The sequence below is a fragment of the Callorhinus ursinus genome, unplaced genomic scaffold (assembly GCF_003265705.2).
Source record: "Callorhinus ursinus isolate GAN/ISIS: 27379988/994484 unplaced genomic scaffold, GSC_fseal_2.0 scaffold15, whole genome shotgun sequence".
Lineage (NCBI taxonomy): Eukaryota > Metazoa > Chordata > Mammalia > Carnivora > Otariidae > Callorhinus > Callorhinus ursinus.
The window spans coordinates 42,776,846-42,898,799 of NW_027397077.1; the positions used below are offsets into that span (position 1 = coordinate 42,776,846).

Here is a 121,954-nt window from a genome sequence, read left to right on the forward strand (position 1 = left end):
AGTGGGACGCTTAACTGACCACACCACCCAGATGCCCCAACTCACACACATTGGCACTAAATGTATATGGGGTTTTCCCACACCAACCAATTCTTTGACACCAGCTGGGTGTCTTACAAATTCAACTCTGTTCTGACACTATCTGGAGTTAGCATCTGATCCCACACATTAAGGGCTCAGCGCCACAAGACTGCCCCCTACTTCAGATGCCAGTGACAAGTGTAAGTCTCTGGTACTTCTAGCTCACAGGCTATAAGGGTTCCCACAAGCTTCTCCTTGAGTTTGATAATTTGCTATAATGGCTTTCTAGATTACTGGTTAATTATAAAAGAATACAATTTAGGAACAACTAGATAGAAGAGATGCATAGGGCAAGATACAGATTAAGGGGCATAGAGTTCCATGCCCTCTGCACCACTCTCCCTGCACTATCACTGACGTGCTCATCCTCCCAGAAGCTCTCCCAACCCCTTTGGTTAGGGCATTTTTTAAAAAAGATTTTATTTATTTGAGAGAGAGAGAGAGAACAAGCCAGGGAGCAGCAGAGGGAGGGGGAGAAGCAGGCTCCCTGCTGAGCAAGTAGCCCGATGCGGGACTCGAACCTAGGACTCTGGAATCATGACCTGAGCTGAAGGTGGATGCTTAACCGACTGACGAGCCACCCAGGTGCCCATGGTTAGGGTATTCTTTAATGGAGGCTTCATTACATAGGCATGATTGATTAAAATCATTGGCCATTTGTGATTAAATCAACCTCCAGCCCCTTTCCCCTCCCCAGAGGTTAGGGGGCTGGGGCTGAAACTTCCAACTAATCATCTGTGGCAACCAATCCCCCATCCTTAGGGGGTTTCCAAAAACCCCCTCATTTGCATTAACTGGTGTAGTTAAAAGGGGCTTATTATGATAACAAAAGATGCTCTTTTCATCTTTATCTCTCCAGAGCTAATTCAGGAACAGGGACAAAACCCAGATATTATGACAAAAAATGTTCCCAGGGGCACCTGGCTAGCTTAGTCAGTGGAGGATGTGAGTCTTGATCTGGGGGTTGTGAGTTTCAGCCCCATGTTGGGTATAGAGATTACTTAAAAATAAAATCTTAAAGGAAAAAAAAAAGATGCTCCTATATTATCATTAGGGAAATACGAGGGCTTCATAAGTCAAGAACAAAGACCAAATATATGTATGTATAAATATTTATTTATTCATTTATTTATTATAATATCACAGAATGAGATTAAAATACCAGGGGCACCTGGGTGGCTCAGTAGGTTAAGCAGCTGCCTTTGGCTCAGGTCATGATCCCAGGGTCCTGGGATCGAGCCCCGCATCGGGCTCCCTGCTCGGCGGAGAGCCTGCTTCTCCCTCTCCCTCTGTCTGCTGCTCTGCCTGCTTGTGCTCTCTCTCTATGTCTGTTAAAATAAATAAATAAAAATCTTAAAAAAAAAAAGAAATACTTGTGATGGTCACAGCCCAAAGACACAGGCCCACTAAATACTGAGATTTCATCAGATTATAGAATGCTTCCCCCCAACACACACCTTACCACCACACCAACAGAACTCCAGTGTAACAGTGGATTACAGCTGGAAGAGCTTCAAGACACACACTCTCTGAGGAGTAACATCTAGGGAAGACCAAAGTCAACAGTTGAGGCAAAAAACACTAGAGGAATTTGAAGCCTCTGGACCTACAGCTACAGCAAACATTAAACACAACTCAACTCCTAGCCAGATTAACATAAATCCTCATTCTAGAGGTTCATTTACTTAAGTTCCTATTATCTAATACAGCCAATATTGTCGGGCCTTCGGCAAAAAATTACAAGCATGCTAAAAGGCAAGAAAAAAAACCACAGTTGATGAGACACAGCAAGCATCAAATTTCTATGACACAGATGTTGGAATTATCAGACAGGAAATTTAAAATAACTGATAAATATATTAAAGAGTCTCAAGATAAAAATAAATAGTATGCAAGAACACATGGGTAATGTAAGCAGAGATAAGAAAACACTTAGAACTAGTCAACAGGAAATGTTAGCAAATCAAAAACACTATAACAAATGAAGAATACCTTTAAAGGGCTCATCAGCCAACTGGACACAACTGCGGAAAGAATCAGTGAGCTTGAAGATAGGTCAATAGAAACTTCCCTAACTGAAATGCTTAGAGAAAAAAGAATGAAAAACAAACCCAGAACAAAATATCCAAATACAATGCGACAATTTCAGAAGGTGTAATATATGTAACTGGAACACCAGAAGAAGAAAAAAGAATGAAGGGAGAAGAAATATTTGAGGTAATGATGGCTGAGAACCTTCCAAAATTAATGACAGATCCTGGAAGCTCAGAGTAGGATCAATATCAAATAGGATAAATATGAAATGTCTATACATAGGTATATCTTTTTTTTTAAGATTATTTGAGAGAGGGGAGGGGGGTGGGAGGATGGGTTAGCCTGGTGATGGGTAGTTAAGAGGGCATGTTCTGCATGGAGCACTGGGTGTTATACACAAACGGAATGAGTTTCATGGAACACTACATCAAAACTATCATGGAACACTACATGGAACACTACATCAAAAACTAATGATGTAATGTATGGTGATTAACATTACAATAAAAAATTAAAAAAAAGATTATTTGAAAGAAAGTGTGCTGGGGGAGGGGCAGAGGAAGAGGGAGAATCTCAAGCAGACTCCTCTCTGAGAACCACGTCCCACTCAGGGTTGGCTATCTGGACCCTGAGATGGTGAGCTCAGCAGAAACCAAGAGGCTGAGGCTTAACGTTCCCTGCCACCCAGATGCCTCATCTGTATGTAGGTATATCTTCCTCAAACTGCATAAACCAGAGAAAATCTTGGAAGAAGCCGGAAGAAAAAATTTTACAGAGAAGACAAAGAATTATAGCTGACTACTCCTCAGGAACATTCAAGAAGAGTGGAGTAAAATATTTAAAGAAATATTTAAAGAAAACCCCCATTCACCTAGAATTCTATATCTGGCAAAATTATCCTTCAAAAGTGAAGGAGAAGTAAAAACTTTCTTAGATCAGTAAGCATACTTCAGAAATGCATCTCATCCACCTTTTGCTTATGAACAAATTGTGGTCCGGAGCTGTTACGTGGGTGAACCAGGAAGGGGTAGTTTCCAAACTTGTCTTCCCCACCCCCCCTTTTGCGAATCAGTTTTTACAGTAAATGTTAGAAATTGTGCACTTGGAACACTTCATTTTGAATCCGGAGAAGTTGAGAGAGAAAAACTGACTTATTTGGGCGCCTGGGTGGCTCAGTCGTTGAGCGTCTGCCTTCAACGCAGGTCATGATCCCAGAGTCCTGGGATGGAGCCCCGCATCGGGCTCCCTGCTCAGTGGGGATCCTCCTTCTCCTTCTGCCATTCCCCCTGCTTGTGTTCCCTCTCTCGCTGTGTCTCTGTCAAATAAGTAAATAAAAATCTTAAAAAAAAAAAAAGGAAAAACTGACTTACTTATTTGAGGTTGAAGAGCAAGTTAGTAGCCCACTTGGCATCTGAACGCAGCTCTTCCTGATTTATTTCCAACTGTAATTCTGTTGTTTGACTGAGTTTGAGCCTATTTAAAAATATTTTCCCTTGCGGGGTGGGGGTGAGGAGAGGCTAATTTACAGAGTGTGAAAAGCAAACGTGCCGGGAGGGTGTTCTAAAGCGAAGATGTACTAGCCGGATCCCCGCCCCAAACCTAAGCCAAGGCTGGCGGGGACTACAAGTTCCAAGCTGCTTCCCGGCGCGCGTGCGCGCGCTGCCCGCCGGGAAGCGTCTCCTGTGCGTCTGCGCGGGAAGTGGAAACCAGCGAGGAGGCGAAGCGGTGTGAGGTCCGTTGGACCGGCAGCGTCGGCTGCTTTGGGTCTGTCCTCGCGGCTAAGCCCGCAGCCCACCCCTCCGCCGCCATGCCCATGAAGGGCCGCTTCCCGATCCGCCGCACCCTCCAGTACCTGGGCCAGGGAGACATAGTGTTCAAGGACTCAGTGAAGGTCATGACGGTGAACTACAACACGCACGGGGAGCTGGGCGAGGGCGCCAGGTCAGTCGGAGCCCTTTGAGGCCGCCCCCAGGTCGCGCGGACGTACCCTGCTCGCTGTAATGACGTGCTAGTGACGCTGAGACCTGGAGCTGCTCTGGGTGCTCCTTAATCCCGAGGCTGGCCGCCTCAGCTGGGTGCCGTTGGCCCCATTTTACAGACGAGGAGACTGAGGAGCAAGCGGCTTGCTCCAGGTTCCACAGCGAGGACAGCAGGGCCGCGCTGTGCCAGCTGCAGTCGTGACTGAGGTCGGGGAGCGGAGGACAAGGGTCCCCTACCCCTTCCCCTACCTCCCGGGTGGAGGACTAGGCTAACCCGGGGAGGCCGGAGTCTCCTTAACTACCTGTGCCTGGCAGGCAGGTGAGCAGTGGGGAGCAGCGGCGCACGTTCTGCTCTGGATGAAGCCAAGCCCAGAGGCCACAGACCGTGTTTAGGTCCCAGCTCTTAACTGCTGGCTTTGGGCGAGTTGCTCCTTCTCATTGTCCCAAACTGGCATGATACCTATGTCCAGAGCCGCTGTGGAGATGTATTGGAAGAAGTAACAGCTGCTAGCACTTACTGAGCCCTCTGTGTGCGGCGTGTTCTGAATGTTAGTCATGCATTGTCTGATTTGATGTTTATAGGGATGAAGAAACGCACAGAGATGTTAGTAACTTACTTGCTCAGGGTACCACGCTGGCTAGTGAGTGGTGGTGAGCCGTAGCTGTGAACGTGCTTCTCCGCTGCAGGACTCATCCCCCTCATAAGTGATTATGTCAGCTGTGTAGCCCCAGGCTCCATACCCCCACCAACGCTCCCCCACCCCCACCTTAAACTCCTTGGGGTGGTTTTTCAGCCTGGAGCAGAGTGAGAGCTCCTTAAATGGAAGCTTAGAAAAGAAGTGTTTGAATTGAACCTTGAGGCAGCAGCGGTGCTTTGGGCTTTTCAGGTATTAATTATAAATTTACTGATTGCCTACTGAATGCTTGGTCCCATGCTGTGAGCTGGGGATTCAACAGTGCCTAAGAATAAGTCTTGTCCTTCCGAAGCTTTGGGACAGGGTGTATGGGGGGATCAAAATGGGATGGGGAGTGCTCCCAGTAGGGTATGTTCTCCCATGGTGAGGGGCCTTTGCTGCACAGATGTTCAGGATAGCCAGAAGCTACCTCCTAGCTATTTGTTGTCCACAGGTGAAGCCAAAAACTTGTACCTGCTTGCATGGGAACAGGTGGGCTGATGGCTTCTGGAAGACCTGGTTCTAGGGGTGAATGGGCACCCAGATACTCCTTCATAACTCACTGCATCCCATCCGTCCATGCTAGGAGTCAGCAGAGGTGGGGCGGTACCAGAAAGGAGGGAAGCAGTCTGGACGGGCCTGCTCAGATTGGGAAAATGTGCCCTGTCACAAGGGGCCATTCACTGCTTGGCTACGGCTAGCCATGTGGGCCCACGGAGAATTTCTGACTTGTCAAGAAGCCAGAAATTCAGATTTTTATATAAATCTCTGGTTTTTTAAATGATCAGTCTATTAGAATAGGCCTGCAGGCCTTATACTAGCAGTTCAAGTATTTTAATACCCTGTTAGGTAAATAACAGCCGAACAGCCATTCTGTGCTTCATAGTTCCGAATGGTAAAAGCCTGTGTATGCCCTTGTGGATTTCGTGCCCTTGGGTTTGAGTCTACCTGACTTGCCCTTTCCAGCCCCACTGGTCTTTGCTTGTTCATATACCCTTAGCGTTTCAGCTGTCCCTTCCTGGATCACCTCCATTCCAAGTACACCAGTATACAACTCCAGGCCAGCCATAGCTTGGGTGTCTGCTGGGTGTGTGGGGAGCTGCCTTAGTGTCTGAGGGCTAAGTCCCTGCTCACCTTTGCCAGATGTTCTTGCCTTTCAGGTGCAATAAAAAAAAGTAACAGCTGCTAGCATTTATTGAGTTCTGTGTCCATCCTGAGCCTCAGGATCTAGGTGAATTTGGTAATTTGATGATGACAGAAGAGTGGTTGAGGTCCAGCCGCACACAGCCCTCTTCTTTCATTTACTGGTTGTGTGACCTAGGGCAGTTTACTTTTCTGACCTGTTTGCTTAGTTATAAAACCCCACCTTGCAGGGTCTTTGTGAGGATTCAAGTATTAAGATGCCTAAGGTGTCTGGCATGTACAGCAGGTGGTCAACTAAAGGTTACCTACCATTATCAACTTTGTTCCCAGGTTTCACTAACCGTTTACAACTTCCTGTCGAGGGGCACCTGGGTGGCTCATTTGGTTAAGTGTCTGACTCTTGGTTTTGGCTCAGGTCATGAGATGGAGGCCTGTGTTGGGCTTCATGCTCAGCGGGGAGTCTCCTCGAGATTCTCTCTCCCTCTACCCCTCCCCACTGTGTGCTTTCTCTCTCTCTCTCTCAAATAAATAAATAAATCTTCTAAAAACAAAAAAACAGAACACAAATTCCTGTTGAATTTTTACCCTAGTAGTTCTAGGTGTGAGCAATTCCTGCATGGATATGCCCTGGTTTCTTTGTACGATGTTGAGATCCTCTGCTGTGGGGTGGGAATTGAGCAGAGTTGTTATAAGCCCAGGAAGGTAAATTCAGCTTTGGAGCTTCGAGCCTCGTGTGCTGTCGTGATGCAAGGCATATAATAGGACCTTACCTCCACTGCCTCCCCTACAGGCAACAACTTCTACAACTCTAACCATTTCATTAGAGTTTCCCTTCCATAGTTAAATACCAAACTTGGAGAGCTGTTTCTTCCTTTTCTAGGTTTAGGCTTTATCTGTTGTCTTGCCAATACGGAAGATGAGAATTTAGCTCTTTCCCCACTATTGCCATTCCCCAACCCAACACATGCATATTACTCAGCTCTTCATCCTCCCAGGATAGTCATTTCAGAACTTTGGCTAGAACAATATTCAATGTTTAAATTAATATGACTTTGTAAACACTATACACAGTTGGACCAATTAGAGTACTGTGATTATTTTTTCCTTTTTGTTTTTGCAAAGCTTTTTGTTTTCCCTGGAGTTAATAATTGTCCTTGCTTTTGCTTTGTTTTGCTTGCAGATTCTGCCCCGGTTATGGAAGTCTCCCCAAGTAAATGGTCACACAGTCGCCTTCTGTTGATTCTATCAATTCATCTTCTTAAAAACGAATTATAAGCTCCACTATGGACTGGTTGTCCTGCATTGCCAGCATCTTGGCATAAACATTGAGGCACAGAGCAGTAACTTGTCCTGGCTCAGACAGCTGAGAAGTGATAAAGCTGGGTGACTGTGTTAGTGTCCCATGTATCACTCGCACCTGTCTATCATCTGATGTGTGGGGCAGGGTGGCAGGAAGAAGCAGAGGGCACATTTAAATTAGGATCATTTGGGGAGCCTTTAATTAAGGGACTATTTACAGAGGTATGGGCAAGGACGGGGAAAAGAAACCACAAGGGACTGCGCAGGACCTCAGGTCTAGGCTTGCAGAAGTGATGGGGAGAGGGCTGCCTAACAGGAGCCTGGGACTCAGCCAGGAGATGAGTCAGGGAAAGAATACTTTGACTCTGCCCTCTTCTTTCAGTCTTGCCAGCACTCATTGTTGGCCAAACCCAACATGAAGTCAGAGGTCAAGGAAGCCCACCTCATAGCCCATGTAGGTTAGCACTTCAGGATGGAGAGCAGGTGGAGAGGGATCCAGACATGTAGCTGTGTCCTAATTAGTCCTCTCTCGAAGGACGTTTGTTGTTTCTGTTCCTTTGCTGTAACAAATAATGTCTTTGCATTCAAGTGTAAAAATGTCTAAAAGCAGTGAAATCACTGTCAAGATCTATGCTTTCTATATTTTGCTAGTTCCAAATTGACCTCCAAAGAGGTTAAACCAATTCTTAAGGAAGTGTTTCCTGATTTCTGTAACTTCTTTTTGTTGTTTTTTTAATCTTTAGCAATCTAACAGGTGGAAAAGAATCCTATTTTAACTTACATGACTATTGGGAAGGTATTGAGAATCTCTTCATAAGATGATAGGTTCTTTGGGTTTCTGCCTATAGCTTTTGTGGCTGAATTGTAAAACATTATTTTTTTTTAAGATTTTATTTATTTGAGAGAGAGAGTGAGCGTGTGTGTTTGAGTGAGTGCACGGGGGTGGAGGGGGAGAGAATCCCAAGCAGACTCTGTGCTGAGCATGGGGCTCGATCCCACGACCCTGAGATCATGATGTGAGCCGAAATCAAGAGTTGGACAGTTAACCAACTGAGCCACCCAGGCGCCCTTGGATTGTAAATCTTAATGATGTGTAAAACTTTACCAAAGGAATTAGCCTTTTTGTTTTATGTTTTACAAACATTTTTCTTTTGGTTTGGCAAATGTTGATTTTGTTTCTGGTAAATTTTGCCATATAAAAGTTTTAAGGTGGTCCTATTTATCTGTGTTTTAAACCTAAGTTTAAAGGTATTCTCCATGTTTGCTTTCATTTATTTTAAAGTTATGGTACAATTTACATGAAATATAGAGCTTGATGAGCTTCTGCTTAGGAATGAATACACCTGTCTAACCAGCACCCAAGATCTGGGACATTTCATCGTTTTTTGTTTTTTTTTTTAATAAAGATTTTTATTTATTTATTGAGAGAGAGAATGGTAGAGAGCATGAGATGGAGGAAGGTCAGAGGGAGAAGCAGACTCCCTGCTGAGCAGGGAGCCCGACGCGGGACTCGATCCCGGGACCCCAGGATCATGACCCGAGCCGAAGGCAGTCGCCTAACCAACTGAGCCACCCAGGCACCCTGGGACATTTCATTGTTTTATGTTTACATTTATTCTTCTGCTCAGTGAGTTTTAGGTTAGTGTGCAGTGTGAAGTAGGGGTACAGATGTCTTTTCCCTCAAATGACAAGCCACAAGTCCTGACACCCACTGTTCAGAGAATATACTAATAAATTCCTGACGGCTGCTTTTCTCAGCCTTTTTGTGGGGCAGGGTCCCCTGAGAATTGGATGACAGTTCTGGACGGTCTCCTTCAAAAAATAAACAGGTGCACAGCATTTCAAATTAACTCACAGGTTTAATTTCTTCCCTTTTGCAGGAAGTTTGTGTTTTTCAACATACCTCAGATCCAGTACAAAAATCCTTGGGTACAGATTATGATGTTTAAGAACATGACGCCGTCCCCCTTCCTGCGGTTCTATTTGGGTGAGTGTGGCCTCTGCCACGGCTGGGAGGGTCTTTCCTCCCATCTCTTCCTCCCACCATAGCGCTTGGGGAAATCTGAGATACGAGTTCTTGTAAACGTCCCTTACTTCCATCACTGGCTTTGTGTTTTTTTTTTTTTTTTTTAAAGATTTTATTTATTTATTTGACAGACACAGCGAGAGAGGGAACACAAGCAGGGGGAGAGGGAGAGGGAGAAGCAGGCCTCCCTCGGAGCAGGGAGCCCGATGATGCGGGGCTTGATCCCAGGACCCTGGGACCATGACCTGAGCCGAAGACAGACGCTTAATGACTGAGCCACCCAGGCGCCCCTCATCACTGGCTTTGGACCATGGCACACAGTGGTCACTGAGGTCTGGACTCTGCTGTTTCTCCAGCCCCATCTCCTGTTGCCCCCACGTCTTTCTACGTGCCTCACAGCGTACAGCTGGTTTTTCCATTGCTTTGCTGCCTTTGCTCATGCTGGTCCCTCTGCCGGAAATCCCCTTGCTGCTTTGCTTATTGATTTATTTTTAAAATCTTTCTGAGATTCCACTTGGGCACCACTTCTTCCAGGAAGCCCTCCCTGCACCCTTACGTTGTCCCTTCCCAGTCTCCCCCAGCTGCCTGCCCAGTGCTGGCCATGCCCTCTTGAGCAGTGTATCTGTGTATATCTGTGTGTGTCCTTTCCAGGCCGCACACTTCCATGATGCTGTCCTTTCCCACGAGGCACAGAGTAAATGTCTGTTCTGTTCTATTGGGCTCAGTGCCTGGAAGTCAGACCAGATGTTTGGCTCCGCTCTCTACTTAGTCATTCCAACCGTGAGTGAGTCATGTTCCCATTGCTTTGTTTCTCAGGTGAAGGTCCAACATCTGCTTTATGGGTTGTAAGGACCACCTGAAGTGTAGTTTGGGAGATGCTTCAGGAAGCAGAATGAGGCTGTTCTTAAGTCCATTCGGCAAATACGTGTGGCGTGGCCGCTGGGCCCAGGCACAGTGCCTGGGGTGTCGGAGCCGCAGGGACAAAGCTCTCTGCCCTCGTAGGGATGATACCGTAGCAGGAGGAGACCGAAAGGACAAGAAGCTTAGCCAGACAGGATGCCAGGCATAAGTGCTGTGAAAGAAACCTAGAGCGAGGTCAGGTGGGTGAAGAGAATGGTGGTGCGGTAGCAGTTTTGTGGATGTATTTTGTTTGCGTTTTAAACAGTTAATTTCATTGAGGTATAATTTACCCGTAATAAAACACTCGGGTCTTCTGTGCATAAATTGATCAGTTCTGACAATTGTTACGTAGCTGTGTTTCTACTTTGCAAGGGATGATACGGAGCATCTCTGACTAGAAAGTCCCCAGGTGCAGCTTTCCAGGGAATTCCCCCTGAATTCCCCCTTCCACCAGGGGCGGCCGCTGCTCAGACTTTTCCATAGATCAGTTTTGTTTTGGAACGTCCTACGGGTGGTTGCACAGTGTATGTTCTGTGTCTGGCTTTTACACCTCATGTTTTTGAGACTCATCTGTTACGTGTGTCAGTAGTTGATTCATTTTTAGTGCCAAGTGTCCCACTGTAGGAATATATCGGTTTATTCATCCATTCCCCTGTTGATGACATGGGGGTTGTTGTTAAATGCCGAGGCAGAGTTAGCAGTAGATTTATTGGCGATAAGGGGAGGGGGAGGCAGGGAGAGTCCTCGGATGGCAGCGCAGGTGGGACAGCTCTGGAGGGAAGTCTGGTGGGAGGCGCCTCGGATGGCAGCGCAGGTGGGACATCTCTGGAGGGAAGTCTGGTGGGAGGCGCCTCGGATGGCAGCGCAGGCCACCCAGCAGGGAGCTCCCGAAATGGCCAGGTCCCAGAAGGTGGGCTGCTCCCCCGGAGGGCCTCCGGGGCTGTCGAGGGCTGTTTCTAGTTTTGGCTCCTCGGAGCTGGCACGCCTCCGCACCTTCCTGTACAAGTTGTCCTGTGGACCTGGGCATGTGCCTCAGGGTGGGGTTGCTGGGCCCGAGGATCGGTATGTAATGTTCTTAGGCTCTGCTGACCCGCTCTCTCGAACAAACGCCTGTCTCGCCCTGCAGTCAGCAGGGCGTGGGAGCCCTGGTGGCTCCCCATCCTCACCCACTGTTACCTGCAGGTTCCCTGTGGCTGCGTAACAAGTTACCGCAGACTTGGTGGCTTACAACTCACATTGCTTCCATTTCTGTAGAAGGCCAAAGTGGACAAAAATCAAGGTGTCAGCAGAGCCTTCCTTTCTGGAGGCTCGGGGGCAAATTCGTTTACGGGGCTTTTCCAGCTCCTACAGGCCACCCCCATTCTTAGCTTGTGGCCTCTTCCTCCATCTTCAAGGACAGCAACATGGCCTATCTGGCTGGTCTTCCATAGTCATGTGTGCCTTGGACCACCGCCTGGATAGGTTCTCTGATGTTAAGGGTCATATGATTCATTTAGGCCATGACCTGGGAGAATGGGCCCAACTTCAGGCCTTAACTTGACTCATGTCTGCACAACCCCTTTTGCCACTAAGGTGACCTCTTCACACATTCTGGGGGAGTAGGTCAGGGACATGTTTGGGGTCATTCTCTTTACCACGTTAAATTTCTTTTTTTAAAGAGCGCAAGCAGGGTGAGGGTGGGGGACAGACAGACGGAGAGGGAGAGAGAATCTTAAGCAGGCTCTGTGCCCAGCATGCACCCTGACACAGGGCTCAATCTCATGACCCTGAGATCATGACCTGAGCTGAAACCAAGAGTTGGACGCTTAACTGACTGAGCCACCCTGGTGCCCCATAAATACTTAAAATTTTAGCCTTTCAGGGTTCATCAAAGGTTTTTTTTTTTTTTTTTTTACGATTTTATTAATTTATTTGACAGAGAGAGACACAGCGAGAGAGGGAACACAAGCAGGGGGAGTGGGAGGGAGAAGCAGGCTTCCCGCGGAGCAGGGAGCCCGATGCGGGGCTCGATCCCAGGACCCTGGGATCACGACCTGAGCCGAAGGCAGACACTTAACGACTGAGCCACCCAGGCGCCCCCTCATCAAAGTTTTAATTTGCGTTTTCCCTGTACCTTTTCATGTGCTTATTGGCCGTTCATAAATTTCTTTCATAGAGTCTATTTTGACCAACAAATGCTACAACCCGGGTGAAACTTGAAAACATAAGCCAAGTGAGAGAAGGCAGACACAAGAAGGCCACAGATAATATTCCGTTGATTTAAATGTCTGGAACGGGCGAGTCCGTAGGGACAGAAAGTGGTCAGGGGCTGGGGCTGGGGCGGTGTGAATAGGAAGTGATGGTTTAATGGGTGCAGGGTTTCTGTTTGGGGTGGATGAGAAAGTTCTGGAACTAGATAATGGTGAGAGCTGCACGACATTGTGAAGGGAATAGAAACTACAGAATTACACACTTTAAAATGGTTAAAATGGTAATTTTTGTTATGTGTATTTTACCACATAAAAATACCATTTGACTTTTTATTTCTGACTTCATCTGTCCTTAGGCTTATACCACACTATCTTGGTTTGTGGCTTTATAGTAAGTCTTTAGGATCAGGTAGTTTTAAATCTAACTTTGTTCTTTTTTTTCTTTCCAAAATTACTTTGGCAGTTGTACGTTCTTTGCATTTATATGTTAACTTTTTAAAAAAGATCTATTTATGTATTAGAGAGAGTGCATGCGAGCGGGTGGGAGGGGCAGAGGGAGAGAAGGAATCCCAAGAAGACTCTGCTCTGAGCACAGAGCCCAGTGCAGGGCTTGATCTCATGACCCTCGATCATGACCTGAGGTAAAATCAAGAATCTGGATGCTTAACTGGCTGTGGCATCTAGGTGTCCTGCCAAATCTGCTTATCAGTTTCTTGGTAAAAGCTTGCTGGGATATTTTTATTTTTTATTTTTAGTAGGCTCCATGCCCAGTGTGGGGTTTGAACTCATGACCCTGCAATCGAGGGTCACATGCTCTCCTGATTGAGCCAGCCAGGCTCCCCGCTTGCTGGGATTTTGATTGGAGTTACATTATAGATCATTTTGAGGAGAAATAGGCATTTTAACAATGTTGAGTATGTTTTGTTACTGTGAAAAGTATTTAAAAAAACAATTCATTTTCCACTTGTTTGGTTACAACTTTATAGAAGCCCAGTTGATTTTTGTGAGTCGGTCTCGTGTCTTGCCACCTTGCTTATTATTTCTAGTAGGTTTTATTTTCTAAATTCTTTAGGATTTTCAATATACACAATTATTCTATCTGCAAATACAGTTTTAACTTCCTTTCCAATCTTTTTATTTCTTTCCTTTCTCTGTGTATTCACTGGCTCAAGTGGCACTCCTACCAGCCATGTAGGAAAGTTCAGTCATTCTGCATTCTCAGCGGCACTTGCGTTACCCATTTAAACAATTTTGAGCCACTCCAGTATCGCCCTGTGGTTTTAATTTGCATTTTAATGACTAATGATGGATGAGTATCTTTTTATGTGCTAGTTATTAACTTATTAATAATTTTTTTTAAGATTTTATTTGAAATGAAATTGGAACATGAACATCCTCCCATTTTCTTGTTTTTCAAAATTATTTTGTCTATTTTGGGTCCTTTGCATGAATCTGAGACTCGACTTACCAGTTTCTACAAAAACATCTGCTAGGATTTTGATAGATTGCACTGAATCCATGGCCTGGTTTGGGGAGAATTGTCATCTTAAGGATATTGACGATTCTATCCATGACATGGAAATGGAAAATTGCTTTCCATTAAAATAGTATGCTTTATGGGGCACCTGGGTGGCTCAGTCGGTGAAGTGTCTGCCTTCAGCTCAGGTTATGATCCCAGGGCCCTGGGATGGAGCCTTGTGTTGGGCTCCCTGCTCCGCGGGGAGTCTGCTTCTCCCTCTCCCTCTGCCCCTCCCTGCTTGTGTGTGCACTCTTTTTCTCAAATAAATAAAAGTAAGTCAATAGTATGCTTTTGCACATACCTCAGATTTGCTCATGTTTAAAGAAATACGGAAAAAAGAAGGGTATCATTATGGGTTATATAGACAAATATATTTATCTTATTGTTAAAATGCTTCACCACTAAAAGCAAACTGGTCACGGTGACTTGAGGCTGAGGAGCGTGCTGCCCAATCCTTAGCACTTTTTGTCCCCTTTGCTTCCCATTTCCAGATTCCGGGGAGCAGGTCCTCGTGGATGTGGAGACCAAGAGCAATAAGGAGATCATGGAGCACATCAAGAAAATCCTAGGGAAGAACAAGTGAGTTGCCGGGCCTGACCTGGAGGGGAGCAAATGTCTCAGCACGGAGTGAGGGAGGAAAAGGAGCGTCAGGAGGGCGCGCACCAGCCGGAGCTCACGGGCTGCAGAGGCCGTGCCCTCGGGGTTTGCCCTCCCCAGATCCCCAGCTGTGCGGCTGTAAGTCACTGAGCCTATGTGAGCTCTCCCTCCCTCTGCTGTGAGGTGGGGTCAGAGACCCCCCTGCCTCCTCGGGGCCATGGGAAGCTGAGGTGCTGTGGAAACACTCACCTGGGCGGTTGCAGCCACCTGTCCTTAAGAATCTCTCCTTGGAGCTGGTGGGTGTCTAACCCCAGTATGTGTTGGGGATCTGTCCTTTCTCTTTACATGGATGGGAGGAAGGGGAAGGAAGCCAAGAAACTGCGTCTTGGAGGAAGCGCACAGAGGCCTTTGCAGGCCCCTTCCCCCTGACCTTGTGCTGCCTCAGAGCTGGGGCTGCCTCTGGGCTGGAGGGAGGCTGACCGCGGCTGTGTGGGCCCTGTGCGAGCCGGCTGGCCTGGGAGGCCTGTGGGGGAGGGCCGGCAGACTTTGGGGTCGGGAGAAGGTTGAGAGGCACGGCAGAGCCCGGTCTCCCTGGCCGCTGGGGGGGTGCACTTGGCCAAGAAGTGCCACGCTGCCTAGAGGCTCAGAGCGCTGTTCCCACACCTGTTGCTCTCTGTGCTCTTCGGCAGGGAAACCCTGGAGAAGGCGGAGCAGGAGAAAAAGCAGCTTTCTCACCCAGCCCACTTTGGGCCCCGAAAGTACTGCCTGCGGGAGTGTATCTGCGAGGTGGAAGGGCAGGTTCCCTGCCCGGGCCTGGTGCCCTTACCCAAGGAGCTGACGGGGAAGTACAAAGCAATGCTGAAGGCCAGCACCCAGGACTGAGGCCCCAGGCCACACCCAGGGAGGCCTCTGGTTCTGTCCCTGACGGGACTCTGAAAGATCTCTTTGCCATGAGAGGGTCCCCTTCGCACACCTGTGTGAAAGGACGTGGCAGGGTCGGGGGAGTATCTCCGCTCTATCAGGTCAATAAAATGCGTCCTCTCCCCGGCATGGTGATGTGTGTCTGGTCCGGTGGGCACGGGAGAAAGGCCCGCGTGGGGCTGGGGAAGGTCTGAGGCCACAGCCTGCTGACATCCCTGTGTTGGTCCTGCCGCCCTTTCCTCGTCTCTGTTTGCTTCGATTCTTCTTCCAGGCCCTGCTCGGGAGAGTTAGGAGCTGCCGGGGTTGGATCTGGTAGGATCTGGCTGGAGCTAGGTGGTTGGCAACGTGGAAGTCCCTCTCCGCTCAGGCTCTTTGGGCTTTTTCAGAACTCCCAGGGCAAGCGTTGTGTCAGCGCTCCCCTTTTAAACTGCTGAAGCCAACCCACTCTCCTCCCGGGAGGCCTGGCTGCCAGCAGTGCAGGAGGCCCCGTGACGGGCGCAGACCAGCCACCCTCCGGTGTGCGCCCTCGGCCAGTTGCCTCCCCGGCCCCGGGGCCCGTCACAGTTTTGCAGGTCAGGAGAGGGGGGACGGGCGGAGGGGCGGGCTGGCCGAGACTTTGGGGCCCTGCTCTGAGGGCTGGTATTGGAGGCTGCCCTCTTGCTCATTCAGGCCTTACTTTGTAAGGTTTGGAAGAGGAGGTGAGGGCTTACGGAGGGTCCGCCTAGTTCTTTCCTCACAGGGCATGGATACTGCGGTCACTTGCTGGTTTCAGCCCTCAGGCAACACCAGAGCCTTCAAGGGTTGGCTACCTTACGGTTTAGCTGGTCAGAGTGAAGGATGAGACTCTGCCCTGCGGGAAGCAGCCGGCCAACGGGGCTGAAAGGAGCAGGGGGAGGTCAGGAGGTAGACTGCTATGGGAAAGGTTGTGGAACCAGAATGTTTTATAGCCCATTACATTGGAAGGATTTGGCTTCTTTTACATTTGATGCTCAGGTTGTGGTTTACTGTGATTTTGTACCTGAGTGGTGTTCAGGGGTCATGGCTGGTGGGCACGTGCATGCGTGCGTGCGCGGGATGGCTGCAGACTCACCAGGGCTGTGCGTCTAATCGCAGGTCCGCACCACAGGGCACCCTGCCCCCCTTTACCATTTTGGAGGATGAGTAGAGAAATCTGTCCTCCATTCTAATCCTTCTGTCTTGTTTCTAATAACCGCTCCCAGGTGACCACAGCTGTGGTTTTCCCGCCAGCCGCTGGGGCTTTTCAGAGTCTGTTCCCTTTGGTCTGTGTGCACAGCAAGTGCGCCAGCGTTAGGGAAGAAGTACCCCTTCCATCCACAGCCCAACGGGGGGCCCCAGAAAGGTTGCTGACCTGGAAACAGGATAGCGAGCCCTCTTTGGAGAGAAGCATCTAGTGCCTGATGGGACAGTGCCGTCCCTCTCTTTGCAGAGACTTGAAATAAGCACCACTAGGGGGCACGGTTCTCTCTTTAAACCTTTGTCTTCTATTTCTGCCGAGATTTAGTAATGATAAAAGGTGGGTTTAAAATTTACGGAAACGGGAGGAAAAAATCGCTACGAGGAGTTATGTTTTTTTCTTTGCACCAACGATGTTCACATGGTTTTAGACCTTGTTCTTCTGAAGTGACTGATTTCATTTTGAGTACGACCTGGCAGGGCCATTTAAAGCTGTCTGGTTGGGGCACCTGGGTGGCTCAGATGGTTAAGCGTCTGCCTTCGGTTCAGGTCATGATCCCAGGGTCCTGGGATCGAGTCCCACATCGGGCTCCTGGCTCAGCAGGGAGCCTGCTTTTCCCTCTGCCTCTCTCCTTGCTCACGCTCTCTCGCTCACTCTCTGTATCTGTGTCTCAAATGAATAAAAAAAAAAAAATCTTTAAAGGCTGTCTGTTGGTGGGGGGGGGGGGGGGTTCTGCCAGGAATCTGACTTTGGACCTCAGAATCCTCACCAGTAAAATGAGAAGTCACATGACATACTGAGCAAGTTCTTTCCAGCTTCTACAACTAGAAGAACACGCTTTTATTCTGGATAGTCATTACCCTTACGGGAAGCATGTGCTGGTTTGCAGCCTGGCTCTGGCGCATCCGTGCCGACAGCCTGTGTGGTCTGGCAGCCCACAGGTGCTCTGCTCCGGAACCAGCTGCCTGGCTTTTTGACCTCACACCGAGGACCGGCCCCAATGGAAAAGGCCACACCTTTCCCGCTAAAGGTGTTTACAAGTCCAGTGGGCCAGCACGTGGATTCTGGCTGAGACTAAGGGGAGGTGAAAGCAGTAGGGCTCCGACCACAAGCTGCTTCCTCACCACCTGCTTGGGGTAAGACAGCACGGCGTCCCCTGGGGATCAGGCATTACTGCTATCACTATTAGAAGAAAATGAGAAGATGCACATTTAGTCTTTAATTCATTTTTTTAATAGTATAAACCTCATTTAGGTAGTAGTATTAAGCCACAACGATAATGCCACATTGAAACAGCATTTAATAAAATGCATAAAGCTAATTCATGCACTGCAATACTCTATATACAAACACAACAATGCAAATTCTTCTTCAAGACTGAAGACATTGATTAGATATAAAATTCAGTTTAAAAAGAACATGCTATTTTTTAAATGCCATCACATAAACAAAGCTGATTTCAAGCTACAGCTTTCAACAGGTTTTAAACCTGGAATTAAAATGTAACGGCATAAACAGTATTTTCTATATTGTTAAGGGCAGAAGTTACAGAAACGGTCCCAAAAAATCTAACACCCGAATTTTCCTTTAACAGATGTCTTTTAAAAGGGCTGGTAACGCAGCTACATTTTAACAGGTCCAAACTACAGGTAAAAACTATGGTTTGTACTATGAAAAATGTGCAGCTTTTCAGTTATAAAACTAGTTGAACACTGGTTTACAAGAGAATGGGGAGAACGGAGACTGTAGAAAAATATTCCAGCACTTGAGTTGTATGTGGCGGCAGCATCTGAGTCCATGGATGCTCTGGTCGTTAATGGTAATTGAATATATGTTCCTAAAGACAAGCCATTTGTAACTTAAAAGTCTACTATTTCCAAATGTTATCCAAGTATTAAGCTTATCACAGTATGTCAGCTGATAAATGTTGCCAAACTTTTCCCCCCAATATTTATAGCATTTTTTTTTTCTATGCTCTTACGTATAAATATTGAGACACCGGATTATTGGTTTCTGAACTGAAAGTCTAGCTGGGCCTTAAAAATATCTCAGGCATTCCCCACCCCTAAGATAGTTTAATTATTCTTAGATTGCTGTTAAAATACCCTCCCAAATGAAAATTTTTATTTTGAAGATTCATTTAGAGACTGTCAAGCTTCTTCTTGTATTTTAACTGGAAAGCCACCTTCAATAGTGTGATTGTCACAACAGGCAAGGACAGGGGCAAGGGTCAAATAAGCACTGTTGGATGAGGCCAGTGAAGTAGCAGAGTTGTTTTTTTTTTTTTTTTACATCCAATAGAGGGGAAGCTGAAGGCTAAATGACCCACCGTCTCACAAAAGGCACTGAGTACTACGGTCTCAATGAAGTGTTTTCAAACATTTCGGTAGCTTATTTAAAACAACAAAAAACCCCCCAAAACCCAAAAAACACCACCAACAAAAAACTAGAAAACCTGTGGATTATGTGAGTTTTTGCAGTTCTCCAGAGACTCCCTTCAGTGGGCCAGCTTGCAGCCCTCGGCCAGGCAGGCCCCACTTCCCAGGTCTGTAAGCAGCTCTGCTGGGCTGGGCTCTGGCTCCCGAGTGCCGTGTCTCAGTTTAAAGCCCAATTAAGGGGGAAAATTAATCAGAACAGACCTGGACAAGAAAAATTTGGCATCTGTAGCTTTTTAAGGGCACAAATAGCCTTATTAAAATACCATTTTTATCTAAAAATTTTAAAACAATTTATAGAAAGGATTTATGTCAGTGGATTTTATTCACATGCTACAGTTAAAGAAGTAATTTAAAATTTGTAACTTCTATGCCGTAAGTTATCTTATTCATGCTTATTTTAAAAGACTACTTGGTAGGTTTTTTTCAACTGGCATTAGAGATAGGAATCTGTTGAGTCACAGGGCAGTGCCCACCATTTGCTAAGTCCAGAGCAAGCGGAGACCTGGGAGGCAGGCCCCAGCACACGGACCGTTCCGAATCTCTGACCATGAGGCCTATCTCTGGACCACATGACAAGAGCAAGTATCTGGGAAGGCCGACAGCTCCAACCACCAAGTTCCTTCCAGTCAGGCTATAGACAGGCATTAGGCGCCCAGGTGAAAGACCCCCACCTAGTTTTCAACTTTCTAGCTTTCTGGCTGCTGTCTGACCCAGAGAATATACAATATACAGCAATGTCCTCCTATCAGGACCTTTTCTGTCTGGAACTTTTCCTTGGCATAGGGTGATTCTGCCTTCATGGCCTTTCCCAGCCAGGCTCACTCTAAGGAAAATGGAGTTAAAATATCAGCAAATCCATCCTGCTGAGGGACCTTGGAACACCCACATCAATTTACTTTAGCAACTCTATCATAGACTCTCTTTAAAACATAAGGGAACTTTGGATACATGGCTACATGTCTGTATACATAATATATACATCTATGTACACACACACTATATACACTGTACATATATAGAAGATATAAACACATGTACATTCAGTCAGTCATACAAGCCTATAAATCTGTACACGCACAATGCCGCTGAAGGGACCCCAGGGCTGGACATGCGCAAGTGTGCGCCGGCAGGAGGCATACGTGAGGATGTCCAGAACCCTGTGTACAAAAGACCCAAACCCAGCCTATCTCGATTAGGGCTTGGCTTAACAAATTTACATCAAAGTTAAGACATTTCAAAGAGCCGTACAATCTAGAGACTGGAAGTGGGACAAAGGAAGCATATGGGCATATCTGCCCGGCCCGCTCCACTATCCATCCCTCCATTCATTCATAGCCGGGATGAAAGTGAACGTCACAAGATGACTTTTCAGGGCCTAGACTTAGAGAAGAGTTGAAATGTCATCTACAGCCCCACTGCACATGAGGCCCTTTCCACTGGGAAGTGGGTGACAAGCTTCTGGACGCTGATCTGATCAGGTCCTGAAACTTGGCTCCATAGCCAAGGGCTACGTGTCAGGCAGAGGGCAGGCTGGGGGGCAAGACTGCTCTACTAGAAATTCCCCTGAAGGATGAGGATGTGGTTTTTGTCCAGAATAAAAGCACTAGATACAGCCATTCCGATTCTTAGCTCCCTGCCGTGGCTATCCCCAACACAAGCAAAAGCACTCAGTGAGTCTACTACGGCCACAAGCACGTCCCAGTGAGCGTGTGGCCACCGCACCAGGGAGCCCAAGAGAAGGCGCATCCGTCGCTCTCACCGTGGTTGGTGGCAACTGCCTCAGAACACAGTCCACATTTAATAGTGACACGCTAGACAGCAGTCCCTCTTGAGGGCGTTTACATAACATCTTACAACACGTGACTACACCTGAAATTAACTATAAAAACCCAAACAACAAAGAACCCCAACCACAGCCTCACGGCAGAAGTTAGATAATAAATAATGGTAACCTCCCAACAGACACACATACAAATCTCAGATTAGAAGGGTGGAATAACCTGGAAAGTATCATTTGCTTGTGTAATTTGGACTTTTTCTAAGTCTCTTCCTGTCCTGCTTTATCATTCTGTGTAATGACCTCCACGATTTCAACACCTAACTGTCTAGCATTATCGGAGATACCACTGGCATCAAGAAGCACTGACGCGTCCTGCCACCTCCTTTCGCCGGTGGACCTCTCCTCGCAAGGGAGGGAGAGCCAGGCCAGCAGAAGGGACATGTGGGCAGGCTGCGTGGTGAAGAATCTGCTCCTGGCTTATTTCACTCAGAGACCCAATGGGTAGAGGGCTGGCCTTCCTTGACTAAATCTAGACTTTCACAGACTAACAAGGGGTAAAAGCCTTGTGAAAGCTGAACCTCAGTATTTGCCTGGGATCCCCTTACGTTGTTGACTTTGGGCTTCTCTTCACCAATCTGACAAGACGGAACGGACCCGCTGTCAAAGTGTAAAATGATTTGGGGCAGCAAGAAATCAGCTTGTGTGAACAGGATCTTTAGGGAGAAGTCTACTTCAAAATAAGGCCAAGAGGATCTGGGAAACTAATGAGTGTTCAAGGCCCAAAATGGTCCACTGCAATCAGCCAGCATCAGTGAAGGGACTCAAGGGCCAGCACCAGGTCAGAATCAACAGCCCTCCAAGCCAAGCCGGTTCCTCTCCAGGGCTGTCCTGCCAGGGTGCGGCACTCACTCACCCAGATGTTCAGTTTTTCTGCCGGTTATCACCTTTACCCCAAAACCCTTCAGCAGTGGCGTCGTTGGGACCTCAGTCGAGGTCTTGGCTAAACCGTCCCAGTATCTGAAGGCAACCTGAGTCTACAAGCCGAACGGACACAAGACTCCCAGGGCCAGCCCCAGGAAGAAGGGGTGGGCCTCCTCCCCAACACCGAGAATCAGATCTGGGAGATGTGACATAGCATGTAATCCCAGAGAACAGCTATGTGATCAACAGACAGGCTTACGTTAAAAAATCAAAAGAACAGAAAAGAGGCAACTTGCTGTGTAAAATGCACAAACACGGTTGAAGATACCCTCTGCTGAAATCCTTCCCGAGCAGAAATGAACAGACCTGCCCTAACTTCACTGTCTTGGCTAGTTTTTTTTTTCTTAATTTTGAAATTTAAATCACTTCAAAGTTAGAAAACCAAAAATTGAAGCAGGCAAAATTAAATTCTTTCCATCATTTTATAATGGGCACCCCTATTGTCTCCAAAATTTGCTTCCAAGACATGAACTATAAATAATTAAATCCAAACAGGAATTCAGAAGTTGGAGATACTGTCCCCACTTAATTCCCACTAACGACTTTCACAAAGTGCTGCTAATGCTTCAAGAGCATTCTGTTGTGTCCTAAGGCAGCGGCCGGCAGCTGGTACCTACACAGCACCTGAGACCCCACCTCGATGAGGGCCTGAGCCAGGCCGGGGAGTGCCTTTGAGGCCGGGGAAGCGCACTGGGATCTTTCTGGATACCATCTGATCAAAAGATCTGGGAGACACAGATTTAACTTCAGCTATTTTCTTAATCTGGGCTATACAGAAAGGAAATGAAGAGTACCTGACTGGGTCTTGGACACGGCACTTTTCCCAAGCAGGAAATGCCCGCTGCTTGCATCCATGAGATTTTATGGGTGCTCTTCTCTAGATAGAACTTCCTTATAACTGCATTCTGTTCTTGTAAACGATGGTCGCTATAACTTAAGAGAAAGAAGATAACTTTGGGAGTTAAGGGTTTTTTGCTTGTTGTTTTTTGTTTTTTTTTAAGAGCAGGTAGCTTGCTTCTGCATCCATCACCTAAAATGCTCCAGGGTTCTTTGCTGGCACACACCTGGGGGAATCAAAGTGCATGGTGTACCAGTACCATTCAAAAAATTGCCAACAGAAATGCTGAGTCTGGAGACACTTTGGAAAACCCTGATATTTAAGGTCAACAGAGAAACCTTCCATTCAGCCGCACCACCACCACCACCCTGGCCAGGCAGCAAAATCCTGCACCTCCCCCCACCCTCTGGCCCCCCATCCCCTTCACAGTTCTGCGTGAACTGCAGGAATACAGCTCTTCTTGAGGGGACGTTTGGAATGGAAACCCCGTGAGAAGGGAACCGTTGTACTCCTCCATCTGAACAACAAGCAACCGCCCCAGACTGCATTCAGGAATTACTGTCGGGTTCAAAATGCCCACCTTGCACTTTTTGGTCAGAAGGCTCTGTCTGCCGTGAGTGGTGGAGGTGATGTGGGGATGTTTTCAGTTGCTGCAGGAATTGGCAGTTAATGTCTGACTGGTTGTAATCCAATTCTGAGAACCAGTCATCAGAAGAGAGCCCCAGGTTTGGAGGAGCCTGCAGATGCCAGTCACAGACCAGAACCAGAGGTCAGGGAAGCTGACAAGCATCATCAACTCACAGCGGAGGAAGCTTCCTGTTTGGGTCACCACCGACTGTGCCTCCACACTCCCACTTACTGCATGATACAGATGAGCCACATTTTCATTCGTTCATAGGAATTTAGTTCAACACCACCAATGTGTGCATACAATTAGGAATGATGCCATCTTTTCTTAAACATAAATGATTGTCTCCTGTACCCTAGTGCGTTTTCACAGAAATTACTAGCATTTCGGCAAAAGACATATACAGTTTTCCGTTTGTCCTGCCCAAGGGCAAGATGTTGCTAACATTACGCATTGATAAGAAGTGCTTAGAAAGTGCTAATATTATTACCCTGGTAATTAGTAGCTATTAATTCCAAGGACATTTTTAATATATATACACACATACTGTTCTCTTAGGTTCTTTTTGTTTTGTTTAATACTAGTCTCTGACATTATAAAACTCTGTTTTTTGCCCTTTGAGGATTTCTAAATACAAACTGGGTTAAAAGATTGTTCCAAAATCTGCTTCATCAAAAGGCATTAAAACATTTCTTATGGCAGGAAAGGATCCTACTAGTCTTTTAGTTGCTATTGTCTGGGATTAACAGATAAGAAGAAACCAGGTAGGAAATGGCTAACATATTGGAAATATTTGCACATACCAAAATACCACTACTTTATTTTCTCTGTATCCGAGTGGTCCTGGGAGGATCCTTTTGCTTCTCTGCAGGTGTGTGGTGCGCACTATAGGCTGGCTCCGGTGATCTGGCCGTTGTACTCTGCTGTCTCCATCTTGAGGATGTAGGGGATTATGCTGTCTATCGACACATTGCCAATGAGACCAGTGAAAAAAAGTTCTTCTGTTATGTTGGAGCTCATCAGCCTGAGTGCCGGCAGGCGAACGAGAATCCGGGCCAATCTGCGAAAGGGAGGGTCCTTAGAGAAAGGGGATTCACTGCCCTTCAGACTTCTCCCTAGACAGGCTCCTGGGACCCTGTCTGCACTGCTTGGAATTAAACCAAACAGACCTATGATCTACCCCCTGTATTTCAAATTTCAACAATTCCTCTTGTAGGAATTTATCATGAGGAAAAAAAAAAGAAATCAAAACTAAGTACAAAGACGTCTGTACAAATGTTTCTTTCATTTTTAATAATTGTCCGCATCCCCACCAAAAAAGAAAAATTTGGAAATCCATAAAGGATAGGTTAAAAAGTATGGTGTGTCTCCATATAAAAGATCACTATATACCCATTAAAAAGTATAAAAAAGATCTATTTGTCACTGGTAAGGAAAGCAGTCCATGACGTATAGCTGAATAAAAGCAGACTGGGAAGCAGCAAGTACAGGGCAGTCTTGCTGGTGTAGATTTTTTTGTGTGACATGCATACAAAAGTATTCGGAAGGATGTTCACCAAAATGTGAATAGGCTGGCCTCTGGGTTTGGGGATTTGGAGTGCTTTTACTTACTAAACTTCTTCTGTATTCCTGTACTCCCCTAATTCCCAGTGTTCGTACAGCATTATAATTAAAAATAAAGCAAAAGATTGTCTTCAGTTTGAAAACACCCTGGGTGGGAGGGCACACCGTGACCCTGTCGTGGTGGGCCACTGCTGCTGTATCTGAAGCATGTGACTGGCGTTCCCTGCCACTGCACAGAAGCTCACTGCGGGGCCAGCCCGGGCTGGAAACAACCTACATTCTCATCAGTGGGGAAGTGTTAAAGAAATTACAGCATCTCCTTAGCCACAAAAGATGAAGTATGCTCACTTGAACATTAAATGAAAAAAGGGTTACAGAACCTTACTTTGTATTTTATGATTCCAATTACACAAATATAAAAAATTTCTGGAAGGAAATGCATAAAACATTAACAGGTATCTACGAAAGGTGGTATTTATATGGATGTTTTCATTTTACTTTCCAGAATGTTCTCACTTTTTTCTATAGTAAACATTGTTATTTTTTAAAAGAGAATATATATATTATGCAAGCAGCATTCCAGCACCATCCTCCATTCATCTAGCCACCATGAGTCTTACAGGACACACAAAGGTATAAGGGGACACCAGCACAGACCATGAGGGGCTGACAGGCTTAAGGGTCTTGGGGAGTCAGCAAAGATAAATCAGGGAGGACTTCCTGGGGGAGGTGGGGTGGCATGAGGGATCAGCTGGGCTTTAGAGGCTGGCTGAGGTTTCTCTCAGCAGAGATGTAAACAGTGGGGAAGAATGGGAGGGTATTTCAGGAGGAGCAAACAGTACAAGAAAAGGCATAAAGAGAAAAAAAATAATGCAGAAAAAGAGGTCAACGATCCTAGGGCCTTGTTTTGAGAACTGTCTTTGAGTGAGTTTCTGAGTCCCATGAAAAAGCCTCCCTTCCCTCATTTTTGGTCCCAAATCACTTGGCTGGCCATCTCCTCTATCCCTGGGTCCCTGACTAGATTTTTTCAGAAACACCTACTTTCCAAGGCCAGAGAGTTGCTGTTGTCAAGATGACCCTAGTGTGCTGTGGCTGCGCCAGCAGCCCCCAGAGAGGCATTTCCAGGCTCTTCTGGCCATGGGCACTGTGTGGGAATAGGCCTGTTGCCCCATTCCCTGTGTACTGAAGCTGGACTTACTACTCAAGAGTCATGGTGAGGTTTTCAGCGATTCCAGGAGAAAATCAATCCTGCTTTGGCAAAAGGTGTGTCTGGTCATGGAGTTGTGTCTAAAGCAGAGGAGGTTCTCTGCCAGCAGGGCCAGCCCCCCACCCCCACCCCCCCAGTCACATCACATAACAGTCTTCCTGGGACCTGGGGCATTTTCATTCCACGGGGCACCTATGGACTGAGGTCTGTGAAGGCGACACAAATTGAGGAAGGTGGGGCCATGTATCTTCCTGGTCAGTTGTGATCAAGTGTTTACTCTGAGGGGACAGGGCAGGGAAGGAAGTATTAGTTTGCCTAATGTGACCTCAGTAATTCATGTAGCTTCTAGTGGGCTGGAAGTGGTCATGATCAAAGAGCTCCTCCACTCCTTGGCTGGAAACCCCGCCAGGCCTTCTGCCTTAATTGAGAACAACTTTCCTGTTCAGATTTGCATGAAAAAGGTGTGTGTGTGTGTACACACACACATATTTGCTGCCCAACCATTAAAATTAACTTTTTTGCCCAAATAAAGGAACTTAAAAAAATCAGTTTATCTAAGGGCAAAATTACTATTTTCTATAACACACTCACTCCTTTGTAGAGGTCAGGTCTGGCTTTTGTCAATGAAAACTTTTCTATGAAGTGTGCTGGCTCTACCTCTTCAGCGGATGTGGGCCAGAGGGGCAGGGCTGCTCTTCTGGGCAAGGGGACTCCCCATGAGAACTGCCACTTTGTGCACAATGTTAGCCCCAGAGGAAACCACACAGCAATGATTGCAACCCCTCAGCATGTTACAGAAGAGCAACCCGAGGTCTTGCCCACAGTTTATACTCAGCAACCCTGGAATGGCCCAGGATTCCTGACCCTCCCACCTAGCACTTTCCACAGTTACCACCCATGAAATGCAAGAATTAAAATGTGATCAAAAGGAGGCTCTACCAGGCTGCCAGGGGCGGGAAGTTTATATTTGTGTCTACAGATGCAACTGCACTCCTTCCTGCCCCACAGCAAGAGCGTGTATCTGTGTGCCTCACCGGTAGGTGTCTTCTGAGTAGGTTTTCTGAACATAGTCCTGCAATTCCATCTGTGCCTTTTCTTGGAATTTTTCAATCTGGCTTGTGCTGGTCAAACCTGGATGATCTGAAAAGAGAAAAGTGCCCCCAAATTGCCCTGTGTATTTGGAAAGCCTCACTTGGCAGACTCCTTAGTACTTATTTTTAGTTAAACCTCTGACAAATTTCTCAAGTACAATATAGATTGAACCCTGAAGGTGGGTCTGGTTTGGATATTACTGCTAAAACACTGGCTTTTGCTCTGTACTCTGCCAAGGCCTGAAGGTTCCCAGGAGGGGGCTGGGCTCCTCAGTGGTCACACCAGCCTCAGCAGCCCCACCTGGCTTGGTTCTGGACATCTGGCTTCCTACCACTCTAGAAAACAGATATTTTAGAACTATCACCCAAGATTAGAAATTACCATTTACCTCCTACGTATTTAATCACATAATTTCTCCCATTTATATTAGCTATTTTTTCATTCACGAGTGGATGGCTGGGGAGGAAGGGAGGGTTAAGCTGTGCCCAAATCCCACTATTAAGGGCAGGACAACAGTCAGCCTGAGTGACCTCTGGAGGTTCAGAGAGAACAGCTGAGAGGGGGGCAGCGAGGCCAGCCGGACAGTTCTGCTGCCTCTTTTTCAGGTGCTGCCCTACAGGGACAGCTGAACTTGGGTACTTTCAGTCTGTACTGGAGAACATATGCTAACACAACCTGAAAACTGGCAAAAAGGAAAGCAAAAGAAATAAAAACAAAAGGACATTGAGGAGGTGCCTGGGTGGCTCAGACGGTTGGGCGTCTGCTTTCGGCTCAGGTCATGATCTCCAGGTCGTGGGATTGAGCCCCACGTTGGGCTCCCTGCTTGGTGGGGAGCCTGCTTCTCCCTCTCCTGCCTCTCCCCCCTGCTCATGCTCTGTCTCAAATGAATTAAAAAAAAAAAAAAGACACTGGATGGTAGTATGCCAAAGTCTTGTTTGGCCAATGGTTTAAATTAGGATACAGAATAAATCTATTCAACATACGAAGTCACCAGGAACCACGGCATATCTTTGGGACTGTAAAGGCAACAATTTAAAAGAATGTGTTTATGTTAGCTAGCAAAGCACACCTAATAGGAGACTATTCGGTCACAATCTGGCTGATGACTTGACAACAAGTTCATGTTCAGAAGTATCAGTAGACACAGATAGAAAACTGTTGTGAGTCCCCACCACATATCTTACCGGGGCTAAAGAGAACTATAGCTTTAAGGTATGCATACTCATAGCCGTCTATATCCAGCTTTGCCATACTATTACAGAACTCCTGAAGCTTCCAGATGTGCTCCATGACTTGCTTTATCCGGTCTCCAGAAAGTTTATCTAGAAAAGAACATCACAGATCCCCTGAGAAAGGCTGGTAAGAACAATGACATGAGCTTCTTTGAGGAGCCAGAGATTGAAAGAGAAAATAATTTCACTTTTTAATGGAAAACCAGTTACCTTAAGATGGTTAGGAGCCTCATTTTCCAGGTGAAGGTGAAGTGACAATAGGTATACCCAAATGCCACTCTGCCGTATATTCTCAGTAACAAACCCCTAGACCACTGATTCTCCCTGGCCCTACTTTGGGGTGGGGCCTATAGATGCAAATTGAATAGTTCCTTTTATTCTGTGCTTAAGACCCATAAGTCAACTCTTTTTTTTAGATTTTATTTGTTTGACACAGAGAGAGAGAGAGACAGTGAGAGAGGGAACACAAGTAGGGGGAGCGGGAGAGGGAGAGCAGGCTTCCCGCTGAGCGGAGAGCCTGATGTGGGACTCAATCCCAGGAGCCTGGGATCATGACCTGAGCCGAAGGCAGACGCTTAACGACTGAGCCACCCAGACGCCCCTGTTAAGTCAATTCTTATCAGTGGTCAGGCGCTCTAAAGTCTCTGCAGGCATTTAATAAAGGTTTATGGACCTGACCATTAAATGCTGACATTTTTTAGTTGTGAAAACCATGTTTATATGTTACCTATTTTAATCTTCCTGATAATATATGCTGAAGGTATTAATATTATCACATGCAATTAAAAATAAAGGGTAATTAAGGGGTGCCTGGGTGGTTCAGTTGGTTAAGTGTCTGACTCTTGATTTTGGCTCAGGTCATGATCTCAGGGGTGTGAGATCAAGCCCTGTGCTGGGCTCCTTGCTGGGTGTGGAGCCTGCTTAGGATTCTCTCTCTGCCCCTCCTCCCCCACTCCCTCTCTCTCAAAATAAATGAATGAATGAATGAATGAATGAATGATAGCTAATCCTCACTTGTGAACAAATCTAACTTAAATGCAACCAAATGTTATATTACTATTCCAAAGGAATAACCAGATAAAGTTGTAACTAGGTCACTCGATTCCTAGATAATCAAACATCTCGAAAGCCTAATTAAAAGTGCAGCTCAACTGCAATTTGGCATCCAGTATTAGTCCTGAATGCTGGGCATGCTCCCTTGAGACCGTGTCTTTGGTGCACTCTGGGCTCAGAGCATGTGGAGAGACCGCACTGGCTATCTCCTGGTCCGGATCTTTCTAGAAGAGAGTAACATGTTCATTCACGAGAGAAGTGGGTGAGGCAACTAAGTCCTGTGTGGCCAGATTTGTGCCCAACTCTTCTACTTGCTCTTTCACTTGGGGCAAATCAAGGCCGACTGCAATCACAGTCCCTCTAAGGCTGTGAGAACTTGTTACATGGGAAAGCGCAACCCGTTGTGAGAGAATAGAAAGTATGTATGCTGGTCTCTGCCCCCCTGGTTCCTGGCACAGAGGTCTTGAAGCCCTTGTAATTTCTAAGTGGTAAACATTAGCAGCATCTCTTGGTCTAATACTTGTTTTTGACCCTATCCCTGACAAAGAGCTCCTAAAACCCTTGTAAATTCTTACATGTTAAGACCACTAGGAGCATCTTTTGTTCCACTGAGGTGACTCTGGGTGGGACCCCTAATGGCCCCTGGAAAGACTAAAGCACGCTCAGAAGCTTGGAATTTCCAGTCCCATCCCTCATCCTACAGAGAGGGGAGAGGGGCTAGAAATGGACTTAATAACTGATCATGCCTACATAGGAAGTATCCATAAAATCCCAATATGGGGTTGAGAGAGTTTCCAGGTTGGTGAACACATGCACACCGGAAGGGCAAAGCGCACCCCAAGTCCACAGGGACAGAAGATCCTGTGCTTGAGACTCTCCTAGACCTCACGCCATACATCTCTTCATCTGGCTGTTCATCTGTATCCTTTATCCTTGAGTTCTGTGAGCTATGCTAGTGAATTATCCAACCCGAGGGTTGCTACAACCTCCAGTCTATATAGCAGGTTGGTCAGAAGCACAAGTGATAGCCTGGACATGTGTGTGTGTGGGGGGGGGGGCGGGGGGAGGGTCTCATGGGACTGAGCCCTTAACCTGTGGGATCTGACACTATGTCTGACAGTGTCAGAATGGAGTTAAATTGTTGTATACCCAGGTGGTGTCTCAGAGAATTGCCTGTTGTGGGGAAAACACCCCCCACACTGGTGACCACACATGTCAGAAGTGTTCTATGTGAGTAGTAAAGGAGACACGCAGGGTAGAGAAACACAGTAAAGAAGAACTAGGTTTTTTTCTTTCACGCACACAAGTGAAAAACTACAGTTTCTTCCATTTATACCTGTCAATCAAGATGAAAGTGTAAGCTGTGATTATTCTGAAAACATCACTAAATACCTATGTATCAGGAAGCTGGCAACTTTTTCAATTATCTTTTTTTTTCCTTTCATATTCCTTGTATGAAAAGAAGACAGGTGGAAATTTAAATGTTCTCACTGGTAAAGGCCCCAGGACTTAAACGTTAAGCTACCCTCAGCCTGTGGAAGCTGTGGGACACTGTGGCCGGCCAGTTTGCAAGGGGCCGGCCTGAACCAAGACCCACTCCCCCACAGCCCCAGCCCTACCTTCCTGGATGCTGTTCTGCAGGTGGTTGACAATGGCTGCCAGGATAGTGGAGAGACTCATGACCTGGGCACACTGGGCCAGGCCGAGGGTGAAGAGCTCGTTCCAGCAGGCCCGCACCAGGCTGGTGTTGCAGTCCTGCCTGGGGACACAAGGTCAAGGTGGGTGTGGGTACATGCTGGTACTCTCCAGGTCCCAGCTTGCCCCAAACAAGTAGATCCAACAAGCATTTCTTGAAAGTCTATGGTATGTCCAGGATCATTCTCCAAAAATACCACTGTCTGTGAATCTCTTAACTAAAGTCCCTCTGAGGATAAACTATTTTCTTAACAAAGACACTTTAGACTTCAGTAATGAGAAATCGAGATGGGTATGACTCAAGTGTCATCTCCTACAGCCCCCTAAACCCACAGTAGCCCTGGTGTGGCTGTTAGAGATGCTGCAGCGATCCAAAGACTAGGAGCTGAGTGTGGTCTCTGACACAGCCCGCACCTATGCTCAAGGACAGAGGGCCTGTGAGCCCTGCAGGGGAGGGGCCGGCACTGGGGTGCAGAGAAAGGGGCCAGCCACGCCAGCTTTCAGCCCTGTCTTGGAGGATTTATACTCAGGATGGCCTGGTTGGCTCACTGTGAACGGTATGACCTTATCTGAGAAGCCCCTAGATGCAGCCTCACTCTACTTGTCTCAAGATTTCAGACAACTCCTGCCTTCTGTTGCACTCCATCCCTGGCTCTTAGCACCAAGTCCTCAGCATGTGGAGAAGGCCTGAGAAAAGTTGAGGAACATCGAAGCACTGGCAGCCTTGGTCCTCTGCTCCCAGTCCACAGAGTGTATTTAATAAGACAATCAGGGTCACTGGAGCAAGATCCTAGGTGCAAACTAGAAGGGCCCTCAGATACCTTCCAGGCCATTCCTAACAAGGAGAAGGCTCTTGCCGAAGGATACATATACAGGAAAAGGCCACTTACCCAAGTGCCTGAAAGGCTGGGATTGACCTGGCCCAGTGCATGGAGAGGAAAAGCAGGCGGGATGCTGACTCGCAGATGTAGTGCACGTTGAGGTACTCTGGCATTGGGCTGGGCATTGTGAGCTGGAGAAGAGGAGGCACACAGCACAGGAGGTGACAGAGAGACAGGGCATGGCTTTGTCTGTCAACATGAACTGCTGTCACGTCTCAACAACTATGAGAGCCTGAATTGTGATGATCTCTGATGCTGAAGTTCCTGTGCAGACCCATCCTTACGAAGCCCGTGTCCTTTGCAGTGGGGGGCTGGCACCAACGCCCCGTAATCTCTTGCCCAGTGAACTAGGCTCTGATGGCAGTTGGAATGTGGTCAATGATGGTGACCTCCCAGGCCACTCACACAATGCACATACTCTTCAACTCTTGCCTCAGCTAAATTGGTATTTCTTCTAAGGCAATTCCATTTTGAGCCATAGGTTAAAATCTAAATTAAATCGGGTAATAGGGATCAACTTCATGGCTAGTAGGCATTTGGTAGGTGGCCTCAGGGTAGCAGTGAGTGAGAGCTGAGCAGAAGCCTATGTGGTGGGAGGATGAGATCTCACCACCAGAACGTTCAGGACTGGGCTCCAGAGCTCCACTGTCCAGAAGGAGAATTAATGCCTTTGATGCTGGAATCCCACTGGTGACCTATATTCTTGGCATTGGTGGGCAACTATGAGCAGGGACTCAGTCTTCCTAAGTGATTGGTCAGGACTCTCTAGTAAAGAACACTGGGGGAACAGGAAGACATAGTCTGTAGCCCTAGAAACTGAGAGGGCTTTGGGGAACCTGGCATTGTCTTTCAGAAGTGAGGCCAGTGAAGGAGCATGTGGGGAAGACAGCCTTCTTCAAGGAGGTAGGAGGTCTGTTTTCTGTGGCTCGAGACAGCAAGCAGTCAGGACCAGTAGTTAGGAATGAGGGCTGGCTGCGTGCATGCTGGAGCAAACACAGGTGCTTGCCTGAGCCTATGCTGGAGCCAGGCCATCCCAGAAAGCAGAAGAGGCAGAGTAGTCCACTAAAAGCCCTCGATGGGCAGCACCATGTCAGCCCAACCTGGCAAGGATAGGCCACACTTGCTTCAGGGTGAGTTACCTTCAGAGGCAAAATACTGTGAGCAAAACATGAGTGACAATTCTTTCTAATGAGAATACTGTTCTGGAACACAAGGTCTGGATCCAAACAAAAGCCAACAATACGAAAATGAACTCACTGCAAGATTTTAGCTTCAAACTGCAGGCTGGGGAGGCTGGGGCATGTGATTAGGCTGAATGCACTCACCTTAAATGTGACATGAGTGTCTGAAAGGAGGGGCCCTTCGACCTCGATGATGGGTGTGGACTGGTCTCTGCTGATGACATGGATGCCCCCTCCACCACTGGCATCTATCCCATCTGCTAGGCTTGGAGGTGAGGAGCTGTCTGTGGTATTAAGTGCTTTAGCTAAGGTATCAAATGCCCTGTAAGCAAAAATGAAGCAGGCAGTGTTGTGAATCCCTAGCTTTTAGGAGGAACAGAACTCTAGCTGAGACCTAATCTAGAAAAACAAGGCGATAGGGAAAAGATCATTCAAGTCTACCTGCTGGGGGAAGGAATAATGAGAGCTTCTGTGTATGGTCTATACATCATCATGGGCACTAAGCAATACAGTATTTATTTTCACACATTATTTCTATTTTTCACAACTACTCTCCAAGGTAAAACCCTCTCTGTTTTACAGATATGAAAGCTGAGGCTTAGGGATGTTAAATAACTTTTCTAATACCAACCACCCGGTGAGTGGTGGAACCAGAACTCTACCCAACTCAAATCCCATTCTCTTTCCATTGGCTCTAGATCTTAATTTTGCTATCAGGCTGCAAGAGAGTATGAGGACCAGGGGTGCTTGTGTGGCCTGGCAAGATGGGCAGGAGTGGCCAGTCCCACAGGGAAGGGGCAAACACGAGAGCCAGGCCACAGGGAAGAAATGCTGCCTGCAGTCAGTTACGGGTGTCTGGGATCAGCTAATGCCATCTGTCAGTAACACCCTGATGGACTGAAGTTCTAGACTACTTGGAAAAAAATATACATGAGAAAAATTGGCTAAAACAGAAGTGGGAAAGGGGACAAACTACTAATATTTAGTCAAAATAAACAAAGACTGATACAAGTAACACCTGTCTACTGAAGGGTTTTCCCTGCTTCCACTGAATCACTCCATTTCCTTTTTCATTGTTTGGAATGAAAAGCAGTTTTGATTGTTTTATATCACGTAATATAAATGGGTCCATGTTCCCATAGTCAAAATGTGAAAGACAGATGTGCAGGAACACTGTGACGATTTTACAATCCCTGAATAAATACAGGGTGGGTGTCAAGTGCTGCCACCCGCCCTCCCGCAGCGACAACCGAGTGTGCACATCATGGGGGAGCCTCCACACTCACGGCATCATACCGAGTAATCTCACTCGCGGACTGGTCCTCCGGCTGCATTTCCGAAGTGTCACCGTTGTTCAGGGATTCACTTAAGTTGGCAAGAGAGGTTACTACATTTGCCAGTGTACCCAGAGCTCCCTGGCTTGTTTCAGCCTATTAAACACAAAATAAGAACATTAAAGATGAACACAAACACACACAAAAACGGCTCTCAGGCCAATGAAGGTATAATGTTAGTTTAAAAACAGCTTCTAGGGTGTCTGGGTGGCTCAGTTGGTTGAGCGACTGCCTTTGGCTCAGGTCATGATCCTGGAGTCCTGGGATCGAGCCCCACATCGGGGAGCCCGCTTCTCCGACTTTCCTCCCTCTCATGCTCTCTCTCTACCATTCTTTCTCTCTCTCAATAAATAAAAATCTTAAAAAACAAAAAACAAACAAACAAAAAAACCAGCTTCTATGGGGGGCGCCTGGGTGGCTCAGTCGTTAAGTGTCTGCCTTCGGCTCAGGTCATGATCCCAGGGTCCTGGGATCGAGCCCTGCATTGGGCTTTCTGCTCTGCGGGAAGCCTGCTTCTCCCTCTCCCACTCCCCCTGCTTGTGTTCCCTCTCTCGTTGTGTCTCTGTCAAATAAATAAATAAATAAATCTTAGAAAAAATAAATAAATAAAAACAGCTTCTATGGGGTATGATCTCAACAGGGCAGCAGCGGGGAGATCTTTTTGGTGATGGAAGAGTTCTATGTCTTCATTGTGGTGGTAGTTACACAAATATATGTAATATATTTGTAATATATATGTATATATGTAATATATACATATAAAATATATGTAATAAGGTAATGGAACAAGAGACAAACTGGACATCAGCAAAATTTAAACTTTTGTGCTTCAGAAGATACTAAGAAAGTTAAATGGGGCACCTGGCTGGCTCAGTGAGTGGAACGTGTGACTCTTGATCTCAGGGTTGTGAGTTTGAGCCCCATGTTGGGTGGAGAGATGGCTTAAAAATAAAATCTTAAAAAAAAAAAAGCCATTAAGAAAGTAAAAAGACAACCCCCCCTTTCCACACACAAAAGGTAACCCACAGAATGGGAGGAGGTACTTGCAAATCATACATCTTAATAATGGTTTAGTAGCCAGAATATCTAAAGAACTCTTACAGCTCAATAATAAGACAAATGAGTTAAAAAAAAATGGGCCAAGGATTTATTTATTTATTTTTAAAGATTTATTTATTTATTTGAGAGAGTGAGAATGAGAGAGAGAGAGTACATGAGAGGGGGGAGGGTTAGGGGGAGAAGCAGGCTCCCCGCTGAGCAGGGAGTCCGATGCGGGCCTCGATCCCGGGACTCCAGGATCATGACCTGAGCCGAAGGCAGTCGCTTAACCAACTGAGCCACCCAGGCGCCCCTGGGCCAAGGATTTAAACAGACTTTTCTTCAAAGAGGATATACAAGTGGTCAATAAGTTCATGAAAGGATGTTCAACATCAAAGGAAATGCAAATCAAAACCACAATGAGATACCACCTCACACCCAACAGGATGGTTATAATCAAAAAGATAGTAACAGGTGTTAGTAGGATGTGGAGAAAGTGGACCCTCTCACACACTGCTGGTGGGAATGTGAAATAGTGTAGCTACTGTGGAAAACAGTCTGGCAGTTCCTCAAAAAGTTTAAACACAGAGTTACCATATGACCAGCCATTCCACCCTAGGTACATACATAAGAGAAATCGAAATATATGTCCACAAAAAAACTTGTACCCAAATGTTTGTAGCAACACTATTATAATAGACAAAAAGTAGAAACAACCCAAATGTTCGTCAGCTGATGAATGGATAAATAAAATGTGGTTCAGCCACTCAATGGCTTAGTATCTGGCAAAAAAAAGGAATGAAGTGCTGATACATGCCACAACATGGATGAACCTCGAAAACAGTATGTCAAGAGAAAGAAGCCAGTCACAAAAAGCCATATATTGAAAGATTCCCTTTATATGAAATGTCCAGAATTGACAAAACCATAGTCAGGAAGTAGAGTAGCAATTGGTGGGAGCAGGGGGAGAGGGAAGTGATGGCTTAATGGGTGGGAGCAGGGGGACAGGGAAGTGATGGCTTAATGGGTGCAGGGCTTCTTTTGGGGGTGGTGAAAATGTTCTGGAATCAGGTAGTGGTGATGGTCGTATAGCCTGTGAATGTACTAAAACCACTGCATTGTACACTACAAGTGTGAGTTTTCTGGTACATGAATTATATCTCCACTAAAAAAAAAAAAAAAAAAAAAAGAGGAAAGCCAAAGACATATGCAAACAAATAAACCAAGACAGGTAGACAGAAATGTCTGTTGTGTCTGGGTCACAAAAGTGAAAAACTAGAACAGTGGAAAAGATCCTAAGCAGAGCACTGCTTCATACATCACAGAACAACCACATAACAGAGTATTGTGCAGCTGCTGAAAGATGCGGGCTGTCACGTCAGGGAGAAAGAGAAAGACCAGTTGGCCCGCACCGCTCAGGTGTTGGCCGTGGGCGCCTGGGATCTCTGTGAGAGCTGTTATTTAGTCAAAGTACACTATTTTGAATTTTAATAAAAGTAGAAGGTTTAAAAAACAGGCTCTGGGCGCCTGGGTGGCTCAGTCGTTAAGCGTCTGCCTTTGGCTCAGGTCATGGTCCCAGGTTCCTGGGATCGAGCCCCGCGTGGGGCTTCCCTGCTCGGCGGGAAGCCTGCTTCTCCCTCTCCCTCTGCCTGCTACTCTATCTACTTGTTATGTCTTCTCTCTGTTCCAAATAAATACATCTTTTAAAAAAACAAAAAAGAGCTACCTTTAGGAGCTTTGTCTATATCCTATTATTCATGACACATGCCTGGGGTGGGTATGGTCACTTCCACAGCACAGAGGAAGGAGCGGGGTGGAAGCGCATGTCTGAGTCTGCAGCTCTTGCTCGTCACTACTACTTAAATACCACGCAGTGCCCGTGTCCGTTCTCTTCCGTCCTGTGACCACGACTAACTCCTCACTTCCTGAGTGCTCACTGTATGCTGCAGGCTTTATACAAGTTAACTCACTCAAGTTCGCCAGCACCCCGTGTGGCGGTCCTGAGGGAAGCAGGGATGTAGGAAAGAGGGCGCATGGCTACCAAGAGTGGCGCTGGGCTCTGGACCCAGGGCCAACCAACTCTGGAGTCTCTTGGTTCTCAGTCTCTGTGTGGACGGCACAACACAAGAGCTGCTGGGAAATCCTTTGGTAACCAGATCTTAAGGTTATCTGGGCCTTCCCTTCAGGCTTCTGGTTTCTCTCCACCCTGCCATGCATCCATCACTGTCCTGTCTACTTGACGGCAGCAAGCCAGGTGTGATGTCACACATAGCACCAGGGCCCAAAGACAGGAAGCTCGAGGCCCAGCCTCAGGACCACAGGACGGAGGGCCGCTTTTGGTGCCAGCCAAGAGCTCTCACTGATGCCTTTCTTTCTCGAGAGGATGTTCCTCATGTACTGGGTGGTCACAGCGATGTGCACGTGGACTGACGAGAAGGAAGCCTGCGGGTAGCGCCGCTTTGGCTCTCAGGGCAGTAGTTCCACCAGGACCGTTCCCAAGTCCCTCCTTTTAGAGAAGGAAAACTGGAACTCAGCCATGGCTTGCTGCTACTTCATCATTACTGGGTCACATCAGGAACGAGATGAGAAATATAATCAATTTTCTTGCCTGGATAAAACCCTTCCCTTAGGTATCTTCATGGGGGTTAGCCAGCTTTCTCTCTCTCCTGATTGACAAACACCTCCACCTCTGTTCACAACATGTTAAATTCCCTATGGTTGATTTGCTCTTAGTAGTTCTGCAATTGTGAGAATCCTGCCTGAACTTCCTCCTGCAGATCATCTAATTAAAAAGAGTGGGGTGGGGGTGGATAATGTAACACTGTGTGTCAACCATGCTTCAATTAAAAAAAAAAAAAAAAGAACTAAGGGCTTTTGCAAAAGGCCATCTGAGGATAAGCAGCCATTTCCCCAGCACACCAGTAGTTTGCTAATGTGTGTACTGCGGTGGGGTGGGGGTGGTTACTGAGATGAGAGCCACTGAATTTTCACCAAACTGAACTCTAGACCCTGACATGTAATAATGACTATAACCAGCCAGCCCTGAGTTTCTGGAAAGCTGTCAACATCCCTAAAACAAATCATAGGATGCTGTATAAGAAATAAGAGATGTAGAAGGCTATGCTTTCAAGGTAGTCTCAGAAGGCCAAGAAGAAGGTGGGCACACAAATTTGGAGAAGCAGTCTGCACTGCAACATAAAGGTGGAAGAGAAGGCGTAAGTAGACAATATCACCTTGGAATCCGTGGCCAGGAGAACTGTACCATCCTCACGTATCAAAGGCTGTTGGATGTTCACAAGCATCCCTGGATCAAGAAGACCTGTTTGTCTATTTAAGACATAAAGAAACCCAGAGTAGCTTCCAACATTTAACACAGTATGATCATGCTGCATTGCCCTGTCCCTTCTACATCTGCAAAACTGCCTGAATAGCAGAAAAGCTCTAACTAGACTCAGCCATCGAGTGACTGAACCACCCACCTTCTCTCTAGAATGAGATGAGCACAAAGCTGGGCCTACAGCCTGAGACAGGATGCCACACAGATACACATCCCCTTGGCTTCCATGCAGACTGCAGACTGTGGCCGCTTTGTTAAATAAAGTTAACTTGATCTTCAGAATATCACCAAGGAATTCTCAACTCTAGTTCTCACTAGGATACAGTTTGGATTTCTTGTTTTCCCTTTCTGTTCCTTTTAAATGAAGTTCGATAGATCACGTGGGGGAAAAAAGACATAAGTTAACTTGTGTTAACTATTTGGGACTACCTGGGGACTTAGGCCTTTTGTCTGTACTGCAGAAAAACCCCATCTTGAATTGCAGAGCAATTTATGAATAACTATAGGACATAACCCCAAGGCAGGAGAAAAGCCCCATCTTAAATCAGCCATCCTCAGGTCTGTCCACAGGCGTGACCAAAGCACCTCCGAAAAGGGTGGGAAGAGGCAAGACAAGGCTGAAGGCTGTGGCAGTGGGGAGGGAGCCACATAAGCTCCCTCCAAGGAATAGCCATGCCTCTTCTAATCAGCTCAAAGGCTGATGGTAGTGCTGCCCTTTGTCAAAACAGGGACTGACCTTGCTCCGTCTTTATCTGCCACAAACGTGGGAGTGGCTATCAGAGGACTTCTCAGGTCCTTCCGAATATAGATTTTCTCAGTTGAAGCAGCACAATTGCTTGGTTTCTCCCGTTGTACATCAAAGGGCTTCCGTTCACTCTGCACAGCTTAAATCACAACATAAATATTCACGTTTAGACGAAGGAGTCAAGTCATTAAAAAACTACATCCTTTGTAGTAAAGTCAGGGATCTTCCTTAGTAAGTCTGCTACTATAGGGATGATAAGCTCCAGTGCTAGGCACATCCAGCTCAATTTTCAGGGGACTTTTCAGCCAAAGCAAAGAAAAGTTCAAAGCCAAACAATGCCATGCTAAGTGTAAAGAGTTCAAGCTCATTGCCTGCTAAGAAACTTCAGCATGGCATTTGCATGGCCTTGTGGGGGGCCCACACTGAGCTCTCTGGGTTTTCACTTTTTGCTGCTCACAAAAGGCACTCTCCCGGAAGAGAAACACCCATCTTCAAGTGGGCCCTTAACAGAGAGCTTGTCTGATGCATGTGTCATAGAGAACTTTTCTAATGTCCAACTCAAGTCTGCATGGCTTCTGCAAACTATTTAATGGGGTGTCAATTTTCTATAACACTAGCAGTCTCTCCCTTCAGCAATCTGGTCTGAGAGAGGTATATGGGCCAGAAACAACTGAAGGAAATAAAGATCTTTTTAAAAGAAAGAAAGGATGAACCCCAGATCCAATATGTAAGAAAGCTAAGGGGTTCTATTGAGACAAAGAACCTATGGCTGAGAGAGGTGCCATGTCCTCCCCAGGCTTCACAGCTCCGAAGTGGCAGAGCTGGGGATTGATACTCCAAAGCCTGTGTTCACCCCACTGTGCTGTGCTGCATGCAGAGTTATCTGGAGGAGGTTTCCACACACACCACAGGGAAATGACCAATCGCAGCAGCATGGGTGCTGGATCACCTAGCTGCCCCAGAATGTTAACAAAAGGAAGCCTCAGTGGTTATTTTCCTCTTAGAGTATTTTAAAGCCAGGTATAGAAATCTCGCTTTCTCTCAACTTGCTAACTCAAGTGGCTTGTTCATACAGTTACTCACATTCCATTTTCATGCCCATCTCTAAGCATTTCTTCAGCCGGCAAAACTGACAGCGGTTCCGGTGGTGTTTATTGATGATACAGTCTTGGTTGCTCCGGCAGCTGTAGGTCAGATTTTTCCTTACACTCCTTTTGAAGAAACCTTTGCAACCTTCACAACTGACAGCCCCATAGTGCCGGCCTAAAAGGAGAAAGTGTGTGGGAAACAGATCACCAAGATAAGAGGTGATCCATCACAGGCCCTGTGTCTAAGGTAAGGCTATCAAAGTAACTGGTGCACAGTGTCTGGTGCCAGCAGCCATGGGACAACCACGAGCCTGAGCATGAAGCACGGCACTTAGGTTCTTCCCCTAATTTTCCTATGATCTTTAAAGTAGCCCTGTGATGTCATGATAGAAAAACAGAAGCTCAGATCGGTTACGTGACAGCTGGTATATGGCATGACCTTAATGCTTTTAGTACACGAAGGACCTAACATGCAGCAGCAGCTCACGGAGGATGGCTGAGCCATCCTGCCCACTTGTGCACACCTGCTCCTGGCTCTGCAGAGCTGGGCTTGTGAAGCCACTTGGCGCTCCTGTTCTGCCGACGGTGGCACACAGCAGAAGCATGCTTGAGCTGCTTTAGCACACAGGGCCCTACTCCTCCCTATACTCCCTCGGTGTGAGTCACGTCCTGGGCCCTACAGCTACCCTGGGGGAAGCGCAGGGGCTGTGGTTATGTAGGCCCAAGGTGAAGGAAGGGTGCATGCTATGTGGCTCCCTTGGATTAGGTATTCAGACTCTTTTGGAAACACAGTTCTAGAAGTACATTTATTACATACAATTCTTTTTTTCTAATCTTGTTTACTTTGGTGTCTCTAACTTCTAATGAATGATGACATTAAAAAGAGCCCCCCATCTCAGTTTACCCTTGCAAATACACCAAGCGCTTCCACATGCATCACACCTCCTTTGCTTCCAGCTGACAGAGGCCATGGATATGCTCTCCTGGTTTGATCTTCTGTAACTCAATACCATAGCTACATTGCACATTTCATAGGATCATCGCTGATGGCAGCTACTGAGCGTCCCACTGTCCTGAGCTGGAGCATGCAGAGCCATTCCCCAAGTGTGTACTTGGAGGGTCTCAATTTTATGCCTTGAAGAGTAGTACTAAAATTGCTGTGTAGACATCATTTTTCCTTCCTTGCGGTATTTCCTTAGCCTCCCTAGCCCTTAGAGTGACCTCTGATATCTGGAGACTGTGGCACTGCAAGCCTATGACTAGGCCATTCCTTTAAGCCCAGAAGGCGACTGACAAATGGGGAAGCCAAGCAGACTCTGTGGCCTCTTTGTCATGTCCATGCTTCATTCATCTGTTTAAAAGCTTGCAGAGTGCCTCTCCTGGCTGAGCAAGAAGATATAGAGATGGAGGGGCCACACATGGTTCTTGCTCTAACAGAAAGAGCCCCTTCTGGTGTGGAAGACAGGCCTGTAAGAATCAATTATAAGAGAATGTAACAAATGCCAGAGCAGTCTATACAGAAGGACGATGAGGACACAGACAGCACTGGCTTCAGCAAAGGGATGGGATGGGCTAGGTTTTGCCTTGTTCAAGATAAGGAGTGGGAATAGAGGCAGAGCAAATGGTACCATGAGCTAGGAGGGCGCTGGAGCTTCTGACCTCTGTGGATGTTTGTCTGGGCTGTCTTCCTAAGATGCTTGGTCCCACCTTTTTTTTTTTTTTTGCTTGTTTTAACTAGGACCACAAAGTGTCCAAAGTTCCTGGGAATTCTGTGACTACAGAATAAAGTGGAACCGATCACAAAACCCAGGCCTGTGCCCGGAACACAGCTGGAAGAGTACCTTATTAAATCCTTCTCTATCCTGTGCTCATTTCAGCGGCACCTATACTAAATACTCCTCCGTCCTGCCTGCCTGCCTCACCTTCTACAGCTTCCCGGCATTAGCAGGCTGAAGACTGAACTTCTGGACCAGACATCATCTCCAGTTTCCTTTCACCCACATCCTAACCACAGAAGTCCAGGAGCTCTTCTCCAAAGACACCATGGGTGTGGACAGTAAATTCACCGGGCCCTGGCTCCACCAGCCAGAACGCCCTCCTGCTTTACCCAACACACACACACACACACACACCCTCAACCTCCAAGCCTCACACAACATGACTGCCACTGGGGGACCTTGCCTGACCCTACGGCTCCAGCTAGAATCTCATGCTCCCTCCTCCTTCATTACAGTAGTTCCCATACTGGTTTATAGTGAGGGGATGGCAGACAGAGTAAGGATGAAGAAAAAATAGATAACACATCTTGTGAAATAGCAAAGCACTGTGCTAATACTACCTAGATTAAAGAAATGATTGCTTTCTTGGTAGTACGTAAATATTTGACACATAGCCAAGATTTATAAGTCACAGAAACAGTGTCTTGACGACTCCTTTTGATTCTAATAATCTGACAAACTGGTTTGCTTATTTATATCACTACCCCACTCAGAAAAGTGGAGTTCATGTTTTGAAACCTACAAATCAACAGAAAATGTTCTCTCTCCAATAATCCTCCAACCCCCATTTGGTTCAGGATGTTGGACCATGATGTGCACCTATAACCTAGGGTTACTTACCAGAGGCTTTGTCGCCACAGACCACACAGTACTCTACCACCTGCGGCCGCTGGACGTCGGCCTTACCCAGCAAGCGCTCCACAGAAGCAGAGTCCGTGACGATCTAAGAAGAATCAGGAAACAAGCAAAGTGCTGATTAAAAACCAGATCGTTAAACAAACTAATGTTTAACTATAAATTCCTCATCTTGGGTTTCTAAGCAGGAAAACCCTGGGCAGAACTGGGAAAATCCCACCTGACAACTTAACCTGATAACAAGAATGGCCCTGTTGCTCACCTAGACAGTGCCCCTTCAGGGGTGATGGTAGTGGGGGTGGGGGGGGTTTGTCCAAGGTCAGGCACTGGTTTTTACTCACTCTCCTATCTGGCTAGCAAATTGCCCAGGATGGGGGGCCATGTGGAGAATCACATGCAGATGCTCATACTGCAGGTCTTTCTGGCTCCTTCTCTATTCCCATGAAACAGCTTGGAATGTATGCCGAGAGGCATATTTGGCAGAGAAAGAATCAAGCTTTTTTTTTTTCCAAGATTTTTTTATTTATTTGAGAGAGAGAGCGAGAGCAAGCAAGCAAAAGCATGAGCAAGGGGGAGGGGCAGAGGGAGAAGCAGGCTCCCTGCTGAGCAGGGAGCCCGATGTGGGACTCGATCCCAGGACCCTGGGATCATGACCTGAGCCGAAGGCAGACACTTAACCGACTGAGCCACCAGGGGCCCCAGAATCAAGCTTTATTAATTAAATAACCAGGTCTCTCCTTGAGGCAGCTGTAAGTAGAAGGACTAGAACAGGTGACCTCTGAAACCTGTTGTTTCTCCTTCACTTGCAGGTGACTTTCTAGGTGACAGTGTTACTCATCTGGAAGAATACTGTAACTGACACCAATAGGAGAAAGTGAAAAATAGCTGTTATTAAATAATGTACGAACAATAACCCTTACCATTATTTCTGTATAGTGGGAATATATATAGAAATTACTATGTAGAATGACCTCTTATAGAGCATGCAACAAAATCCACAGCCACCTTCTCATGAACAACATAAAAAAGCAGGGAGGAATTTTAATTTCAGTTGGTCAGAATGTACTCTGGGAAAGGAGGCAGAATTTACTAATTGCACTATGAGGAGTCTCAAAAGTGCATTTTTTTTTAAAGATTTTATTTATTTTATTTATTTGAGAGAGAGCGAGCACGAATGGGAAGAGGGTCAGAGGGAGAAGCAGACTCCCCGCCGAGCAGCAGGGAGCCCGATGCAGGACTCGATCCCGGGACTCCAGGATCATGACCTAAGCCGAGGGCAGGCGCTCAACCAACTGAGCCACCCAGGCGCCCTCAAAAGTGCAGTTCTGAAAGCTGAACATCACTTGTGCTCTGAACCCAGTCCTATCAGAAGAAAAAACATCCTTTCTTTTCCTTATTTTTCTCCATAGTAGAAAGTCCCTCCCCACTCAAAACACATGGATTCTTAGCAGTATTCACAAGAGCCAAAAGGAGGAAGCACCCTAAACATCCAACAACAGATGACTATATAAGTAAAGTGTGGTCTATGTATATACAGTGGAATATTATTCAGCCTTAAAAAGGAATGCAATTCTGACACAGGCTACAACATGGATGAACCTTGAGGACATTATGCTCAGTGAAATGAACCAAATGCAAAAGAAAAAATATTGTAGGGTTCCACTTTGGTGAAGTCCCTAAAGTAGCCAAAGTCATAAAGACAGGAAGGGGGAGGATGGTTGCCAGGGCTGCAGGGAGAGGAGAGACCCAGAGGCAGCAGTTCACAGGAGCAGGTAAGGACAGAATGAAGAGCTGGGACCAGGCCTGACGATCTGGAAAAGATGAAGTGAGATTTAGGAATAAGTCAGTCCTCATCTGGCTGCAGTCAGCCCTAGGTGGGGCCCCTAAAATATCAGGGGCCAAGAACTGCCTCTGTGCAGCCTTAGGTTAGTTAGAACAATTCTCCAGTGGCCTTAGTACCAGCTTGCTCATGCCAGTCTCCTGTGGGCCACTGACTGTCCTGGCTCAACTTCCATCACATCTAAGCACTGCCTCCTGGGCGCCTTGCCACTCACTTGCTGGTTTTTTACTTCAGCCAAAGCAGCAATCTGCCATACTTGTAGGTCCTCAAAGGACCTTCTAGAGATGGATTTGGCCTTCAAGGCAGAGGAAGAGTCAGAAACCGATTTGGTAGCAGAAGTGCTGAAAGGAACGCCTGTCAACAGCCTTACCTGGATCCTGCCAGGGACGAGGTTGTCCGAGGTGGTGAATATGAGCTGCTTGGCACTGGATGTCTCCGGGGAAGCCAGGATCACCTTCCCAGTTCCAGCTCCATCTGGGCTGGTCAGGATGAACTGCTGCTTGGGGGATCCGGAGGCGTCCACTGCGGTGACTATCTGGATCTTCTGTCCTGTCTGCTGGTCTGTTACAATCTACAAGACACAACATGGAGGCTGCTCTCACGGAGTATCATGCGACTTGTGTACTTGCAGATGGTGCTCAAAGTGGTGACCGCCCAGTGCCGTCCTGGAGTCAATGCTGGTCCAAGATGCAATTTCACCAGTGCATGGTGAAATGAGAAAAATAAAACACAACCGTGAGCTTTTCAGAAACCAATTTTCATGGAGCTAATTTTATTTTAGGATGATATCATTCCTACTATTTTAATTAAAATGTCCTTTGAGGCGGTGGTGGGGTACTAGATGAAGGTGGTCAAAAGATACAAACTTCCAGTTTTAAGATAAAAAAAAGTACCGGGGTATGACGTATGGCACAGTGACTGTAGCTAACTGCTGGGTGGTGCATCTGAAGGTTGTTAAGAAGGTAGATCCTAAGAGTTCTCATCACAAGGAATAAGCCATTTTTTTCTTTTTCTTTTGTAGCTATATAAGATGATGGATATGAACTAAACTTATAGTGGCCATCATTTCATAATATACGTAAGTGAAGTCATTAAGCTGTACACCTTGAATTTATACAGTGCTGTGTGCCAATTATATCTCAATAAAACTGGAAAAAGAAAAATCCTTTCTTTTATGAAATGGAGATAATAATAGTAGATGATAAGTTTAACTTAAAAAAAAATGCCCTGTCCTAGGCATAATAAAGTCCAGGGAAGTCCTGACCCTGACTCCTCCAGAGACTCCCACCGTTCACCATTCAGGGGGCCAGCTGTTGGAGTCCGCCTCTTTCCAGAGTCCCTGCCTAACTGCATTGGTTACAACTGAAATAGTTGCTACAGCAAGACGGACTTGTCATTCCTGCTCCTGAAATTCTCTGAAGCTGTTCTACTTTCTGTCCTGCCTTCCTCGAGGCCAAGTGCCCAGCTTTGGAACGCTGCCCACCTTCTCCCTGGGGCACCAGCAGGCTCTCACAGCAAACAGGATTTTGGGGGCTGTTGTGGCTGGGCCTTGGATAAGGGGAGAGGTACTACATCTCTAGCTGGAACTCCCTTCCCTCTACCATATTTATGGGCAGGTCTGGCATCCGTGCTACATCTTGACGGATGCTGACTTGTGACACAGCATTCCAAAGTTCAGACAGCAAACTCACAAAGAATCTAGCACAACAACTTTGCCAACTATCCAATATGGAAAATCAGACAATGCTGGTTAGTTCAAAAAAAAAAAATGACAAAGATCCAATCACTTCATTATGTTTATGGAGTGTCCACTATATGTCAAACTCTGTTCTTTGTACTAGGGATAGGGACATGAACACAATAGAGCTCATACCTCGTGGAGTTAACCTTATATGGGGGAAACAGACCATGAACACTGATATTGTAGAGTATCAGTCATGGTAGGTGTCATAAAGAAAACTTAAAAGTAGAGTAAATGGACAAAGCATGTCAAGGGGAAGGAGGCAGGGGGGCTGCTTTAGAAAGAAAGATCTCTCTGATGGAGGTGATGTTGAGCAAAGACCTGAATGAAGCAAGAGAGGAAGCCATGCAAATATGTGGCGAAGTATGTTATAGGCTGAGGGCACAGCAAGCTCAAGACCAGAAAGAGCAGACTGGGAATAGAAGATGCATGAAAAAATCCTTAGCTGATGGTGGCGCATGAATCCCAGCATAGCATCATTTGCAACTGATCAAGGTCAAAAGATCTTGAAGGCTGAAGAACAGATTTAGAGAATGAAAGGAAGTACCTTTCATTGTTACAACCTGTGGCATACACACTCAGAGTCCCCTGGAAAAGTAAAACATGAGACAGAAAACTTTGTAAGAGGAATTCTCTTACACTTTTCCTACCCAATGCTGAACTGAAAGACTGCAGACAGACTGGCTGACATACACTTCTCTCAGCTGCCACAGAAGGCACTCCTACCTTAGTTAAAAGGTAACAAGTTGGCCTTTAGAAGGCCCTTATAACCCTGAGATCTGGGAGTAAAATGTCTGACTTCCTTTTCATGTCTCTCAAAACTTATCTACTTCCTAAATGACTTTCCCTGTTAACAAATGAAATACTCATGTGATTGAGAGGGATCTCCAATCACCAGCTATAACCAAGGCGAGGCTAGTCAAAGTCCTTCACGTGTTCAGAGGTGACACACTCTGCACCTGAGTACACAAAGTCACTGGCATGTCACCACCTTTGATGCTATTCCCCAGGCCTCTTGGTCAAGGCATGGCAGGTATGGGGCTGGGCAGGGGTGGGAGGTAGGAGTAACTGGGTCCAGCTGCTCTTGGTGGCTCTATGTAACATATCCCAAAGCTCAGATTATTTTTTTTTCCCCCTAAAGATTCAGGCTCACAAAACCCCAGGGTGACCCTCAGGCAAACAAAGGCCTTGCTGACAAATATCAGCAGGCAGATACCTGTTTAATGAGACCAAGGAAACAAACTGAGGATGTATCCAGACTTATTAAATTTCCCGAGGAGGGGTGGTAAAGATGTGCTGTTGGTAGAGTCATGTCCCCCCAAAAGAGATGGTTACATCCTAACCCCCCAGGGCCTGTGAATGTAACCTTATTTGGAAACAGGACCTTTGCAAGTGTGATCAAGTTAAGATGAGTCCATAATGGAAGATGGTAGGCCCCAAATCCAGTGACTCGTGTCCTTACTAGCAGGCCTGTGATGACAGAGGCAGAGACTGGAGTCTGCCTGGAGACTGCAGGCAAGGAACCCTGAGGATTTCCAGTCACTACCAGAGTCTGCCTGGAGACTGCAGGCAAGGAACCCTGAGGATTTCCAGTCACTACCAGAAGCTAGGAAGGCACAGAAGGATGCTTCCCTAGAACCTTACAGCGAGCATGCCCCTAGCAAATACCTGAATTTAGGCTTCAGGGCTCCAGAATTGCGAGAAAATAAATTTCTGTTGTTTTAAGGCACCAAGTTTGTGGTAATTTGTTATGACAGCCCTAGGAAATGAAAATAGGCAAACTTTATTTAATCTCTTCACTTGGAACAAATGTTCATACTCTCTGCTTGCAAACAGTAACAAATGGGGGGGGGGGAAGAACCTAAGGAGGAATGTCTTGTTTTCCCTGTGACTTTTTTTTTTTAAGAGAGAGAGAGAGCAGGGAGGAGGGGCAGAAGGAGAGGGAGAGAGAGAATCTTAAGCAGGCTCCATGTTCAGCGCAGAGCCCAACACAGGGCTTGATTCCATGACCCTGAGATCATGACCTGAGCTAAGAATTGGACATTTAACTGACTGAGCCACCCAGGTGCCCCTCTGTGACTCTTAAGGCCTCCCGAGGCTGGCTACATGGTTAGTACTGCTACAACTCTTGTTTTGAAAAGGTACATTTGTTCCAGTGTGACTGATATATTAGGGACTATTCTGTGCATAATATAAATCTTGTGTTTATGCATGACTTCTCCTGAGAAACAGTACACACACAGAGAATGATCCCCAGGTGAAGTGAGCGGGGTGGGAATAGCCAGCTCAGTACATGTGGTGTTAAGCTTTCCCTGATTTCAGATCACCCCACTCACAGCAACTCAGCAGCTACAATCCTCCCACATCCCCTCCACAAGCAAGCTTCAGGTCTCCTTCAAGGAAAAGTGCCATATTTATGGTTGTCATTATGTGTTTCTTAACCATTTAATGTATGTAAAACCGCAATTTAAATAAGATCAAATTCATACCTGCTTTTTAATGTGTCACCAACAAGTTCTGAATATTATGCCACTAACCCCACATACCCCCATAAGCCCTGTGGTTTCCACTGCAGAATTTTGCACAGTATGCGAATTTTTAGAACACATATGTCACATTATAGCACAGCTGACTACATACTCTACTGGCCCAAGGCCCTCTCTACTTCTACCCCAAAAGGACCTCAAAGATCTGACTTACTGCCATTCTCCTCCATGTTACCCACTCTCTGTTCCAGCCAAGCTGAGCTCGTCATTCATGTTGTAAAGAAGAGTCTGCAAATGGACAGCCTGAAGGCAAAAGACAGCCACTGGATAACTTTTGCTTGACCTCTCAGGGTTTAAAATTTAAAAAACTGGTTGGCACTAGCTGAGGATAGAGTATTTACCATAAGAATCAGACTTACAGTTCTTTTGACAAGCTGTCCCCATCCTTGCCCCCAAGTTCCCCTGTGGTTATCAACTGGCTGTGTGTGGTCGCTCCTTTGGATGGGGCACAGGCTCTCTGTTTGGCCCTAATTCCCACCCTGCCCACCTTCTTCACTGCCACCTGGTCCTGTAAACAGTTTGTGATCCTGAAATAGGGCTTTGCAGCTAGAGCTGTGAATGGAATGCTCATTCTACTGCTTCCCAACTGGGTCACTGTGTAACAGTTATATGTGCTTTCTGAGCCCCTGTTTACATATCTTTAAAAAAGAATTATTACATCTGAAGGCAGTTGGTACGAGCCCCAGAATATAAGAGGACCTCGCTAAAAGTATTTCCTGCTCTAAGCTCTCACATACTTGTCTCCTCATTGGGAAGCCTTTTTTACTCCTTTCACCTCACTGAATCTCCCCCTCTGACTTCGGCTCACTCACTCACTCATTCATTCCTCAAATGCTTACAAAGGGTCTACTCTATGCCGGGCACACTTTGCTAGATTACAGGCATGATGGAGATGGCTCCTGCTCTTGTGAAGCTTCTAAGTTTAGTGGAAAAGTGGCAAAAACACAAACAGAACAGCCAATGAACAATTTGTGATAAATGTTATGGGAGAAAAGATCTGGCTAGAGTAGGAGAGAGTAACACAGGCCCTTAACTTTTTAGAAAGCGAGGTCAAGGAAGGCTTCTGTGTCAAGGTGGCATTTAACAAGGATTCAAGGCTAAGAAGGGAGTCAGATAAAGGTTTAGGGAAAAGTGTGTTCTAAGCAATGGGAAATGTTCTGGCATATGGAAAGCCCTAAGAGGAAGGAACTCTTAGAACTGACATCAGGCCTGTGGACAATGAAGAGTGGCCCAGGAGCCTAAGGAGGGGGGTGGGCTGGCCCTAGTAGAAGTCAGGATTTCATTCCAAGTACAACAGGAGCCACTCAGGGGTTTGCCCTCCTAAATCAGGGTCTTCAGGTTTCTTATGCTATTTTATATCTATCTTATATACTATTTTATACAAACACATATATTTTTAAATACATATATAAAGTTTGTCAGATTATTACAAGTCGGTATATTAAAGCATAACAAAGGACAATAGAAGAGATAATTAAAAGTAAAGGCAAAGAAAATCTGTTAAAAATTTTTTTGACCTATGCAAAAAGGTACATGAATCTTTTACTCAAATATAAATTTTTAACTCATGAGTAATTAGTGCTGCTCACAGGCAAAGATCAAACATATTCTCCATTCAGCCTCACTAACTCAATCCCTAGAACGTTTATGTAGATAAAATATTTGACAAAGCTTTCCTCCCTGAATAACACAAAACAGTGTTTTCTAAATACATTCAAGACTTGAAGTGAAGGAATGATGGACTTTGCATTTTAAACAGATATTCCTGGATGTTGGATGGAAAAAATATAGAACCAAAAAAGTGGAAACTGAGAAACTGTTTGGATGTCCCTGGAGGAGCCCAGGTGGGAGCTGAAGATGGGGGCTGCGGGTCTGGAGAGCAGGGGATCACTGCAGGATGTGTGCTGGAGGGAGGAGCGACAGCACATGCAGGTGGGTACAGATGTGAGCACTGGCGAATGAAGAGCCGGGAATGACTCTTGGGTTTCTAGCCCGAACAATGACTGGCATGGTGGAAGGAGCAAGGGTTGGTAGGAATTCAGAAGTCTGTTTTTGGCCTGCCAAATATGAGAAGCCTAAATAGATATGTCAAGTAAAATACCAGATAGATGAGTGTGGAGCTCAAAGTATATTTCTGGTTTCAACTTCAATGTAAAGAGCTTAGAAGTCACCATTTCATCTTTACAACAGAAAAAGCAAGATAAACTGAAAATCAGTGACTTTCCTTGGACTTATCAGAGAACTTGAGTGTGCAGGGCAAATCCATCCCCAAATCTGGAGAGGTGGATTCACAAAGTCTGAGATCTGCTTAGGTGGTACAGAAGCCAACCTGGAGGAATATTTAAAAGGTAATTACAAAGAGCTGCTGGAGACTTAGCACAGACTAGGATGGGAGTAAGAAACTCCTGGGGGCCACAGTCTTGGGAGGGTCAGGGATTTTAGATCTAGGAATCCCACCTCGTTCTCAAGGTGAAGAGATGAGAAAGATTCCCTGGTGGCTCTGGTAGGGGTAGGGGAAGAATTTTTGTAAAATAGGGCGCCTGGGTGGCTCAGTTGGTTAAGCGACTGCCTTCGGCTCAGGTCATGATCCTGGAGTCCCGGGATCGAGTCCCGCATCGGGCTCCCCGCTCAGCGGGGAGTCTGCTTCTCCCTCTGACCCTCTTCCTTCTCGTGCTCTGTATCTCTCATTCTCTCTCTCTCTCAAATAAATAAATAAAATCTTAAAAAAAAAAAAGAATTTTTGTAAAATAAACTCAAGGGTTTCTTCTGTAAAATAAACACAGGCCTATTCCCCAGGGGAAAACACTTTACTTGAGTCCTATCCCACTTGGGGAAAGGGCGTTTCTTCAACTCCAGGCCTCTTGGACCTTTCTATCTTAGAGAAAGGGGTGGGCAGTAAGGGAATAATACACACTTGTGAAGGTTACAACCTGCAATATGATTTATAAGAAATATGTAATTGGTCATTCAGATGACAAAAATATATTTTTCAGATATATTCGATCTTCACCCACAGCTCCTAAAAATGCTTTAGAGCCAAAAAAGTGAAACAAGTGTCTTGTTATTAATGAAGGTGACTTTTGGGACCCCTCCCAAGGGCAGGGGCTGGTTGCCAGAAGGATCAACGATGTGATTAAAAGGTTGGAAATTTCAGTACCACCCCCCAACTGGGTAGGGGTGTGGGGGAGGGGCTGGAGGTTGAATCAGCCAGTGGTCAATTACTTAATCAATCATGCCTATGTAATAAAGCCTCCATAAAAACCCAAGAGAACAGTTTTTTGGCCCTTTACAGAGAGCCTCCATGCTTGGTGAACCAGAACACTTCCTGTGTCACCAAGCTGGCCCCAAGCTTCACGAGGACAGAAGCTCCCTCATTTGGCACGTTGCCCAAGGTATCTTCATCTGGCTGGTGATCTGTATCCTTTAACAAACTGGTAACCGTAAGTGCTTCCCTGAGTTCTGTGAGCTGCTCCAGCAAATTAATTGAACCTAAGAACATCACTGGAACCTCTAATCTGTAACTGGTTGGTCAGAAGCTCAGCTAATAGCCTGGGACTTGTGACTGGTGTCTGAGGTGAGAGTAGGGGTCAGTCTTACAGGGCTGTATCATTAGTCTGTAGAATCTGATGCTATCTCTGTGCTGATAGTGTCAGAACTGCTTGGTGTTGTGTATGCGGGACCCCTCCAACCCCACCTCAAAGTTGGAACTTGGTCCTGGAACTCATACAGGTAGCCCAGGGACACAGGCCTACTAAATACTGAGATTTCATCATAAGATGGTAGAACGCTTTCCCTCCCTGACACCTTACCACCCTACCAACAGGGCTCCAGTATAACAGTGGATTACAGATGGAAGAGCTTCAAGACACACACTCTCTGAGGAAGAATATCCAAGGAAGCCCAAAGTCAAGAGGAGAGACTAAGACAAAGACACTAGAGGAATCTGAAGCCTCTGGACCTACAGCCACAGCAAACATCACACACAATTCAACCTAGCCAGATTAACATAAATCCTCATAGTAGAGGCTTATTTATTTCAGTTCTTATTACCCAACAACAGATACTGTCTGGTTTTAAAAATAATATGTATAAGGCATGCCAAAAGGCAAGAAAAACACAATTGGAAGAGATAAAACAAGCAGCAGAATCAGACTCCAAAAGGACAAAAATCTTGGAATGACCAAACAAGAAACTTAGAATAGAAAGATCAGTATGTTAAGATCTCTAGAGGAAAAAGCAGACAACATGGAAGAACAGATGAGAAATGTAAGAAGATGGAAATTCTCAGAAAGCAGGAAAAGTACTTTCTTATTTATGATTATATAAAATTTAAGTATCAGCTTAGATACTCAAAAACAGAGTAATTTTTGTTTATTACATATTTATGGATGAATAAGTAACAGAAATGCAAAACTTATACAGCAGTGATATTTCACCCAGAGAACTAAAAAAGATTAAACAGTATATACAGCATAATATATAGTTAAGTGTGAAGGGTAATGGGCACCCTCATACTGAGCTGGTGGGAATATAAATTGGCACAACCTCTTTGGAAGGCAGTCCGTCAGTGACTGTCAAAATTACACATGGACAACTCAGCTAATATCATACTCAAAGGTGAAAAGCTGAAAGCTTTTCCTCCAATTATCAGGAATAAAACAAAGATGCCTATTGTTGGTGCTTTTATTCAACAAAGTACCAGAAGTCCTAGCCAGTGCAATTAGCCAAGAAAAATAAGAAAAAGGCATTCAAATTGAAAAAGAAGAGGTAAAACTGTCAATATTTGCAGACGCCATGATATTATGCATAGAAAATCATAAAGACAAGGGGCGCCTGGGTGGCTCAGTCAGTCAAGCCTCTTGACACTTGAACTCAGCTCAGGTCTTGATCTCAGGGTTGTGAGTTCAAGCCCAGCATGGAGCCTACAGAGAGAAAAGAGAAAAAAAAAGAAGAGAGAAGAGAAGAGAAAAGAATAAAATACCTAGGAATAAATTTAACCAAGAAGGTAAAAGAAGTGCACACTGAAAACTGTAAGACATTAACAAAAGAAACTGAAAACACAAATAGAAAAATATTCTGTGCTCCTAAATTGGAAGAGTTAATACTGTCAAAATGTCTATACTATCCAAAGCAATCTACAGATTTGATGCAATTCCTATCAAAATTCCAATGGCATTTTTCATAGAACAAAGTGATCCTAAAATTTGTATGGAACCACAAAAGATAAATAGCCAAAGCAACCTTGAGAATAAAAGAAAAAAGCTGGAAGCATCACGCTCCGATTTCAGACTATATTATAAAGTTATAGTAATCAAAACAGTATGGTACTGGCCTAAAAACAAACAAGTAGATAAATGGCAAAGAAGAAAGAGGCCAGAAATAAACCCACACATATATGGGTCAATTAATTTATGACAAAGGGAGCCAAGAATATACCATGGGGAAAGGACAGCCTCTTCAATAAGTGAATGATACTGGGAAAGCCACGGGCAGAAGAATGAAACAGGACCACTATTTTACACGATATACAAAGATCAACTCAAAATCAAAGGAAGACTTGGGGCACCCGGGTGCTCAGTTTGTTAAGTGTCTGTCTCTTGATTTCAGCTCAGGTCATGATCTCAGGGTTGTGAGACTGAGCCCCAGGCCAGGCTTCCTGCTCACTCAGCACAGAGTCTGAGTGGCATTCTCTCTCTCCCTCTCCCTCTATGCCCCCCCGATTCTCTCTCTCAAATAAATAAAGCCTTAAAAAAAAAAAAATCAAGACTTGATTTTGAGACCTGAAACCATAAAACTCCTAGAAGAAAACATAAAAAGGCAGTAAACTTGACATCAGTTTTGGTGATCTGATACCAAAAGCAAAATTAAACAAGTGAAACTATATGAAACTAAAAAGCTTCTGCACAGCAAAGGTTTCGAAACCATCAACAAAATGGAAAGACAACCTACTGAATGGAAGAAAATACCTATAAATTATATATCTGTTAAGGGGTTAATATCCAAGTTATATAAAAAAAACTCAAACACCTCAACAGCAAAAAACAAACTGATTAAAAAATGGGCAGAGGATCTGAATAGATATTTTCCAAAAGAAGACAGAAAGTCGGCCAACAAGTACTGAAAAGATGCTCAACATCACTAATCATCAGGGAAATGCAAATCAAAACCACAATGAGATACCACTTCACACCTGTCAGAATGGCTAGTATCAAATAATAATAAAAAAAGCAATTAACAAGTGTTGGTAAGGATGTGGAGAGAAAAGAGCCCTCATGCACAGTTGGTAGGAATATAAATTGGTGCAGCCACTATGGAAAACAGTGGCTTTAATTTTTAAAAAAATTAAAAATAGAACTATCATATAATCCAGCAATTCCACTTCTGGGTATTTATCCAAGGAAAACAAAAGCACTAGCTCAAAAAGATATACGCACCTTAATGTTCACTGCAACATTATTTATAACTGCCAACATATGGAAACAACCTAAGTGTCTACAGATGGATGAGTGGATAAAGAAAATGTAGTGTGTGTGTGTGTGTGTGTATGTGTGTGTGTGTGTTTACATAGAGTATTATATGGCCATAAAGGAGAATGCAATGTTGCCATCTGCGACAGCACAGACAGACCTTGAGAGCAGTATGCTAAGTGGAATAAAGACAAAGACAAATACTATATGATCTCACTTACATGTGGAATCTTAAAAAAAAAACGAGCTCATAGATACAGAGCACAGACTGGTGGCTAGTTGAAATGGGGAGGTTGGGAGGGAGTCAAAATGGGCAAAGGAGGTCAAAAGGTACATATTTCCAGTTATAAAATAAATGTCACGGGGATGTAATATACAGTACGGTGACTACAGTTAATAATACTGTGTGGCATACTTGAGAGTTGCTAAGAGAGTAAATCTTAAAAGTTTTTAGTATGAGAAAAAAAATGTCTAACCACGTATGGTGATGAATGGTAACCAGACTCACTGTGATCATTTCACAATATATACAAATATCAAACTATTACATTGGGGTGCCTGGGTGGCTCAGTCGGTTGGGCGTCTGCCTTCTGCTAGGGTCATGATCCCAGGGTCCTGGGATCAAGTCCCACATTGGGCTCCCTGCTCAGCGGGGAGTCTGCTTCTCCCTCTCCCTCTGTCCCTCCCCCCCATGCGCTCTCTCTCGCGCGCACGTGCACACACACTCTCTCAAATAAAATCTTTTTAAAAAATCATGATGTTGTATACCTGAAGAATATGATGTGATAGGTCAATTACACCTCAATAAAAAAAAAATTACACATGGATACATCCTTTCTCCCAGCAATCCCAAAATAGTTTGAGGAACTGATTCTACAGATGTGCTAAATTAAACAGGTAAAAGGTATTCACTGCAGCATCCATGGGATATCAAAGTTGCCACTCAAGAGAAAGAAGGAGTTATTTCTACCACACGGGAACCACCTCTAAGAGATGTTAAGACAAAAGAGTAAGGTGAGCACAGTCTAAAAAAATGTCTACATGCATGAAAAATACGCTGTACATATTTACACATGTGTTTTTGGTCTATATGTACAGCCTGTCTCTGAAAAAACAAATAAGCAGTATGGTAATAGTGGCTACCTCCTGGGAGAGACCTGGGTGACTTGGGGAAGAGGAGGAAGGGAGATGCATCATTTACTCTGTACCCTGTTTGGTGTGGTGTGATTTTTCACAGCAATGAGTACCTGAGGGGGGCCAGGAGAACTTCAGAGCAAGAAAGGAAACGTCAGATGGCTGAGAACATGGAAAGGACAGAAAAGTACTGACATCCAAGAAGGGATGTGCAGGAATAAAGAGCTAATAGAAGAGAGAAATAGGGAAGGAGGTGCTTTAAGAGCCCAAGTAAAGATCTCAAACTCTTAAAAAATATATAATAGCAGAAGTCCTTCCTAGTAAAATGTGAAACTTCAATATATAATAAAACAAGTATTTTATCATATATTTTATAAGCTCAAATTCAAACATTTCTTTAGGTCAAACACTGAATATAATGATGCTCTCAAAACATAAACCTGAAATGAGGAGTATAGAGGAGTACCTCAGGAAAACCTTAAAATACACAGAAATGGCAAGAGAAGCTTTATACCAAGGTCTGCTCCGAACAATGAACATGGCAGTACACGTGAGCACACCAGTGATCTCCAGCATGTCAAATTTGGTATATGACATGTTCAAGTGTGTTTTTCTTTTTTTAATCTATCTTGATTGCTTTAAAAACTGGATTACATATTTAAAAAAAAAATCTGAACCTAATGTTTATGTCATGTGGGAAGCAATAAAGACAAAATTTGCAAACCACTGGCCTGGAAACACTGCATTATGATGAAAACCTACTGAGATTTATTGAGAAGCTACTTTGTGATTGGATGGGTTCAATTAAGCCTCATTCTCAGACAAGTGGGTGCTCTTCTATGGCTCTTCCTATCTCCCTATCTCCTTCCACAGACTCCACCCTAGACCTCTGTAACCCCATAACGATGGCTCTCAACTCTAGACACAAGGCTACTTCCTCCAGCCTTCCCACTTGGCCCCAAAGACCTTTGCAGCCATTATGATGACAAGATACTGATAGATACAAGTCTATGTTCTAGATCACTCAGTGCAGGCCTGCATAACTAGATATGTTGGTCTTGTGTTGACTGCCACATTATTGTTATTAAAAACAAGAACATAAACCCTGGAATGAGAGAAACGAGCTTTTAAAGGACTTAACTATGACAACTGATGACATTTTAGAATATCAACTATGGATTAGATAATGGCATGTTTCAATATTAAATTCCCTGATTTTTGATAACTGTATTGTGATAATGTAAGAAAATGTCATTATTCTTAGAAAATACATACTGAAATATTTAGGGCAAAGAGGTGTGCTATCTCTATTCTCAAAATAATTCAGAAAAAATATACGTACATTCACTTAGAATGTTAACAGCAAACAACTGGTGAATCTGGGTAGATGTACAGGATTTCCATGTACTATTTTCTGTAAGTTTGAAATTATATAAAAATAAAACTTAAAAAAATTATAACTGTTGCTAACATTGGTATTTGCTTCCTGTAAGTTTGCAAGCATTTAATCCTTTCAAAATTCTATTAAATAGGTATTATTATTATTATTATTGTTGTCATTTTATAGCTATAGAGGTTACAGAAACTTTCTCCAGAGTCACATAGCTGAGTGGAGACAAGATTTGATTCTAAGTCTGTTCCATTCAGAGCCAAAGCTCCTAAATGTCACCTAGCCCTATCACCCTTACTGTATAATCTTTCCCTCCTAACTTTAACACAGAAGCCACCATTTGAGTTCTAAGCATTGTTATTCATGAAAACATCATAGCACTTATTCTCTTCCGAGGACTTAGGGCTTTGGAGATTATCACTGAAGTCAGGGCTAGAAATGAAAACTCACTGAAGCCATCACCACCAACAAAGAACCAAAAAATCATCCTATAACCTTCATTTTCCTTAAAAACAAAACAAAACAAACCTTGAAATACAGTCAATTCAGCTGCACTCAGGGTATGTCCAATTTTATTGACAGTTCACAATGGAAAGATTTCAACTACATTTACTATATATAAAGCTCATGCCAAAGGCTTATCTTCCCCAGAGAGACTAAAAGCTCAACACCAAGCATCTATTCTACAAGACTTCTATTCAAGGGACCTTACTGCATTGCATTCCAGCCAGGACAGCAGTGTCACCATGGGCCAAGCACCATGGCATGGGGATAGTCCACTGTAAGGAATGGGATGCTAGAACGGCCCTTAGGAAAAGAGAGATTCTTCTCATACCAAAAGGGGGAAAGGTGTACTCTTGATATATACATTAGCTACTGACAGTCTCCTGGAGAACTTTCTATGTTCTCATCTGCCCTCAGATGGTTATGAGCCCATGATGTATAGGCCATGATTAAATGCAGTTAGCTCCTTTCCCAGAGTTGGGAGAGTTATGTAGGCAGAATCCTAACACATACTCCACAAAACTATAAAGGACCCATTTTTAAGTCGTAATGATCAAATAAGAACAAAATAAAAGAGAAAAAATAATTTAGCTATAGAGTTCTTAATTCTGAGGAACAGTAAAACCTTGTTAAATGCTGGGCCCATTACTTCTGAATTTCCAAACACTCAGCTACATGTTTCCTACTGGTGTGAAGTTAAAATGACTTACATATTATGAGCTTCAGTGTTTATGGTAAAATATTACACAATACAGACATAATGGGAATATAATCTTTAACTTCTTTCATTTTACTCATTAGAACTCTTTTATGTTTAGTTTATAATAGGTCAGTCCAAAAAATCACTTATAAGAGTAGGTAAACATTATAGAAATTACCTAGTTACGATATCATCCTGTTCACTTATACCAAGCTTGGAATAAACTGTAAATGAAGCAATCCTTTTACTTATTCACTCAAATTACCTGTCCACCCTGGTATTCTCTCAAACTCGTGTTATGTAACTAATATTTTTTCTGCCATTCATCTTTTTTCATGTTTTTTTTTGTTGTTGTTGTTTAGCCTTTTGATTCAGCTTGTTGAGGTAATTTTGAATCTTTAATCTGTGTATCAACATATTATCCCTTCCTCCCAACTTGTTGACAGTGACTTCAATACACACATCTTCTCAGAGCCCTGGGCAAGACTAAACCTATCATAAGTGAATACCAATTAGTTAATAACAATAATACTAGCAATAACTATTGCAGATAATTAGTACATACTGAACCATTAGTATGTGCCAATCACTGTTCTAAGCACTTTACAAGCAATATCCCATTGATTCCTCAAAATAACCTTATGAGGTTTACATACATTTTCTAAATGAAAAAAACCGAGGCACTGAAAAGTTAATTTTTAAGGTTGAAATAGCTAAAAAGTGGGGCACTGAATGTGACTTCAAGTGGGGGCCCATATACTTAACTACGAGGACATACTGCCTCTCAATTTGGAAGCATTTAAGTAATTAAATAGTACACTGATCCCAATAGTTTCGAACAATAGTTTAAACTTTTGCATAAAAAGTTAATCAATCAATGTAAACTTTTTCTTTTTTCTTTTTTAAAGAATAAATGAGGTTGTATTGTACTTGATGCCCAAGAAGCACAACTCCTTAGTGAAATCCTGAGGTGGTTTGTTCTGCAAAGGATTCAGAAGACAGGACTACCTTTGGGCAGGTGGCTGGAACCAAGTGGGATTGGTGCAGGTACCTGAATTCGCTGAGGTGAAGCTACCGCAGAGTCGGCAGAGATTATCTGGATGCGCGGGGAGGGGCTGGTCATCCCTGGAGATTCCGGCCGAGAGGTCTGTGTCCGTGGTACCTGTTGGGGAGAAGTGGGATGGATCACAATGGAGCTCAGAAAAATGCCCAGTGGTAGCTGGGGACCATGCCTCTTGCTTTCACTGTGGCTTTGAGTAATAAACTTGAATAGTTCTGGTGTTTGTACCCAGAGTGACAAAGGACTAATGAGTTACTGCCACAGGATGGCTGTAAGAAAATACAATCTTAAAAGAGCTATTTCTAATGCTGAAAATGCAAAAACAAATACCCCCCCATAAAACAAAAAAATTCCCACAAAAAACACAGAGGAATTTCAAATCTGCTCTATACAACTTTAATAAATAGCTGCTAGGGTAACTTTTTAGAAATGATCTTTGAATGTTTTCACTGTCTCCAAAACCAGCTGTAAAACACTCCTTTAAGATGATAGTTTCCAGAAGAAAGATTCTCATAACACCATAAAGGATGGCAAAAAGAACCAGCACTACACTGAAAAACTACTTGTGAAAGAGTCCTGGTAATCCCCCAGTCCCACTGGGATGGGGCTGGGAAAAGCCCAATCGATTATACAAAGGTCTGGAATTTAGTCAATACCCACCAAAGGCAAGGTTCAAGGTCCTGAGTGGTCATCTGGGCACCTGAAGTGGGCAGTTATTACTTTTCCTTGAATAAAAGTATATCATGGGGCACCGGGGTGGCTCAATCCGTTAAGCGACTGACTCTTGATTTCGGCTCAGGTCATGATCTCAGGGTCATGAAATCAATCCCCGCGTCGGCTCCACACTGGGCACTGAGCCTGCTTAAGATTCTCTCTTAAGGGGCGCGTGGGTGGCTCAGTCGGTTAAGTGCCTTCAGCTCAGGTCATGATCCCAGGGTCCTGGGATCAAACCCCATGCAGGGTTACCTGCTCAGCAGGGAGCCTGCTTCTCCCTCTCCCTGCTCATGCTATCTCTGTCACTATCTCGGTCTCTTTTTCTCTCTCAAATAAAATCTTTAAAAAACAAAAGATTCTCTCTTAAAGAGAGTCTCCCTCTCCCTCTGCCCCTCCCCCATTCACATGTGCTTGCTCTCGTAAAAAAAAAAAAAAAAGAAAAAAGTATATCATGAACCATGCTTTATAAGCTCTTCCAAAAAACAGGCGGGGGAACACTTCTCAATTCATTCTATGTAACCAAAACTAGGCAAAGACATCACAAGAAAACTACAGACCAATATTCCTTATGAATATAGGTGCAACAATCCTCAATAAAACATTAGCAAACTGAATCCAGAGGCATATAAAAAATTATACACCATGAGGGCACCTGGAAGGCTCAGTTGGTTAGGGAGCTGCCTTTGGCTCAGGTCATGAACCTGGAGTCCTGGGATGGAGCCCTGTATTGGCCTCCCTGCTCACTGGGGAGTCTCTTTCTCCCTCTCCCTCTGCCCCTCTCCCTCCTCTCATGAGCACATGCTCTCTAATAAATAAAATCTTTAAAAAAACTTATACACCATGACCATGTGGGATTTACCACAGAAACAGAAGGTTGGCTCACCATATGTATGTAATGTAATCTGCTGTATTAATAGAGGATAAAAGCCTCAACATCTCAAGTGACACAGAAAAACCGTTTGACAAAATCCAACACCATTTCACACAAAAAAAACATTCAACTAACTAGAAACAGGAAGTTCTCAATCTGGGGCACCTGGGTGGCTCAGGTGGTTAAGCGTCTGCTTTTGGCTCAGGTCATGATCTCAGGTCCTGGAATCCAGTCCAGTGTTGGGCTCCCCGCTCAGTGGGGAGCCTGCTTCTCCCTCTCCCTCTGCCCCTCCCCCCGCTCATGCACACTCTCTCTCTCAAGTAAATAAATAAAGAGTTCTTAATCAGATAAAGAGTATCTATAAAATACAGCTAACACAATACTTAATGGTAAAAGACCGATAGTTTTCTTTAAAAATTTGATTTATTTATTTGAGAGAGAGAGAGAGAGCGTATGTGCAACAGCGGGGATGGGGTGAAGGGGGTTGGGAGGAGGCGCAGAGGGAGAGAGAGAATCTTTAGCAGGCTCAGCACAGAACTCTCACGGGGCTTGATCTCATGACCCCGAGATCATGACCTGAGCCAAAACCAAGAGTTAGTTGCTTAACCAATTTGAGTCACCCAGGCACCCCAAGACTGCAAAGTTTCTAACTATAAGATAAGAAACCAAAGATTCCCCCCTCCCTCCCAAAAAAGTCTGTTAGAATAAATAAATTCAGCAAAGCAGCAGGATACTAAGTCAACACAGAAAAATCAGTAGCATTTCTATACAAAATGAACAATCTGGAAATTACAAAAAAAAAAATTCCATCGTGAAAGCATCAAAAAGAATCGATTACTTAGCAATTAAGTTAACCAAAGAGGTAAAAAAGACCTGTATAATAAAATCTATAAAACACTGCTAAAAGAAATTAAAGATATAAGTAAATGGAAACATATTCTGTGTTCATGGATTGAAAGACTTAATATTGCTAAGATGTCAATACTACAAAGTGATCTACAGATTTAATGCAACCCCTGTCAAAATCCCAGTGTTTTTGCAGAAACAGAAAATCCATCCCAAAATTCATATGGAATCTCAAGGGACCCTAAACAGATAGCCAAAACTACCTTGAAAAAGAACAAAGCTGGAAAACTCACACTTCCTGATTTTGCTACAAAATGAAAATAATCAAAACAGTGTGATATTGGTATAAAGACAGACATAAAGACCAAAGGAACAGAACAGAGATCCCAGAAATAAAACCTGACATATAATGGTTAAATAATTTTTGATAGGGGTGTCAAGATCATTTGGTGGGGGCAAGGACAGTCTTTTCAACAACTGGTGCTGGAAAAACTGGCTATCCACATGCAAAAGAATGAAGTTGTACCTTTAACACCATGTACAAAAATTAACTCAAAATGGATCAAAAATCTAAATTTAAGACCTAAAACTACAATATCCAGTATACAAAGAACTCCTAAAATCCAACACATAAAAAACCTAACCCAAATAAAAAATGAATAAAGGACTTGAATAGACATTTCTCCACAGAAGATACAAAACAGCCAATAAACACATGAAAAGCCATTCAACATCACTACTAATCATTAGGGAAATAAAAACCAAAACTACATCAAAATGCCATCTCATACATACTAGAATGGCTACTATCCAAAAAACCAGAAAATAACAACTGTTGATGAGGATGTGAAAAAACTGGACTCTCATACACTGCTGGCAGGAATACAGAATGGTACAGCCTCTTTGGCAAACAGTTTCACCAATCTTCAAAAGTTAAACACAGAGTTGTCATATGAACCAACAGTTTCACTCTTAGGTATATACTCAAGAGAAAGGCAAACATATGTTCACACAAAAAATTTGTAGAGCAATGTTCAGCATTATTCATAACAGCTCCAAAAGTAGAAACCACCCAAATGACCATCAACTGATGAATGGATTAAAAAAAAAAAAAGTGGTATATCCATGCTATGGAATATTATTTAGTAATAAAAAGTAATGAAGTACTGATACATGCTACAACATGGATGAAATCAATCATAAAAAACCATACTGTATGATTCCATTCATATAAAATGTAATAGGCAAATCTGTAGCTAAAGAAAGTAAATTAGTGGTTCCCAGGACTTGAGGGGATGGGGGAAGGGGGAATAACTGCTAATAGGCATGGAGTTTCTTTGGGGGATGATGAAAATGTTCTGGAATTAGTGGTGTTGGCTGTGTAACACTGTGAATGTATCAAATATGTATCTTTTTTTTTTTTTAAGTAGCCTCCATGCCCAATGTGGGGTTTGAACTCACAACCCTGAGATCAAGAATCACATGCTCTACTAACTGAACCAGCCAGGTGCCCCAAAACTATATACTTTTAAAGGTGAATTTTCTGGTAAGTGAAACACATCTCAGTTTTATAAAGCACATCACAATTGATTAATTGCTGGGGGTAGTCATGAAAAGCTTTTTTCTTTCACAGCATTAATTTAACCAACCAAAAAGATTACATTATAAAGACAACAGAATACAATATTTTCATAGTGATATTCAGTTTACAAAATGCTTCATGTAAATTAGTTCTGAGCTAAGATGTAGGCAGGAAAGGCAAACCCTGCAAAATACATCTCCCAGTATCCATGTACACATATTTGCTAGCTCTGTTTATTTGTAATTATGAAGAAAAGACTGGCCAGTCACTTTATCACAGCACATTCATTAAATCCTTCTTTAGTAATGAACATTCAGCATTTCGGTTGAATCTATTATTACTCTGCAAGTTAATTCTACCAATTTCAGATATATGGAATTCTTAACTAATAGACTAATAATGCTAACTTTCTGATTTAGATATTCACTTTACCTGTAAGACATTTTAAAGCAATCAACATTATATGAGTACCACAGGCTATGGAATCAGATAGACCCAGGCTCTGAAATATGTACTGTCATCCTGAGCAAGTGACTTAAATCCTCTAAACTTCAGTTTCCTCAAATTTAACATGGACATATTATGACTACTTTATGAGACTGATGTGAGGGTTAATGAATAATATGTTAAGTATTATTTCCATTCAACACATAGTAACTATCAATACTATCACAAGCTTCCTGAAAATTCTTCTAGAGCCTGAGTTATAAACTGTGTATAAATGTTGTTACATGTGATAAAAATAATAGTGAAGCTCTCCTTGGACAGAAAATTCTTTTTTCTTATTATAAAAAAATATAAGGGGCACTGGGATGGCTCAGTAGGTTAAGCATCCAACTTGTGGTTTCGATTCAAGCCATGATCTCAGGGTCATGGGATTGGGCCCCACATCAAGCTCCATGCTTGGTGGGGAATCTGCTTGAGATTCTCTCCCTCTGTCCCTCCCCCAACTATGCTCGTGCTCTCTTTCAATAAACCTTAAAAAAAAAAAAAATTCAACCCTACCTCACATCATATACAAAAATTAGAAAACATAGGTGTAGAGCTTCTTAACCTTGGATTAGGCAATAATTTCTTACTATTACACTTAAAACACAATAAACAAAAGAAAAATACACAAAATGGACTTTGTCAAAATTAACAACTTTTGTGCTTCAAAGAACACTATATAGAAAGTGAAAAGTAACCCACAGAATAGGAGAAAATATTTGCAAATCACATATCTTAAGGGATTTGTATCAAGAATATATAAAGAACCCTTATAATCAATAAGAATACCAAGAAATAATTTAGAAATGGGCAAATGGAGTCAAACAAACATTTCTCCAAAGAAAATATTCAAATGACCAATAAGCCCACGAAAATTGTTCAGTATCATTAGTCATTAAGGAAATGCAAATGAAAACCACATTAAGATACCACTTCCCACCCCATAGGATGGTTATAATAAAAAAGAAAGATAAGAGGTGGCAAGGATGTGCAGCAACTGGAACTCTCATACACTGCTGGGGAGAATACAGAATGGTATGGACACTTTGGAACTAAGTATCAGTTCTGCAAATGGTTAAACATAAGAGTTGCCATACTATTTTGCAATTCTACTTCTAGGTATGTACACCAGAGAAATAAAAACATCTGTCTACACAAAAATTCGTACATAATTCATAGCAGCATTATTCATAATAGTAAAAAAATGCAAATAAGCCAATGTCCATTAAGTGATAAATAAAATGTGGTATATACATACAATGAACATTATCCAGCCATAAGAAGGAATGAAATGGGATGCCTGGGTGGCTCAGTTGGTTAAGTGTCTGCCTTTGGCTCAGGTCACGATCCCAGGGTCACAGGACCGAGTCCCACATTGGGCTCCATGCTCAATGGGGAGTCTGCTTCTCCCTCTGCCTGCCACTCCCTCTGCTTGCGCTCTCTCACTACCCCACCCCCCCGCAAATAAATAAAATCTTAAAAAAAAAAAAAAGGGATTAAGTACTGACTCAAGCTATATTGTGGATGAACCCTGAAAACATGCTGAGAGGCCAGACATAAAAAGACCACAGATTGTCTGATTTCATTTATATGAAATGTCCAGAATAGGCAAGTTAAAAAAACAAAACAAAACCCCAAACAACCCAGAAAGTAAACAGTGGTTGCCTATGGCTGGGGAATAAGGAAATTGGGGGTAGGTGGGTGACACCTAAAGGGTGTAAGAGTTTCTTTTTTGTGATAATGAAAAACATTCTGCAACTAGATAGTGGTGATGGCTACACAACCTTATGAATATAATAAAAGCCACAGAATTATATACTTTAGGTAATTGTATGATATGTGAATTATATCTTAATAGAGCTCTTAAATTTTTTTTAAATGAATGAAATCAACAAATAGAAAATTATTTAAGGAGTCAGGATAAAGGTCACCTTTAGGGAAGAGGGTACAGGCAGTAATTGGAAGGAGGAAGGAAATTCTATTCTGCCTTTTTTTTTTTAAATAATCTCTATGCCCAATGTGGGGTTTGAACTCATGAGCCAGCCAGGTACCGCTCTATTCTGCTCTTATCTGAGTAGTGTTTACATGGACATGTCCTCTGTGTGATAATTCACTGTGTCACACACTTAGGAACTGTGAACTTATGTACATTACAATAAAGTTTATTTAAAAGAGTAACAGTATTAAAAAGTATTTCATAGGGTCTCAAAGAAGCTTTCTATGTCAGTAAGCGGAAAAAGACTGTTGTCCATGCTTCACTTGAACCTGCTTTGCATTAACCCTCTGCTACCCTAGAGCTTGCTGCATGCTGGGTGTGCAGAGCAATCAAAAGTGGTTCTGCCTTAAGAGCATCTGCTGGGGAAGACAGACGGCTGTAGTGGAAGCAGCACAGACTGGGTGCTAAGACTGCTTTTTGCCAGCTTCTGTGTGAGCTAGTTTAAACTTTCTAGACTCTGGTTCCCTCACCTGTTCAAGGATATGCTTGCAAATTTTATGATTCCTTTTGTATGAGAAGCCCAAGGGCCTCTACAAATTTGCCTGAGGGGTATAGGTCATGTTGGCAATGGGTTCCCAGTAGCTCAATAACAAATTCAGATTAGATGAACAACCCAAAATACCCCTTGAATTTAGCAGAGGAATGCTTAACTCTGGAGGTGACAGGTTAGTGGGAAAATATTTAGGATCTCCCCCGCCCACCCCGTGACCTTTAGAGACAAGGTGTGTTCTAAGTGGCACCGGGGCAGTTTGATATGATCTGGCTTGAAGGCAAAGTGATGCCACAATGGGACTGCTCGGAAATTCTTGCAGCTGTATGAATTTAGAACCTGATATTATAAGTACACATTTAGGTGAGGAATCTACTTTTTTTCCAGAAGCATATCGCTGAATATCATTTAGCACAGTGATAAAAAGCCAATTTGGTAATAGGACATAAAAATATAGATGCAAATTAACTAGCGGGAGCATCTCCTTCCCTGCCTACCTTTTCAGTACCTGGTGTCAGTCTTGGCCCTCTGCCTTAGCCTACCTTCTACTCCTTCAATCCGCTCAAGTTGCAAACGACAGGATCATTAGTTCATACTGAGGTATAAAACACCTGGCAACACCCAGATGTGCCTTATACCCTGGCCAGAACACTTACATTTTAATAGGAAAATGGCTAGTCCAAAGGACTCAATTAAACCATAAGCAAGGAGGATGTGAAAGTATGTTTGGACATAGACCTTCCAGGGCACGGTCTCTGACTCACACTTAAAGGGTAAAATCAGTGGTTCTGCTTTGCATCTTTTCTAAAGTAAACCGTGTTAAGCATCTGCCTTCAGCTCAGGTCATGATTCCAGGGTCCTGGGATAGAGCCCTGTGTCAGGCTTCCTGCTCAGCAGGAAGCCTGCTTCTCCCTCTCCCTGCTGCTCCCCCTGCTTGTGCACGAGCTCACTCTCTGTCAAATAAATAAAATCTTAAAAAAAAAAAAAGTTAACCATGCTCGCCCAACACACAAATATTTACTGTCTAAAGAGTTTAATAAAAGCCCTGCTCCTCAGGCCAGCCTTTCCTGATTCCTCAAGTTGATATACAGGTCCTGTTCTGGGTGCTTGGAGCTCCTATATCTTAGCAGGTGCCCCTCCACAAGGCACCTACTGTAACTGCTTGGTTTTGTCTACCTCAGAGGGCAGTATGAAACATTTCCTATTTCTCCTTCTACTCCCAAGGCCAGGTTCATTTTAGGGCCACAATGATTGCTTGGTGAATAAACATTTATTAACTTCAGGAATGAGTAAGAAGCCTGTTTTACAGTCCTTGATCCTGGGACTCTGTTTACACCTTTTCTTCTTTTATTCCACTCTCATGCCCGTCTGCTAATCAGACATCCTGCAGGTACTGCGCAACACCTGCTTTGGCAGTTTATTACATAAACCCAAGGAGTACGGGCTTTCACTGACATACCTGCGTTTATGAGGCTGCTAGGAAAGTTCATACATTTTCACCCTGGAGAACCTTCTCTATTCGATCATAATAAGATGACATTGCTTTGGCAGTTTTTTAAGGAAAAAATTCTTAGGAAAAATTTCTGTGGTTTACATGCTAAAAGATGGACATCTAGGTTGAAGAGAAAGCCCACAGCACTGAGCTAAGGAGCAAATATTAAGAGTTTCTAAATCTATAATTTATTCTGAGTTTTGGCTGCAACATTCCCATGGGTTATTAATAGGGTAACCAACTTCACACTCTGTGGAAAAAAAAGATCATGCAGACTTAATATGTTACAAATCTCAACCACGAACTTCCGACTTCTAAACATACCCAGTGAAATAATGAACAATGTAAATACCTAAGTAGGGTAAAGGGTTTCAGCCATGGGATACCTTCAGCCTGAACTGAAATGCTCCACATCCTCCTTTTATTATTTCAAAGGACCATTAAGTAATAATAAGTGTAGTGAAGGGTCAATGGGCAAAGAGTTAATCCCTCTTTGTTCTGCAACTTGCAGCATAGAGAGAAGAATCCACAGGAGGCTGCCAGTCTTGAAAGTGCTCATCCCTTCCCTCATACAAAGGATTAGGACCTTACAATGCCAGGGTGTTGTGTTCCTAAAAAATACATTCTCCTGATGACTGGTAAGTTAGGCTCTTCTTTATGCTGGAGTCAACAAAGGATTCAAACCTGAACATTACAAGTCAGCCTCATTTATGTCAGAACTGACTATCCAATTCTTAAATTTGCCAGTTGATAATATGTTTAAAAAGATAAAATCACAGCCCTATATTTCTTTTAAGATTTTTTAAAATTTATTTATTCATGAGAGACAGAGAGAGAGAGAGAGAAGCAGAGGGAGAAGCAGGCTCCCAAGGAGCAGGGAGCCCGATGTGGGACTCGATCCCAGGACCCCGGGATCATGACCTGAGCCGAAGGCAGACGCTTAACCATCTGAGCCACCCAGGCGCCCCCAGCCCTATATTTCTTGGCACAAAAACAAAGATCCACACAGTCAACAATCAGTAGCCACATTATGTAAAAACAATGAGGTGTTTAAGAGCAACTCCCTGTTCATAAGCAGGTAAAACTGTTGAAAACAACAAACAAGTAAGCAGCTTTTGCCCCACCTGAACTTACCTAGCATACTCAAGTACAAGTTCCTATGAAGACATAATTTGCTAGGTGCTAAGCATAGCAACACACACTAAACTTAATTCTTTCAAAATACATAATAGGTGTCTAAATCCACTGCTATTTTACCAACTGCTCTAAAAAATTATCTATGAAATACACTGCATTACAAGGAGGCTTCTCCCAGAAACAGAATGAGAACAAAATTGCAGTCTTGATTTTTTAGGACACTTATACTTACCATGCCAATGGCTCCCTGCAGCTTTATTTACATTTTTTCTCAGCAACCTCCCAGGCCAGAGAGCCCAATCCGAAGGGCCAAGGGTTGGTTGGGGAAAACGCAGGCATTTGCTTTCAAACTGCCAGTACAGATTCCATTCACCAAAACCAGGCAGAGCTGTTTAAAGATGCCCTCTCTATGACCCTGCTTGCTGAAGGTCAAGTACACTATCACTCCCTGTAACCCAGGAAGCAAAATTGACACGTTCCTGCCATTTCCCCAGCTGCTGAAGCGGTTTGTCTAATATGATTAATTGCTTCTAAGGAAGGTGTACTTTGCTTTACAAAGTTCCCCCCTCACCTAGATTGCTGCTTTTGCTAAATGTACCATCCTCCTCTCCCCATCCTCACTGGCTTCCCCTTAAAGACCACCCTTCCTGAACCAAGAGCTCCTGAGCATATTACCATGGAATCCAACCAACTCAAAACAGTTTTAAAACTAAAAAGAGTGGAGGGAAGATTTGGAGAATTCAGAAACACCGTGTTCTGAATATAGCATTTTGAACTTCACAGTACATCAAGACAACATTTTTTTTGAAGATACAGGGTCTCTGCAAGTTACTATTCTATTCAAAGGCAAGGCAACATAACAATCTACATTACATACAAAACAACCATGAGAATAACAGCACTGGGCTCATTCAACAAATATTTTACTACACCCACCCAACATGTGCCAGGCATGTGAATTCAGGTTAGAGTTCTTGCCTCTGCAGCCTCCCATTCTGGCAGGAAGGTGAGCACATGTAGTCCTTGCAAATGAGGGCATAGTAACTGGCTGCTCAATGGCTTCAAGTCTCAGTCTCAGTCCTCCCCCAAGGCCATAGCCGAAAGGGAGCTCCTGACGTCACATCTGAGGTGGGGCTGTAACTAATACTCAGAGCACCTGTCTCTAAGCCAAACTGTAGCCTTCTGTTTGACATGGGACTCACTACCTGTTTTAATATCTAGTTTGGCTTAGAGACAGGTGGGCCCCTTGACTGGTAAAGAATGGATATATTTAATCTAAAGGTCAGAAGCAACTGAAATGTCTCAAACTAGGAGATGAGTTATGCTATGCTCCCTTGATACAATACTATGTAGCTATGAAAAATGCTGATCCTGCAGGCTATGTAGCAACTTGTGGATAGGATATTTACATTTATTCTGTGAAATAACATTCTGTGAAATCACACTACTAAGTTATGTGTATGCTGTGATTACAACTGGATGACATGCATGTGAAAAAAAGACCAAAAAAATACACTTATTTATTCACTAAATTTTTAAAAAGATTTATTTATTTGAGAGCTCGCACACATATGATGGGGAGGGGCAGAGGGAGAGAGAGAGAATTCCAAGCAGACTCCCTGCTGAGTCTGGAGCCCGACCCAGGGCTTGACCTCATGACCCCGAGATCATGACCTGAGACAAAAATTCAGAGTCAGATGCTTAACTAACTGAGCCACCCAAGTGCCCAATAAAGAAATCTTAGTATTGAGTGCTCACCGTGTTCTACACACTGTGGAAAGTGTTTTAAATACTGGGAAGACAACAGCAAATGAAACAAAGTTCCTGCCTTTCTGCATTTTACATTCTATTGTGACAAAGATGTATAAATGTTCGTCAGATAATGATGAGCACTTTGGAGAAAAGTAACAGTAACAAGGATAAAGAGTGACAGAGGTAGAATGGTTATACAAGGAAGGGATAAAGTAGTAAAATGATAGACGTGTAAAATTGTAGAAATATGGCTTCCTTCTCTCCTTTTCAAATTTCCCAGAATGTTTTTACCACTTTTATAATCAATTAAAAAAAAACCTATTTCCAAAAGTTACCTTTTAAAACCAGCAAATATTGTTCGAATTTGGTATTATGAACGATCTTATTTTTCACCCCGTCTGAAATACTGAGTGTTCTTCATACTTTTCTTCATTTTAAAAAAGAAAAACTCCTTTTCTACCCATTCAAGAAAACCTTTTTTTCACATAAGATGATATATAAAATTTTACTGTGAGAAAGAATTCTCCTTGCCTACTGAAGATATTTTAAAACTAGGCTATGTTTCTGCAATCACACATCAAAATAAACGGAATCATCCTGGTAGGCAGCTAGTTACAGGGGACACTCATTTCACTTAGAAGGCTAGCTCCTGTCTGGGTGGCTTTGGACAAGTCCCTTAATTGTTCTAAGCCTTTGTTTACTCATTTGTAAAATTGACACTGATACCTCTTACTTCACAGGACAATGCGAGGATTAAAATGAGGCAATAAAGTACAATGCATTATATAAACACAGAGCATTCCTATTATAATTTCGGAGGAAATCAAATGCGTGGAGCTAAACCTATCACTCTGAGTAAGATGTTAATCTCCTCCTATAGCAGATGTTCATTGTTTGTTTATAGACAAAATGGTTTCATTTCTAATCCCCCATTACCTATGACCAATAAAAGGATACAATCTCCAAAGTCTTGTTTCAAGTATCAGACACTAGGGGCGCCTGGGTGGCTCAGTCATTAAGCGTCTGCCACTGGCTTGGGTCAGGATCCCAGGGTCCTGGGATCAAGCTTCATATCGGGCTCCCTGCTCGGTGGGAAGCCTGCTTCTCCCTCTCCCACTCCCCCTGCTTGTGTTCCCTCTCTCGCTGTCAAATAAATAAATACAATCTTAAAAAAATAAAGCTACACACCTCAAATGCAGTGAGATTTTAAGAAAGGAGATGTTGAGATGTTTTCTAAGATAGAACGTTACTATTCTGCCCCAAGACATACATACCACACGAAATTATTTTGGTACAATACTTCCACATGAGGTACATCATACTTACAAGGACAGCATACTTCTTCATTTTCTCCTGTTTGACAACCCCACTTGTCAACTCTTTTTCTCTTACCATACTACAAGTAAGTCTAGTCTTATTCATTATAACACTAATTTTATTCTAAGTCCACGGTCTGTATTTCATTCACAAAATAGCTTCATCTTCTTACTACTCTTAAGTCATAACTTAAATATGTGGAACTATATGAATTCTCTAATACATCTTCTATGATAGCTGTGACTGAGCATTTACATGAAATACGTATTACTTTATAATAAATTGCTTCTTTTACTTCTCTTGGAAATAGTTATTGTACTATATTGATTTTTTTGAAGTTATTTCTATATGAATGGGTATATTTAATATGAATATCACTTTGGTATAGTAAAAGGGTCATTAAGAAATACTGCAATGGGGCGCCTGGGTGGCTCAGTCATTGGGTGTCTGCCTTCGGCTCGGGTCGTGATCCCAGGGTCCTGGGATCGAACCCCACATCGGGATCCCCGCTCCGCGGGAGGTTTGCTTCTCCCTCTCCCACTCCCCCTGCTTGTGTTCCTTCTCTCACTGTGTCTATCTCTGTCAAATGAATAAATAAAATCTTAAAAAAAAAAAGAAATACTGCAATAAAGAGGGGGTACTGCATCTGAAGGAACTGAAAACCCCAGAAATCCCCAAAAGGAAGGGTCAGAAAGTATGTACTCAATGAGTGCTTGCTGAATCAACAACAGAGCTTATCAGTGGCCCAGCTACTTCTTGTACACAAGGTTATGTGATAGCTGTCAAAAACAAAAACACACCTTAGAAGATAACATTCTGCCCAGAAAGATTGTGATTCAGTGATTCTACTTCTAGTCTAGAGAAATACACCCACATGTGAGCTCAAGGAGACATCATACACAAAGAGGTTTGTTGCAGCACTATGTATGTCTGAGAAAATTTGGAAACAACTTAAAAATGTGCTTCTACAGTAGAGTGGCTAAATAAACAGAGCTCTAATTTATGTAATACTTATGACAGCAAAAAGAATGATACAGATTTGAGCAACAGGACTCTTGTACACTGCCGGCAGGAATATAAAATGGTATACTAATTAATCACTATATTTGAGAAAAAGTAAAAAAAGGCAACTTGCAGAACATCTTATCTAGTGTGATTCCATTTATATTAAATTTAAAAACCTATATACAGTTGACCCTTGAAAAACATGGATTTGAACTGTGTGAGTATACTTACATGTGAATTTTTTCCCAATAAATGCAGTGTGGTACTGTGAACATATTTTCTTTTCCTTATGATTGTCTTTTTTTCCCTTTTCCCCCCAAATAAGTCTCAGTTTTAATAAGATCCTCTACACATGCATTTGCTACTGAAAATTTAAATAGCATAGCACATAAAAATTTTATTACAATTTTTGAAAACCAGAAAATCTAGCATATGCACCCTACCCTAATTATGCTCTAACCAAACCACCCGAAGTTTTCTGTGTATTCCTTCTGCACAAGTTACTTGGCTTCCAATTTGATGTTAGGTTTTATCTTAACGATTTCAGTCTTCTCAAACACACGATTTCAGTCTTCTCAAACACACAGGCAACATTCAAAACCTGTTAGTGCTTCCTTAGGTCAAATCAAAAAGTGAAGTATACTGAAGTCATTCAAATGCAAACTACAGGATTCCTCACAAATTACTGGTATTAAGGTAGAAAAGATACAAAAAAGACAGCTTTTATCATAGATTATCAAAATATTGTACAGTTTGTCCTAAAATAGAGCTTTCCCAAGCTGCTGCATAATGATCCTAAAATTACTAGCGAGAAGAAACAGTACAAGAATAAAGACTATGTTTACACTGGCTGCATGTCATAATTATTCTCCATGCTGGTATCCTCAGAAAGATTTTTATGATACAGGTAATAATGACAGCTACATACATCTAAATCTTTCCACTCTTGATTCATCCTCAATTTCCTTCTGAAGCATGGACTGCTGGTTGGGGTAGCACTGGTACTGAATCAATCGCATCATCCTTTCCATCCTTTCTTTCCAAGCAGTTAGCAAAGTCCTTACTTCACTTCTTGTTCTGCTGCTGAGGATGCGGTCAAAGAGCCCCTGTGGTTTCTTCTCTGTCCTGCTGTTGGGGTGGATATTCTGGTAGAGGGGAAGGAGTTTGATACTAGGGTCGAGAGTCAATTTACTAAGGTTCTTTATTAACACTTTGGAGATAGTTTGAGAGGCAGCTGAGCCTTCCTGGGAATTCTCTTCACTGGGCATCTGAGATGATCCCGGGGCCCAAGTTGGGTAAAGCTGCTTTGTCAAATCCATTGAAAGCCTCTCTGTGTCGCTCTTTTTTTAAAGATTTATTTATTTACTAGAGAGAAAAAAAGCAACAGCAGGGGGAGGATCAGAGGGAGAGAAACTGAAGCAGACTCTCCACTGAGCACGGAGCCCAACACGGGTGTTCCCAAGACCCTGAAATCACGACCTGAGCAGAAAATAAAAGTTGGACGCTCAACTGGCTGAGCCACCCAGGCACCCCTTCCTTATGATTTTCTTTTTTAAAGATTTTATTTATTTATTTGAGAGATGGAGAGAGTGAGAGCACATGTGCAGGGGGGAGGGGCAGAGGGAGAAGCAGACTCCCCACTGAGCAGGGAGCCTGGTGTGGGGCTTGATCCGGGAACTCTGGGATCATGACCTGAGCTGAAGGCAGACGCTTAATCAACTGAGCCACTCAGGAATCCCTCCTTATGATTTCCTTAATAGCATTTTCCTTCCTCTAAATTACTTTCTTGTAAGAATATTATATATAATACATACAACATACAAAATATGTATGAATCAACTATTTTATGTTATTTATAAGGCTTCCAGTCAACAGTAGGCTATTAGTAGTTGTTTCTGGGGAGTCAAAAATTATACATGGACTTTCAACTGTGTGGAGGGTGGTGCGGCACCCATAAGACCCCATGTTGTTTAAGGGTCAAATGTATTTCTGTAGCTACATAAACATGAACATAAATACTTAGGAAAAAAGCCTGGAAGGTAACACACCAAGCTAAAACAAATTTCAAGAACTGCTATCATACAACCAGCTTTTCTGATTATATTAAGTTAAAGAAAAATTATAGGGGTGCCTGGGTAGCTCAGGTCATGATCTCTGGGTCCTGGGATCAAGTCCTGCTTCGGGCTGCCTGCTCAGTGGGGAGTCTGCTTCTCCTCCCTCTGCCTCTCATCCCACTCATGCTTGCTTGCTCTCTCTCTCTCAAGTGAATAAATAAAATCTTTTAAAAAATATTACAAAAGTTAATTATAAAAGTAAAACCTGGAACTATAAAATTGCTAGAGAAAACACAGGAGACAATCTTTGTGATCCTGAGTTAGATAAAGATTTTGATATGACATCAAAAGCATAATTCATAAAATAAAAAACTGATAAAATAGACTTTATCCAAATAAAAAATCTGTGTTCTTCAAAGGACACTCTTAAGAGAATGAAAAGATAAACCACAGACTATAAGAAAATATTCGGAAACCATGTATCTGATAAAGGACATATACCCAGAATACATAAAGAACTCTCAAAATTTAATAAGAAAGTAAAACAACTCAAAAAAATTGGCAAAAGATTTCAACATATGAAAAATGATACATGGATGGCAAATATGCGCATGAAAGACACTCAACATTAGAGAAACGCAAAGCAAAACCACAATGAGGAGCCAGTAAACATCTACCAGAATGCCTAACATTAACAAGACTGGCCATACCAAGTGTTGGCAAAGTTGTAGAGCAACTAGAACTCTTATATACAGCTGGTAGGAATATAAAATTTTACAAACTACTTTGGAAATCAATTGGGCAGTTTCTTAAAAATTACCATATATGACCCAGCAAGTAGCTATCTATCTCCTAGCTATCTCTCCAAAAGAAATGAAAGCATATGTTCTCATGAACATTTGTACAGAAATGTTCATAACATCTTTATTTGTAGTAGTCAAAGAAAGTAAACAGCTCAAATGTCTATTCATTTAGGATAAAAGTTTATCGGGGAGCCCCTGGGTGGCTCAGTCAGTTAAGTGTCCGCCTCTTGATTTTGGCTCAGATCATGATCTCAGGGTCATGAGACTGAGCCCCAAACCAGGCTTCATGCTCAGTGGGGAGTCCGCTTGAGATTCTTTCCCTCGTCCTCTCCCTCTGTCCAACCCCCACTTGTGCACACATGCGTGTGTACACACTCTCACAAATAAATTAATAAATCTTAAAAAAAAAAAGATGTTTATCCATTCAGGATAAAAAAACACCTTGCAGTATTTCCATATAATGGATACACCATAAAAAAATGCATGAACTACTGATACATATAAAACACGGATGAGTCTGAAAATAATTATGTGGAATGAAAGAAGTCAGACAATAAAGGGTACATACTGTATAATTTCTTTTACAGAAAATTCTAGAAAGTGCAAATCGATCTAAAACAATAGGAAGATAATCATTGGTTGCCTGGAAGTGGATATGGCTAGAGCTCTACTCAGACGATAGTAGATAGCTCAATGCTTATGCAGAAAAGAAGAAAGGCTGAGGAATCAGTAAGCTAAGATCCATCCCAAGGATTTAGAAAAAGAATACCAAAATAAGTGCCAAGAAGCAGAGGAAAGAAAACAATAGAGACAATAATAATCAGAGATAAAATGATTCTCTCATGAAACCCATCAAGGAAAAAAGAGATTATTACATTATTACAAATAATGTAATACTAGGAATGAAAAGGGGCTATAACCAGAGTTGCCCCAAATATTAAAATATAAAACAAAGTTATTTTGAACAATGGTAGGCTAATAAACTTGAAAACTTAAATTCTTAGAAAAAGGTATAACTTACTAAAACAGAGTCAATTACAAATAACAAATCTGAATAGTCCTTTAATTATTAAAGAAACTAAGTAGTTAAAAATCTTTCCTCGCCCTAACAGTTTTACTGGTGCGTTCTACAGGCAGTTAAGAACCAAAAAAACCTGCAATTTTACAGAAATTATCATAAAAAGTAGAAAAGAAGGGGACTTACTCCTAATTCCCTTTATGCGGCTATGCGAAACTTGATACCAAAATACACTCACATTCATTTATCATCTCTATTCCTTTCCAAATCACATTTAAGTTATGAGTAAGGGATTAAAAAAATGTACAGACCCACAAGGGCAAAAAGGATAGTCAAGAAGGTGGCAGTAGGTCACAAATACTAACAAACCTCAGGAAAATGGAAAGCAGAAGGTGGAACGGAAACCAACCCAGTGAGAGGAGGACTTGGTGTGGTGCTGCCATTTCTTCCGTCCTGGGTCTCTGTGCCTTTCACAGAATTTCCGATAGCACTATGTTGGGATAGAGTATCCAAAGGTTCACAACTTCTGTGGCCCGCAGGAGCCACTATGAGGAGGGCCCTGGGAAGAATTTGCCATTTTCAGTGGAAAACATGTGACTGTTACTAATTATGACAACTGTGTACTTTGGATCCGGATTTGTTGCACCTTTTTTTTTTTTTATAAGCAAGACACCAACTACTTAAGAAATAAGGATGTTTTAATTAATCCATTAAACAGATGTGAAAAGGAGCATAAAAGGTGCAATCTCTGAAAAATGGATCAAACTCTTGAATTCAATAGGCTTGATATGTTTATAAATAAACTTATGGCATGAATCCTTAATGCTGCTTTCCTGAACCATGGAATATAATTGTGCTTACATTTTTATTTGGGAAATATTCCAATATTTGTTTGGTTGAAATATGTGTGTGATTTAGCTTGTTTCTTGGTTTTAAATTTTGAGATTTTATTTAATTTTTGATTACTAGGTCTGTGCCTTGCTGGTAATTTATGCTATAAAAAATGCAAACTTTACTTTTGTCCCATAATTTTTTTAATTGAAAAAGAGGAAGAAGGTTCTTTTGGTCTTCTTTACTTTGAAGCAGTAAAACTGTTATTCTTCATGAGTGATAGTTTATCATGAGGAAAACCAATAGCGTATACAGAGTAAAGTCCAAGAGCTTTTTTCCCCCTCCAGACCTATAATCTAAAACTAAAATTTTTGCCTTGATAAATTTGCTATTGACCAATACTAGTCTTGTTTAGACTGAATGAAAGTAGAACATTTGAAATGAAAAGTAATATAGCAAGTAAGACAGAATATAGGAAATACTCCAAGTTTATTCTGGAACTTTAGTAGAAATGGACTATTAACACGGCTCTGATTAGAAATTGTACCAGTGAATCAAATCTATATTACAGATAGTGAAATGCTGCTAGCTACTTAAAATGTAATGACTTAGTCCCTAGGGCTTTGTATTAGGGCAGGAAAAACGTAGTTGCTGAATGTTTTAATCCTAGTTTGGTCACTTTTGGAATACCACTGGTGTTAGAAGAATGCTGTAAAGCAGAGGCTGTAAATGGGTGGTCCATTTGAATGCTAGACTTTTGGGTGACTGGGGGTGCTGTAGTTTTTAAACCAATATTTAACAAGAAAGTATTTATGGATTCTTGAAAAATTGCTCTGGGTGGTTCTACATCTCTTCATGCAACAACAGCTGCCTAAATTCGTTCTCATGATAACATTAAATTTCCTATGTACCCCTAATGTTAAACTACAGGGTACAGATTTGCTGGAATCTTAAAAAAAAAACTTTTTTTTCTCTTAATTAATGTGACAGGGCCTATCTTTATATTCTCCAATAACCATGTAACAACTACTTAAATATGGATACAGTTAAGTCTTTAAGACTTTGCCTGGCTTAAAAAAAAAGAAAAGAAAAGAAAGGAAACAAAAGAAACCGACTCAGCAGAATGAACAAAGCTGAATTCCAGGGACTACAGAGGGGCTAGAAAACGAATTCCTACCCCAGGACCCCGGAAAGGCCCAGTACTAGAATTCTAGGTCCCACAGAAAGCTGGGCTGAGAAACAAGCTAAAATCTAGGGGACTGGCTGTCTGTGGTGCAGCCAGGAACTCAACACCATAAGCATCACCTCCTCATTCACTGCAGAATAAAGAAATGTAGTCAGTGGATAAGTTGAACCAAAGAGGCCCCAGACCCAGGGACATCAAACACATTTTCACAGTGAAGGAAGGAGCCCTGTCTTCTGTTTTCAAAGAGGCAGATTAAGAAAAAGTATTGAAGGTAAACCTCCAATCCCCCTTCCTTGTGCCACAGCTTTAAAACAATAGCAGCAGCAGCTGCAAAAAATACTGGCATTAGGTGTATATCTCAAACAGAACACTGAAGAATTCTTTTTTCTTTTTCTTTAAAAATTTTATTTATTTGAAAGAGAGAGAATGAGAGATAGAGAGCACGAGAGGGAAGAGGGTCAGAGGGAGAAGCAGACTCCCTGCTGAGCAGGGAGCCCAATGTGGGACTCGATCCCAGGACTCCAGGATCATGACCTGAGCCGAAGGCAGCCGCTTAACCAACTGAGCCACCCAGGCACCCTTTTTTTTTTTTTTTAAGATTTTTTTATTTATTTATTTGAGAGAGCGAGAATGAGAGAGAGAGCACATGAGAGGGGGGAGGGTCAGAGGGCGAAGCAGACTCCCTGCTGTGCAGGGAGCCCGATGTGGGACTCGATCCCGGGACTCCAGGATCATGACCTGAGCCGAAGGCAGTCGCTCCAAAGGCAGTCGTTTAACCAACTGAGCCACCCAGGCGCCCCCAGGCACCCTTTTTTATTCTTTAAAAGATTTTTATTTATTTGTCAGAGAGAGAGAGAGCACAAGCAGGGGGAGCAGGAGGCAGAGGGAGAAGCAGGCTCCCTGAGTAGGGAGCCCAATGCGGGGCTCGATCCGAGGACCCCGGGATCATGACCTGAAGACAGATGCTTAACTGACTGAGCCACCCAGGCGCCCCAAAACTGAAATATTCTTGACAAGAAAAAATGAATGGCCTCAGAAAAGAAACCTATAGTGATATCTGGGGCACCCTCCAAACAAAATGTGTGGGTGACTATGTAATCACCCCAAAGTAAAATCTAACCAAACTAGTTGACAAGCCTTAAACACTTTTTTGTTTTCAATTGCAAGTGCTTCATTCTTAAATGTGAGCCAAAAATAAGGATCATTAATCATTTGAGGAACGCTTCCATACGAAAGAAACTAAAAGAAACAAAAGAACTTGGATAAAACAGCAACTATGTAAAAGCAAAGGAAAACTAAAAAGAGCAAAAAACTGCAATTAACACCCTCACAGAAACAGGACAAGCTCTTGCATCAGAGAGAAAATAAAAAGCTGCCATACAGTTCCATCTGGTTCCACCCCCACCCCTGCGGTGGGTCACGGCCACTCTGGCGGCCCAGCCTCGCAAAGGCTCTCTGTCTAGTTCGTCCCTGCCCTCCAGGAAGCCCAAAGGAAGAAGGTCAGCTCCTCTGAAGGGGTGGAGTCAGGGGAGCCCAGGAGATCCAGGAGGTTGTCAGCTAAACCTGCAGTGGAAACAAAGCCAAAAGGGCAGGAAACCATAAATGTTCAGACGAAAAAAGTGCACCGAGGGGAAAAGTGGAGCAAAGGGAGAAACCAGGAAACTAAAGACGGTTTTCCTGTAGAAAACAGAGAAACTAAGAAGGAGGAGAGTCCAGCCTCTGAAGAAGCAGGAGAGAAGGAGGCTAAGTTTGATTACTATCATATAACTTGTCTTATCGGGGGTCCATCTCCCTTCTTGTACAACCCAGAAGAATATTTGTATCAACCTTTTGTAGACACAAATGTTTTCAGTAGCTCTAGTAATGCCTTTTTTTTCCCCCCAAGATTTTATTTATTTGACAGAGAGAGACACAGTGAGAGCAGGAACACAAGCAGGGAGAGTGGGAGAGGGAGAAGCAGGCTTCCTGCTGAGCAGGGAGCCCAATGTGGGACTCGATCCCTGGGAACATGACCTGAGCTGAAGGCAGATGCTTAACGACTGAGCCACCCAGGCGCCCCTCTAGTAATGCTTTTAGGAAAGGAATCCCACCTCATCCCATCTTTAAAGTGTAAATGACCTTTTTTTTTTTTTTAAGGTAAAATCATTTGCTGGTTGTTTATTTTTTTGGTACATCCTGAAAACAGTGAGATATCGAATGTGCAACGCTTTATCTTAAGTTGTCAGCTTAACTTTCCATGGATGGAAGGTAGTTTTTATATCCTATTACACAGAACACACTAAATGGCAATGTGGAGTCACACTTGTACATTTACTATGCCTTGAACATTTTAACTTGCTTCTGTTCCCATGTTGTTTTTAGTAGAACTGTTTTTTAAAGAACACTCCTTGATCTTGGCTGTCCCTGTCAGAACTGCTGGCACTCTGAAACATCTTTGGGTAGTGCTAGTCCAGTTTTCCTAGTAACTTCGTTAATGCGCTGTGAAAGATTGAAAATGTATGTATACGACATTAAATTGTATATTAGTGGGACTTATCATGTAACATCAATATTTGAAGATACTGGTAATTGATAACTTGTAAGGAAAATTTACTTTCAAATTTTAAGCTGGAATAACTACTTAGAAAAGAACCACAACTACTTGGCTTTTTAGATATTCAGTACATATCTCAAGAATTGTGTACAAATTGAAATGTCTGAGTACTGATGCTCAAAACGAAAAGAATTTAAAGAACAGTACAACAGCAGCAGCAGGAGTTGGGGTGTTTACTCTTTGCCATAAGGTATTATTTGCTACGTGCCATGCTTTATATGCATTAACTCATTTAATTCTCACAGTGATCCTCTATAAAGTAAATATAAACATTAACCCCATTTGACCGGTAGAGAAGTTGGCACAGCAAGATTAAATGATATACTCATGAAATTGCTAAAGGCCGAAGACATATAAATCAGGAACTATCCCTGAAGTAGACAGAGTTGGAAATAGGAGAAAAAAGATGAGTAATTGAAAAGGTTAGTTCAAGAGATCCAAAATCCAATTAATTAGTTCTGGAAAGAGACTAGAAAAATACTGAGGGAAGAAATTATCAGAGAACTAGTACACAACAATTTCCTAGATTTGAAGAGACTTTCTGAGTACCAGTACAATATATGAAAGAGTAACTATATCAAGAGATAATGTGAAATTTCAGAACGGGGATGAAGAAAAAATATTAACAATAGGGGTGGAGGGAAGTATAAAAGGAGGGAGAATGAAAGAGAAACAGAGAGAAACGGAGGGAGAGAGAGAGAGAGGGAAGGTCACCCACAAGATCAAGAGTACAAATAGCCTTTTCAAAACCAACACTCCACGCTGGAAGACAATAAAATGATGCCTCACATTCTGAGGTAAAATTATTTTCTAAAAACTTAGATTTCTATTCTTAGTCAAACTATCAAACATGTGGGTGTAACATGTTTAGATATATAACTGACCCTTGCATATGTGGGAGTTAGGGGCATCGACTCTGTGTGTAGTTGAAAATCTACGTATAATTTTGGCTCCCCCAAAACTTAACTACTAACAGCCTACAGCTGACCCAAAGCCTCACTGATAACATAGTCGATTAACACATATTTTTTCAGAGATTTTTATTTATTTGAGAGAGAGAGAGCAGGGGGAGGGGCAGAGGAAGAGGGAGAAGCAGACTCCCCACTTGAGCAGGGAGCCTGATGAGGTGATCAATGCGGGGATCAATCCCAGGACTCCGGGATCATGACCTGAGCTGAAGGCAGACACTTAACTGACTGAGCCACCCAGGTGCCCCATATTTTGTATGTTTTATGTATTACATCTTCTATTCTTACAAAAAAGTAAGCTTGAAAAAAGAACATGTTATTAAGAAAGTCATAAGGAAGGGGGTGCCTGGCTGGTTCAGCTGGAAAAGCATATAACACTTGATCTTTGGAGTCGGGAGTGTGAGCCCCACGTTGGGTGTAGAGATTACTTAAAAACAAAACAAAGTGAAAACTTAAAAAATGTAAAAAAAAAAATCAGAGAAAATACATTTACAGTACTGTATTTACTGAAAAAAATCTGCATATAAGTGGACCTAGGCAGTTCAAACCCATGTTGTTCAAAGGTCAACTGTGTAAGATCCAAAAAGAATTCACCGGGGCGCCTGGATGGCTCAGCTGGTCAAGTGTCAGCCTTCAGCTCAGGTCATGATCTCAGGGTCCTGTGATCTAGCCCCGCATCAGGCTCCCTGCTCAGCGGGGAGTCTGCTTCTCCCTCTCTCTCTGCCTCCCCCTGCTTGTGCTCTCTCTCAAATGAAATTTAAAAAAATAAAAATAAAAAAAAAGAATTCACCTCTGATGTACCCTTTCCTAGGAAGCTACTGAAGCATGTTACTTCCATTTTTATTTATTTATTTATTTATTTATTTATTTATTTATTTATTTATTTAAAGATTTTATTTATTTGACAGAGAGAGACGCAGATAGAGAGGGAACACAAGCAGGGGGAGTGGGAGAGGAAGAAGCAGGCTTCCCGCCAAGCAGAGAGCCCGATGTGGGGCTCGATCCCAGAACTCTGGGATCATGACCTGAGCCGAAGGCAGACGCTTAACGACTGAGCCACCCAGGCGCCCCCCCCCATTTTTTTTTTCTAAAGAAAAAAACATGGACTCAAGGAAACAAAGACTCCAAATGAGAGAGAAGTCAAGAATGACAGCTGTGCAGCAGGCCCAAAAAGCAATCAGTAAGGACTGGAGCAGGAGATCAGAAGGCTTTAGAAGGAATGTTTTCGTGGGGAAAAGAAAAAAGAGGAAACTGAAAATTCCTCTGATGTATTTGTATGGAAAATAGGGTTTTACAATTTTATAATTTTTACAATACTGGAGACACTAGGAAGTATTTGTACTAAGTGCCATAAGTGGGTAACAGAACATTAATTAATGCAAAGAGGATATAATTTAATGAGAGAATGAAGGGAGGAGAGATGGAAATGGGAGGTGCTGAATGAAAACTAAAATTTCTTCATCCATAATAGTAAGCCAAAAAATATCTAATCCTGGAAATGAAAGTGCAAACATTACTACTGATTTTGCAGAAATAAAATGGATTGTAAATGAGTACTATGAATAACTGCATGCCAACAAACTGGGCAACCTGGATGAAATGGACAAATTCCAACAACCATACAAGCCTATCAACTTTTTTTTTTTAAAGATTTTATTTATTTATTCATGAGAGACAGAGAGAGAAAGAAAGAGAGGCAGAGGGAGAAGAAGCAGGCTCCCAAGGAGCAGGGAGCCCGATGTGGGACTCGATCCTAGGATCCTGGGATCATGACCTGAGCTGAAGGCAGACGCTTAACCATCTGAGCCACCCAGGTGCCCCAACCCTATTAACTTTTAAACATGAAGAAATAGAAAATCTGAACAGACCCATAACTAATTAGAAGAATGAATCATTATTAATCAACACTCCTCTCAAAAAAAAAAAAAAATAAAGTAAAATAAAAAAGCCCTGGACCAGTCCTGGTGAATTCTAGAAAACATTTAAAGTAGAATTAACAATAATCCTTCTCAAAGTCTTCCAAAAAACTGAAGAGGAAGGCATACTCCCAAACTCATTCTATGAGGCTAGCATTAGACATTACAAGAAAAGAAAACTACAGCCCAGTGTCCCTTATGAATACCAATGCAAAATTCCTCAACAAAACAGTAGCAAACTGATTATCAGCAGCATGGTAAAAATACCGCATATCATGACCAAATGGGATTTATTCCTGCAATGCAAGGATGATCTGACATACAAAAATTAATCAATGCAATATACTGCATTAACAGGATGAAAGGGAAAAAACACAAGATAATCTCAATTAATGGAGAAAATGCATTTGACAAAATTCAACACTCCCTCACAAAAACATTCAGCAAAGCAGGAATAGAAGGAAACTTTTTTTTTTTTAAAGATTTTATTTATTCATTTGACAGAGACACAGCGAGAGAGGGAACACAAGTAGGGGGAGTGGGAGAGGGAGAAGCAGGCCTCCCGCGGAGCAGGGAGCCCAATGCGGGGCTCGATCCCAGGATCCTGGGATCATGACCTGAGCCAAAGGCAGACGCCCAATGACTGAGCCACCCAGGTGCCCCTGGAAGGAAACTATCTTAGCATAATAAAGGTCAAATGTGGAGAAAAAAAAAACAACACCAAAAACAAACCCACAGCTAATACAATATTCTGTGATGAAACACTGAAAAATTTTCCTCTAAGGTCAGGAAGACAAGGATGCCCTCCCTCACTTCCACTAAATTATATTGGAAGTTCTGGCCAGAGCAGTTACGCAAGAAAAATAACAAAAGACACCCACACTGGAAAAAAATAAGTACAATTATCTCTATTCACAGATGATATGATCTTCCATATAGAAAATCCTAAAGATTATACACACACACACAAACTGTTAAAATAAACAATTCATTAAAGTTGCAGGACACAAAATCAACACATAAAAATCAGTTGCATTTCGGGGCGCCTGGGTGGCTCAGTTGGTTAAGCGACTGCCTTCGCCTCAGGTCATGATCCTGGAGTCCCAGGATCGAGTCCCACATCGGGCTCCCTGCTTAGCGGGGAGTCTGCTTCTCCCTCTGACCCTCCCCCCTCTTGTGCTCTCTCTCTCTCTCATTCTCTCTCTCAAATAAATAAAATCTTTAAAAAAAAATCAGTTGCATTTCTATACGTTAACAATGAACATGATAAAAGGAAATTAAGAAAACAATTCCATTTACAATAGCACAAAAAGAATAAAATGCTTAAAAATAAACTTACCCAAAGGAAGTAAAAGACTTAAAACAGTGAAAACTACAAACACAGCTGAAAGAAATTAAATACATAAATAAATGGAAGACATACTATGTTCATGTATTGGAAGATTTAATATTTTTAAGATGTCAATACTACCCAAAGCTATCTACAGATTCAATGTAATCCCTAGGGATTCAAATCCCAACAATGTTTTTTATAGAAATAGAAAAACCCACCCTAGCTTTCACATGGAATGTCAAGGGACCCAAAAATAGCTAAAACAATCTCAAAAAATTAGAACAAAGTTTGATGTCTCACACTTCCTGATTTCAAAACTTAATGCAAAGCTACAGTAATCAAATCTGTATGGTAATGGGATAAAAACAAAGGTACAGACTAGTGGAATAGAATAGAGTTCAGAACCTTGAGGATATTATGCTAAAACTAAGCAGTCACAAAAAGATAAGTTCTTTATGATTCCACTCCATATATATGAAGTATAAAAAGGAGTCAGGTTCATAGAAAGAATGATGGTTGCCAGGGGCTGGGAAGAGGAGAAAATGGGTAATTGTTTAGTGGATACAGAGTTTAAGCTTTACAAAATAAAAAAGTTGTGGAGATCCACTGCACAACAATGTGAATGTACTTTACACTACTGTGTATACTTAAAAGTGGTTAAGATGGTAAATTTTATGTTATATGGTTTTTACCATAATTTAAAAAAAGGGAGAACCCAGAAATAAATCCTTGCATATATGTCATATGATTTTCAAAAAGGATGCTAAGACCATTCAGTGGGGGAAGGGACAGTTTTTTCAACAAATGGTGCCAGAAAACTGGATATCCACATGCAAAAGAATGAAGCTGGCCCCTTTTGTTATTCCACATACGAATGGATCATAAACCTAAAACAAGAGCCAAAACTATGAAACTGTTAGAAGAAAATATAGGGGAAAAGCATGACAATGATTTTGGCAATGATTTCATGGATATGACACCAAAGGCACAGGTAACAAAAGAAAAAAAAATGAATAAACTGAACTTAAAACTAAAAACTTTTTTTTTGCATCAAACTGCACTATCAAGAGAGTGAATACACAACCCACAAAATGGGAGAAAATATTTGTAAAGCTTATCTCTGATCAGCTTTACTATCCAGAATATGTAAAGAACTCCTACAACTTAATAAGAATAAAGTTACTCAATTAAAAAATGGGCAAAGGTCTTGAATAAAGAGGACCTCTAAAGTTGATATACAAATGGCCAATAAGCACATGAAAAACTGTTCAACATCACTGATTATTTGGGCAATGTAAATCAAAACCAAAATGAAATATCATTTCATACTCACTTGGGTGGCAGTTATAAAAAAGAAAGAAAATAGCAAGTGTTTGGGAGAATGGGGAGAAATCAGAACCCTTGTGCACTGCTGACAGAAACATAAAATGGTGCAGCTGCTAAGGAAAATAGTATGGTGGTTCTTCAACAAATTAAACATAGAATTACCATATGACCCAGCAATTCCACTTCTGGGGTATATGCCCCCAAAACTGAAATCATGGATTTGAAGAGGTATTTGTACACCCATATTCGTAGCTGCATTGTTCTTAGTAGCCTAGAGGTGGAAGCAACACAAGTGTCCATGGACAGATGAACTGATAACAAAATGTAACATATACCAATGGAATATTTTTTAGCCTTTTTTAAAAAAAGGAAGATATGTGTGTGTGTGTGTATGTATATATATATATATATATACATACACACACACACATATTTTTTTTAAAGTAAGCTCTATGCCCAATATTGGGCTTGAACTCATGGCCCTGAGATTAAGAGATGCTGAGCCAGTTAGGTATCCCTAAAAAGGAGGAAAATTCTAATATATGCTACAGCATTAATGAACCTTGAGGATATTATACTAAATGAAATAAGCCTATCAAAAAGGACAGATACTATGATTCCACTTATATAAGGTACCTAGAGTAGTCCAATTCATAGAGACTTTAGCCTCTCATAGAGGGAGACTTTGGGGATAAGGAAGGGGTAAGGGTGGTTCAGGAGCTTGCTGTTTCCTATTTCAAGCCGAACAGAGTATTGGCCAACTTTCAAATCTATGTATATGTACCACACTTCGACAAGAAAATTAAAACTTAAATGTCCAGTTTGTATGAGGGCAGAATAACAGAATTTAATGTAATGAGTTGGTCTTCTGAGGACACTGGAAACCTGAAACCTGAGCAATGACTTTGCTTTTTCCCACTTGAGGATGTAGCTTTGCCAATATGGAGTTTTGTTCAAGAACTGGGAGAGCCATATGTTTTTAAACATTCCCTTATATGGAAGAGTTGTTTTCTCCAATGGTGATGCAAGCCCTGCTGATAAAAGAATAATGGGGTCGTAAGAATCTGGCTATTTTCTCTGTGGTGACAGGACCTTCCTATTCAAAGAGGATCTGATGGCTGAGAGCCCCTTAGACAGCCTGGGGCCCAGGAAAATGCCTTGCCAAGATCTGCGAAGCCACCACCCTCCCACTGGGTAAACATACACTCACCTTACAGTTTGGGTGCATGAATGGGCTCTTTCTGCCAACCAGTAAGTAACTCAAAATGCTCTAACGAGTTAACTCCTAAATTTCTCTGACTCAAAACATTGAGTTAAAAAGTGTCTTTATTTCATGTAGGCAATATGAAGAAACACTAAGTCTGGATGTTTCTGTGTTTTATTATTTCCAGCCATAGAGGGAAATTTTAAATGCTTAAAAAATAGTGAAGCCCTTTCAAAAATCCATTTATTTCATAAATGAAAGCAAAACTAATGCTATTATTATAATTCAATCTTCTGCTGCTATAGTTACAAATTCTCAACTATCCCTTTTTAAAAAATTAACCATATTGGGGGCACGTGGATGACTCTTGATTTCAGCTCAGGTCATAATCCCAGGGTTGCGGGATCAGGCCCCCAAGTCGGGCTCTGCGCTCATAGTGGAGTCTGCTTGGCCCTCTTCCTCTGCTCATCCCCTCCACTTGCACTCTATCTCTAAAATAAATAAATAAAATCTTTAAAAAATTTAACCATATTGTTCTTTATCAAGTTTCATAGTCAACTCCATAGCACAAAGATTTTGCAGAATCTTGAATTTAGCCACGCTTCTGACACTCTGTCCATGGAAAGAATCAATAATTTGTTGAATTGTTTAAATAAGAGTGTTAAAATTAAAACTTGGAAAATGAAGTTTGTATAAGGACAATTGTCCATAACCTGGAAAACTAAAAACACTGTTAGTATTTAGGGTATTTTAAAAAATGAACTTACTGGATAGTGATTAAAGGCCTGGGTTCTGATGTCACTCACATAGGAGTTTGAAACCTGGCAAAGTAATCTCATCTCTCTACCTCTCAGTTTCCTCATTTAAAGTGGGGAAAGTAATACTTTCCTTGTAGTGTTAATGGAAGTATTAAATGAGATGATAAGCTTAGCATAATACCTGGCACACTGTATTACATAGTAGATGGTATATAGCTATAAATATTTTACAAAACTGGAATCAAACTGTATATATGGTTGTTTTTTAATGCATAGTTTATTGTATATGTAAATCATCCTTTACTATTTTGGGAAGTAGGTAATTCTAATTAATAAGTGAAAGTTATCACAAATCCCTTTAGGTTTCTGTCCCCCATTTCTTTTTATTCTTTTATACTGGAAAATACTTTCTAATTTTGGCAGTGGCATCTGGCTGCTTATGTACTGTTTTTTAAAAAAGTTTTATTATTATTATTATTTAAAGACTTTATTTATTTACTTGAGAGAGAGAGAGAGCATGAGTCAGGGTGGGGGGAAAGGAAGAGGGAGAAGGAGACTCCCCGCTGAGCAGGGAGGCTGATGTGGGACTTGATCCTAGGACCCTGGGATCATGACCTGAGCTGAAGGCAGATGCTTAACTGACTAAGCCACCTAGGCACCCCTAAAAACAGTTTTATTGAGATATAATTCATCTACCATATAATCTACACACGAGTATACAATTAAGTAGTTTTTAGTATATTCACAGAAATATGCAATCATCACCACAGTCAATTTTACAACATTTTATCACCTGAAAAAGAAACCTCTTGGGGCGCCTGGGTGGCTCAGTTGATTAAGCATCTGCCTTCAGCTCAGGTCATGATCCCAGGGTTCTGGGATCGAGCCCGCACTGGGCTCTCTGCTCGGCAGGGAGTCTGCTTCTCCCTCTCCCTCTGTGCGCACAAGCATACGCTCTCCCTCTCAAATAAATAAATCTTAAAAAAAAAAAAAACCCTCTTTAGGTATCACCCCCGAATACACAGCCCTAACCAACCACTAATCTACTATCTCTGTAGACTTCCCTATTCTGGACATTTCATAAGAATGGAATAATATAATATATGGCCTTTTGTGACTGGCTTCTTCACTTAGTATAATGTCAAGTTTCACCCATGCCCTAGCATGTGTCAGTACCTCATTACTTTTTATAGTCGAATAATAGAATATTATATGTATATACCACACTTTGTTAACCATTTGTCAGTTGATGGACATTGGCTGTTTCTACCGTTTGGCTATTTTTAATAACACTGCTATAAATACTTGTGTTCAAGTGTTTGTATGGACATGTTTTTGTTTCTCTTGGGTATACAGCTGACCCTTGAACAACACAGGTTCGAACTGTGTGGTACACTAATGCACAGATTTTTTTTCCCCATAAATACTGCTGTAAATTTTTTGGAGATTTGTGACAATTTGAAAAAACTTGCAGATGAAATGAATAGTCTAGAAATACTGGGAAAAAAAAGTCAGGCGCTATTGTAAATATATGGTATATAATACATATAACATAAAAAATATGTTAATTTACTGTTTGTGTTGTTGGTAACGCTTCCGGTCAACAGTAGGCTATTAGTAGTTAGTTCCAGGGAGTAAAAATTATACATAGATTTTTGGTTGTACAGTCGTTGGCACCCCAACCCTGGTGTTGATCAAGGGTCAACAGTATACCTAAGAATGGAATTGCTGGGTCATGTGGTAACTCTATGTTTAACTTTTTGAGGAACTGCCAGACTATTTTCCAAAGTGGCTACACCATTTCACATTCCCATAAGCAATGTACGAAGTTTCCAATTTTTCCACCTCCTCACCAGCACTTGTTATCTGACTTTTTATTTCTAGTCATTCTAGTGGATGCAAATGGTATCTCATTAGGGTTTACTTAGAGTGGAAATTAGTGAATGGACAATACAAAAACAACCGAGAAAAATCAATGAAAACCAAAAGGTGGTTCTTTGAAAAGATCAACAAATTGACATACCTTAAGCTAGACTGACCAAAAAAAGATTAAAAATTACTAGACTCAGAAATGAATGAAATTGTTACTGAACTAAGAGAAATAAAAAGGATTATAAAGGAATACTGTAAACAATTATATGCCAACATGTTAGATAACTTAGATAAAATGAATAAATTCTCAGAAAGACACAAACCACTAAACTGACTTGAAAAGAAAGACAGTATGAATAGACATACAACAAATGAAAAAGACTGAATTAGTAACCAAAAAGCTACCTGCAAAGAAAAGCCCAAGCCCATATGGCTTCACTGCTAAATTCTACCAGACATTTAAAAAAGAATTAACACTAATTCTTCATAAACAATTCCAAAAAAACAGAGAGGTCACAGAGTTTTCAGGTGGCAAGGCCAGGATTCAAATCTAGGCCATCTGACTCTATAGTCTACAGTCTTGACCACTATATTAAAGGGCCTCTCTGAATAACTGAATAAATTTGAGAACATCTTAAGCCATCAAGTTGTTACTTTGTATTATCCAACTTTTATAGTTTACCCTGGTATTTATGACTTATCTGGTCTAGAGACAAAAAGGTTGATCTGGGGACCTGAGAGAAAATCATTTACATGATTGACAATGTTGCTGTATCTCATTCATTGAGCAAAAGCATGGCACCTACTAAAGCTCTTTATACATTTTTATTTCAATGACTTCTCACAACAATGCCATGAGATAGGTACTATTATTACTCCCATTTTCTAGACAAGGAAACTGAGGAGCAAGGCAGTCACCCATATAGCAAATGGCAGAGCCTGAATTTAAATCCCTATCTGTCTGGTCCCTGCAGATCTTTTCTACTATGGAAAGCCTGTCCTTTTCTATTCACTCTTCTAGTATGGCCCGTCTCATGCTTGACCCCCCACCCTTGATAGAGCTCTTGGTAAGCAGACACCCAGCCTATTATTTACCTGTGTGCCCTTGCTGGCCGACAAAAAGAGAAGGGGTGTGTTCCTTCACTGTCTGCTGAATGAATAAACAACTATCCAAAAGTGACTGTTAATAACTCCTCAATTTAGATACTTCATTTCCTCTCAATTACTACTTAGCACTGAAATGATGAACTGCAGGCTCTCTCTTTTAGCTCATCTAATATATAGTTATTATATGTAGCTTAAAGTTAATAAACTCAAAATTTCAAAAAACAAACAAAAATTTCAAAGAATACACCACACATACTTATCCCTTGAACTAAAAGCAAGGAAATCGAGGGGATATTTTAAATAAGATTGCTTTTGCACTCCAAATTAACAATGCCTTCTACTTTAGAAGTCTCCTAAGAATGCACTTTTTTTTTGGTCATGGGAAACAATACTTGCACTAATATATGAAATTCCATTTCCTGAAGGAAGTAAGATATTTGACAGAAAATTTTAGCTAGCAAATTTTCTGATTGCATACACAAAACAGATTAGCCTATAAATTGCTGTAGATGACTATTTTAAGTTCCTATACTAATCTCTTCCCTTAAGAATTAATGACGACCTCTTGGGCAGTGATCCATACATCAGTCTCCAAGGCAGCTTCAACTGGAAACTGTATTAAATGCAAAATAACCCTAACTCTTTGAAAAATCAACAATGATTTCCAAGGTAATTATTCCTACCACAGGCTAAAGCAACAAATAAACACAAGCACTTTAAACTTAACACTTTCACAGCTCTGATAACCCTTTAAAAAATGCAATATTAAAAAATTTATGAAATCTACCTGCTTTCATCTTCAGTTAATATTAATTACTATTTCCTGGGGGAAAGAGATGATTAGCCTTAAAGTTAATGGTTGATCAAAAATTTGGAAAATCTGCTCACCATTTTTATTTGTTTAAACTGGCATGTGTGTTCTTACTTATCTTTTTAAATTCTTTCTTTAAATGCTCATTTTTGGGGGGTAAATTTGCTTCTTTGCCTTAGAAATATGAGTATTGGTTCAAAAGTGTGAATGTGAATCCTTCTAATGGTTCCTGGTTACAGTATGATGCATGTTATTGGAGGAACTTTGGAAGAAGTGGAACAGAACTAGGTCAGTGTACCATTCGCCAATTACTCCTGTCTTTGAGCCTTGGTTTCCTCACCTATAAAACACGAACGATCATACCAACTTCAAATGGATGTTGTGAAGACTAAAGCCCTTGCATGGTACAGATCTTTTATCTGGCCCTACTACTTTTCTCCTTTACACCTCAAGGTGCCTGAACATACCAGCTATGTCATGCCTCTGTCCTGACCTTACATAGGTTTCTGACTTAGGGTGCCCTCGTCAGCATCAGCTTCAGAGTTCCTTACCCTACTTCTTTGGGTCTGTCTGACAAATGCTTACTTGTTATCCAAACCCTCTCCAGGATCATGTTCCTCACATGGAGTTACACTTCTCATCCTGATTTATAATTACTCCTTAACCAGGTTCTGAGGCTGCTAAAGGAGGTCCAATGGCTCATTTACCTCTAGATTTCTCAGTACCTACCCAAATCCCTAGCACGCGGTAGTTGGTCAATAATGACTGCAAAGTGCACAGAACTGGGCTTTCCACCATACCACAGTTTTAACAAAGTATCAAATGTGCAAGAAACTAAGACAGAGCCTTGGATTTAAAACTATAATCACAAGTTTGATAAGCATTGGATTCTTTTAGGTTTAGGTTTAAGGTGAACTTTTAAAGTCACCTTACTATATGCAGCTAGGCCACCTACTCACGCGAAGAAACATTAGGAGCAAATGTTCTTGTTATTTTTACTTTTTCTTCCATGGCAGCATCCTGCTTTGGATCTGGATCACATGCTGACTTCATTGGGACTATTTTCAAACAACAGAGCACACTGATGTACTTTTCCTTTCAAAAGCAAGGGTGCCAGCTATTGTGCTAGCCCCTGTCACTCACCTCAGCCACCTGCTGGGTCCCCACTCTGTGCTGAACCAGCCCCTCCATATTTGTAGCCATGGTGAAGCAAGATCATTAGAGAACCTGTTTGGAAAGATGCAGCAACTTCTATCAGGTGGGGAGAAACCAGGCTACTTGAAAAATATTAGAAATAAAAATTCATCTTTGGTACTGTCTTGTGCAGATTCTGCCCTCTATAGAAGACACAGCTACAAGGCTAAGCATATCTGGATATGCTGTGCCAGCTTCTTCAATTACAGGTACCAAAATTAATTAGCAGAAACATTTCAATTTGGAAACAAGACTTCCCCTGGTAAACACAGTCGAAGATGAATTCAGAACTTTAATTATCAAGTCTCTTGGGTTGTAACAGCTTGGTTCACCTCTCAGGGAGGTGGGAATCACACTTTTTTGGATAGCTCCCTGTCACAGTAGGCTGAAAAAGAAGGTGGCTATCTGAGAAAGGTATGAGATCAACGTTAGATACGGAGCACTAGATTGCTATCAACAACTATACTTCTTTTACCAGTGGCAATGTGAGAAGCAAAACCCTGTCCAGGCGCTAACACAACTCACTCATAGGCTGAAAGGCAAACACCAGCGCTGACCAAGAAAAGCAGTAAGGAGACTGCATTACTAAAGTGCTAAAACGTGGGGTAAAAACGTGGTACCCATAAATTCATCAATTTATATTTAAAGTCCTCATTAAATAAAAAACCAGATAATTCAGCTTTCTATTAATAGAAAAAATAGTGCCATCATTTGTAAAAATCAAGAAAAATCATCTAAAAACCAAAAAGTGTGCTAGTCTCCTGGGGAGGATCCCTTGAATGCAAGCACTGTTAATGCAACAGACCCCCGTCTCTTCAGGTCTAAAGACACAGCTCCACTGAACAGTCCCTGACCCCCTTCCAATAACTCTTCCACAAAGAATCCAGGATAAAGAGATTCCACTTTGGACCTAATTCCTGGACAAATCAGAAAGACTTTATTACTGACGGCACTGGTCTCACAGTGAGTATGAGAAAAAAAGCTCTGGTATAATTTATTTCCGGCAATACACAGAAAAACTATACAGTACTACCAACTACATAGTACTACACAAATGCATACACAGTTCATTTGCTTGGCCCTCCCTCGACCATAAACTAGATAATGCAATTTTACAAAACACTTCCATGTAGTTCTTACCTCAAGTATTATACTTGTAAACACTGATCTCTATGAAACGTTTTCACCCTCTGGTAATTTTCCAATGATTCTATCTACTATTAAATAGCCATATCTACTAACATAATTCCCCTTCAGATTATTTTATTGCTAAAATAGCAATGAGAGAGAAATGGTGGCATGAAACTGTGACTGACAAATATAAAACAACTGGCCCCTGCCTCCAAGGAGTCAAAATCCTGTAAGAGTGGGTATTGTACCACCTGCTACAATGAAACCAGGTCACCCGTGTCAGTGATTAAGAAAAACACTCTGGTCTTTTTTCCCAGTTACGGTTTGGTTCCAATTAACAGAAATGGAAGAAAAAAGCATCACTTCACGGGTACCAGAAAAGTCTACTGACAGTTGTTAAAAACATTATTATTGCATGTTAAAAGTCTAGAGTTCTAATCTTTTTTCTCAAAATAGTAAATAAGTCTCTAGGAAATCAAATGGGTAGATAGCTAATAGGTATTTTATATTAAGAAATAAAATCCAAATATGCAGCTGCAACTATTAATTTTATCACTTTTAGGTCTTGTTAGTATTTCTGTTGCTGTTATTAACTGCAGTTTGCTGCAAGAAATGTATGAATTTTAATATTACAGAAATATCCTTATGGAAATATTGAATAGTAGAGAAACAAAAGAACACTAGAAAAGTATATCTTTCTATTGGGTTTCCCTAAAAACAGGTGGCTTGATTCCTTCAAGTTTTGAGCTGAAGCAGATTTTACAGATGACTGCCTGATAGACTTTGTAACTCAGAAAACTTTCCATAATGATTCCTTTAACGTTAAATTTGTAGGACCAATCAGCCTCAGATAAGGCTGATGGGAGGGCCTGTCCCAAGATACTGCTCATGACCAGTGATTATAGATACTAGGTCACAGAGAAATAGTAGTTAATCTGTTCAGCTTAAAAAAGCTAAATATTCTGGATATTCTAAATATTAAGCTAAGCATCTTCTCCTACCCTGTGGTTCATTTGTTTACCTTCTTTATGGTGTCTTTTGATGAATGGAAGTTTTTAAATTTAATAAGGCTGAATGTTCAACATTTATTTTACAGGTTGTACTTTTATGTTTTATTTATGAAAATTCTGTCCTACCCCAGGGTCATAAGCATAATTTTATGTATTTCTTATAAATGTTTAAGAGCTTTGTCCCTGTCCCTCACATTTAAGGCCTCAATCTATGTGCAAGTTGATTCTTGAGTTTGATGAGAAGGATCCAATTAATTTTCTTCCTGTGTGAATAATCAATTTTCCAGCACCATTTCTGAACAATCTATCCTTTTCCCTCCTAATCTGTAATGCCACGTCTGTCCTATTGCAGGCTTCCCCGTATGTGTGGCTATAATTCTCAGTTCTCTATTCTGTTCCACTACTGTTCTACTTTTCTCCATACCACTACCATTATCTTATTACTGCAGCTTTACAAGAAGTGGTGCTTTCTGTTAGGGCAAGTACCCCCTCCGCCCCCCCCCCACCTTGCTCTCTTCTCCACCCATCAACTTCCTGGACCATCTCAAGCACTCAAAACCAGAACAGCAACCTTTCTTTACATATTTGAATTCTTACAATTCTTGATCTCACTGTTGGTTTTCTCCCTCCAAAGCAACTTCAGGCATCATCAACAGCAACTTTCGAAGCTACTTAAAATGAACAAGGAGGAATGTGCACCTTCTGGAAAAACAAGCAGAGACAAAGAGTGAGAATAAGAGTGGGAGAGAGAAAATGAAAGAGAAACTATGAAAAGCAAGTGCTTTCAATAAAGATTTAAATTGAGCAAGAGCAGGTGAGAGGCTTATTTCAGAAAATTATTTTCCATTTCATCATTTTTGAAAATATGTTATCACAAACCATATCCTATCCTCACATATAAATAAGAAAGAGGCTTCTCCTAGGATATCACAATATAAGAAGCAAACTGAAGTCCTCAGGCAATGTCAAGTGAGGGAAACCATTTAACTCAAGTGCACCCCAGAAAAAAAAGATAATGTCAGGGGGTAAGACTCTCACATGAGAGCTTCTCTTACTGCTACTGCAGCCATAGGCAGTCCTAGAGACAGAAAGATCACAGTGAGAAGGAAGGGTAGAGTGTTTTGGAAAGGGTCCTGGGCAATGGTTGTCAATTAGGGGTGTCTCCCTAGAATGAGAAGCTCCAGGGGACAGTCGGTTGTGTCTACATGTAGTTTGAAAAACCATATTCACTAGCATAATATAATTTTGCATTTGATCTGAAAAAAGAGAACAATCTATTGTCTGGATACAACAAATTAGACAAAGCATTAGCGATTCTTGGCTGGTGGAGCTAACAGTAAGCATAATACTGATAGTAACTAACACTTACTGAGTGGTCACTATACTCCAGGCACTGTAGTAATAACCACTGCGGACAAAACATTAAAGTAGCTCTTGGTAAAGAAACCCGAGGTCTTCAAGGGCTGGCACTTGACCGCTCAGCTCCTTAACCCTTGAAGATTGCCCACATGCACAATGCTTCCGAAAAAGAGCCTGATTAGTCGCCAGAAGAGCTGTTAAGACCAAGTATCTTAAGTAAAAAAAGCTACTACAGAGTATTTTCCTATGGTGGTTTTAAACTAATCAAATTCAAGACAACCAAACCTTTTAAAGCAACTGCTGTGAACTAGGCAGTGAACTAAAAAGGTAGAAAGAAGGAAGAGGAGGAGGAAGAGAAGAAAAGTCCTTGTCCCTGAAGAACTTAAGAAGGAACCTGTAATAGCTACACAATGTAAATGCTACAATGAGTAGCCAAAGGAAAAAGCTTCTCTCTCTGCCTCTGGGAGCCAATGACAGGTTCCTAGGAGAAGAGCTATTTAAACTAGGTCCTGAAGGAAGACTGGAAATTTAGCAAGCAAGGAATGGGATGACAGGGAGAGAGTTCTAGGCAGAGGGAACAGCTCATACAAACTGGCAGGTATGAAGGAGAATGGCATATTCGAAGAACAGCAGACAATCAGGTGGGAAACTGCTGGAGAGGTCAGGGGAAGAGAGAAGCTGACACTGTTGACAACAGAGAACTACCAGAGGTTTGTCAGAGAAATGAAACAATCACATCTGGATCTTAAAAAAACAAAACAAAACAAAACCCCTTTGGGCAACAGTGTGGAGAGATGGAAAAGGAGAGACTGTATGTGGGAAGGCAGTTAGAAAGTGGTGGCTAGAAAGACTAGGAATGAAGGCAGAGTCTTAAACTTAACTTGAACTAGTGAGTTTTTCCTGTACTGCACACAGATGACAACAGGGCACAGCATATAAAACTGTGATACTGGGGCGCCTGGGTGGCTTAGCTGGTTAAGCATCTGCCTTTGGCTCAGATCATGATCCCAGGGTCCTAGGATCAAGCCCCGTGTCGGGCTCCCTGCTCCATGGACAGCCTGCTTCTCCCTCCCCTCCTGCCTGTGCTCTCTCTTGCTATCTCTGTCTCTCTCTCTTAAATAAAATCTTCAAATAAATAAATAAAAAACTGTGATACAGACTACAGAATGATGGAAGTAAAACTATTATTGCTTGGCCTTATGTGGTGGTAGGTTTTATAATATAAATCCTTTCAAATACAAATAGAACAATATCACTCTTTTAACAACAAAAAACAGAACACAATGGTGACTCTGAATCAACTCTTCTAGGCTCACAAAAAGTGTAGAGCTGACCAAATTTTGCAACCAGGGTTTTTTTTTTTTCATTTTTTTATTACTGTTTTGTTAATCACCATACATTACATCATTAGTTTTTGATGTAGTGTTCCACTGTTCATTATTTGCATATAACACCCAGTGCTCCACACAGAACGTGCCCTCTTTAATACCCATCACGAGGCTAACCCATCCTCCCACCCCCCTCCCCTCTAAAACCCTCAGTTTGTTTTTCAGAGTCCATCGGCTCTCATGGTTCATCTGCCCCTCCGATTTCCCCCCCTTCATTCTTCCCCTCCTGCTTTTTTTTCTTTTTTAACATATCATGTATTACTTGTTTCAGAGGTACAGATCTGTGATTCAACAGTCTTGCACAATTCACAGCATTCACCATAGCACATACCCTCCCCAATGTCTATCACCCACCCCCCACCACTCCAGCAACCCTGTCTGTTTCCTGAGATTAAGAATTCCTCATATCAGTGAGGTCATATGATACATGTCTTTCTCTGATTGACTTATTTCACTCAGCATAACACTCTCCAGTTCCATCCACGTCATTGCAAATGGCAAGATTTCATTCCTTTTGATAGCTGCATAATGTTCCACTGTATATATATACCACATCTTCTTTATCCATTCATCTGTCGATGGACATCTTGGCTCTTTCCACAGTTTGGCTATTGTGGACACTGCTGCTATAAACATCGGGGTGCACATACCCCTTTGGATCCCTACATTTGTATCTTTGGGGTAAATACCCAGTAGTGCAATTGCTGGATCATACGGTAGCTCTATTTTCAACTTTTTGAAGAACCTCCATACTGCTTTCCAGAGTGGCTGCACCAGCTTGTATTCCCACCACCAGTGTAGGAGGGTTCCCCTTTCTCCGCATCCCCGCCAACATCTGTCGTTTCCTGACTTGTTAATTTTAGCCATTCTGACTGGTGTGAGGTGATATCTCATTGAGGTTTTGATTTGGATTTCCCTGATGCCGAGCAATGGTGAGCACTTTTTCATGTGTCTGTTGGCCATTTGGATGTCTTCTTTGGAAAAATGTCTGTTCATGTCTTCTGCCCATTTCTTGATTGGATCATTTGTTCTTTGGGTGTTGAGTTTAAGAAGTTCTTTATATATTTTGGATACTAGCCCTTTATCTGATATGTCATTTGCAAATATCTTTTCCCATTCTGTCGGTTGTCTTTTGGTTTTGTTGACTGTTTCTCTTGCTGTGCAAAAGCTTTTTATCTTGATGAGGTCCCAATAGTTCATTTTTGCCCTTGCTTCCCATGCCTTTGGCGATGTTTCTAGGAAGAAGTTGCTGTGGCTGAAGTTGAAGAGGCAACCAGGGTTTTTTAGTCAAGCAGGGCTACAGACCCCACTGTAGTGAAAACTGGGCTCTCACTGCGAACACCTGAAGTCAGTCGCCAGGATAGACCAGCTATGCTTTCCACAGGGGCAGGTTTAGGAGCCAGTGTCTCAAATAACAATAAACAAGTCCTGGGACAAGGAAACTCTGTCTTCACTGACAGGAATGAGTGAGCTTGCCTTACCCTTCCCAATACAGTTATTGGGAAGGGTATTCACATCATCCATATTTATGCAGAGCATGGCCCATGATTATATAACACTGAAAATATCTAGTCTTGATATTTTTCCATTTAAACAAATATATCAGGTTTCTGAGGCTCTGACACTAAGCTGATTGGATATCATATTGCATGAGGTTACTGTGAAGGCTGAAGATTAGATCTTAAATATGTAAGTCAAGAGCCTAATACTGTGCCTGGCACATAGTAGACATGCAATACATGCTAGCTACTATTGGTATAAGGATATGGTGACACTTTCACTTTCTCAAAGAAATTTGAAAGCAAAAATTCAAACTGTATAATGTGTATTATTACTAGGAATAGGTCTCTTATTCTGACATAAGAACCACATGAAATGTGTGTGTATATAATATACACATACATATAAAATATGCTCACACAGCATTTGTAATTCATTGTTAAATTATTCACCTGTGCAAAATGAAAGGCTTGAATTTGGATACATCTCACAAATATTTAAAAATAAGAATATAACTTATTAGTAATATATAGTATATTTATTATATATATTTATATTAATAAATAGTAGTAACTATTTGCAAAATACTACTGGGTATAGAACTTCTTGATAGGTATGAGGTATCTGGTTTAAGTTTTATTATGCTGTGATTGTCAGAAGTCTTTTTATACTCATGGGAAAATAAAAATTGAAGAATCTGGATTGCCTGAGAGAGAATTAAAAAATACACAGGTGAAGACTTGAAATCCTAAATCAAGACCTGAAATCAGGAAATGGAAATCAAGTGGCATATTGAGTATAATATAAATGTTCATCAACAGAAAACATGCTCACTGGAATGCCTCAAGTTCAGATATGCAACCTTTTTTTTTTTAAGATTTATTTATTTGAGAGCGAGTGAGTGCATGTGGGGAGGGAAGAGGGAAGAGGGCAGAGGTCGAGGGAGAGAGAGTCTTACGCAGACTCCGTGTTGAACAGGGAGCCCAACCCTGGCTGGATCTCATGATCCTGAGCCAAAACCAAGAGTCAGACGCCTAACCACTGTGCCACCCAGAAGCCCCCAGATATATATATCCTTTTATCAGAAACCCTGACATTATTTAGACTTAAAGATTATTTAGTTTCTAGGTCAGATGATTTCCTGCCCTCCATAGGAAACCTATTTCTTTATATTACAAGTCTGCAGTATAAGAAAGCAATGGTATATGTGTGATGGGGAGGGGAGGTGAGGAGTGAATGAATAGTGGGGAAGAGAAGTGACTCTCATCTACACGGAGTTCCTATTCTATGGGAGCAGCACTACAATTTTCTGTATGAGACTGCCCCTAAATGTATATAATGTGTATATATATAATGTATACACTTGTGGGTGATTAAATCCCTTACCAAGGGCCCAACTGTAAAGGCTATATGCACTCTCTTTTGTTTCTATTACTCTGAACCACGGATAGAAGGATGGAAGGAAAGCAGGATAGATTTTCTGAGCATCTACTATATGCCTTACATCAAACTCGGCATCATTTAATCCTTAACATACCTTCTAAGTATTATTAGCTCCACCAATACAGATAGAAGAAACAGACTCAGAATTTTAATCAACTTGTTTCAAGTCATCCAGTTAGTAAGAGATGGACTTAAGATTCTAAGGCCTCTCTGCCTCTAAAATCACAACATTCCCTGTATACCACAGTGCCCTTCAAAATAGTTTCCCAGAAAACAGAAGAGGAGGCAATTTTAAAAAGTGACAGACCAGTTGATTATCTAAGGGAACAAACTGCTTACCTCAATAAGCTAGATCACTTAGTAACTCATTTATACCACTAATTCCAAAATATGTGATTTATGTTCAGTATTACTCACAGATTTCTGACCTGGCTCCACTCAGATAGTAAGTAACATGACAGTTCTTCTGGAACTTGAACACACTTTTCCCTTAAAATTTTACCTATCTAATAATCACTTGATTAAAATAATGAGAATAATTTTACTATCTTTTCTTAAAGTAAAAATTTTTACTAAAGTACAATATGCAAATAAGAAGTGCACAATTCATAAATGAAACCCTCAGTGAATTTTCACTAAGTGAACACACATGTACACACCACTCAGGTCAGAAAACATTACCAGCACCCCCAAAAGTTTCCCTTGTACCCCCCATCGTCATTTAGTTCCCTTCTCTCTCCTGACTTCTTTTACCATGGATTAGTTTTGCTTGTTTTTGAGCTGTAATACATTTTTTTGTGTCTGGCTTCTTTTGCTCATTATTTTTGGGATAAACATCAACAGTTAATCCATTCTCACTGTTGTATAGTATTCCAATATATACAGGGATCCAATAGATTCCAACAGTTAATCCATTCTCATTGTTGTATAGTATTCCGATATGCCATAATTTATGTATCCTTTCTATAGCTGATGAACATTCAGATTGTTTCTAGTCTGGAGCTCTTATAACTAGTGTTCCTATGAACATTCTTGTACATGCCTTTTGATGCAATGCTACCTTTTCTTCATTTGAAAATTTTCCTATTTTAAAAAGTCGACTGTCTTCCTTCTTCAGAAAAGAAACATATTATAAATTTAAAATTTCAAGAATCTGTATTGTATTAAATAAGTCAACAAATATATTCTACTTTTTTTCTTAAGTAGGCTTCATGCCCAGCTTGGAGCCCAACATGGGGCTTGAACTCATGACCCTAAGATCAAGACCTGAGCTGAGACCAAGAGTTGGATAGTTAACTGATTGAGCTACCCAGGCACCCCAACAAATATATTCTAATTACCAGACTTTTCAGCCAAGGGTTGGCATGTACTTTGCAATATGTGCTTTTAACCTTAGTGAAAGGTGATTTTTCAATAATTCCAGGCTATTCACTTAATCAACCTAGTAAAAACATGCATTATTACAGAAGCAATGGAGCAGGGGGAGAGAAAAAGAATGAGGACAATACAAATGGCGTTTCTGAAATGTTTCACAAATAATACAATAATTAGATTCAAGTTCAATAAATACTACTGGGGCAAATGCATCATGAAGCCTGCTGGCATTGTATGACTTCCCAAGAGCTGTCCAATCTTTGTTGTTTATCTTTCTCAGCCAAGACCTGCTTGCCACATAGAAGCAGGCAGTTATTAGAATTCTTGAGGTTGCATGTGTGAGCAGCCAGGTAAGAAACCATAATTATTATTTTTCTCTTTTTTTTTTTTTTTGCATAGCTTCTATCAATACATGAACAATAAAGGCAAATAAGGTAGGGTGCCTGTGTGGCTCAGTTCGCTGAGCGTGCAACTCTTGGTTTCGGCTCCGGTCATGATCTCAGGGTTCTGGGATGGAGCCCGTTGGGCTCTGTGCTCAGCACAGAGTCTGCTTATCCCTCTCTCTCTGCTCCTCCCCCTTCCCCTGGGTTGCTCATGTCTGTGCACACGCACGGTCTCTCTCTAAAATAAATAAAATCTTTAAAAAATAATAATAATAGGGTGCTTGGGTGGCTCAATCAGTTAAGCATCTGCCTTCGGCCCAGGTCTCGATCCCAGAGTCCTGGGATCAAGTCCCACATCTGGCTCCCGGCTCAGAGGGGAGTCAGCTTCTCCCTCTCCCTCTGCCCCACCCCACGCACAGGCGCACGCACTCTCTCTCTCAAATAAATAAAATCTTTAAAAAAAAAAAAAGGCAAGTAAGGTGGCTCCAGTAAAGCCATGAAGCCTTCAAGTTTGAGTCGGCTCCCACAAGCCTCTCACTTCTCCCACTCACTTTAATATTCTAGGCCCCAATATCTCCCATACCTCCTACTACTAATCCAAACAGGAGAGAGCTATATCCCTGTTTATGCTTGGAATGAAACTTCTCTCTACAACAATTTTAACATTTCCAGGAGTTAGAATCTTTGGGGTTACTGTCAATAAAGAATGAAAGGTTTAACCTATTAGGACTTCAGGCCTCTTATTATAGTGGAGGAGGTAATTTTTATTGTCTCTAAACATCACATTGTGCACCTGAGGTTGGCTTTCATCCTTACAGGCTACCTGGAGTCTAGGGGTGAATCAGAAAGGAGAGTTGAGTGTCTGAGCTAGCCTATTCCTTTCGCATCTTAAACAATTCACCTCCCATCCTTCTACTCTAAGATTTCTTTTTTTTTTTTTTAAAGATTTTATTTATTTATTTGAGAGAGAGAGAATGAGAGATAGAGAGCACGAGAGGGAAGAGGGTCAGAGGGAGAAGCAGACTCCCTGCTGAGCAGGGAGCCCGATGTGGGACTCGATCCCGGGACTCCAGGATCATGACCTGAGCCGAAGGCAGTCGCTTAACCAACTGAGCCACCCAGGCGCCCCTACTCTAAGATTTCCAGATGCCAGGGGCATGAATCTGCTCATACTGTCCTTCTAACGTGCCCCACGCCAGTGCCTTGATATGGGCTTTCACCTTCTCTGTTCAGTCCCCCCCATCATCACTATAAGCTATGCTAGCTGAATCGCTGATCTAAAACTCTCTAGCACTCAGGGCACTGAGGAGCACATGGGAAGCAGGTGGCAGCAGTGTGACAGGTGATGCAGGGAAGGAATGGCAGGATGGGAGGGATCTCAGCCTTTAGGCATGTCAGGTTGAAGGCAAGTCAAACTCCAACATATAAGGAAGAACGTATTTTTTACAATGTGTGACAGGAGCACAAAGGTGTCTATCAGCTTAAAGGTGGTAATCATACGTGGAGGGAAAAAGTCAACACTACTGAAGCTCCTCACAACCAGTAATGAAGTAAAAAGAGATGAACTAACTCTGGCTGGGGAGCTTTGGATCAGGTGTGAGGCTGGACTTGATAAGCTTTAAGATGGATTTCTTCACAGATTCTCCCTAAGTGGTATTGATTAACAGGGACCAGCATCTACTTTAGGGGGTGCTTTGGGACTAAAGGAGCATTTGGCACATAGGTAAGAGAACTCAAAAGATAAAAATTCCAAATGAGAGCCCTCAATAGGTCACACTCAGACAGCTAGATACATGAGGCCAGTGGTTCAGTGCTATGACTGAGGGGGGTGCTACTCTCCACAGGCCCACCTACCTTGTTCTCTAAGTCATTTGGACAACTGGCCCCTACTCCTGGCCCCTATGTTGGCTCACCCCTCCCTATATGACAAGTGGGGAATGTATAAGCCTCTAAGAGGCTACCCATTCAAGGTTCCAGACACAGATGCTGCACTGTCACTTGACTCCTTGGAAATAAACCTTAAAACTTCCCACCAGTCCTCATAAAGTAAGGTTATTACACAGGATTTTTCTTCTTTCTATAAAGGCATGTTCCAACAAAACTTCAAGATCACCATAAATACAACTGTTGAAGGCAATAAATAAGTAATTTAATGATATAAAACATGTAGCTTTTTCATTAAATTATCAGTTCTTTCCTTACTCTGAGTAATTAGTTCAAGGAATCAAAAGTGTTAAATTGAATAAGTGATACCAAAAATCCTTGAACAGGATAGAAAAGAAACATCCAAAAATAAAGAATTAAGTAAAAATGTTACAAAAATGTCCTATTTACCAGACTTTCCATAGAAGCTTGACACATCACAAAAATCTGCTTTTAACCTTGGTAAAGCAATTAAAAGGTGATTTTCAGTAACTCCACTGCATGACTCAAATTATTGTTGGAAAGATAAGTATTTGAAATTAATGGCTACAGACTTTCAACTCCCAACTCCCTGCAAACCCACCAAAGTCTTCTTTACTGTTCTTTGATCCTCTGTGATAGAGAAACAAAGACCATCATTTTTAATTTCAAGAAAATCACATGGATGCTTTGTTTCTTCACTTAAAAGAAACAACATGATTATATTTGGGCTATTTATTAATGAGTTCCATATGAATTAAATTTAACTTATAACTCAATCAATTATTATCTATTTCTCTTAAAAAAACACAATTCAACATATAAGTGGGTAAAAAGAGATTAATCTGGGTTCTTTTATTCATATTTATATCTCCAGGCAGAGCCACATCTGTGAGGGACCAATTCCTAAATTCATCCAAATACTTGAACAGACATTTTATTGCTGGCACTGCTATCTGAACTGCCAAGCAAGCCCACATAAAAAGGCACCATTAAGGAGCAGCAACTTAGTTATCAGTGATACCATAAGTTATCAACAATTCATTCACTCAACAAATAGTACTAGACACTCTGCTAAGTGCTGGAAACATAATGGTGAGTGAAATGATTCCTGCTCTCACAAAGCTTACAGTATGGTAAGGGGAAGAGATATCAATCAATCATATAAGGAGTGTAATTAAAAAGTGAAATAAAGCTCACAAGGAAAAAGAACACAATATAAAGTAAAAGAATCTGATCTAGACAAACAGTGGGCATCGGAGAGGACTTCCCTGAGGAAGTGATGCTTGAGCTGAGACCTGCAGGACTGGAGCAAAGGGGGAGGTATGTGAGGGAAACGGCAGGCATATGAGGATTTCAGGCCAAGAGAAGAGCACCTGAAAGGGCCTGGGGTAAAGGTAAGCCGTATCCTCAAGGAAGTCGAAGGCAGGCCACTGTGTTTAGAGCACAGGGAGCTAGGGGTACAAGGATAGGAAAATGGTAAGTTTTTAGAAAGGTCTTAAAATAGGAGGCAGGCAGGGGCGCCTGGGTGGCTCAGTTGGTTAAGCGACTGCCTTCGGCTCGGGTCATGATCCTGGAGTCCCGGGATCGAGTCCCACATCGGGCTCCCTGCTCAGCAGGGAGTCTGCTTCTCCCTCTGACCCTCTTCCCTCTCATGCTCTCTATCTCTCGTTCTCTCTCTCTCAAACAGATAAATAAAATCTTAAAAAAAAAAAAATAGGAGGCAGGCAAATGGCCTCTACTATAACTTGGGTTCTGGTGGGGCTTCAACAACATAATGCCTTTAAAGGAATTTTGTAAATTGTAAAGCACCCTTACTTTCGTAAGTACTATTTACTTCCACTACTTTGTTTTCTAAATAAACTTTCAGCCTGGATGCCAAGGGACAAGCCAAAAGCAGAAGAGCTAAAACTAGAACCCCAGTGTTCTAATCCAGTGTTTTGCCCCTATACCACACTGCCTAAAAATTTCAGTTTATATCACTTAACTAGTCCAATGTCTTTACCAGACAACTAGTGCTTCATAATGACAACTCCAATTATGAGTATGTCAGGCAATTTTCTAAGCTCTTTATTTACATTAACTTATTTAATCATCAATTCTAGAAAAAAGGTTCTATTATTGTCCAGATGAAAACACTGAGGCTCAAAAAAGTTAAGAAAATTATTCAAAGTCACACAGCTGGTAATTCTTGACATTGTTAACCACAACACTATCTAGCTGCTGCTTAAACCATTTTACGTGTGTGTTTCTACATATGCGGGGGGTGGGTGGAGAACAGAACTCACCTGTATAAAACCACATTCACCTAATTGAGGACACCAATCAGCGTACTGGTCACCTAGTGCCTAGGGTATTAGTGGGGCCTGGCAAATACTTTACGAACTAAAGATAGATATAAGGGACTAACAAAAGACTTGAATCTAGAAGTAAAGTGATTTTCTGATGCTTTCGCCCTCAGTCATGTAATACATCAGCAATTCACTTGATAGCTGTATTTTCCTTGTCTACTTTTTTATTGTTACATTGAAGATTTGTTCCCCACTACCTTTGTCATACTTCACAGACTTTAGCCTGGAGATAGAGTGGGATTATGGGAAAAGGACAATGAACTAGTTTCAACCACTTTCCAGCCACAACTGGCCTGTTCTCAGTCACTCCAGACACTCTCCCTCCTGGGCCTCGCTCTCCAGAACACTATTCCTTCCTTGGGTTCCTCAGTTCAAACATCACCACCTTTCCAGAACATCCAATCTAAATCAGTCTCCTCAGGCCTTCTTTAACACATCACTCAGTTTCATTTCATTTCTTTCATGAAACTGACCACTCTTTAATCATCTCTTTAATGTCTATTCACCCCAACTCCCAATTCTAGGAGGGCAGGGGCTTTGTCTAGGTGGTTCTCTGGATGTATCCTCCAGGGCCCCAAACTAGGCAAATATCCATTTAATCAACGAATGAGAATTACTTCAGATTTATCTCTGTTCTATCAAGCCCTCAATACCCTTAAGCTTTCCACTCCTGGTGGCTCTACACCCCATTTTCAACAGGAACACCATCTCTACATTACTTTGAGGTTCACAAAGTAACCTGGACTCCATTTTCTGAGCAGAGCCCCTAAAACGATCTCTCCCCATTTTACAGTCCAGGAAATTGAGCCTCGGAAGGGATTCGCCCGCAGCCATGCCGAAAACACGGGCAGGAGCCCCGACGGGTGTCCAGGTTCCGAAAAGCCCTTCCCACGAGCCAGCGCCGTGGATTCAAGGTGCTTCATCACCTTTATTACTATTGTTCTACCGCACTCATTCAGGACGCGTTCCAGGCCAAGGGAAGCCGCCCGGCCCCTCGCGGTGTCCCCGAGCGCCCCAGACTCTTAACCCAGGCCGCGCCCCCGCGCGCCCCGCCCCCGGCCCCGCCCCCACCGCCCCGGCCTCACGCCGCGCCGCGGCCTCTGCTCCCGCCCTGCCTGGGCTCCCGCGCCCCGCGGGGGCCGCCCCCTCCCGCCCGAGCCAATCAACAGAGCCTCGGGGGTCGGAGCCAGAGGTCCCAGCCCACCTATCTGGGCATCAATTGGTCGGGACAGCTGTCGCTCACGAAGTCGCGCCCCGCACCCGCCTCCCTCCTTTTTCTCCACCCTCCCTCCAGAAAAAACGGCGGTTGGGCCGCGGCGGTCTCCAACGGCGGGCGGGAAGCGGAGGGGCGAGGAGCCGGGGAACTAGGGAAGGAGGGACTGCAGGGAGGAGGAGGATAAAAGGGAGGAGGAGGGGAGTCTGGCCCAGCCGGAGCCATCTCCATCGAGAACAAAATGGCGGCGCTGGCGGAGGGCCAACTGTGAGGCGGGGCCGCGGCCATTCCCCCTCCGCCCCCACCCTCGCGCCGGCCGGGCCGGTCAGGGGGAGCCTGCTCTCTTCGCCCGGCCGCGGGCGGGGAGGGGAGGGAAGCGGCCCGGCCCACTATGCAAAGCGTCCGGCGGCGGCGGCGCCGCCGCCGCCGCCGCCGCCCCGTGGCAAAGGTAAAAGGGTCGGGTTCAGCCGCCGTCGCGGCGGCTCCATGTCCGCGCGCCAGGCCCGCCCCCTCCGCCGCCGGCCCGAGCCCGCCCCGGCCCCTTTTCAATTTTACCTCAGGATTTGGCGCCAAAGCAGCCTCGAAGCAGGTCCCGTGTCTGCGGCGGGCGGCCCCCGACGCGGAGGGCAGGGCGCGGGGAGGCCGGCCTCCCGGCGTTGGCGGATGGCGGGAGCCCCGGGGCCGTGGGCTCGCGGGGCAGCAGGCGAGAGACGAGACGCCGAGGTGGGAGCGGGGGCGGCGGGGGCGGGCCCGGGGGCGCCGCCGGGGTCGCGGGGAAGGGGGGGTTTGTTATTGTTTTTGTCAGTGAAAGGTCAGAGTTCGTGACCCCGGTGCCGCCGCCGCCGCCGCCCGCGCGCTGGTAGGAGGAGGGCGAATGTTCTTCTTCCTCTTCCCAGCGCCAGCCTCGCCGCGGCCGCGGGGGGCGGGCGAGCACGCGATTGGCTGAGGCGCGCGCGCGCACCGGAACGCCGCGGCCGGCGCTGGTCCATCCGGCCCCTCGGCGGCCCGCGGGCCCGGCGGCGAGCGGGCGGGAGTTGGTGTCGGCCCTGCTGGCCGGGGAGCCTCTGCCCCGGACTCGGTTGGCACAGCCGCTAGGCGAAAATGAAATTTCAATGGCGCGGACGCCTCTGTTTTCAGGGCAGAGGGCCGATTGGTCGTCTTAAAACCCTGGGAACGCGGCGCACCGTTATTCGGGTGCAAGCCGGCGCCTCCTGGGGGACCGCGAGTTCCTCGAGGCTAGGTGGTTTCTGTGTTCTCCCTGTGATTGCCTCCATCCCGGCCTCCCGCTGAGCTGAAGCCTCTGTTGATTGAAGAAGCAGTCTCCCAGCACAGAGCCTGTAGGTTAAGTGGGTGGTTTATTGGTGGGTATTGAATTGTTTGTGCCCTACTCTTTACGGATGGTTTTTATTTGGGTTTTAAAGGTCGCCAGCTTCTGGCAGTATTAGGTAAAGTTTTGAAATCGTCCAACACCTGTTATTTATGGTCTTTTAGTGAACACGTGACCCAAATCTTAAGTCCTCTCCACTCTCTCCGCTCTTTGGAACTAGTGAACAGTGATACATAAGTGTGTGTAAAACAACTGCAAAATTGCTTCTCTTGGTCTTAGGAATTTTGGGTTGTAGGTTTTCTTTAGATATTTCTCTCTTTTTAAGTCGTGGTTTTGACTTGCTTTGGGAGATGTGGACCACTTATTTTTCCTAGATGCCCCGAAATGTTTTGGTTAGACTCTTCCTTGATCGTCATGCTTTGTAGGAGGAAGATTCCTTGCTAATTGATTTTTTTTCTTGCATTTTTCTTGTTTGTTATGAATAAATACTGATCCCAAGATGGATGGGTTAACCTTTTTTCTTAAACATTTGTGCTTTGATCAGGCTGACCCCAGCTTTGAGTATTTTGTCCGAAATCTTATATTTCTATTTGATAGGAAATGCTTTAAACACACCATTTTTTTCTTTTCCCATGTTCTCACCTCGAAAAGAAGTGGGGGAAAGAGTTAAATTTGTAATGTCTTCCCTGAAGCTGGAAGGGGCCTCAAGAAATGATATGGCCCAGTCCTCTTCTGGCAGGAAGATCTTACAGGAGAGGTGGGTGAGAACCAGAAAGTTCAAGTGATGTGCCTATGGTTACACAGTATTTTGATGGTAAATCCTTGTAAACATGGACTCTTTTTACAATTGCATTCTTTTTCAAAAATTACTTTTTTAACGTTAAATAAAAGTTAAAAAATAAACGTTAAACGTTAAATAACGTTAAAAGCCGTTTTTAACGTTAAATAAACACTTCCAGATACAGTGTAAAAATTCATACATCAGTTTTGGGTTTTTCTTTTTTGCAAACACAATTGCACTAATTTTGAAGTAAATATTAAACAATCATTAATGTTTCTATCATGGCCTATCATTAGCACTGTGAACGAGGCACAGTTACTTCATTTTACTGAGGTGTAGGAACTGAGGCCTGGGTAAGGTAAGCAATCTGCCAAATGTTACAGATGCAATAAGGGAAGACAGAGCTGTGATCTAGTCCTTTTGACCTTAAGGTTTATGCTGTAAAACCATGCTGTATCAGTGGCCAGATGTTCACTTAAAGGTTAGTTGTTTAATATTAAAAGTAGTGTAGAGAGGTGCCTGGGTGGCTCAGGTGGTTAAGCGGCTGCCTTCAGCTCAGGTCATGATCCCGGGGTCCTGAGATGGAGCCCTTCTTCTGTCTCCTTGCTCAGCAGGGAGTCCGCTTTCCTTCTCCCTCTGTCCTTCCCCTGCTCATTCTCTCTCAAATAAAATTTTTTTTTTAAAAAAAGTAGTGTAGAAAGCGTTCATAATCTTGGGCAGCTTTTCTTTCCCGGAAAACAGATGCACATGTACAGAGACAGATTGCAAACAGTATCAGCAGGTAACAGGCCTCTGCAAGCTGAAATCAGTGCTGCCATAGTGCCAGTTTTTTTTCTCCATTGTGTTTTTGCTAGAAGTCTTTAAAATATATATATGTATGTTTATTTTTATAGAGTGCACATGCGGGGTGGGGGGGGTGACAGAATCTTAAGCAGGCTCCACTCAGTGTGGAGCCCATCTCGGGGCTCAGTCCCATGACCCTGAGATCATGACCTGAGCCGAAATCAAGAGTCAGATGCTTAATAGACTAAGCCACGCAGGCAGGCACGCCCTGATAGAAGTCTTTTTAGTGAGAGTGTTTTAGCAGCTTTAATCACAAAAAAAATATTCAAGTTGTGTCATACTAGCTATACTTTTTTTTTTTTACTGTTAATGAGTATCCACATTTTTATCAAGAGTGCTTTTAACATTGTTTTATCTGCCTTTAAATATTAAAGGGTTCTTGACTAAGGGGTGCAGTAAAGAACTGCCAGGCCCCAGTGGTTGTGAAGCATTAAGCTTTGGGTGGGGCCTGGCATCAGCACTTCTGAGCATCACAGAGAATTCTGATGTACACTACCAGCCTGAGCCACTGATTAATTCCAAAAAGGCATGGCAAAAGAATAACAAGACAAAACTTTACATTTTTTGAAATGCAGTTGTTGGTTTTTTCAAACTGACCACTCCTGAAGATTATTCATTCACAGGGACAGGGGCTTGACAGGATTGATGATACCCAGCTGTTGTGTGTGCATCTTCTTGGCACCCACCCAGACGGTGAGCTCTGTATCGAAATGTGCCTTGTCCCTCTCTCTCTCAGCCCTTACCACAGTACCTAGTAAAGATGGGTATTTACTGAATCAGTGCTTTGCCCAGCAACAGTATATGGTGAACAATATTCATATTATCATCCCACTTTTAAGCTGAACTCAGTGAAAACAAAGTTTGGTGACTTCCTTGAGCTGGGATGTGAGCCTGGGGCTGTTCGCTCCTTGCACAGTGCTCTGTGGATGAGACCCAGGTGTTCCTTTCTCTTCCCTCTCTGTTCTCTGGGCAGGTATTTTTTTCACAACACTTAACTAGTGTGTTCTTCACTCAGTCATTAAGTAACTTGTCTGTGAGCTCCTTGAGAGCAGGAACAATATCATGCAGTTTCATTTTGTACATAGGACAGAGTAAACATGTTTTTTTGCCATCCAGGGTTATTTAAATAATAAATGTCAATGAAAACCAAATTTTGGTTAAATAATAGTTGTATATGTGCTAAAATTTTCCAGTTATTAAGCAAAGTTGGTTTTTTTTTTAACTTGTAAAGATACTGCTTTTTTGGTAGCAGAAATGATGGTTTTCCTTATTTTTGTGGACTGTGGGAAGGCTTAATTACCTTCTTAAGTATTTATGTATATTTTTGTATCAGCTCTTCTATAATAGCTTATGCTTTATTGCTATGTATAGTAATTTATGAAACTTACATTTATATCATTTATATAATTATGACATTTATAAAATAAACTGTTAAACCTGATATAATTCTTTTTAGCCTTATTTTTGAAGAGTGTGGAATCTAAACAGATGTAATCAATAAGTACCAGATTGCCTGTTCCTTACACTCACATCATCCTGTTAAATCTTCACAATAACTTTGTGAAGTGGATGGTATTATCTTGTTTTTGTAGCTGAAGAGGCTGAGGCCTTAAACAGGGGAGCATGACTTCTCCAAAGTCACATGGTTGGCAGGTGGTGGAACATTTATTCATAGTTATTTCTGCTTATTTCTCTTCTGTCCTTGAGAACTTTGAAAAGAAAACTGTCTTCCCACCTCCATGATTCTGTCAGAGTCAAGCTCTGTCACAGTAGAAGGCTATTTGGAGAGGTCTCAGATTCTGTGTACTTGGCCCTTGCTTTTCCCAGGAAGAGAAAAGAGACTGAGCCTGTGGTAGACTGGTGGGAATGGAACGCAGGGACACTGTGAGAGTGAGTTCCTGAGTCCCCTCCAGAATGGCTTTTGCTGGGAATTTCTGACCTGAGGCTTCCTGGGCCTTGAAAAGGTATGATTTCAAAGTTGTATTTGGCTCAGGTATCTTGGAACATGTGGAAAGTTAGATTATCTTCTCAGAAAAATGTGCCTGCCCTTCCTTGGTCCCTTGTTTTAGAATGCAGCTTGCCTAATTAGGAACTCTCCATCTTGAGAAGTTGGGAGTTCTTCACTAGCCCAGTGCCACAAGAGTTAATCACCGGGGCCTCTTGGCCTTTCACTCTTGAAGTCTGAGTAGTGACACTGCTTGAGTTTCTTAAAGAAGAGATTATTTCAGTCCCACAGCCTATTCACTGCTGGCCAGGAAATGTACCTCAAAGCCAAAAGTCTCTTGGAAAAGTCTTCCCCTTCAGTGCTTTGCTTTGCATCCTGTACTTCACCTTGGGGAGAGCTAGGATGCTGCCCTGAGGCTTCTGGCCTTGGGGATGCTTGGGCACATTGTCAGGACTGGGTCTACACACAAATCCTCTTGGTTCTGCCCTCACGGTTGGCCCTTCCTCCACTGTTCTCTAGGTCTTCTCTCTGGCCTGCTGTCATGGTTTCTTAAGCTTCCAAACCAGTCTGCCGGCTGCCCCCTCCCCACCCACCGCCCTCCCCTTTTCCCTCCCACTGCCTGAGTGTTCTGCCAACAGCCAGTTCTAGCTCTCTTCTACCAATAAAGTTCTTCAATGGCCTCTGCATTGCTTAGGGCTGAAGTGAAAACTCAGATGCCTAAAGCGAGGGCAGTAGGGGGCAGTAGGGGTCGGGTCTGGCAAGTGTTCTAAAGGAGGTCAGTAAGCTGAGATAAACACTATTAGTATGTTAAATGGTCATAGTGACACCTAGGGAGCTCACTAGACTTAAAGGGGCAGCCCCTCATCAGCATCTGGAATGCGGCCAGAAATGGATTTTTCAAGAGAAGCCAGAAATCCAAATTTGTACATGAAATCTCTTGGTTTTGAAATGTTAGCAGTTTACAAGTGGTTTTTTAACTATGCAGGCCAAGCATCATCTCTTAAACGTGGTTCTGGGTCGCAGAACTAGTTTGGGACCTTTGACCAATCAGATAAAATCTAAACTAAGCTAGGGACACTGAAAGTCCTTCACAGTGGGTCTTTTCAGCCCCTTTCAGATTAGAACATCATTCAACGGCAGTATTACAGTAAAAACACTTAAACTCAATTTTGATTCCTTCTATTGAACATACATTTTAATCTGTCATGGAAAGGGAACTTGGCAGGCAGGAGATGGGAGCCCGTGTCTATAGGTTGTACGCAGTGTGTGTGTGCCTGTGCGCGCATGCGTTGGGGGTGGAGGCACGTTCCTCTTGTAGTTTTCATTTTTCCAGAGCATAAATTCACTGTTTCCTGCCAGGGTGGGGAAGGGCAGTCACTTATCTCTATAGAGTGGGGTCAGGGGATCTGAGGGTCTTATGAATACTTACAGCAACTCTCAACTGATCCTCTGGTTAGTCCCACTCTAGCCTTCTCAGACATCTGTGCCTCCAAATCGCCAAGCCTCCTGAGAGCAAGGGCTGGTCCTTGTGTCTCCCTGGAATCCTTCCCTGCAGTCACTTCGGTATTAGTTTTCTCTGCTAAGTCAGCTGCTACTGTCCAGGTATCCTCCAAAAATGAATTGACCATTTTGATACCCTGTGCCTTTTCTTGCCTTTTCTTTGTCCTTTAGGTTATATCTTTTTATTCTTTTACTGCCCTTTTAGTAGGTTTTGGAAAGGAGCCAAGAAATGCATGCTTCCTGGTTATCACTGTGAAACTAATTACATCCAAACTCAGTGGCTTAAAAAACACTTTTTTAAATTATCATCTTGCAGTTCTAGGGGGCTCAGGTAGGAGGTTCTCTCTGGAGGTCTCTCGTGGTTGCAGTTAGAAGTGGCCGGAGCTAGTCATCTGAAAGGCTTCCTAGTCTGTCTAGTGACTGATGCTGGTTGGCAATGTGAATCCTGACATGTGACCTCTCCATGTGGCCTGGGCTTGCTCATAGCATGCTGCACACATTCGAGGAGGACACAAGAGAACAAAGTGGCATATTATATAAGTCACTTCCTCTGCTACTCCTTGAGCCATCACACAGGTCTGTCCAGGTTCAGGGAAGGAGATGTGTACTCCATCACTTGATGGGAAGAGTAAGTCAAATTGTCAGGAGAATATGCAGGAGGCCATCTGTTGTGGCAGCCATCTCTGACAGAATAGACTCCATCTCACATGTATTCAATTTGTCTTCTTTAAATGGAAGACCAGAGTGGTCTTTCTAAAACAGATGTTTTGTCCCCTATTTTAAAGCATCTGAAGGATCCCCCCCCCAATCTCGTCACCCTACATCCCCTAGAAACTATAGGATAAGTGCAGGGGTCCTGAATGACCTGGCCACAAACAGCCCTTCTTTGTCTCATCTGTTTTTGTGACTTCTTCCCTCCACTTTGATGATTTCCTGAATATGCCACATGGTATCCTACTCATTCTCAACACCTTACTCCTGCTCTCTGCCTCCAAGGGCCTCTCCAATCCCTTTACTGTATGAAGCAAGCCCTCCTCAGATGACAAGTCACACCCCCACCCCACGATTTCCTAATCGGCCTCAGGCACAATCCATTCACTGTTATCCATTCTCCCACAGCCCTTTCTCAACCTCTACCGTAGAGTGTTTGTACCTGACTTCTCGGGGTGAGCTCTCCTGGGAAGTAAATAATGATGTCTCTAGTGCTCAGTACTGTGCCGACTCACTGTTAAAATAACACCTGAGTATTGCAGTGTTCCAAAGTCCCTTAGCATTCTCCTAGGCTAACGTGCGCAACATCCGGCCCTTCCTCTTCCTCTTCTTCCAGCAGTCAACTGAACATTTCTAGCACCAGCAACACAACCCTGATCATATTAACATTTCTTTCCAGCTAATTAATCCTAGAAGGAAAGATCATGCATTCTCGAGGCTCCAGGTTTGTTGAAAAAATTTGATTTGTTCATAGATGTTTCAGTTATGACTTAGGTAATCATCATTTCTCTGTGTTAGGAAAGTCAGTATTTATCAGTCAATTGTGTATCAGAGTTTCAATCAGCAGAGTCAGTTTTCAGAATAACTGAAAATCATCTTTCAGCTGAGGATGATGGCGGTGATAGGGTACAGAGTACTCTGGATGTCTTGGCATGTTCCAGATTTGCCATTAATGGATTGTGGGGCTTTAGAGGAGATCCAACTCCTGAGTCTGTTGGCTCCTAGGTCAGTTGAGGCCCCCCCACCTCCGGAGGTGGGGTGGGGAGGGGAGTGTGGAAAGAAGACTCTGGAAGCACTCTTCCAAGTGGTAAACACGCATTCATGAAGGCTGCTGAACCTCAGAGCTCAAAACTCTTGACCAAAGCCCTGAACTAAACACCTAAATTTTGTAGACAAGAAACTTTGAATGTTTAATGCACTTTGTTAATTTAAAATTTTGAGATATGGTATTTAGCAAATGTTGTATTTATTGTGACTTTTACCCCCAAAGAGAGAACTTGTCAAGGAACACTATGTTGCATCCTCTCTTAGAAGTTTTATCCCTATAGCTTTCTTAAACAAAGAAGAAAAATAGACTGTTCCCTTAAAAATTTTCACAAAGAAAGCTTAATAATGTCAAGGGACATATCTTGGAAAAAGGAAAGCTTTCTAAGAAATGTTGCTTAAAAGGCCATTTTTGGGGTGCATGGGTGGCTCAGTCGGTTGAGTGTCTGACTCTTGATTTCAGCTGAGGTTATGGTCTCAGGGTCATAGGATGGCCCAAGTCAGGCTCCATGCTCAGCAGGGAGTCTGCTTGAGATTCTCTCTCCCTCCCTCTCTGCCCCTCCTCCTGCTCGGGTGCATGATCTCTCAAATAAATAACTCTTAAAAAATAAATAAATAAAAGGCCACATTCACATCTTTTTGTTAGGAGGGGATGTTTCTTATCCTGTATAGCAAGGGATGGACTTAGAGGATGAGACAGTGATATCTTCATAATTGTAAAAATGGAAGATCTTTGTTGAGTAGGTAAAGGTTGAGATTTAAGAGAAATTAGTCAAATTGCTACAGTGAAAACTAATGGTCATTTTCTACCCTGCCCCATAAAATAAGATTCGGGGTCACACTGAGTGGTATTATAGCTGTATTTTAAAAAGAGCTGTCTAATTTTATGCCTATAATAACTTCCATAATTATACATGTTGGAATAATCAAGCCTCATGCTTTGGGGTATAGCCAATTACTGTAGCGATCAAGAGGTAATTTATTTTCTCATGTATGTCGCTCACAGCGGGGCAGTTCCATTACACATTCATGAATTCTAATGTGGTATTGTTAAGGGTTGTTAAGTATAGGCCACTGGATTTGAAGGGCCACAGATTTACGGGAGATGGCAATTTATTTATTTATTTATTTATTTATTTATTTATTTATTTTTAAGATTTTACTTATTTATTTGACAGAGAGAGAGAATGAGAGAGAGCACGAGAGGGAAGAGGGTCAGAGGGAGAAGCAGACTCCCTGCTGAGCAGGGAGCCCGATGTGGGACTAGATCCTGGGACTCCAGGATCATGACCTGAGCCGAAGGCAGTTGCTTAACCAACTGAGCCACCCAGGCGCCCGGCAATTCTTTTAAATCTTCATCTGCTTCTTGTATCTGTTACTTTAAAAGGAGTTCTTAGGAACATATAGGCTTATGCCTCTCCTTGACCACAGACAGATTTTTGGATACAGCTTGCCGGTGAACACATTAGACATAGAGCCAAATCCTTCCTTACTTTCCCTCTGAGTCTACCTTTGGAGAGAATGTGAATTGCACTTTTGAAGGTGAGATCCTTATTTTGAAGAGAACTTGAGGTCATTTAGGGCAGTTCTCACTTGAGTGGGGAAATCTTTATGTAATAAACCAGAGTAGTGGTCACTGTTGAAAATAAGCTTTGGGAGCCCCTGGCATAAAACATGTTGTTATTCTAAAGTTCTGTCATATTTGCAACTCTCAGCTCCGGGATAACTGTTATAATTTATAATTTACATACACCAATAACAGGTGTATGTTACTTTGCTTATAGGTATGATACCTTAATTGCTACCATATCCATTTCCTGATCAAAACTATTTCTGTAGCTTTACCATGAATTTTATACCTTTCCCCTCATTATATTTTTGAAGCATTCAAAAAATAAAACTGGCAACGTCCTTACATTTGAATATGTGTCTTTAGTAAGGTCTTTTGTTTTGGCTCATTATATGTCTAACGGCAACTCTGTGCTCATTTTTTTCTTACCTGACCGTCTTAAACTAGTGGTTTAAAAATGTTTTGAAAGTAAGTTTTGACCATAATCTAGAAGTAGAACTACATTTTTCCATCAACAATCAGTAATATCATGTGTACGCACACACAGCTGAAAACAAAATGTCCTAAAACGGCCCTCAAGGAGGACGGATGCGCCCGGCTGTGTCGCGCTCTGCTGTCTTCAGTGAGCATGTAGGGTGGGGCTGGGGGAGGGAGCTGGTGGTGATCCACTGCATTGATTTCATAACCCACTCCTAGAGTTTAAAAAAACAAAGCTAAAATTTTTGTTCACAGTGTCTTTTGTTTCTCTCTCTGCTTTCTTAACACGGATTTTATTTTGTACAAACCTCTTTCACTCCTGTGGATGTGATGCCTTTCTATACTTGCTCTATTGTAACGGTACCGGTGAAGGACTATCAAGACGATGAGGCCTGTTGTCATTCTGTTCTGTCCCTTTCCTGTACAGCACCACCAGATTACCTGTGCGAAGAAGAAACTGAGGCCACCTAGGGAACTGCCTCCATGGCCCTGCATAGCTCTTGCATTACGCTAATCCAAACCAGAGTCTTTCAAAAAGATGTGGTCCAAAGAGTGGCCTTTGTGGGTGGGTCTTCAGCAGCCGTCCTCCCCTCAGCCCCCAGCTGACCAGTCTATCCCTATAAGTAGCTTAAGAAAGGGCAGGCAGTAAGGAAGTGTGGACCTGGAGCATCATGGGAGGCCTGCTGGGTGCTTCTAAGAAAAAGCTAGAACAGGAAGATGAGCTCCCCCTCCCTGGTGCCTGTGAACAGGGAAACCTGTAGCCCCGCCATCAGTGGCAGTCACTCTTCAGTCTCTGGAGAACCAGCCCTGGAATCAAGCTGACACTGGACAACAGATAGAGAAACCCAAAAAGCTTGGTTCTTAGGGATACTGTCAGTCTGAAACCGCCCTGCTTTTGGACCTCCTCTTGTAAAGCTGTTTAAACCAATTTGATGTTAGTTTCCTCTTATTGAAAACAGACTCCTTAGCGTGGACACCTCTGTCCTTTCAACTGACCACTCGTGTGTGGAAGCGCAAAACTCCCATGATTATAGAAGCCACAAAACATGGTTGAATCAATTAACAGAATATTCTAGCATGTTGTTGTCTCTGCCTTGTAGCAGAACTCAGGCTCCAGCTTAGTCCTACCACTCCTAGCCCAGGTGACCTCAGTCCCCATTTAGAGGTTCAGTGTTCAGTGATGACATTTATACTGTCAAACAAAAGGCTGGGCTGGATGAAGAAAAGACTCTTCAGTGGTGGTAGCAGGGCTGTTGGTGTCCTGGGCACTGGCTTGCATGGCATACACCCAATGATCCGCCCTCAGTCCACACCCACACATGGGACCAGGCTGCATCCAACGGAGAATACGTGG

At 42.8% G+C, this 121,954-nt stretch overlaps 2 protein-coding genes across 11 annotated transcripts; one reads left to right on the top strand and one right to left on the bottom strand.

The window, feature by feature from the left end:
- Positions 1 to 3,794: 3,794 nt before the first annotated feature.
- On the top strand, positions 3,795 to 15,491 carry MRPS25 (mitochondrial ribosomal protein S25). Its single transcript, XM_025885599.2, has 4 exons — positions 3,795 to 4,056; positions 9,091 to 9,197; positions 14,336 to 14,423; positions 15,131 to 15,491. Exons 1-4 carry the CDS (start codon positions 3,923 to 3,925, stop codon positions 15,321 to 15,323), a joined length of 522 nt encoding a protein of 173 aa, XP_025741384.1. The 5' UTR covers positions 3,795 to 3,922; the 3' UTR covers positions 15,324 to 15,491.
- A 2,276-nt stretch (positions 15,492 to 17,767) lies between these two features.
- NR2C2 (nuclear receptor subfamily 2 group C member 2) lies at positions 17,768 to 111,243 on the bottom strand. 10 transcript variants are annotated; one of them, XR_003210698.2, is made up of 16 exons: positions 110,958 to 111,243; positions 95,298 to 95,381; positions 60,675 to 60,785; positions 45,512 to 45,712; positions 43,287 to 43,389; positions 40,664 to 40,843; positions 39,572 to 39,719; positions 38,732 to 38,825; positions 34,423 to 34,556; positions 33,271 to 33,448; positions 31,955 to 32,076; positions 30,989 to 31,128; positions 28,269 to 28,406; positions 27,027 to 27,132; positions 22,551 to 24,282; positions 17,768 to 18,394 (listed from the first exon to the last, which is right to left on the bottom strand). XR_003210698.2 is itself a non-coding variant. In XM_025884874.2 (15 exons), exons 2-15 carry the CDS (start codon positions 95,355 to 95,357, stop codon positions 24,108 to 24,110), a joined length of 1,890 nt encoding a protein of 629 aa, XP_025740659.1. In that variant the 5' UTR covers positions 95,358 to 95,381; positions 110,958 to 111,243; the 3' UTR covers positions 18,829 to 24,107. The 10 variants fall into 10 exon arrangements, 3 of the variants coding, with proteins under 3 accessions (XP_025740659.1, XP_025740660.1, XP_073757797.1); XR_003210697.2 differs by having other exon boundaries at positions 19,013 to 24,282; XR_003210696.2 differs by lacking the exon at positions 17,768 to 18,394 and having other exon boundaries at positions 18,829 to 22,689; positions 24,026 to 24,282.
- Between the last annotated feature and the right edge of the window lie 10,711 nt (positions 111,244 to 121,954).

Coding starts and splice junctions, on each gene's coding strand:
- MRPS25 (XM_025885599.2), top strand. CDS start 3,923: ATGCCCATGAAGGGCCGCTTCCCGATCCGCCGCACCCTCCAGTACCTG. Junction 4,057..9,090: donor GAGCTGGGCGAGGGCGCCAG/GTCAGTCGGAGC, acceptor TCCCTTTTGCAG/GAAGTTTGTGTTTTTCAACA. Junction 14,424..15,130: donor AAAATCCTAGGGAAGAACAA/GTGAGTTGCCGG, acceptor GCTCTTCGGCAG/GGAAACCCTGGAGAAGGCGG.
- NR2C2 (XM_025884874.2), bottom strand. CDS start 95,357: ATGGCTACAAATATGGAGGGGCTGGTTCAGCACAGAGTGGGGACCCAG. Junction 60,786..95,297: donor GGACCCAGCAGGTGGCTGAG/GTGAGTGACAGG, acceptor TCTCCCCAACAG/GTACCACGGACACAGACCTC. Junction 31,129..31,954: donor CCAGCCTTTCAGGCACTTGG/GTAAGTGGCCTT, acceptor TTGTGTCCCCAG/GCAGGACTGCAACACCAGCC.